The sequence below is a fragment of the Sapajus apella genome, unplaced genomic scaffold, assembly GCF_009761245.1.
Source record: "Sapajus apella isolate SASKATOON/1434 unplaced genomic scaffold, GSC_monkey_1.0 scaffold7, whole genome shotgun sequence".
In the NCBI taxonomy this organism is placed as follows: domain Eukaryota; kingdom Metazoa; phylum Chordata; class Mammalia; order Primates; family Cebidae; genus Sapajus; species Sapajus apella.
The window spans coordinates 17,404,066-17,533,045 of NW_022436947.1; the positions used below are offsets into that span (position 1 = coordinate 17,404,066).

Consider the following 128,980-nt stretch of genomic DNA (forward strand, 5'->3'; position numbering starts at 1 on the left):
ACAGTACAACAAACACTAAGCTAGATTCTAGGTATCTAGAGAGGAAAGGATATTTCCCTGCTCTCAAGTTGCTTGTGGAAGGAAACAGGACAAAAAGAGAAGAAATTTTAGTACTGTCTGTGGTAAAGGTACATATAGAAGAGATATCTAACCCAGAGAAAGCTTCCTGGAAGTAGTGAGCATAGTGAGACTTAAATTTGTCTGGAATTAGCTAGGAGAAGTATAGCGAAGAAGGTGAGAGATAAAGAATATTGACATGAAGAGTCAGAAGGGAAGGTGCCTCCAAAGACCCAGAGGTTAGAGAACATATGTTCAAGGATCTAAACAGGCAGATGAGATATATGTGAGACAGATCAGAAAAAGGCTTGAAGAACGTTAGGAATCTGGACTTTTATCGTAAAGGACATGAAAAATATTGAAGGGTTTTTGAGTGGCTTGAGACAGTCTGCTTTGCATTTCAAGGAGATCCTATGACCGCAGCATTGACCATGTATTAGGGGAAAAACAGAGATCCATTACTTAGCAGTTGCCACTATCCCAATCATAATAGATATCTGATCTAGGTTGGTAACACAGGCTGGTAAGAAAAGCAAGAGACAGATTTCACAGGAAAAAAAAAAAAGCAGAATTGACAAGATTTTGTGACAAATTGAAGGTCAAGGCAAGGGAGCATGCCACACTGAGCAAAACATAGGAGCAAGAATTAAGCATGTGACTAGGCGTGATGGCTCTCATCTATCATCCCAGCACTTTGAGAGGCTGAGGTGGAAGGACTGCTTGAAGCCAGGAGTTTAAGACCCCTGGGCAACATAGCAAGTCCCCATGTCTCTAAAAAGTTTCTAAAAAATTAACTGGGCATGGTGGTATGCACCCCAGGCTACTTGGGAGGCTGAGGTGGGAGGATCACTTGAGCCCAGGAATTGAACCCAGGAGTTTGAAGCTGCAGTGAGTTTATGATCAAGCCACTGCACTCCAGCCTGGGCAACAGAACAGGATTCTGCCTCTAAAAAACCCCAGAAATTTAAAAATTTTAAAAAAAATGAAGTATGTGAGACCATATCTCACTCACCCTTGACTCCTCACTGAGTAGCAGACTGCCATGCATAACAGAGCGTAAAACAAATGTTTGATGAACAGATGGACGAATATGGAATTATTGACTGACTGACTAAATGAATTTATTAAGAAGCAGGAAACTTGAAGGGAAAGATGAAAACAAAAATGAGCATTAAGAAGAAAGTTCAACTTGAAAAATTTAAAAATTCCCTTTTAGATTAAGATATCTTTTGAATTCTGCATCACGAGCTTTAGGGATTTAATTAGGCAAACAGTAAAGATTTGATTCAATGAGTTGGTTTCTGTAAAGAAAATGCACACAAACCATCCCCAACATGAAATTGAATTGTTAAGAGCTAATAACATGTAAAAAATGTACATTATATAAAAACATTCTATGAGATAAAATTTATCCCTAAAGTATATAGGTACCCTGTAGTTATCCCTGTTTGAACAAGCATAAATTGAGCTAGTATAAACTAACATGAAATTTTTAAACCAATTATGTAATTTCAGGTAGTGATTAATTTGTTCTTATCTTAATCTTCCATAGAAAACAGAAAATAATTAAGGAAAATAACAAAGCATAATTATGATTCATAAATAGATACGTTTTAAATAAATGAAACAGTAAATATTTACTTTTTTAAAATGCAGAAATAGAGTCAAATCTGATAAACCACAGTTCATCTTTCCCATATAAGAGCACAAACAGGAACTCATACAAGAAAAGCACCTGGACTGTTTGTTCCATTAGCAGCAAAAACTCCTTAATTAACCATAAAATATAAAGAAGCAAAAACTAAGTGTGAATAAGAATCAGGAAAAAACAGAAGACTGCCACGAGCTTCCACAGGCAAGATTAGACTTAAGCCATCAAAAAATATTCCTATGGAATACAAGTTCCAATGACATAGAAAAACAAAAAGAAACCAAATCAAGACAACCACTGAATCTTAGGAGACAATATTGTATGCCATGAATAGCTGGCATTATCAGTTCTTTTTCATGGTTGTGGTCTGGTCTGACATAAGATTCCATTTTTTAACTGTAGTATCTACTATCAGTGTCCTTGTCCCTCACTTGGCGGATGGCCCTCTGCACCCTTTGACCTTCCAGTCCCACCCCATTTCTTTCTGACTTGAGGCTAAAGGCACAGAAGCAGCTCTCATCAGGCAGAGCTTGGCTTTAAGACAATTTTCTGTAATTCCATTTCAAAGATGCTTCACTTCCCACAGGTTTCATTTACTATTCCACAAGTCACAATTTCTGCACTACATACATCAAATAATTGGACTGCTGCTTTGTCCCTATTTCTTAGTTTCAGTCTCAGTTTTTTGCCTACTTACTCATTCCCACCACTAAGATGAAGCACCCTTTTGTCTATTTTAACTTTAGTCTCCGCGTTTGAAATTTTGTACCAGAAACATTGTTTTCAATGGTTGGAAATCCTGTTATTCGTGCACAAGCCTCTCAGATGACAAGTCCCCTTTATTTATTTGTCACATGTCTAGATGCCAAAGTGTCACATGTCTCAGGTACATGGGTATTATGATTACGCTGTTGCCACTCATTGAGATGCCCACCTATTGCCTGAACCATGACTAGATGTTGCTGTTACCAAGGAATCTATCCACCAATCGCACTGCTTCCAGCCTTAGTGACTTCTATCCAAATCCAAGTATATAAGTCAAGGTTCTCTAGAGAAACAGAACAGGAAATATATACACATATCAGAGCTTTGAACTTCCTGGGTTTCCCTTTTTATATACAAACAAGGAGATTTATTCTGAGGAATTGGCTCACATGATTATGGAGGCTGAGAAGTCCCATGATCTGCCGTCTACAAGCTGGAGACCCAGGAAAGCCGATCAGTCAGTCTGAGTTCAAAGGCCTGAGACCCAGGGGAGCTGATGTAAATCCCAGACTGAGAGCTGGAAAAGATGAGGTGAGGTGTCCCTGCTCAAGCAGTCAGGCAGGCAGAAAAGTCGTTAATTTCTCTTCCTGTTGCCTTTTGTTCTACTAGGCCCTCAATAGATTATACGATGCCCTCCACCTTGGGCAATGTACTTTACTGAGTCCATTAGTTCAAATGCTAAAGTCTACATGGATGGGTAAGTTAAAAAAAAAAAAAACTCAAACCAAACAAACAAAAACACACACACAAAAACAAACACTAATCTCATCCAGAAATGCCCTCACAGACACTCTCAGAAATAATGTTTACCTTGGGCACCCTGTGGCCAGTCAAGTTGACACACTAACCATCAAACCAAGTAATCAGTATCATGTCCAAACTACCTATAATGAAAATGCCAAAATACCATAACAACTAAAAGGTTTTAAATTGCAACAAGATATTAGTAAGGAGATGAAGCACTATGAAAGAAAAATATTGCCAATGTCTATGAATGATAAGCTGAAGAGAATAACAAGCTGGGTAACTGAAATGGGATACTACATGCTACTGGCATCTAGTGGGTAGAAGCTAGAGAGGTTGCTAAACACCCAATGCACAGACAGCCTCCTCAACAAAGAATTATGCAGTCTGAAATATTAATAGTGTTAAGGTACAGCAACACTGATATGTAGTTTTTGAAATCTGTGTTCCTCATTTCAGATAGTACCATGTTGACTGAAATTTGGAGTCAGTGAATACTAAGGAAATAATTTCAACAAATATGAGATTCGGTTAACATCGTACCATGCAAAATGAGGATTGCTTTTATTTATTTGTCAGTTGAAGCTCTACTATCCATGCTATTGTAACAAGAAAGGAAAGTATTTTTAGAAATAGATCTTCTTCTCTTTAGCCTGCTCTTCCCAAGGCAGATTATTTAAAGTTAGGATGCTTAGAACTAACTGAGCTTTTCATCTTCTTTCTAAAATCTCTCCTCCTCACTCTCTTTTTCTGTTAATGAAGCTACCATTGTTTTTTCCTCTTTCTTCTCCATAAGCCCTCCAATAAATTGCCAAGCTCTGGTGATTCTCTTTCTACTGTATTTACATTCATTTCCTCCTTCTTATTCTCAGTACCCCACCCTTAATTCATATCTTCCTTTTGCCTTTCACAGACTACAACAATTGCTTCATAATGAGACACAGAATCTCTGCCATGTAATCCATTTAAAGCATATGTCATAAATAAAACCTTTTTACTGATGAATTACTTTTCTTAAAGCACAACTCAGATCATGTAAATTATTTGCCCCAAAATCTCTACTACTTCCCATTGTCTGCTGAATAGTCTGACCCCAATGTACTCTAGTTTCATTTCTCAACACTCCTCTCCATGACTAATGCTCCCTTGAGCAGGATTACTACACTTCATTGTGTTATTACTCCCTGCACTTCCCCATCTCTGAGCCTTTGTTCACACTGTTCACTCAACTTGAAACCTCTTCACTGACTCATCTTGTTACCTATCTTTCCAGCTTTAATGTTACCTTTTCTACCAGGTCTTCCCTGGAACTTCCATGGTAGGATTTTTTTTTTTAATTTCCCACTTATGGTAATAATTTCCAAATGCCAGTACATGGACAAACCATCAGTGATAAACTTTTCTCCTGTCGGTGATGAAATGAAGAATAATGCAGTGAATGTTTTACAATGGAATATTTATTCAGTTTAAACTTTATCTAATATTATGCCCAGCCTTTTATTATTAAAATATCCTCTTTTTAATTATTGTTAAAAAAAAATCTTTACTTGGCAAAAATAAAAGCTGGTAACCATGGGTTTGTCATTTCAGTTGTTGAGAGGAATTTCACTGTGAAATCCAAGAGTCCTCATACAACATTTTACCTAGGATTAGTATGGGGTCAACTTTTTGTTTCATGGTTGTTGTTTTTTATTCAAGTCTCTTTCTCTTACAGATTTGAGGCAGCCATTATTAGTCTATAAGATTATTTACAAAAGGACTATTTAAACTATAGAGCAGACAGATGTTTGCATTGCATAGTCTCTTGCACTTGGTGAATTGTAGTGGGCACTGTGATGCATCACTCAGATTCTCCTTCCAGGAGGACTTGTTTCCCCCATGCTAGAAGGGCTGTTGGCAGGAGCCATCAGCTAACAGCCTTTTCAGGATTGCTCCAATTGCAGAGAGCCACCTCAGTCAAGGTCATGCCCCTTTCTTGGCACTTCATACCCAATGACTAATTCACACAATGTTGGGAATACTCTGAAGGGCCATTCTAACCCCAGAGGTTTTCCTAGGACCAGAAAAACTGTTGCTGGTTCTGCTCCACAATTCAACTTTTCCTTCTGCCTACTCCTGCTTCTTCCTTACCCCTCTCTCTAACAAGTACAGATCCCATAAACGTTCCTATACACAGTCTAACTGCTAAACTCCATCCCAGAGTTGGTTTCCTATAGAACCCAATCTTTTTATTAACTCATTGAAATCCAGAACTATGCTTTTAATCCTTACATCTTCCCAAGAGCCTTACACTGTATCTTGAACATGTACTTGACACAATTAGAAAGGTTAATTAGGTTAGATCTTCTTGCTTGAACCCATAATTCTACTTAGGAAAAAAAAAGAAGAAGACTAAACATACATAGGTAATGAACTCACTTGTGTTTCTCTCCCTGTGACAATATCATAAAAGCTCTACTTCAGTATTAGTATATTCTTATGTTGAATTTATAAGCTGACATGAGAAATACGATTTAAAATATCAAAATCATGTGACATTTACTTAGAAAGGCTCATGGGTGTCTGAAAATAGAAACAGACTCTAGCATACAAAAAGGAAATTATTAGAAGGCTCATACAAATCTTAGGACAGAAACAGGGGCAATGTCATTTGCCTGGAATCATAGCAAAAAAAAAAAGAACAAATGGACAATCTCCTCGGCTAGTTCATCAGAATGAATAAACTCCTCTTCTGGCTCCAAAGTAATTCCTCTTGAAACTCAAAATTGAGGTAGAAATTGTTTGCTTAGCCTGAGTTGTGTCACAGGTTCACCTGGTCAGAGATGGCAGGACACTGAACTGACCATCCTACCAAGACTACATGCCACAAGAGAAGATGTACTTCCTCAAATGGCAGAGGAAGTGCTGCCATGAGGGTGGTGGTGCAGGTGTACAGTATACACTGATGAATCGGCCTGCCTAATACAAGTCTATCAGATGACATCAGCAAAAAAACATCCTGAGACTCTGAGTCTCAGGATGAATCAAGAAAACATTGTAGTAGCCATTGCCCAATAAATGTAACCAAAATGACTTATAATTTCACATTTCAGGAGTGCTAAACAAGTGGAAATATCCTAATAAGATAGGTCTTTCCCAGAAAAACAAAGCAGAAAGCACAAAATATAGATATTAAAATTATATCAACAACATCTATGTAAATAAAGTGACGTCCGGTTGCTTAAATTATTGAAATAAAATTCTTTGGTTTTTATTTTAATAATGAAAATTTAATTGTAAATGTTATTTATTTTTACTGTAGTTATGTAGTACTGTAGTTATGTTTATAGTACCTATGATTCTAGATGGATGAAGTGGCTGCCTAATATAAGATTACTTATTTTCCTATTCTTTTAATTTCAATCTTATATTTTTTAAAAATTAAATTTATGTATATACATTTGTGGTAGGGTTGTCAGATAAAATATAGAATGCTCACTTAAATTTGAATTTCAGATAATTAATAATAAATAAATAATTTTTAACAAATAATTTAACAGATAATAATAAATAATAAATAATTTTTTAGTATAAGCAGTCCCAAAGGTTGCATGGGACATATTTATACTAAAAGTTATTCATTGTTTATTTGAACTGTAAATGTCCTCAGGTGTCCTGCTTTTTATTTTCCCTCTAAATCTGCCAACCCTGCTTTGTGATGCATACCTAATGTTTTTGATTAACCAGTACTCATCATTTTCCCTACCACTCGTAACCAAAACTCTCTTTTCCTTTAGAGGACTATCCACCCTACTATTAATATATGTGGTGTGGGTGGAACTGACACATCTCTTACAGGTGCATGATCCAAGCTGTATCAACCTAACTACAATGTCATGCCACAGTGACTGGTTCAGTAATGGGCACATGACTCTGGTCAGGACAATGAGAGCCAGACCTAAGATTTTTGCTCTTTGTAGAAAAGATGAGAGATTTTGTTTGTTTGTTTTGTCTTGTTTTGCTTGTTGGTTTTTCCTGAAATTATTGCTAAGCTGGTTGGTGACATGTCCTGGAGCTTCAGGGAGCCAGCACATGAAGAGTCTGTCTGAAAATAGTGGCTACATAGGATAAAGCTGAAAGATGAAGAATAAAGGCTGAGACCTACTGATGTCATTGAACCCTGGATCCAGCTAAGCCTGAAGAGTTCTATCTTGGACTTTTCCATTATTAGAACAGAGAGATCCAACTCACTTAAAACAAACAAACAACAACAACAACAACAAAAAAAACCCCATAAGCGAATACATTTAAATTGTTGCCATTTGTAGTCAAAAGTCCCTTTTAGCAAAGATATTTTGAGGCAATGAGAGGCATATACAATAAAGTTATTAAAAAGAAAAATCAGAACCAAACGTAGGAGGACAAAATAAGCCAATCCTAAAAGTTAACATAATTTAATGTCTTCTAATATATGTGTACCACTGATAGTATGTGAGATGATTCTAAACATATATAAATAATAATTTTTTTATTTTAATAGTTTAATACTATTTCAATGTGAATTAAATACATAACTAGCACATCACACCCGAGTATTCTTATAAAAGATATTTGCTGAAGTAAAAACATGATTTGATCAAAATTAGAATATAAATTATTCTTCTGGAAATATAAGGATATGGAAAACATCATGAAGGTATTATGCAAGGTCAAAAATTTTGAAAGCATTGACATGGTTAATGTGATTGTATATCACGTGTTGCTCTGAGTAACCTAGCAGTCAGGGTTGGGGCAGGAAATGGGGAGAAATATGTTATTTTATAATTATAATGAGAAAAGAAAAATTATGTCAATATTTCTGGAAGACCTATTTATTCTCTGCAGCCAAATTCCAAAACAAATTTCTCATTTATTACTTATATAAAGATTGTTAACCATTATTACTTAAGAAAAATATCCTCTGCAATAGTTTTATAATCAAAACCATCAATATAAAAACAAATTTTTAATGTTTTTTTTTATAACAATCTTCCATTAAAGTCAACAGTTTTAAAAATATACTTTAGTACAACTGGTTCTATAAAATGTAAGTTAATAGGGTACAACCATGCAGTCTTCCAGGGCTCTAATTTAATCGGAAAAAAAAAAAAAAGCTTAGGCTACCTAGGGGTTTCAATGAAAAGCATTTACATTGAAAACTTTCATAAACCCCACATCTCTTACTTGGTTTTGAAAGTAGCTGAATAGCAAACAATTATCTATCTGAGGTGGTTTTAGAACACTGGTGCTGTATATTGCTAATGGATTCATATGCTTTGAAAATCAAGAGAACAAAAGACAACTATTATTGATGAGAAAAAGAAAAAGCCTTTTTGTAATTCAAAGAATTCTGTAGCAATTACAATTAGGAACCTTTCACAATAGGTAAGATACCAGCATAATGTCCCGTAGAACAGAATGTACATTGTTAGAAATCCAAGTGCAGTAGGCCTTTTCTATTAGGAATTACAGGGATAGGAGTGGAAAGTGGGAAATCAAGAATAGTTGTTGAAGAAAGAAAAGTAATACAATGGAACAACAGCAAGAGATAAGTGAGAGAGAGAGATGAAGTTAGGCTTTCTAAAGCATATTTTGGAGAGGAAATTCAAATAGCTTAAGGAAAAGTAAAACAATATTACATGAAACCTAATCTCGCAAGAGAGTGATAGAACACATCCAGAGAATAAACATAACTAGCGAATAAACGTCCTTGGATCAATGATTTCTCCTACCAAGGAAGCAGGAAGAGTGCATTGTTTGCTATTTTTAGGTATAAATCAGTATAGCCTTGGTTTAATGAGTAAGACTAAGATAAAGACATGCACTGTGCTGGTAGCAGATGAGTTGAAATGCTGACTGCAGAAAGGCACACTACAAAAGGTTTAGTTTCTGATAAAGTAAATATTTAAAAGTTATTTTTTTCTTTTATTGCATAAATATTTACCTTCTACTGGATTAATTATGAAAATACAAACTATTTCATTAGCAGATTTTACTTCTGAAAAGTTTATGAAAACTAAGAAGGGAATTAAGGGCAGATTATCAGAGTAATGGACCTTAAAGTCACTCTCATTCGATATTTCCCGCAGAACTAAGAGATATCTAATACTCTCAAGAGTGGGGATTTCTCTATCTAATTAAAGATTACATTTTAAACTCTTGACTTGCAAAAATCCCTAATGCATAGTTAATTGTATCCTATTTTTCTCCTTACCTACACTGACACAAACACTCTTCCCTTAGAAACTTGCTTAGAGAACAAGATTTTTCTGTACAGACAAACCATCTCTCTGTTATCTTACCATCTTTCTTTACTCTCAGAGTGACAATTTATTTTCTTTATTTATCACTGATAGCTTTGTTAACTAAAAAGTTAAAATGCAAAAATTCCCAGTATATTTTTCTTTGAGAAATTAACAAGTTTTTTAATTAAAAATTAATACAGATTTTGAACGATGAACAAAATGTTCCAAATAAGTAGCTCTTAAGTATTTAAGTATTTTTAGTGATAGAAATATCTTTAGACAGACTAATTATAATATGTTATTCCTGGGCAATCTGACACTTTGGTTGAGTATATTTCTGTCATTAACTATCATTACCACTTTCAAAAGAAAATTTGGTTTTCTTTGCTTATCATATTGTTATGGATTCAAGGGTTTCCATAAAAAGTGTAAGGCCGGTTGCCTCACTGAGAGGCCGGACACACCCACCTCTGCACTGAGCACCTGACTCTGCACCCGGCACCTGGCTCTGCACTTGGCACCTAGATCTGCCGCATGGCTCCCCTGGAAGGCTGTGGCTGATGCAACCCTGGCCGGCCCTTGTACTAGAAAAACCCGCCCAACAGCCCGCCAACCAGTAGCGCCTGCTCAGTCCCAATCCCGCTTCCCTGGAGCCAATCAGAGCACCCAGCTGTTGCTCGTTACCCATAGCCACAAAAACCCCACGCCCCAGGAAGTCAGCGCGACTTCTCTGGCCCGTTTCTCCGGACCACAGAACCTCGCCCGGGAGCTGAATAAATTAGCATTTAATTTTCTTATACTGGCCTCAGTTTCTTCATTTTAAACTCAGCAATAACCCTTACAAAAAGGAACTAAAATTGGAGTGGAAGCTGGCAGCTGGCAAGAGATCTGCCAATGAAGGTGGGAGAATTTTCAAGGCACTTTGCTGTCTACAGAGGATGACTTTGGCGTTTATACTCAAACAGGTGAGAACAGAAGTCTCAGCCATGATTAAAATAAAATATTTAGCATTGGGAGATCCAAGATTATTTAGCAGAAAAAAAGATAGAGAGCTACAAGGAGTCTAGAGTAGTTTCTTAAAACTCAGAACCATCTTCCCTTCGTCACTCATTCCATTCCTTTCTTTTCTCCCTTCTCCCTACTATATGCTTTAATCATTAGTCAGCTAATTCTTACTGAGACTCTGTGGTAGGCAGTACAGGTTCGTATTCATGAAAAACATGCATCTACAGGAACATATACTTGTAAACATTCGGGATCCATCTCCTTGGAGTCAAATGAGGGAGCAGATAAGTACAAATAAGTTAATTTTAATATGTGAGGGGATTAAATGCAAGTTCCAATGTGGGCATGAAGAACAAGGAACACCTCACCTGGGAAAGTCAGAGAAGTCTTCTCAAGGTGGTAAATACCTGACCTAAATATTGAAGGAGGCCAGGCATGATGGCTCACCCCTGTAATCCCAGCTCTGGGAGGCTGAAGTGGGAGGATCACTTGAGCCCAGGAGTTTAAGACCAGCCTGAGTAACAGTGAGATCTTATCTCTACAAATAATTAGCCAGGCATGGTGATGGGTGCCTGTAGTTCCAGCTACTCAGGAGGCTGAGGTGAGAACATTACCTGAACCCAAGGAGGTCAAGGCTGCATAAGCCATGATCTCACCACTGCCTTCCAGCCTGGGCATTGGAGTGAGACTCTGTTTAAAAAATATATAAATAAATAAATAAAAATTAAAAATTTTATTTTATATATAGATAGATAGATATAGAGATCGATATATGGAAAGCTTGTCTGACAGACAAACTTGGGGAAACAGGAGAGAAGATATTCCAAGGAGTGGGAATAAGGTGTGAGAAAATGTGGCTTGTTCAGGAAACTACCAGTACTGATAGAGTGTAAAGTGTAAGGGTTTGGAAGTGGGAGGAGGAGCTACCAGAGGATGAGGCTGAAGGGGTTGGAAGGAAGAGATATTATTGGGCCTTACATGTCATGGCAAAGAACTCAAATTTTATATTGCAAGCAATTAGGAGCCTCTGAAGAATTTTTAGGAGAGAGAGTAACATAATCAGATTCTCACTTGCATGCTGGCAGTGATGAGCTGGATGAATTGTGAGATTAAAACCAGGGAGACAAGCGAGATGTGAAGGATGTGACTTAGGGTGCAGGCAGAAGAGATGAGAAGAAGTGGCAGTGGAGGGCTAATAGGAGGTAAAATTGATGGGAGGTGGTGACTGAAGATTAGAGGGCAGGAACAATGCAAGCAATAGGAGAGCAAGGTGCTTTCTGAGGTTCCTAATTGGAAAAAAGAGTGCGGTGGTATTAATCACTAAGATAGGAAATGCAGAAAAGATTGGGAACAAAGCTCCCGAGTACAGATTTGTACACAGTGACTTTGAGGAACTTATCAGTTGTAGCTATAGTTCCAGACCTCAGAAGAGAGGTCTGGAGAAATATTTGGGAATCACGAAGAGGACAATAAAAGCCATGGGCATTAATAGTGTCACTGTTAAGGGCATAGGCTCTGCTGTCAAAAGACCGGGAATTGAGTTGGCTCTCTCATTGATCTTGTACAAGTTTTCTAAATCTGAAACATGCTGTTAATAATATCACCTATAAACTGCAAAAGAATTAAATAAAATGGAAATGTATCTAAAGCATTCAGCATGGTGTTGGGCATGTAGAAAGTGCTCGGTAATGCTACTTTATATTATTCTGATTAATCAAATTAGGAAATTAAAATTCACCTATTCACTAAATCTTCTGGGGACCCCTACTATATTCAAGGCCAAATAAAATAGAACGGGCAAAATGATAGAACTCTGGATTGAATTAATATTTAACATGTAGAGCCATAGAGAAAGGCGAATGAGTGATCGATTGCCTTTAGTTATGTGACAAAAATGTCACATAACTAAAGCTTTCAATGTTTTCAGGGGGTTAGCAGTTACTAAGTCATGGGCAACTTTAGTCATTAAAATATTGGGGGTGGAAACAAGCTCACATTGCTTGAGGAGTGAAAGAGAAAGGAAAAAATATGTAGACAATGGGTATAGATTACTCTTTTTAGAAGCTTGGCTGTGAAGAGGAAAAATAGGGATTAGTAACAAGGTATTTGTTTATTTAAATTGATTGTTTTAATGAAGGTAGTTTTCATTTTAATTTGAGAGATAACTGAAATGTTTATACACTGACCAGAAAGAGCCAATGGAGAAAACAAAACGATGCATATAGGCGAGAAGGTGACTCAGAATCACTGGTGCAGCAAAAGGAAACAGGGAAATGTAGAGCACAGTAAAGCAGAAGGCCTCAGGAAGAGCAAAGCGCTTTACTCAGTGAGTACAGAGATGCCAGATCTAATGGATGCTTGAGTTACCTTTATTGCCACTTGAAGAATTTCAAGGGTGTCAAAGAATTACTGAATTCCACATTGGGAGAGTGCTAACTACAGTAGGAGAGAGAACAGTATGAGCATCTGGGAAATAACTGAAAATCAATTCCCCACTGGGAATGAACAGGAACTGGTGGCATGTGCAGCTTTGGGTACCGTGAGAAAGTTCTGGTTCAGAAGGCAGATCCTAGTATTGAGGGACATGATGATCCTAACAGTGGCCACTATAAGGAAGCTCACCATGAAATAACAGAGTGTTTAGAATCAGGACATGGAGGAATTGAAATTACTTGGAAATATAGGAAATCAGCATCAGCTGAAAAGTCCTTCAGCTGGTAGAGTTGATAGAGGAGATCTATCTTCTTAGACCAATATTTTATAGGCACAAAACCCCTTAATAGATTATCAACAAATGGAATTAAGCAATATATAGAAAAGGATAATATGTTATGATCAACTGGGGTTTATCTCAGGAATACAACACTGTTTCAACATTTAATAATCAGTGTAATTCCAGGAACAGAAAATCAAACACCACATGTTCTCACTTGTAAGTGGGAGTTGAACAATGAGAACACATGGACACAGGGAGGGGAGCATCACACATTGGGGCCTGTTGGGGGGTGGAGGACAAGGGGAGGGATAGCATTAGGAGAAATACCTAATGTAGATTATAGGTTGATGGGTGCAGCAAACCACCATGGCACGTGCATACCTACATGACAAACCTGCACGTTCTGCACATGTATTCCAGAACTTAAAGTATAATAAAAATAAAAATCAGTGTAATTCACTGTATCAACAGAATAAGTAGGAAACAAAATATGAGTTTATTTAATAGAAACAGAAAAATCATTTGACAATATTTATGAGGAAAAACTCTCAGCAAGCTGGGACAGAAAAGAACTTCCTCAATTTAATAAATGGCATCTAGCATCATATTTAATTATCACAGATCAAAGAAATAGAAAACAGAAAACCATAAAGAACATCAGTGATGCCAAAAGAAGTTTCTGTAAAAAGGTCAATAAATAGTAAAACAAAACAAGACAATTATTTGCTTTCCCTAAAATATTAAGAAAATAGTTTTTAATGCATGCAATGTCATTGAATATGCTCCATAATTTTTGAAAATTTGGCTTAACGCTTTTTGACATGTGATCCAAAGGTTTTGCTATACTATATTTTAGTAGTACGTTTTGTCTATACTATACTTTGTAGTCACAACTGAAAAGGACACTTTGCAAAAAAACATGAAGATACATCTGCCTAAGAGAAGTACACATGAGTTTTCCTTACTCAAGCATAATTTTATGTTTTTCAGTTGTATTCATCTGTTAAAATTTTGATAGTAATTTTCTTGCAAACTAACTGAGAAGTATTTCATTTACATATTTTCATCAAATGAAAAGATACCAAAACATTTTTACTTTGAAAAATTTTAAACAGGTTAAAAGATTGTTTTTAAGTTTAGAAATAAAAGTTTTTATAGGAAACATATTTTAGTATTTTGAACTTTAAAGTCATATAATGATGGACAAGATTCCAAATAACTGTTTTCAAAATATGCTTTGGAGAATGTAAGTTTCTTTTGAAAAGTGGTTCAGGGATATAGCAAATATGTGCTTCCTTTTTTTTTTTTTTTCCTAAAATATCTACTAACAGTGATTCGTTGTCCCTGGAAAGACTGGCACACTTGAATAGTTGTCTTTTTTTTTTTTTTAAAGTAACTTCCTAAGTTTAATGATTCTTATAAGAAATTTACACAAAGATAGACTGGATGTCTTTGTTATAAATTATTTTCATGGTCATCTCCTATCTCATTGCACAGTATTTAAGATACTTTAATTCATAAATCATTAGTTTAGCAACCCTGGATCAAATCATAAGTTTCACTTTTGCTATCTCGGTCCTATAATGATCAGAGATAGATTTTTTTTCAGAATTATCATAAAATATCCCTGTAGCAGGCTATCCTCAGAGGCAACAATTGATTCTTACTGGTTAATTTATCTAATGCTATCTCACAATGCTTGAATTCCTCACGCTTGTATTATTTGATGGCAAAAAACTATGAAGTTGCTTAAAGCAAGTGTTGGCAAACTTTTTCTGTGGATAGCCAGATAATAAATATTTGAGGCTTTACAGGTCATAAGGTTTCTGGAACAACTACTCAACTCTGCTGTCTTGTATGAAAGCAGTCATAGACAATACTAAAAGAATGAGCATGGCTGTGTCCCCCAAAAAGATTTATTTACAAAAACAGGCAACACTACAGGTGGAGTATAGTTTGCTGATCCCAGCCCTAAAGCTTTCTAGAACCTCAGAAGTTTCTAGATCCTAATAACCAGAGGCGGTAATGTAATTCTCTGTTGTCTGATGCTAGTTTCCCATCTTGGAATATGAATGAGAGTTTCACCACCTCTTGCCTCATTACAGCCAGGTAAACAATGCCAAATGACTCAGTTTTCGGAAATATCTGTTGCCTGCAACCACGTTCATGGTAAAATTTTAGAATACCTAGGGTTTCTAGTTTAGAATCACCTAGAGTTTCTGTAAATAACAGAATCTGACCCAGGTTAGCTAAAGCAAAAGGGAATTTATGGTAAAATTTTAGAATACCTAAGGTTTCTAGTTTATAATCACCTAGAGTTTCTGTAAATAACAGAATCTGACCCAGGTTAGCTAAAGCAAAAGGGAATTTATGGAAAGGATATTGTGACCCTCACAGGTCAGCTCATTTTTTAAGCAGAGGTCAGTTATCCTAGGCCATCTTTCTATTCCACTTGATATCAGGCTAGTTCATTGTACAAAATAATATCATACTGAAATGACCTGCACAGCAGGAAGTTGCAAGTACACTAGGTCCTTGGTCACATAAATGAATGCTGGATGATATAAATACCATCAAATATAGGAGCCTCATACCTCAGAGATGTTTCTGGGCGTCCGTCGTTCTGAGGCATATAAAAATATGTCCTTCCAAATGAAGGGCATGTTTCTATTCCTTTTGTGCCTTTCTAGCAAGAACAATGCTTGGTGGGCCTCTTTGGATGATTATGACAATAAGTCACAGTTGAGTGCCTTGTTTCAATCAAGTTACCGAATGACCACAATGCTGCTATCTCTGAATGGAACTGAGAGTGAAAGAAGTATCTCTAGGTAAGTTCAGGCTGCGGGGAAGTAGTCTGTGAATTGTCCCTTACGAAACAGTAAAGTCAGGGGTGCTTGGAGAGCCTGAGAAAGATTGGGATGTTGTATGGACTTGCATTAAAACAGGAAATTGAGACAGGGTAACACGTTTTTCTTCTGTGTGTCACAACATTATAATGTGCATACATATATATGCCATCATTATGTGGGAACTGAGTCAACATACCAAGTCAGCCCTGGTGCTTGTTATGGCTTTCCTGTTTCATCAGTTCAAAGCCCCAGTCCAACAGAACATATCATAAACACACAATAGTTTCATTATGAAGAGGATCAAAGTGAAAGAAAAGTGGCAATATTCTACTATATCTTCCTAAAAGGAGGAAAAATGGAATGCAAGAAAGCAAATATGTAATTTAATTTTTAAAGCTATTCTAAGTAAAGATATTGAGCTGAATGACTCCTAAACTAGGTATGAGGAACTTATTCTAACGTTACCATTGAGTTGTTTGCATATTCAATGTTTTTCCTCCCCTATTAAAAAACAAAACAAAAAAATCAATGAGTACTACTAACTTCCAGGCATGGGGAATTGAAAATCATAACTGATGTGACAACTATCAAGTATTATCTAGTTTTGAATATAAATGAAAATATTAGATTAATAATTCCATGAAACCACAGTCACCAATTACCTTCCTTCCTGCTCTGAGGTAATTAAAAGTAGGATTTTTATGTTCAGGGGATTGTATTCTTTCAACAGAGTCAGGCTTATGATAAGGCTTATATATTCATTTTCCTACCACCAAAACTGTTTATATTCCCATATGCACTGCCTTTTACCCATTGCTTTTTAAAATGCAGGATTTTTTTTAATCCAAAAAACATGGGATTGATCATATAATTTTGAGCTGAAAAGGACCTTAGCAATCATTGTCATTCCTTTCATTTTACAAATGAGTAAAAAGAAGCATGCTGAGGTTGAGTGACTTTACTAAGATTACATGGCTAGTTACTATCAAAACTCAGATTAGAAAAGCTATAGCTAATAATACCTGCTTGCCCTTGCAGTGGTTTTGCCAGGTGTGAACAATGAAGTCATTCCACCTACAGACTCTATCCTATCTAAGTCTTAAACTGACAAGAATAAATCCCAGTGGTTCATTACAAGTTACATCCTCCAAAAGGAATATTATTCAAACGTAGTTTGTGTAACGCTATAAACCTTATATGCTTGGGAAAGGGTGGAAGGTGGCTGGTGGTGGTGATAAACTTCATCCCATGGATGTCATCTTGAAGGTCTGCTTATCAGAATCACCACGAGGGCTTGTTAAAACATAGACTGAGGAGTCCTATCCCCAGAGTTTTGGGTTCAGTGGGTCAAGAGTGGGGCCTGAAAATGTGCATTTCTAACACTTTCCCAAATGATCCTAATGCTGCTAGGGGGGAAACCACACTTTCTGAACTGCTGGCCAGTCTCCCCCAGTCCATTGGGATGACAGCCTACTTTTTGTCTTTGTTTTTTTCGCTTCAGTTTCCAATGCTCCTGGATACTGAATTTGTTTCCATATGCTTCCAGAGTTGCTTTCTAAGCTCATGTCAAGCCTTGTCTTACTGTTTTTGAAATCACATCATGCTAAAAACCATTATTCCCCCAAATCCCTAAAATATAACACCTTTCTTTTCTCAGATTGGACACCTGAGCTCACTCAGGAAAAAAAAAATCACTTTATCCTCTGGACTTGAATTAGGTTGCCAGGTAATCTCAAGTAAAGGTTATTCCTTTCTATTGCTGTTGTCACAAGCCCTGCTTCTGCTCCCATTAAGTTGTGTGCAGTTTCTTATGTATTGTGTTGTCTTTCCAGGTGCTCTCAGAATACCACATGCTTAGTACTGTGTGGAAAAGTTTGGACAAGACTGTAGTTTCTCTTTTTTTTTTTTTTTTTTTGAGACAGAGTCTTGCCCTGTCGCCCAGGCTGAAGTGAAGTGCAGTGGCACCATCTTGGCTCACTGTAACCTCCACCTCCTGGGTTCAAGCAATTCTTCTGCCTCAGCCTCCCAAGTAGCTGGGACTACAGGTGTGCACCACCACACCCAGCTAATTTTTTTTATTTTTAGTAGAGATGGGGGGGCTCTCACCATATTGGCCAGGCTGGTCTCGGACTCCTGACCTCATGATCTACCCGCCTTGGCCTCCCAAAGTGCTGGGATTACAGGTGTGAGCCACCATGCCCAGCCTGTAGTTTCTCTTTATTTGATCTCAGATCCTGTGTAACTATCTTTGTACCTGATAAAAAAACTGATATATTTTTATTTGAATCAAAGGTGGTGGTTTGATTTACAAATATACATTGAATGATATATAAGTTCAATGTTAAGAGTAAAAAGATATAAAGATGAACAAGACATGGTACCAGCTCTTAGAGAGCCTTGAGGCTAATGTAGGAGACAAACATCTAAAAAGTAATTATATTTTACAAATGAAAAGCCTGTATATCACTGACTGTATATACAATAGATTTGATAATTTATTATACCAAAATGACTTATACTTCAATTTTCTTTAATGAATCAGCCAAATAGCTATTTATAGATAAATGATATCTATAAATGATATCTAAATATATAAACATATAATACTAGCCCATTCAACCATTACCAACTTTCCAAGGACAAATAGCCTAGTTAATGTGGGGGAATAAAAGTTCTTATTAAAGACTGTATGGAGGCAAAAATAAAGACTGCTTACTTCCTAGATACAGAATTTTACAATTTTATTATATATGTAACATGCATGTAATTCAGTACACAAAAATGCTATCATCTTGATAATATTGGAAAGCATTAATCTTTCATATTATTGCTTTTTCTTTAAAAAGACCCTCTCCAGTCATCCAGTGTCCTGAAGTTCCAACTGTCTTCTATTTAAATTCACTAGCTGCGGAGTACCTTTTGAATACCTTTTCTGCGTTCATGGAATTCCTGACCTTATGACTCTCAGACCCTTAACATTTAGCCTGAAATCTCCAACTCTTTTGCAGGTAGGGTATAGGTATGTGACCTTTCCCTAATCAGACACACCCATGGGCAACTGTGATTCGAAAAACCCGTAAAGTGAAGGAGCATGTGACATAGGGTGGCGGCAGAAACATCTCGCTTTTAGAATCTCAGAAGAGATTCTAATTTCCAATTCCCAATGTTAGCAGTGAATTTATGGTATCTCTGCCCAGAGATGACAACAGTCAAGGGCTCACTGGGGTAGTTCCACAGTGAAACTTGGGTGTAGTTTCTAATTGTATAGAATGAGTCAGGAAATCTGACATTTGACCAACAGGTATTCCAGAAGAAGAAAAATATTAAAGGGAAGAAAAATATGAAAATAACAAAAGAAAAGCTTCCCATACTAAAAGACAAGAGTTTTTGGATAAAAAGGCCTTTGGAATACCCAGTACAATAAATGTAAAAGTATTCCACTGTTGTACATCATCAACTTTCAGAATTCCATGAACAAACAGAAGATTCTAAAAACTTTTAGAGGTCATAAAGAGTGATATACAAAAGATCAGAATCAGAATAACATCAGATATCAACAGCAATGTTGAAAATTCAAAATCAATGAAATAACACCTTCAAATTCTGAAGAAAACTAATATTCAACCTGAAATTTTCTACCCTGTTAAACTAATCAACCAAGGGTGAGACTAGAATAAAACTATCAGATATGCAAGGTCTCAAAATTTTACCATTTATGCACTTTTTCTAAGGAAGCCACTAAAGAATGTACACTACCAAAACAAGGGAGTATATCAAGATAAATGACATAGGTTCCAAGAAACAGAGGGTCTAATACGGAAAGATGAAGGGAAATCCCAGGATAGTAACTCAATTCCAGACAATAGCCATGTAGCAACAGTCCAGATTAATATGGGATGATGGATGACTTTGGAAGACAGATCTCTGATTAAAATTAATGCATCTAATAGATTTCTGATACACTTGATTATGTGGAAAATAAGATGAGAAAGGACTTTATAGTTGTTAACATAGAAGAAATGAAAAAAATATAATTTAAGAAAACTACTGAGCGGGGAAAATCCAACAAAGTGAAAGTGGTACAAGAAGGTAACTTCTGTTTTATGTTATTAAAAGTTTTAGACACAATTTGATTTTTTAAATTTTGTGAATTTATCATTTGTTTAAAAATAAGAATTAATTTTAAAAACATTATGTGGTAGCAGAGACCATATCCTTGACCCCAATAATTTCAATGGGGTAATGGGGACATGTGGCATCTTCAAATTATCCCAAGTATCCAATTTGCCCACTCATCTATAATGTAGACTGACCTTAAGCATATTACAATAAAGAAGCCATGTTTTTCCTCTCTCATTTAGAATAATAAGCCACTGAATATTCATTAACATTAAAGGCCAGCAGCCAGAAAACCAGTAAGCAGCATGCAGGGAACTATGACATACTTAGCTCTTCAAACCATTTCTTGATTACAGGTAAGTACTAGGCATCTGGAGACTAGGCTATATAATGATAGTAACCATCACTGGTAATTCTGTAGCATAAGTAAGAGTCCAGTTTTCCACCAGCTTCAATAAGAAATCACAATGATTTGTAAATAAACTATTTATTCCTAAAAATGAAAGTCCCAAAGAGGTTTGTAGTTAAAATGGATTTTAAAAAGAGAGGCAGAAAAAAAATGGTGTGCTAGCTTACTTTTCGGATTTTAGTTGATGCAAAAGAAAACATTTAACTTGGGATAACATGTACTAGAACAAATTCTTGTCAGCATTGCTATATGCAACATTTACATAACACTGTGCAGAGATATTTTACAAGATGAACATTTTAAACACATGACATTTGTGGAGGTTGCATGGGAGAAGTAGCACTTATTGCCCCTGGACTTTTTCTGCAAATCCAGATTTGCTGTATTCAGATTTGCTGTTGTTCTGTCTCTATAAATCAGTCCTACCACAGCCAAGCAGCAATTATGGCTACAATAGCTGCTGAATGCCCTTGTGTGCATTCAACCACCTTTACATTTCCCCACAGTAAGGGATGTCACTATATTTTAAATTATTAACATTAGCAAGGGGAATAGGGTGTTTCAGAGGACTTGTAACAGTACATAAACAATGACATCTGTAAAGAAGAAAAATGGATAACAAAGAACCAGAACAAGAAAAGCTTGCAAAGTACCCATAAGGATAACAGCAGGAATGTATCTGAAAATATGGCCTCATTTCCATAATAAGCTACCCTAATGTTTTCTGTTACAATGAGGGCTTTACCTTAAAAGATCCTACCAAAGAAAGAAAGAAGAAAACAAAGTACTAGCATAGATTCTAGCTGAGGTAAAGAAAGTCAAATGGAAGAAATTAAATGTAAGAATTACCTTTTTTGGGTTATATTCATATATACCTTAATAAAGCTTTTTTTCACAGCCCTCTCCCAGTCCTCTCCTGTCTTCAAAATAGTTTGGTGGTCTACAAGTTCTAAAAGCTGGTATTTCTAGCATATGCATTTTATATATCAACATATATATATTATGCTAAAATCTGTAGTCTTGTTAACTGAGCTTACAAACTTCAAGATACTCTGTTGAAGGGAAACAATGCTTATGTCCTGGATAAAATCCAGTCTCTCAAACTGGGTAAGAAGAATTTGAGATAAGGAATTAACTTGCCAAAGAAAACACAGAGAAAAGATGTCTTGTGTTCTGCCAAATAGAGGATATGCTATCAAGAAAGAAAGAAAGAACTTTCTAAAACTTTTGAAACAAAAACAGCGAGTACTGCTTGGTCTCAGGATGAGTATGAAAAAAAATAGAATTCTTTATATATGGTAAGAAGGGAATCCCCAAATATTGTTTGTTCACAGGCTCAAATGAATAAGGAAGTCATATTTCCAGTGAAATGTTCATGCTTACATTTTCCACATTTTAAGAACATCAAAGAGTCAGAAAAAGCCCAGAGAAAAACAAAAATAACAATGAAGGGTACAAGACAAGAACTTAAATTGCAATTTTGTGGACAAAGTACTATATTAAAAATTTCGAGAAAAATTAAAGGTTGGACCTGAGGAAAAAAGTCACTGTGGTCATAATTTTCCATCTCCAAGTCTAAAGAAAACAGAATAAGGGCAAATAGTTAAAAAAAAATTACATTTAGATAAGTCATAAAATTTCCTTAAAGAAAATCAATAAAACAATAGTCTACGCTAGTAAGAGGTTTTGAAATGATTGGAATTCAATAATTCTCAGAATGAGGTAAGATTCTTCAATGCAGTTACCGTCCATTTACCTATCATCTCATGGCTTTTTTTTTTCACAGCCCTCTCCCACTACTCTTTCCTATCTTCAAAATAGTTTGGTGGTCTACAGTTCTAAAAGCTGATATTTCTAGCATAAAATTTGCTGTTCTTCAGTTTTTATTAATTAGAAGCTAATAGAATTCTATCTCTAGATTTACAGTTTTAAAAAGTTTTATTTTGGCACCCTGGAATATATGTAGCCTATTTGGCATAATATGTGGCCTAATCAGAAATTCTGCTATCAATTTCTCCACTGTATTTTTGAAAAATTATGTACAATTGTAAATTTGAAGGACATTTTTTCAAGAGCAGACTTAGAACAAAGGTAAGAATACATATATCAAGTCTTGATTCCTTAGCTTAGGGAATGCAGAACAGATCATAGGCAAGGACTGTCAGTGGCAGACAACTAATACTTAAGTGACCACTATGTATCAGGTCCTTTACAAGTGATATCTTTTAAAAAATATAATATTTTAGTTTTAAAAAAATTTAATGGACACAATAATCGTACATATTTATGGGGGTACATAGTGATGTTGCAACACATAAAACATATAGTGATTAGATCAGGGTAATTAGCATATCCATCACCTCAAAAACTTATAATGTCTTTGTTTTGGAAACATTCAGTATCCTTCTAGCTATTTGAAACTATACAGTATTGTTAACTGTAGTCATCCTACAGTGCTACAAAACACTAGAACTTATACCTCCTATCTAGTTGTAATTTTGTATTTCACAACTTTGAAGTAGGTGTAATTACCCTCATTTAGACTGTACCTGTATGACACAAATTATTTTCATTTTACAGATGAGGAAACTGAGACGCAGAGAAGTAACTTGTCCAAAGTCCATAAGGTTGTAAGACTCACAACAAGAACTAAAATTTGGGCCTATTTAAATCTTATACTTCTGGTACTATACTTGTTCAAAGGTTTGAAAAGAAGAGCTGTAATTTTTATTATTTCTCAAGAATTTGTAATGCTTTCTGTTGTAACTGTGCTTTCAACTTACAGGAGTTGCATTTTTGGTAAAAGACAAAGTGATTTAACTTCTAGGTTTGTTAGATCTGTAATTCAGAGGCAACGGCAGGCTTATATTTCTACTACTGCTTTCCAAACCTACTTACTTTATAAATAGTCCTGTTGCTTTTTTAATTCACTTTTTACCCTAATATTATTAATCAAGTTTAACTTTGAAATCTCCATCTTTTATGTGGTAACTCTCAAGGCTATCCACTCTCATTTTCCTTTGTAAATTTATTCCTGTTCAGCCAATTTCATTAAGGGCAGCTTTAATTTTAACATTTTATAGTATTTTCGAAGTGCATTGATAATGGCTTATCAGGCTGGTAAGTACATTAGAGATTTCTATTGGGAGCTATCAGAGTTGTTTAACATCCAACAATTTTACCACAGTGTAATTGTTACAGATGTCTTAAGTTTAACGTATACTTTTTAATTGAAATTTAGCAATTAGCAGACATGAATTTATGCAACAAGTCTTAATATGTTTAACGTGGAGAATAGTGAGATGCATATTTGATAATTCACTGCCGTCTGCATCATCTCTATATTACAAAATTTCATTTCAACCGTTTACTATTTAACTTACAGAACAAAGGGAGTTATCTTAGATAACTTGTAATATGCTGGGATATGTTCCAATTCACGATATAGGGAGAAAAAAAGTGTCCAGAGCCCTTAGAAGAAAATACTTTGAATTTAAATGTGACACACACATTGAACCCACGTGACACGCCAGGCAGGCAGTGGAAGTCAAATGCATTTGTTTTTGTTACATCCATCAGGGAGATCTCTTTCACAATTATGGGAGAGGCCTGTTCTTCCACTCCCACAGCTGAAGTTTGGGACAAAGTCTGAGAAAATCCCAGGCACCCGCGGCTCCTATCGAAGCCGGCACAGGGCAGAGCGCATCTTCCCAGGTTTCAGCCTTCAGATTGCAGGCCTCTCTAACCCGCGGAGCGCCTGAGAAATAAGAGCTATTCCAAGGAGGGGCCCTGGGTCTTCACAGACGCTTCATAAAGGTGTGCGTCCGGCCAAGGAAGGCTGGCGGCACAGCGGCGGCGACAAGTCTCCATACATTCTTCAAGCAGTAGTGGCTGGGTCTGGGTACCCAACCGACCAGCCGGAGACGCCAGAGGCCAGAGAACGAAGTCGGAAGCCCGCGCCCGGAGACAACCGGGATCCCACTTAGCTCCGCGCGGTCCCCGCCTCGGCCGGAAGGGGGCGTGGCCTAGGGCCGGCGCGGCGAGACCCGCTGCTGAGTGGGGGGATCCTCCCGGGCCCCGGCCGCGCGTTTCCGGCGCGCTCCCCCGCGCCCTCCGTCCTGTGGTCTCGCCCGCCCCTGCTGCCATGTTGGATTGTGCGGCCGCCGCCGCTGCTGCGGGAAGGTTGGGGGAGGAGTTGGGAGTTTAGCGCAGTCGCCGGAGTGCGAGGACAACGACCATCCGGCCCTAGCCTGACCCGGCGGGAGCTGGGAGCCCCCTTCTCTCAGCGCGGCCCGAAGGTGGCTCGCTGTCAGCGCCTGCGTCCCTCGACCTCCTCCTCCTCCTCCCCGCGCCGGAGGAGCTGCGAGATGCAGCGCCTCTGACTCCGCTCCTCCCAGACCCTGTCACCGAGAGGGGGAACGAGCTCTAGTCCACTCGCCGGAGGAGACGGCCCTGGACTCCCAGCCCCGCCGGCGAAACCATGAGCTCCGTCCAGCAGCAGCCGCCACCGCCGCGGAGGGTCACCAACGTGGGGTCCTTGCTGCTCACTCCGCAGGAGAATGAGTCCCTCTTCACTTTCCTCGGCAAGAAATGTGTGGTCAGTAGCCAAGACCCGCGTCGCCACCCCTGACGTTACTTCACGGGCCCGGGCTTGGGGGCCGGGAAGTGGGAGTGGGGAAGGAGGCGGGAGCCGAGTGGGTAGGGTCCCGCTGTCGGCCAGGCCTCCCGCCGGCCTCGGCCCCAACCCGGGCCGGGCGCTGGCGCCCTAGCCCTGCTCCCTGGGTGCGAGCCGGGGCGGTCGGGCGCCGCCTTCCCGAGCTGCTGGAGAACAAGGGAGTGTCACCTCCTCAGGCCTGTCCTCCAGCCTGGCCGAGCCTCGGTCCGCGCTCGTGCTACTGGTTAAAACTTTACTCTCCGGCCACAAGGGGATTTTTTTGCACGAGCCGCTTGGTCCCAAAAGCTGGGCCCTTGTTCTAGCTCTCACTTCACTTCCTACTGCTTGATCTGGGGGTACCTTCCTTAACAATGCCAGGTTTGAGGAGTGGATAGATCGCGGAAGGAAGGTGGTTTTTAATCTCGCATTAAGATTCCAGGAGGGAGTGAAGTCGAGTACAAGATCTTGGGCTCTCTTCGGATTAGAGAGAGGGCAAGAAATGTTACTGCTCCTCGTTGAAGAGAAACAAGATTTATTTCTCCAGCAACCTTGCCTAGGCCTGGTTTCTACTCCTTCCCACTGATTTTTTCCCCCATTGATGGGAGCGGGTGCCGCTCTCCCCGCAGCCATGCGCAGGGAAACCTCAGTCTCTGGTAGTTCTTGGCTTTTGGGGCCGAGAATGATTCTTAGTTTGGTGCTGTGCGGCCAATTCCAACCCCAGATGGCCGGTTGGGAGCGAGCAGTTCTGCTGTGGGAAGGGGAATGTGTGTTGTTGACGGAAGCATTCATTACATTGGCTGCTGGCACTTCTGGGGGTGGGGAGGTTCTGCTTTGTGGTGTAGGCCTTTTCGGGATCATACTGCGGTGACTGGGTTGAAGTGTGGTTTGTTGAAATACTGGCTGGGTCTCTTTCCACTTTGCTTGCTAGCACCTGCAGAGTATGTGCCACTGGAACCCAGAAAACACGGAAATTTCAACAGAGCAATACCATTTTATAACTTTTTAAAGTAATGTTAGGAATGCCAAACCAGATTTCATCTGCTGCTTTAAGAAGTTAGGATTAGAGAATTTCTGGAAAGTTCTCAGATTAATTGTTAACTTCATAGGAGTCCACCCTTTGTATCTTGTGCTGTCCGGTTGGAGATTGAATCGTTCCATTCAATTTCAGATTCGTTTCATATTTCAGAATTTAGACCTTAGGGAACATTTAGTTTACTGATTGGAAGAATGAAACAAGAATAATGGCTCTAAGAATTTGGGGTAACAACTTTAAAGATAAGCAAGCTCCTCCCCATCCACACACGCTTTTTTTCAACAAATGAGAAAACTGAGACAGTGAGCCCAAGTCATACAGCAATTTAATAATGTAACCAGAACTAGAATACCAGGACTCCTCATGCCTAGTCCCTTCCCGTTGTACTTTGCACTACGTCATGTTGGTTTAGAAGGGTATTTTTTTTTCTTGTTACTGATTTATTTTTAAAAGTGGTGTTAAAGGAATAACCACTTTGCCTTTTTCACCAAAAACTAATACAATTAAAATACTAGATTCTTAAAGCGCCACTAATGTTTGGGAATGTTCAATTTAGGAAAATCTCCAGCACTTTGAATGGTAGTTACCTCCAATGAAAAAAAGTTCGGTTGCTGGTTTACTATATTAGCTATGTAATCTGTATCAAAAAGGAAGTAGATTTACTGTGTTCTACATACCAGACGCGTTAGGCAGGAAGGACATTACATTTATACACAAGTATATTAATTGTTCCTGTGCTTACCTATAGCTTTACTGGTTTCAAAAAAGACAGATGGGAAAAATACTGTGATAGAGAAAAATGGTGTTGCACGTTGCGTAGCATAAGTGGATTGTTGAATAGGCTGTCTGTATTCAGTGCTTAATTTCTTCATGCCATCTTTTATTAATCAACTTTACCTTTTGAATTTCTGTCATTTAAAACCACACTGTTTCCGTTGCCTACTCTTGTGGGATGAAGTCATTGCAAATACTGATTTTAAAATTTGAAGTCTCTAGTTAATAGAGAGCAAAGTAAAAGTGATATTTTAATTTTTAAAATAATCTTTTCCTCCCTTTGCTGATTGTGCAGTTTTTTGTTTGTTTTCTCTTGTTGTTTAAAACATTACTGAAATATATTGTCTCATAATTAATCCAGCAATAAAGTTTACAGGTCAGACCAAATGTGTTAGACAGAAGTATACCCAAAGCTCTATCCAAGAATTCAGGAACTGAAACAGAAGTAATTATAGTCAGAGCTTTGGAGAAGCTTCATTTTTTCTTTCATTCAACAAACATTTATTGACTAAATATTGAGGTCAAAATCTGGAAGGGCTGAAAATTGTCTTCAGGGAGCTTACTAGGTCTAAAAAAGGAAATGTGTAAACAGAAAAAAAGTCAGTGCTTCAGAGTGATACGTAAGAGGCTACTTGTTACAATAGAAAATGCCTTGGCTTTGTATTCAGCAAACGTGGGTTCAAACTGGGGGTCACTTTGGACAAGTTTCTTAAGCTTCCTATCATAGATTTGGTTTTCTCATCTGTCAAACAAGGATGCTATCTCATGGGGTAGTTGTGTGGATTAAGACTGTGTAAATATATGGAAACTATTTTTATGAAGGTTTAGAGGATTGAAAGAATGGTGGGAGAGAGGATGAGTAAAAGCCTTTTAGAATGGATGATAACTGAATATTTATATTAACAGATACTCCCCAGGTTGATGAGAGATATGAAACAGCTTGAAAAATTAGGAGAAGTTTGTTAGGGAGCAAGGAGGGCTTCTTCTTGGGCTCTCAGATTTAGGCATGCATTGGAATCATTGTGGAGATTATGAGAAATGCATATATCTAGGCCCAATTCCTAGATAATATTCAGAATCATTGGGTCTGAGGTGAAGCTTGGCCATGTCTATCTTTAGCAAGCTTGACAGAAGATTCTAATGTATGTCACAGTTTGAAAACCACTTCTGAAGTCCATGCTGTCTGATAGGATAATCCTTGAGCACGCTGAAAATCTTAATAGATTTTTCTTCAATTTTTGATCTATACTTTGCGAATCGAAGCTAAATTAAACCAAATACTTTAAGTATAGCATTTCTCCGACCTCTTAAGATCTCAGTGCACATTTCACAACTAAGAAGGAGGTGCGGTTGAGGAAGTATTGCACTATTTAATGGGTACTCACGAGATCATATTTGACTTAGAAAGTTTTCAGGGGAAAGGTGTCGGCAGTGTAGAAGGTGGATTGAGGATTGTGAGGGAAAGACAAAGGAAATCAGATAGTTGTTTTATAGTAGTACTAGCGAAATATGAGGGCCCGAATTAAGAGAGTGCTTTGGGAATTCAAGGACAATTAAAGTCTCCAGTAGAAATTAGTCCCAGTTATATATGGAAGGTGAGGGAAGGTAATTTCAATAAAGGCAGGCATTATAACCACAACAGAAAAAGTACACAGAAACATATTTTCATTTGCTGCAAATATGCCTAAATGCTAATGAGACTGTTGATTGGTGATTGGCTTCATGGAGGAGCAAGCCTATTGTTTTACTGCAGTTTCTAAAAATATATTTTGTGAAAATTGAGATTTCATTGTAATATGTAAATATATGATAGGTACTTTTATACAAATAGTTCTGATGCCATTCATTAGCTGGTAGTATTATGGGAGAACAATTTAAGAAGGTTATAAACAAGGTTACTAAGTTAGATATGTTGTCTTTCATGTGGTGTGACTGAATTAATTTTGTATAAAGAATATGTGCAATCTTGCTAAGTGGAGTTCAACATATATAGTGCTGAATAAGTGACCAACTAGGATTAGGAAAAAATAAGACATTAAACCATGCCTCTACAACCATCTCTGGTCTATATGGATTTGAGCTGTTACTAACCATTATCTTTCCCTGCCATACTCACCTGGTTTGTTGATTTTCGAGATTTAGTGATACTTAAACCATTTTATTAATCAACTTTAATCTTTATATCCTTTAATTCCTCAGCACTTATTTTAACTTGCTTATTTTCTTTAGTTTCCGCCCCCCCCCACTTTACATATAATTCTTGGAGATAGACTTTATGCGTATGTAGTCTTCTATAATTTTTATAACTTCTAGCACACAGATCAGTGAATACTTATTGATTAAATAGTTATAATTGCTCACTTGTTTATTTTTTAGGAGCTTATTCTGCATTTTTCATTGTTTGATCAGGTTAAGACCTTCAGTTTCTAATGCATATGGTATCTGGACTTTAGTCTTCATTTATTAAGCAACCAAAGTGGTTCAATTATTTTTGCTGAACTAATATAGGTGCTAATAGTTGTCTAACAGTAGTTTCTGTTCTAAATCAGACCATTTGGATAGGGATTCTTAAATAGGCATAGAGAGGAAGACATACATATAGGGATCATTGTATTATTGATAATGGCCTGAGTAAGGAAGGCACCACTGGTGGAAAGTTTGGGCTGGGAATATATTTCACCTTGAGTAGTAAGGAAAGATAAAAGTTAAAATTCACTGGATTTGGAATATACAAAGATGAGAAGATAAACTTGTGTAGTATAGAGCAAAAAGATTAGCACAAAAAGGTATGTGATGCAGGGTAGCTGTAAGCACAAGAAGAGATTCAGAAGCATTCAACAGGGTTGGATTATGAATTTTGTTTCTGGTTATTCTTAGCTCTGTAATATAGGAAAATTTCTTAACTAGTCTCAGCCTTCGTGTCCAGATTTGTAAAGTGGGCTTAGTAAAGGATTTTTAAAAGTAATACAATAATTATGGAAAGTGCTTAGAGTTCATAACACAAAGTATTATGGGAGTTTGGAGGAGCATATGAAAGGAAGTTGTTATTAATACTATCCAGTGCTCAGTTTAGGTTTTCTGTTATTGTCAGGGAGGATTTAGAGTAAAATTTTCAACTCTATATTGTATTTGTTTTGACGTAGGTACATTATTTCTAACAATTTTAAAGTCAGTTAATTGTAGAGTGTGTAAATTAAAAGATTAAAAGTTGAGGAGAAGCTTGAATATATCTCTTTGGGAGTGTCTGGGCAGCCTGAGAGGAAGAAAGGGCTCCTGATGAAAAAACTAGGAGTTCTTGTATTTTAGTCCATGCTCTGTTACCATAAATTGTGAATGTGAATAGGAATTTTTGCATTCCTTTTTCTTTCTGTTGCCCAGGCTGCAGTGCAGTGGCACGATCTTGGCTCACTGCAACCTCTTCTAGTGGCACATGCCTGTAGCACCAGCTACTTGGGAGGCTGAGGTGATTCTCCCGCCTCAGCCTCCCAAGCAGCTGGTGCTACAGGCATGTGCCACTAACCCCTGGCTAATTTTTGTATTTTTAGTAGAGTCAGGGTTTCACCAGCCAGGCTGGTCTTGAACTCCTGACCTCAGGTGATCCGCCCTCCGGGGCCTCCCAAAGTGCTGGGAATACCGGTGTGAGCCACAGCGCCCAACCATCTCTGCCTTCCTGAACTTCACTTTTCTAATTTGAAAATGAAGGGTTGGACAAGATAACTCTAGTCCTCCCAGCTTTAATGCTTAAGCAGTTTATTCTAGATGCCAGGGACTCTAGCAGGGAAAGAACAGCCCTAATGTTAAGAGACAAAAATAGCGTATGTCTAAGCAAAATATAGATAATCCCAAATTATTTCATTGAAAACTCCTATTTTTAATTCAGCTTTTTAAATAGCCATTTCACTTTTAAAACACCAAGGTGAACAGAATTAAAAGGCATTAGTAATAGAATTATCAACTCTTAGCTTAGAATTGTTATTATTTGTAATTATAATGTATTTTGGGTTATTAGAAGCTGTTTTTTTGATTAAGATGGGAGTTATTTTTAACAATTTCTCTTTTGTTAACCAATTCCATCTAGAATCCAAATTCTAGATAAAATTGTATTAGTGATGTTATAGGTGTTACATGTTGCAGCTTATTTTCCAATATTACAAAAATAGGTTTTTAGTTTAAGTGATAGAGTTACTAGTTATAGTGAATTGACTTGACTTGGTTATTTTAGAGACTGATTCAAAATTGAGGTTACTATGTGGATTCATTCATGGGATTAAAATAATCTTTGCTTTTTTAAAAAAAATTTTAATGCATGGGACAACGTCCTGGAATTATGGCTTATGATGTCAGTGAATTTTGTGTTCCTGAAACAGCATACCAGAGACACTAGAACCTTTGACAGAACTTTTCTGAAACCTAAGTGAATGTGTAAATTAGGCAGGCTTTTAACATGCCAAGGGCTAAGTTTTGTCTTTTACTCTCTTTCTTGCATACTCAACCTCTGTTCTTGCTGTGCTCTGGATATTAGAAAGCACAGTTCTTAGGAAATATGTGACTGGGCCCTCTGAGCAGTGTCTCCTATACCAAGTTCTGCCAGTCACTCTTTGGCATCTCTCTGTTGTGAACAGTTGTAGGGATTTTATTTAAAATACAGTGTTTTTTTTTTTTAAGCTATCTTTTACTTAATGTAAAAATTGTATCTATAAGTAATATCAAATTACAGAGTATAGAAATAAAGTCTTGATTAGAAAGTAGGTTTGATTAGGACATTCAAGATTCCTCATAACATATAGAATTGGAGCTGCTTAAGCGTTGGCCGAAGTACAGAGGAGCCGGGTTCTACTTGTTTTGCTGCTGAGCCACACTCCTACCGTATATATTAGTATTCTAGTCTTCTATAGTAAGATTTTCTAAAAGTCTTTATAAAAATTGGAAAGAGCAAGATTTTCCAAAGGAAACACATGCTTGTAGTAGTCTCGCTTATTTCACTTTTGTCCATATCCTATAGATTTTTAAAATAAATCATCTTAATTGAAGTATGATGGTAGCCCATTCTAGTTTTGAGTAGAAAAACAAATTTTAAAAGAGCAGATAGGAGTTGAGCTCCAAAACCAAAACAGAGCTCTCTATCAGAATGCTTGTCTGGAAGTCATAGCTTTGTTAATAGTGTTCACTGTTACTATAAACGTTCTAGAAACAAAACAAGTTTATACATTCTTAGTCACAGTAATAGACTATACATTGTTAACTATAAACATAATTCTTATTGATCACCTAGCATTATTGATAGATTCTTGGAAACTGTGACTTTAGGTAAAACACAACACATAATGAAACCAGTTTTACCACAGGGTAATTGATATAAACAAGAGTTAAGTTTCTATAGCATATTTATAGTCACAGATGTATCACCAAACTTCTAAATAAGACCAAAAACACTTCTAATATTATTTATTGAAATAAATGTGAGCCGTAACACATTTAAGAAAGTAATAAAAACAAGGTAATTATTTACCCAGTTACTTCACTTAAGTCTGGGGTAGCTGGAGCCTATCCTGACAGCTCAGGTTACAAGGCAAGAACCAGCCCTGGATAGGACATCATCCCATCGCAGGGTGCACTCACACGTAACACCCACACTCACTAATCCTGGGATAATGTAGACACACCAGTGAAACTTATGTGCATGTTTTTGGGATGTGGGAGGAAATCCTAGTACCCATAGATGTGGGGAGTACTGGCAAACTCCACACAGACAGTGGCCCCAGCTGAAAATTGACTTTTTTTTTCTCATCAAAGGAAAATAATGGGCTGGGTGTGATGGTTCACACCTTTAACCTCAGGGCTTTGGGAAGCTGAGGCAGGAAGATCACTTGAAGCCAGGAGTTTGAGACCAGCTTGGGTACCATAGACCTAATCTGTACAAGAAAAAGTAGCTGGTTAGTGGTGGCTTATGCCTGTAGTCCCAGCTACTCCAGAGGCTGATGCAGGAAGTTCACTTGAGCCCAGGAATTCAGGGATGCAGTGAGCCATGATGATGGCATGGCATTCCAGCCTGGGCAACAGAGCAAGACCTGTTCTCTTAAAAAATAAATAAATAAATAAAGTTACGATGAACGGGCATTCAATGAAATGACGTTGAACAAAAGGATGTTATTTGAGCATCTACTGTATTAAGTATTTAGTAATTAGAAGACATTTTGCATACTTAATCGTATTCATAAATACAGTGTAATACAAAATAAATCTTATTTATTGCATCTATGTTAGTAGTTTCAGAAGTATTAGAGAGTTATAGTGATATAATAACATATAGGAGAGTAAAATTAATTAGAAAACATCATTTTCTCTTTGGAGTGAAGGCATTGTAGAGGAATTGTAACCCTTTTTTAAAGAGACCAATTAATTAAATGTAGAGTAATGTTGAAGAGGTAAATACAAAAAAGCCCCTTAGGCAAATGTGATAAAATGAAATATATATATATATATAAAAGATAATATATATATATATGTCTGACATATATATGAGTTATATATGACTTAATCATCTTCTTTACTAATACATAAATGGATGCATAAACTAGTTAGAAACTAAAATAATTTTTATTAGTAAAACATAGTCAAGTCTTGAGGACTTTACTGAGCATATAACAACCCCCAGTATCTTGGAATATGAGGGAGTGGTAAGGAAAATCCAGGGTTTACCCCATCAGTTATTCACAGTATAGCTGAGGAAGACAAAAATTAGGCACAAAAAGATAATATGCTGTAAACTAGCTGTAAACACACACACATGCACACGCACACACACACACAGTTTGAGTAATAGGAGAGATAGGTATATCATTGTGGGACTTGAATATAAAGACCTTAAATAGCCTATAGAATTGATGTCAGAATAAAGGAAGCAACTTATCAGGTATAGATTCTCTACTACTTATGACAAATTATGTCCTGATTAATCTGTTGTAAGTTGAAAATACTGTAGTCAGAAATGCATTTAACACACCTAACCCACCAAGCATTATAGCTTAGCCTAGCTTTCCTTAAATCTGCTCAGAACATTTACAATAGCCAACAGTTGGGCAACATCATGTAACACAAAGCCTGTTTTATAATAAAGTGTTGAATATTTTACATAATTTATTGACTACATTACTGAAAGTACAAAACTAAATGGTTGCATGGATACTCAAAGTATGGTTTCTACTGAATACATATTGCTTTCTCACCATTGTAAAGCTGAAAAATTGTAAGTAGAACTGTCATTAGTTGGGGAGTGTTTATGTAGGGAAATGTGTAAACGAAAGTTTGGGACAGGAAATGTATATAAAATTTTAGGAGGTACTGAGTAGACTGGTTGGCTAGAATTGAGAATGATACTTGCTTGGGCAGATAGTGGATGGTAAGTTTGAAGAGTAAATGGAGGCTAGATTTTAGAAGATCTTTGAACTTCAAATCTTAAGAATTGAATTTTATTCCCTAGACAGTAAGGAAATACTAAGATTCCTTCAAAAAATTTCAAGATAGGAAGAATCTGGAGAAGGGGAAAATTGGAAATTATTATTCACAGTAGAAATAATTGAGTAATAGTTTAATGTTTACTAAATTTCTTATTTATTGGTTCAGCACATCAGATCTAACTAAGAAACCTGGATCGTGGCAGCTTCTAGAGCAACCTTGTCTAACCTGTGGCCCAGGACGGCTTTGAAGGTGGCCCAACACAAATTTGTAAACTTTCTTAAAATATCGTGAGATTTTTTTTTCTCATCAGCTAGTGAGAGTGGTGTTAGTGTTAGTGGATTTTGTGTGTGGCCCAAGACAAATCTTCTTCCAATATGGCCCAGGGAAGCCAAAAGATTGGACATCTCTATCTATAGCAAAAAGCGGACTAAGTCCTTGATCTGTGTATCCATGGCAGACACCAGCAATCACAGCACTTTTTTCCTACTGAGTTAAGACATGGTCTCTGACTACTTACCGTATTCATAGAGGCAACCACAAGTTCACAATAGATGAAATCTAATTGTCATTCCAAGGCTAGATAGCAGAAACATTGTGAAGAAAAATTTGGCAATATTTAATTGACTTGTGAATTCTGGATGACAACAGAACCTCATACTAGAAATGACTAGATAATAGGAACTAGAGCTTTGGACTCTGGTGTTGATTATTGCGGCTGTGGGAGTGGAATTAGATCTGTGAAGATGTCAAGCTCAGGATTACAGAGGGGAACAGTCTAGCTCATGTTTTACCTGGCCAGCATTGGAAGAGAATGGCTTTGGCTAAAGAGTTGAAAGTGCTGTTCTCTTTAATTTACTAATAAAAATGGTATAAATATCATTCTGCAACTTTTTCACTTTTATTTATATATATTTTATGTATTTCCATGTTCATTTATATCTGTTGCATCCTTTTTATTAATACATTACTACCTTACATCAAGTTATATTTATGGGTAATTTATTAATCTATATTGATGGGTATAACAGTTTTCTTTTTTTTTTTTTTTTTTTTTTGGAGACGGAGTTTCGCTCTTGTTACCCAGGCTGGAGTGCGATGGTGCAATCTCGGCTCACCGCAACCTCCGCCTCCTGGGTTCAGGCCATTCTCCTGCCTCAGCCTCCTGAGTAGCTGGGATTACAGGCACGCGCCACCAAGCCCAGCTAATTTTTTTTTTTTTGTATTTTTAGTAGAGACGGGGTTTCACCATGTTGACCAGGATGGTCTTGATCTCTTGACCTCGTGATCCACCCGCCTCGGCCTCCCAAAGTGCTGGGATTACAGGCTTGAGCCACCGCGCCCGGCTGACAGTTTTCACTGTAGACAGTCTCACACTGGTGAAGACATCTCATTGTTCAACTCATAGTTTTTAGAGATGTTGAACATCTCTTCATGGTCTATTGGCCATTTATATTTCTTCTATGAATTGCCTCTTCTTGTCCTTAGACCAATTTTCTATTGGATTATTTGTGTCTGTTTTAGTGATTTGGGGGAGCCCTTTATGTACTAAAGATAATAATTCTATATTGTAGGTTTTTTTGGTGGGTTGTCACTTGTCTTTTGACAGGTATTTGTTTTTGTTCATTATACAGGTTTAAGATCTTTTGTAGTTAAATGTAAAAATCTTTTTATTATCATATCAAGTTCCCTGGCTCAGAATTGCAAAAATATTTACTCACATTTTTCTGGTTTTATTTTGAATGTTTAATCTTTAATCTTTCTGGAAGTGAATTTGGAAAATGAGTATAACAGAAATTCAGCTTTATATTTTATAAATGGCTAGTTATACCAACATCATTTATTGAACAATTTATTTTCTCCTACTCATATTGAAATGCTACTTTTATAATTTACTAAATTACAGGAAATACGTAGACCAACCTTTTCCAACCCATGGTCCATGAACTACACATGGCCCAGGATGGTTTTGAATGCAGCCCAAAAATTTTATTAAGCAGTCTTAAAACATTATGAGATTTTTTTTTTTTTTTTGCAATTTTTTTTAAAGCTCATTAGCTATTTGTTTATTTCTTGGCCAGTATACTGGATTTTAATTAGTGTAGCTTCATAATGATGATAAAATTTGATATGAGTATGTCTCTTATTAGTCTTCAGTATATTCTGGCTATTTTAATATGCATATGCTTAGTGTTTTTTTTTAAGGCCTTACCCTCTACCAAAAAAAAATTGGTTTGATTTGGAATAGCATTGGATTTGTGGATTAATTTGGGAAGAATTGACATATTGAGGCTTTCCATTGGAAAGCAATAATTTTTTATTATTTGTCTTGTTTCCTTCTGTAGTTTTATAATTTTCTTATATATACTTCCCATTTCTTTAACATTTTTTTGAAATATAAAATAATACCCAGTTACAGCCATGTATCACATAATGGTGTTTTAGTCAATGATGGACCACATATAAGGCCCCATAAGATTACAATCGAGCAGAAAAATCCCTATCACCCACTGATGTAGCCTTACCGACCATTATGCTATACTCTTCCCATGTTTTTTACTTCTACAAATGTTATAAATTTCATGATACATTTTTATAGTTTTTGCAGTACAGTTTCACTTATCTTTTAAAGAAATTTAAATAGTAAGGAAAAAAACCTATATTTATTCACTTTGTTATCATTTCTGGTACCCTTAATTTATCTGTCTAGATCAAGGTTTTTCTCTGGTATCATTTTCTTTAAATGAGAAGTATTTTCTTCTTTCCTTATTTTAAAAGGTTTCCTGTAATGCAGGTCTTCTACTTATAAATTCTTTCAGCTTGATTTAACTGAAAAAGTCTATATTTTACCCCAATTCTTGAAAGACATTTTCTCTGTGTATAGAATTATAGGTTGATAGGTTTTTCTTTCTGTTATTTAAAGATACCATTGCTCCAGTATCTTCTGGTTTACATTATTTCCGACAAGGAATCTGCTGTTGTTTTTTTCTTTAATCTTCTGTACACAATGTATCTTTTTTTCTCTGTTTTTCTGATTTTTCTCTTTATTACTCATTTGAAGGGATCTGATTATGCTGTGCCTTCTTGTTTTCTTATTCTCTATCATGCTGGGTTTTAACTAAGTTCGTATCAAGTTTGGAAACTTTTCAGACATAATTTTTTCAAATATCTACTTTTCTTCCCCTGGCCCTGCTAGATTTGTGTTTCAGATGTATTAGACTCCTTAACATTGTTGTACCTCACTGCTGTACAGCTTTTTTTTCTCCCTACTCCTATATTTCCTTTTCTGTGTTTCTTTTGAATAGCATCTGTTGCTGTGTCTTTAAATTCATAAATATTTTGTCTACAATATCTAATCTGCCATTAAAACCATCAACTGTATTTTTCATTTTAGACATTGTAGTTTTCATTTCTAGAAGTTTAATTTGGGTGATTTTTAAATATATGTTCAGTCTTTGCTCTAGCTACATTTTTAAATATATGGACTACAGATATAACAACTGTTCTAATGTCCTGTCTGCTATTATCTGAGTTAGTTTTTGTTTTATTCCTTTGTTCACTATGGGTCATATTTTCCTGTTTGTTTGTTTGTTTTGCATGTTTGGCAATTTTTGATTCAATGCCTGATTTTGTAAAATTTACCTTAACTCATTTGATCAGCCTTGAATTTTTGATAGTAGGAAGTTTTTTTTGTTTTGTTTTGTTTTTCCATGAGGTCATTTCTATGATTGCTAATTGATCTATTTTAATAGCAGCCTTCTATTCTCTTGTGTGTTTTTTGCAATAATAATTAAATATTTCTGAAGATACAAATTGCTTTTTTAAAATTCCTGTTGAATTTTTTTTTTTTTTGTCAGTGTATTCATTGTAGTCCCTCTGCTCTTTGCTGCTGGTTTACATTTATATTTGAAGGACTGCTTGCACAATATAGGCAGCTGGCTTGCATTTTTAAAAAAATAAAATAGACTTATTTTTTAGAGCAGTTTTATGTTTACAGGAGCATTGTGCAGAATGTCCAAAGGGTTCATATACTCTATTTCCTTCCCTACTCCCTCTTCAGTTTCTCCTATTAATAGCATTTTGTATTAGGTAAATTTGTTACAATTGATGATCCAGTATTGGTACATTATTATTAAGTAAAGTCCATAGTTTACATTAGTTTTAACTCTTTGTATTGTATAGATGATTGGGTTATGGTTTCACAAGTACATAACATCATGTCTGCCATTATAGTGACATACCAGAATAGTTTAACTGCCCTAAAAATACCCTGTGCTGCACTTATTCCCCCTCCTTTTTTTTAAAAAATCATATTTTATAGTTTTGCCTTTTCCAGAATGTCATGTAGTTGGGATCAGACAGTATGTATCCTTTACAGACTGGCTCCCTGTTCCTGTTGCTCCACATTCACACCAGCATTTAGTTTTACTAGTATTTTGGATTTTTAGTTATTTTAATAGTTTTGCTGTCCTATCACATTGCTTTTGCAATTCCCTAATGCCATATGATATTGACGATCTTTTCATATGACTGTTTGCCACCTGTATATCTTCTTTGGTAAGATGTCCAGCTCCTTTGTCCAATTTTTTATTGGGTTTGTTTATGTCTTAGTGATGAATTTTAAGAGTTCTTTGTTTCAGAATCAATTTCTCTGTTAGCTGTGTTTTGCATGTGTCTTTCTGTCAGTTTGTGGCTTGCCTTTTCATTCTTTTATTAGTGTCTTTGACAGAAAGGAAGTTTTTAATTTTAGTGAAGTTCAGTTCATGAGCTTTTTCTTTCATGTATTGATCATGTTTTTGGTATTGTATTTAAAAAGTCATCACTGATCCAAAGGTCACCCAGGTTTTGTCTTATGTTCTCTTCTAGAACTTTTATAGTTTTGCAGTTGATACTTACATCTTTAATCCATTTTGAGTTAATTTCTGTTTAAGATGTAAGGTCAGTGCCTAGATTTTATTTTATTTATTTATTTTTTTGGACACATAATGTCTGGCTTTTTACCAGTTGTTGAGAAGATTATTATCAGATATTGGATTGCCTTTGCTCCTTTGTCAAAGATCATTTGACTGCATTTGTATGGGTCTACTTTTGGGCCACCAATCTGTTTTGTCTATTTGTCTTTTTTCTCAACAAGTCCAAACTGCCTTGATCACTGAGCTTTATAGTAAGTCTTGAAGACAGGTAGTGTCAGTCCTCTGATGTGCCTCTTATTCTTCAGCATAAGACTCTTATTCTGAGTCTTTTTCCTTTCCCTATCTTTCAGTTTTTTGATATCCACAAAATAACTTACTAGGATTTTGACTGGAGTTCTATTGAATCTATAGATCCATTTGTGGAAAATTGACATTTGAGCAGTATTTTTCCTGTGTGAACCTGAAATATCCTTGTTTAGGTCATCTTTGATTTCTTTTATCAAAATTTTATAGTCATGTAGATCTTCTAATTATTAGATTTATATAGAGGTATTTCCTTTTGTTGGTACTAATATAAGTGGTGCTGTGTTTTTACTTTCAGATAACAATTGAACAATTGTTCATTGCTGGTACACAGGAGAGCAATTGATTTTGTATGTTAACTTTGTATCCTACAACCTTGCTTTATATAAAAGCTTATTAGTTCCCACAAATTTTTTGTTTCTTTGATTCTTTAGGATTTTCTACATGGATAATTGTGTCATCTGCAAACAAAGACAGTTTTATTTCTTCCTTCTCAGTCTGCATACCATTTATTTTATGTGTTGCGTTAGCCAGAGCCTCTGGAATTATATGGAATAGAGTGGTGAGAGGAAACATTTTTACTTTGTTCCCAGTATTAGGGGAAGAAGAATCTACTTTTTCTCCATTAGTATAAGGTTAGCTACAGGTTATTTATGGATATGCTTTATCAAGTTGAGGAAGTTTCCTGCTATTCTTTTTTTTTTTTTTTTTTGAGACGGAGTTTCGCTCTTGTTACCCAGGCTGGAGTGCAATGGCACGATCTTGGCTCACCGCGACCTCCGCCTCCTGGGTTCAGGCAATTCTCCTGCCTCAGCTGGTACTACAGGCACGCGCCACCATGCCCAGCTAATTTTTTGTATTTTTAGTAGAGACGGGGTTTCACCATGTTGACCAGGATGGTCTCTATCTCTTGACCTCGTGATCCACCCGCCTCAGCCTCCCAAAGTGCTGGGATTACAGGCGTGAGCCACCGCACCCGGATCCTGCTATTCTTGAGATTTTTTTTTTTTTTTTTTTTGAATGGGTATTGGGTTTTGTCAGATGCTTTTACTGCATCTGTTCATATGATCATTTGGATTTTCTTTAGCCTATTGATAGGATAGGTTGCATTGATTGATTTTTGAGTGTTAAGCCAACGTTGCGTATCTGAAATAAATTTCACTTGGTTTTGATGTATAATTATTCTTATATATTGTTGGGTTTAATTTGCTAATATGTTGTTGATTTTTTTCCCTTTTTTGTTCATGAGAGATACGGTTTGCAATTTTCCCTTTTTGTTAGGTGTTTGTCTGGTGTTGGTATTAGCTTAATACTGGCTTTACAAAACAGTTATGAAGTAGTCCTTCTGCCTCTATTTCTAGAAGAGACTGTAGATAATTCGTTTCATGTATTCCTTATATTTTTTAGAAGAATTCACCAGTGAAACCACCTGCTCTGGTGTTTTTTGCTTTGGAAAGTTGTTAATAATTAATTCAATTTTAAATAGTCATAAGCCTATTCAGATTGTCTAATTCTTGTGTAAATTTTGATAGATTGTGTCTTTCCAGGAATTGGCTCATTTAATCTAGATTACTAAAATTTATAGGCATAGAGTTTTTCAAAATATTCCATGTTAGTCTTTTAATGTCTGGTGGATCAGTAGTGATAGTCCTCTTCTGTTTTTATGTTAGTAATTTGTGTCTTTACTCTTTTTTTCTTGGTTAAGCTGGTTAGAAGCTTATCAGTTTTATTGACTTTTCATTTATGTATTGATTTCCTATTTTCAGTTGCATTGATTTCTGCTATTATTTTTTTTCTTTTCATCTGCTAACTTTGGGTTTAATTTGTTCTTCCTTTTCTAGTTTCCTAAGTTAGATGCTTAGGTTATTGATTTTAGATCCTTTTTCATTTCTAGCACATTTCTACTTTTGCTGCATTGTGCTCATTTTCATGAGTTGTATTTTCTTCTTAATTTAGTTTAGAATATTTTAAAATTTCTCTTGAGACTTCTTTGACTCATGAGTTACTTAGAAGTATGTTTAGAAATATTTCCAAATTTTTCTACTGTCTGTTGCTAATTTATAGCTTTAATTCCATATGGTCTGAGAGCATACTTTGTATGATTTTTATACTTTTAAATTTGTTAAGGTGTGTTTTATGGCCCAGAATGGGGTCTGTCTTGGTGATTGTTCCATATGTGCTTGAGAAGAATGTGTATTGTGCTGTTGTTAGATGCTGCATTCTGTGTGTCAACTGGATACAGTTGATTGGTGCTGTGCAGTTCAATGCTATCCTTCCTGATTTTTTGCCCACTTGTCAATTACTGATAGAGGGGTGTTGAAGTTTCTAACTAAAATAGAGAATCTATCTATATGTATCCTTGTAGTTTTATGGGCTTTTGCATCATGTATTTTGGCACTCTATTGTTAGCTGCATGCATATTACCAATTGTTATGTCTTTTTGTATAATTGACCCTTTTATCATTTATGTAGTGTCCCTTTTTATCCTTGATATATGTGTATGTGTGTATACATATTTACTCTGAACCATACTTTGCCTGAAATTAATACAGCTGCTCCAGCTTTCTTTCAATTAGCGTTAGCATGATCTATCTTTCTCTATCCCTTTGCAATTAATTTATCTGTGTGTCTTTATATTTAAAATGGTTGTCTTCATTGAGTACACATGGACACAACGAAGGGAACAAACAACAGACACCAAGGCCTACTTGAGGAGGGCTTGGGGGCGTGGGAGAAGGATGAAGATTTAAAAACTACCAATGGGTTTCTATGCTGATTACCCGGGTGACAGTTACCTGTACACCAAACCCCTGTGACATGCAGTTTTACCCATGTAACAAAGCTGCATATGTATTCCCTGAACCTAAAATAAAGCTAAAATAATAAAATAGTTTCTTTGTGGATGATAGAGAGTTGGGTTGTTATTGTTTGACCCATTCTGACAGTCTTCTTTTAATTGGTGTATTTAGACCATTCACATATGATTATTGGTAGTTGAATTAATATCAACCATAACTGTTTTTGTTGTCCTTGGCTCTTTTTATTCTTCTTCTGCTCTTTGGTTTTAATTGAGCGTTTTATATGTTTCCATTGTCTCTTTTTTCCTGACAGCAATTATACTTATGTTTAAAAATTTTTAAGTGGTTACCCTGTAGTTTGCAATATGTATGTACAACTAATCTTTATCTATTTTCAAATTATACTATAGTGTTTTGTGGATAGCGGAGGTACAGAATATTCCCATTTTCTTCTTCCCATCCCATATAACACTACTGTCTTTAATTTTATTTATCTAAAAGCTGTAATCACTGAATACATTGTTGCTATTGTTATTTTAATCAAATTGATCTATTAGATCAATTAAAAAGAAAAAAATTATTTACCGTTTATTCCTTCTCTAAAAATATTTTTTTCTATATGTGTATTCAAGTTTCTGACCTCTGTCATTTTCTTTCTCTAAAGAACTTTAAACATTTCTTGCTAGGCAGATCAGTAACAAATTTCCTCAATTTTCATTTGAAAAATTATTTCTCTTTCATGTTTGAAGGATAATTTTGCTGGATACAGAATTTTAGGCTGTATTTTTTTCTTCAACATTTAAAATATTTTACTTCACTCTTTCACTCCACTCTCTCCTCGTTTGCATGACATGTAAAGATAAGCCCAATATAATTCTTTTTTTTCCCCACAGGAGAAGAAAATTTCCTTCCATAGGAATTTTTAGGTTTATTGAAGGCACACAGAATGAATTCTTAACATTTTGAGCCTTGTTTAATGCACCTAATTATTATCTTTTTCCTATTTTTGAGAAATACCTAGGAAAGTTGGAGCTTTTAACTTTATTTGATTAAACATACACCAAATGATCAAAATCTCATATTAAGAGAGCTCAAAGTAATGCTTATAGAATATCCAGTAACTGTTTATTGAATTTAACTGTCAGAAATTCATTGTTAGAAAACCTGGAAATTAGTGATTGGCTTCATGTGTACACCCACATACATATCTGTAGGAAGCCTTATTTTAGTGCTACATTGTAGATTGATTTTTATGTTGTTATAGCTCTTTATTCTACAACCTTACATCAACCTGTTCATTTCCAAAAACAATCTTCCATGGAATGCTAGGAAATAGTTTGGAGTAATCCAAAAAATTATATAATACACAGCTGTGAGACTTTGGAAAAAGCTCTGATAGCAGTCAAGTGACTTATTTAAAAAATACTGCGTCTTGCTCATTAAAAATATAGTGCTGATTATTAAAGACTTAATCCTGTACTGTCCAGTATGGTACTTGGTAACCACTAGCCACATGGGCTATTGCGCAGTTGAAATGTAATTAATTCAAATTGAGATGTTCAGTAATTCTAAAATACACACTGGATTTCTAAGACTTACTGCAAAAAAAAAAGTGAACTATTTCATTTAATATTGATTACATGTTGAAATGGTAGAATTTTAATATATTCAGTTAAATAAAATTAAATTAATTTCACTTTTTATTTACAAGTTGGCTACAAAAAAGTTGAAATTGATTATTGGCTTGCATTATATTTCCAATGGATACTGCAGACTTAAGCCGTGTACAGAGTAATAACAATAACAGTTCAAATCATCTATAAACCTTACCACCCAGAAATAACACTAACATTTTTGTCCAAATCCCCCTGGGTTTTGTTTTACATGAATCATTGAATAACTATGCATGTATGTAGTTACTCTCAGCAAACCCACAACCACAGGCACAGTTTTTTTTTGTTGTTTGTTTGTTTGTTTGTTTGTTTGAGATGGAGTCTTCAGACAACTAACAGCAATTATACTGAGGTATAATGGAGTCGCCCTGGCTGGCGTGCAGTGACTTGATCTTGGCTCACTGCATCTTCTACCTCCCAGGTTCAAGTGAGTCTCCTGCCTCAGCTTCCCGATTAGCTGGGATTACAGGTGCCCACCACCACGCCTGGTTAATTTTTTGTATTTTTAATAGAGATGGGGTTTCACTGTGTTGGCCAGGCTGGTCTCGAACACCTGACCTCGTGATCTGCCTGCCTCAGCCTCCCAAAATGCTGGAATTACAGGCATGAGCCACCATGCCCAGCCGACATTAATGTTTTATGGACTTTGTTTCTTGTCAGTAAATATACCATTATCAGTGGACACATCGTATGGACTTAGCAATTCCCTAGAGATGAACAGCTGTTGGTTTTTGGGTTTTTTTTTTCCACCTTTTCTTTTTTTTTTACTCCCTAACATAATGTTGGAGTCCGTACATGCTCTAGATCTGTCTTCAGCAGACTTGATCTGTTTTTTTATGGTAATTCTAAGCAATAAGTTTGTTTCGTTTTAAATTGAATTTTTGCCTTGCCAAATTGCATTTTCCAATAATCTGTACCTTTTATAATGATAGTCTGTGTTTTCTATGTAGTTTTTTTTTTTTTTTTCCCAGATGGAATTTTGCTTTTGTTTTCCAGGTTGGAGTGCAGGGGCACAATCTCAGCTCACTGCAACTGCCGCCTCCCGGGTTCAAGCTATTCTCCTGCCTCAGCCTCCCAAGTAGCTGGAATTACAGGCACGTGCCACCACACCCAGATTTTTTGTATTTTTAATAGAGATAGGGTTTCACCATGTTGGTCAGGCTGGCCTCGAACTCCTGACCTCAGGTGAGCCACCTTCCTCGGCCTCCCAAAGTGCTGGGATTACAGGTGTGAGGCACCTCGCCTGACCTTCTTTGTAGTTCTTCATATTTGTTTAACATTACCAGTCCCCAGGTAATGTTAAACAAATATGTCGGGCTTTTTTGTTTTTGTATTTAATTCTATAAAATGCTCTGAATTTTAAAATGTGATCTTTCTGAATGCTGGCCATGCTTTTTAAGAGCCTTAGAGACATCTCAATTTGAAAATAAAAGTGGGTGAATACAGCAGTGTATTTTACAATTAAGCTTTCTTGTCTCCTTTGTAAGTGAGGTACATTTCTTTTCAAATAAAGTAAGGTTACATTAATATTTATTGTTAATAAGAACTTTCTAATTTCGCTATCATGAAACGAAGTCTGTCAAACATAAGAAGTCATTTGTGTTTGGTGTTTTGCCTTAACACTTATTTATCTTAACACTTTTTTTCACTTAGAAAATGATATAATTTATGTATAATAAAATACACAGATATTAAATATTTGATGAATTTTGACAAGTGATACATAGTATAACCTATCTCCAAAATAAGGTTTAGAATGTTTGTAATACCTCAAAAAGCTCCCTTGGGTCTCTAACCAGCTAGTTTCTTTCTAATTCCTGCCTCTCACCCTTCTTCATCCACCCTTTGCAATCACTTTCTGATTTCTGTCATCATGGCTTAGTTTTGCCTGTACTGGCCTCTTCACTTAGCATGTTTTTGAGATTCATCTATGTTATTACACACATGTTCATTCTTTTTTTATTAGTCAATCAGTATTGGCCATGGATATACCACAATTTGTCTGTTCTTCTATTAATCGATATTTGAGTTTTTAGTTTTTGACTATTACGAATAAGGCTCCTATGTTCTTATATAAGGTTTTTTGTGTGTGTGACACATATTTTTATTTATTTTGGGCAAATAGCTCAGGAATTGTATTGTCATTGGAAAGATATACGTTTGTTTTTATAAGAAACATTCAGATAGTTCTCCAAGAGGTTGTGTAATCTTTGCACTTCCACCAACGGTGTATGAGATTTCCCATTGCTCCACATCTCTACATTTTATGTGGTCAGTCCTTTTGTTTTTGGCCATTTTAGTGGATGTGAAACGGCATCTCAGTGTGGCTTTTGATTGTATTTCCTTGGTGGAAAATATTTCCACCAAATACAGTCAAAATATTTCCCCCTTTCATGTGCTTATTGGCCATTTATGTGTCTTTCTTTTTTTATGTAGCACTTCAGGTCTTTTACGCATAGATTCAGTGGGTTGTTTGTTCTTTATTAATGATTTGTAGGGATGCTTTATATATGCTTGACACAAGATTATTGTTAGAGATAATGTACTTTAGATATTTTCTCCCAGTCTGTGGCTTGCCTAATTATTATCATCATTATTATTATTATTTGAGATGAAGTCTCACTCTGTCACCCAAACTGGAGTGCAGTGGTACGATCTCAGCTCACTGCAACCTCTGCCTCCTGGTTCAAGCGATTCTTCAACCTCAGCCTCTGCAGCAGCTGGGATTACACATGCCATCACACTCTGCTACTTTTTATATTTTTAGTAGAGATGGAGGTTTCACCATGTTGGCCAGCTGGCCTTGAACTCCTGACCTCAAGTGATCCCCAATCCTTGGCCTCCCAAAGTACTGGGATTACAGGCCTGAGCCACCGTGCCTGGCCCTAATGATTTTTTTATGATGTTTTTTGATGGGCTGTTTTTTTTTCGTTTTGTTGAGGACTAATTTATCTTTTTTTTTTTCCTTTTCTAGCAAATGCATTTGTGGTCTGAGAAATCTTGGTCTATGGCCTAGGGCGTCACAGACACAGTCTTCTTTCCACTTCTTCTGGGAGCTTTGTGGTTATAACTTGAGGTTTATGATCCATCTCAATTTTTTTTGTGTGTTATATAAAGTGCAAAAAAGGTCATATGAGACGATTATATGAATTTTTCTTTTACAGGTTTATTTTTTCCTTATATAGTTACCCATTTGATACAGCACCATTTGGTAATAAAGCATTATCTTTTGTCATTGAATTGACTTGGAACCCTTTTTAATAATTTTTGACCTTATGCGTTTAGATTTACTTTTGGAGCCTGACCTGTGCCATTATTTTGTTTTTCTGTCCTTATATCAATATATTATTGATATGATTATTGTAGATTTATCATAAATCTAAAATCAGGTATGGTGGGTCAACTTTTTTATCATTTCAAGATCGTTTGGGCTATTCTAGGTCCTTTCAATTTTTCGTGTTTCAAACTTCTAACAGAAAGTCTACTGGGATTTTGATTAGGATTGTGTTGATCTAGTGATCAATTTGGACACAATTAGTATGGTAATAATACTGAGTTTTCCAATCCATCAATATAACATATCTCAATATTTATTGCTAGGAATTAATTTTTCCATGCTATTGTAAAGTTTTGTTTTTAATTAAGTTGATAATACATATAACTATATTGTATTTTGTTCTTGAATCCTCCAACTTTGCTAAATTCAGTAATTAGTTCCAGTAGCTTTTTTGTAGCTCTATAGTTTGTGTGTGTGTGTGTGTGTAGGTGTGTGCACGTGCACACGTACCAAAACTTGTGCAATCAGTAACATTTTTTTATGCACATAACCATGCTTTCTGTGAATAATGTCAGTTTTACTTCTTCCTTCTCCCATCTTTATGTTTTTTACTTATTGTTCTTGCCTTATTTCCCTGGCTTGGCCTTCTAATACAATGTTGAATAGAAGTGGTAAAGATAGACATCCTAACCGCGTTCTTGACATTTGTGGAGCAAAACAGTATTTTTTGTAAATACCTTTTATCGGATTGAGGAGGTTCCCTTGTGAGTCTAGTTTGTTGAGGGCTTTTATCATTAATGGATGTTAAATTTTGTCACATGATTTTTCTGTGTTGAATTGATCATACAGGTTTTTTTTTCTTCTTTCTGTTAATATGGTGAAGTACATCAGTTTTTAAATGTTAAGCCAACCTTGCATTCCTGAGTTAAACCCCATGTGGCCATTTAATTCATTTTTTATGAATTGCTGTGTCTGACTTGCTAATATTTTGGATTTTTCACATTCATATGCATGAAGAATATTGGTCTAAAATTTTCTTTTCTTGTAATATCTTTGTTTTGAGCAGGATTTTGCTAACCAGGGTTAATGCTGGCTTTGCAGGAGCTTTGAAAATATTCTTCATATCTCTAGGTAATATTTAATAGTGAAATTATGTTTGCTTTAAAACACTGTTTATCTTCTTTTCTTGTGACCAGAATTAACTGTTAGGGATTCTTACAGACTTAGTGTTTAATAAAAATTTTCATTTTGGAGAAGGAATTGAAATTCCACCTCCCCCTTTTAGAAGCCAGTGGGACATTTAATTTAAATGTTTTCTGCACTGAGACACATGGTTTACAGCATGGGCTCTGCAGTAAGGCAGATCTGAATTTATGACCCTGTTCTTTTAGTTGTTACCTCTGTGACAATGCACAAGTTACTAAAGCTGGCTCAATTTTAATTTCCTAACATATGAACTTGGTTCCTTCTAGGATTGTTATTAACTAAGAAATACAAGTAAAGTTCTTAGCACTGTGCCTGATACAAGTATCAATTCTAGACAATTGTTTTTAATATTTTTATTTAGGATTCTAATGAGGAAAAAGGCATAAGATATTTCAAGAAATTGGTTTTAGTTTTGTTCTTTTTTTTTTTTTTTTTTTTTTTCCTGAAAGAAATATAACGTAATATAAGGCTAGGCATGGTGTCTCATGTTTGTAATCCCAGCACTTCACTTTGGGAGGCCAAGGTGGGCGGATCCCAACATCAGGAGTTCCAGACCAACCTGGCCAACATGGTGAAACCTCGTCTCTAATAAAAATACAAAAATTAGCCTGGTGTGGTGACAGGCTCCTGTAATCCCAGCTACTCAGGAGGCTGAGGCAGGAGAATCACTTGAACCTTGGAGGTGGAGGTTGCAGTGAGCTGAGATTGTGCCACTGCTTTTCAGCCTGGGCAATAAGAGGAAATCTCTGTCTTAAAAAAAAAAAAGGGTTTAGAAATAGGTTTCAAAGGCATGTGTTCTAATTTTTATCTTTGCATAGTTTTACAGTTTTCAAATTGTATCTGTCCTTTTTTAAAAAACAGATTAGCATCTTGAGTAAAAGTCAGTGCTGTGTATTTTCATAGCTCAGTAGTGATTCGCGTACTTAATATTTACTGAGTAATAGAACATTAAATTTACATATAGTGTGTACCACAACAATGTATAAAAGATGGAACGGCATCTGTTTTTAAGAATATCTTGAAAACCACAAAATTGTTCAGCTAACCAAAAGTACTGAAAATTTTTTTGTGCTTCTGTGCTCATCTGACTTACTGACCTTGTTGTACTTTGAAAATTATTGAGGAAAGTATATTTTTAAAAATGTATGTTGACTTTGGTGTGCTGTTTTTTTGCCCCAAAACTCGCTACTTCCTTCTATCAGGGAAACTTTGAGAATTAGTGGGAAAAGTACATTCTGTTTAAAAATGTATGTTGACTTTGATATGCTTCGTTCTGGCCCCAAACTCTCACTGCTTTCTTCAATGGGGAAGCTGTTGTGGAAGCAAATTGTTGTAGCATTTAAAACAGGAAGGGAGATGCATTAACTGAGATTTTTCATCATGTCATGTAAATGTTTATGAATAATTGAAGTGCCAAGAAGAAAAGTATCATTATTCTTCTAAAAATAATTTTAATACCACGGATTAGCATTTAGTAACATTCTGAAAAATTATTTTAAGACAATTTTGATAGCAAAACAGTAATCAGTAAGATTCTAAGAAAGCCCCCCCGCTTTCAGTTCAATCCAGCAAATAAATGAATGCTAAATGCATATAAAATACTGTGCTGGAGGCTAAAGGTAATAGTTCAAGAGCATGTGGTCCTTGTCTTTAGACGGTGAACAGTGTTTTGGTGAAGCAGACCCCACAGAGAAACTTAATAAGTCATTCCATAAATGCTTTATTGGATGTATAAATGAAATATTATGAGAATACAGAAAGGAAGAAATATTTGCTTGAGGAAATTGAAAAAACTTGATTGAGTATGATATTTGAACTACATATATGGAGTTTGAAAAGGTTCCAACATGATATTTCTGTAGCGTGAACACCATAAGCTGAGAAGTATGGTATGTTTGGGGTCTGCACATTATTTGGCTGCTGTTTCTGATATATATTGGGTTAATAACAAGATAGTGTCAAAATGTTGATTGCCTCAGACTAAGAAATAGCTTGAATTCTTGAAGAAGAGTTTGGATTTTATTTTTATCAAATAGGAACCTGTTATGTTTTTGAATATTAATCTGTATACTAAAAGATAATTGGCAAGCATTTATGAAAGAGTAAAATTGAGGCAGTGTCTCCTCTTGGGAGGGGAGAGCTGTTACAACACTTCAGGCCAAAGCAAGGTATAAATTTCAGATCTTACTTATATACTTGTGTATAATAGCATATACATATAATGAAAAAGTGTGTCATTTCTCATTGAATTCCATTAACATTTCAGAGATGTGAGAATATACACAATATATATACATTAAGAAGTGTATTGTTAGCTAAGCTTCTTTTTATACAAATAAAATGAACTAATTTTGGCTGGCTCAACCAAAAAGGAATTTTTTGGCTACCAGAGGATCCTGTGGAATCCAAAACAGAATTGAACAAGGAAGTTTGAGGAACAGCAGGAGGCTGGGAAGCTCTAAGAAAAGCAGCAGGAGTTGGTGGAACTTCTCTGAACTCCAAGCCTCTCTTCCCTTACTAAGCCCATCAGTCCTAGGTCCCAGTTTAGAATTCTAAATTCTTGGGAGAGGATCTTAATTTAATTGATTGAGCTTAGCACAAGTGCTTGTCCCAGGAGAGAGGCAATGAGTCTCTGACACTGGAAGTTATTGGAGTTGGGTAACCAACAAGAGGTACCTGATATGTATACAAGCCAGCAAAAGTCCTATTAAAATATACTACATGATTTTTTATTTGGTTTCTCACTGACCTAAACTTGCTTTAGATGCCATTGTTCAGAATATTTACTCTCTACTGTACTGAAGTGCTTTTTTAGTTATAGCTCCAATCTGAGATTTGCACATAGTAAAAGTGTGAGTATGTCTTTCTTATTTTTGGAAGCCTGAGCTTTAATTGACCAATATACTGAAAATGAAAGAAATATTAGTCTTTTCATTACTAGCTTTTGTTTCTTACCTGGGGAGAACTTTACATCTCGTTCGTTTAGACCACTGCCCTTGAACCCCAGAAGTGTCCACGTAGTTTGATCATAGTATGTCACACCTAGCAGGAACTGGGCAACACTCATGCAAATCCTTGGGTTAAAGATTGAATGTGGATGCTTCATATGGTCCAAGAGGGACAGGACATTACTGCTAGGAGCTAGGCAGATACAGAGATAGTTGCATCCTTGATAGAAGTATCTTGATTATCTTCAGGGATAGCTAAGCCAAGAGGAGCCCCAGGCATGAGGCTGCAGTTGTTGCTGATCCTGTGTCCCAAAGGAGAATACACCAAGCCTTATAAGGGACTCTACCGAGTAAAGGATCCTGAAACTTAAACTTAATTGGCTTCATGGTAATTCACCTCTTTCCCCAGGACAAACAACTTAATGTCTTTTTGGAGTGTTTCTAGAACCACTACTATAAGCTTTCCCCTGCCCCAAAATTAAGGTAAAAAACAAACCAAAAGGGAGCAATAGAGAAGTAAAACTATATTAAGGATATATCATTCTTTGAGGATCATTTAGATGGCATAGGGCAAAGTATGACAAATTAGGAACTGGGATAAATCACCGAGTGTGTAGTGTATGTTGAATGTAGAATTAGCATCTGATTGAGAAATTCATCCAAAGCTGTATAATATGTGACCTCTGGCAAATAAATTGAGCTCATCTGTAAAACGGGGGGATTGGATTATAGGCTTGATAAAATATATGGTGAAATGGTGTTAAATGCTGTTTGGTTCTAGAATTCAGGAATACCCAAATGCCACTAGCAACTGCAGCAATACTTTTCTACCCTCTCATCCCAAACTGTTCCCACAGAAGAGTAGCAGCAAAGTTAAAAAACAAAAATCAATCACTCTCTCTTTCTCTCCAACCCTCTTCCTGCCTCCCTCTCTGTCTCTCCCTCCCTCCTTTCCTCTCTCTCTCCATTCTACACTCACATTCTCCCTTCCTCTCTCCCTCTATTCTTTCTATTTATCTCCCTTGTTATCAGGACTTGGGGCTCCACTAGTAATGTTAGACATTGGGCCGGGCATGGTGGCTTATGCCTGTAATCCCAGCACTTTGGGAGGCTGAGGCAGGTAGATTGCCTGAGGTCAGGAGTTAAGACCAGGTCTGGCCAACATGGTAAAACCACATCTCTACAAAAATACAAAAATTAGCCAGGCATGATGGTGGGTACCTGTAATCCCAGCTACTCGGGAGGCTGAGGTGGGAGAATCGCTTGAATTTGGGAGTCAGGTTGCAGTGAGCCGAGATTATGCCATTGCACTCCAGCCTGGGCGACAGAGTGAGACTCTGTCTCAAAAAACAGCAAAAACGACGACAAACTGTGGTGAGTGAGGTGGGAATCCTAGGATCCTAGGGGACCTTCTTTCCAACTTGATTCCCTGGAAATCCAGACCCACATTTCAGGTTTTACTGTAATCCAACCAAATTTGCAAGAAACAAGGAAAAGGAGACAGGAGAGAAGAGAGGAAAAACTCCTTCCACTTAAGTTATAGGGTAGGGCAGAAGAGAGCAAGCCACACCTATGAACCTCCCTTTTAACACAGTGTTCTCACCCATTTGCAAGTAAAACATAGTCTATAATGAGATCAGTATTCCTCTTTCTTTTACCTGTATGTGATTATCCTTCAAATAGTAGAAAAGGAGAATACAGTAAGCCTTGCCGTTTATAGTTTTAACATCTGTAATGGTGATTGTTTACTGATAATGCTAAAGGTGTGTGCGACATAATAATTTATTTACAATTTTCTAGTTGTATGAATTTAAATCATGGGCAGTATGTAAGATTGGTGTGTGGTTGTGAATGACTTAGCCTTCTGACTAGCACACACCTTTCATATGGCTTTTGTATATAAAGTGATTTCTTAAATGGTTCCAAACAGGAATATGCACTGATAATGAAGGCGAGGCCTACAACTTTTATGATTGTAACCAAAAATCTGTCATAACTATACTAGTAGAGGTGGAATGGAGGAAGAGTTAGGGCTATTTCTTATAGGTCGTATGTCTTCTAGTATATTAAAACAATCCCCTACATCTGTTACCTGTTGTTGCAAACAAACATATTTCTCATTCTGTGGATTGACTGAGTGATTAGTCTGCTGGTGACTGATGTCACCAGAATGTAGGAACTGGGTTCAGAAAGGACAGTTGAAATGGGCTAGGGCCTTGCTCTCCATGTGGTCTTTGATTCCAGGTTTTAGGGCAGCGCTTCCAAGAGGGCAAGCCACAAGGTACAAACAAGTATTCACACTTCTTGAATTTACCAATGTCTTTTTGGTCAAAACAAGTCACATAGACAAATCCAGCATAAGTGGAGGAAGAGAGAACTTACAAGAACTTGGATCAAGGGCCATTATAGGAATGATGTACTACTGTACCACATCTCCAGTCAAGGTTTCCAAACTGTATATGGCTGTTTATCTCTTTAAATCACAGAATTGAGCTGTGTTTTGTATTACTTTAACATTAAATCTGTGTCTTCATTCCATGCCACTCTTCTCTTTCTTATTCCCTACTCCACACAGTTCACCAAACTTTCCTATCATTCTTGAACTCTTTGTTCACCTGACTTATCCTTCAGGTAAGATGTCACTTTAGAGAAGCCTTTCTACACTAGTTAGATTTAACATTTTTCTTGCATACTAATTTTTCCTAGTAACATTTGTAATAGTTATTAACGCCAGCCTCTCCATTAACTAGATGTTTTATAAAGTGATTGTATATAAAGTGATTTTTTAAATGGTTCCAAAACCATTTTAAGTGGTTCCAAAACCAGGACCCTAATTCATTTTTGTACTTATCCCCATTTTTATTCCTGTCCTCACCCACAGTATCCCAGTCCCTGGTACATAGTAGGTTCTTTATAAACATTTGGTGAACAAATATGTCTGGCACAGTAGTGTTCTTAAAAAGCTGCTAAGATCTAAAAGGCTCTGTGTTTGGTCCCTAAGGTAGCAGCTGTTTTTATCTGGCTCCGTTTTTTCTTCACTGTTGGGACTTTGTTTGTTACTTTTTGCTTTTGTGGTTTTCCTCCTTCATTCCTCCAGCTTTGCTTTTTTAAAAAATTAACTATTTCCTGTGGAGTCTTTTGTCATTGCCATATTCTTTTTAAAACCTGTACTGTTTTTGTTTGTTTCCTCTTTTATTTTCTGGTTATTTCTCATTGTAGAAATTACCAGGTGGTAAGATCCCTTCTCTCCAAAGTAAATTTTTGTGTTTTCTTTTCCTGGATAGTTCCGATACTCACCACTCAGGAGTTATTGTTCCCTGCCAGATACATTGTTTTTACCTTTTAAATTTATGATTTCTGCATTGGGTTTTGTGGTGGCCAAATAACAGGTGTTGCTACTTTACCTCCTTGAGATCACTGCATAATTAACTATAAGAATTCAACCAAATTCTTTGCCATTTCTTTACTTTTATACTTTCTTTTATAATATATAGATTAAAATTTTACAGTCATCTCTTGATATCCATGGGGGATTGGTTCCAGAACCACCCATAGATACCAAAGTCCACACATACTCAGGTCCTTCAGAACCCACCCATATGAAAAGTCTGCCCTCCTCTTATATGGGTGTCTTATCCTGCTAATAACCGTATTTTTCAGTCTACCTTTGGTCGTCAATGCAGAACTCTGTGATCTGGAGTCCTGAATGTATTTAGTGAAAAATATCTGCATGTAAGTGGGCCTACACAGTTCAAACCTGTGTTCAAGGGCCAGCTGTATATTCAGAGTAATAATAGGTCAATTTATGTGAATATATAATGAGAACATCTAGAATTGTGTTTAAATCTTAGCTTTTATATAATAAGAAAACTTAGAATGGATTTTCTTATATTAGTTTTCAGACATTTGAGGCCAAATACACACTCAGACACATGTGTACATATAAAATTTGGAGTATTTGACTATTAATCTAGGCCAACGTGATCATAGAAAAAACTTTATTAAGTCATGATTTTTTTTTCTCCTCACATTTAGTGTATTTTGGCTATTTATTGAAAATATATTTTTGGCCAGGCACAGTGGCTCACATCTGTAATCCCAGCACTTTTGGGGGCCAAGGTAGGAGGATCACTTGAGGTCAGGAGTTTGAGACCATCCTGGGCAACATAGTTAGACGGCATCGCTACAAAAAATTAGAAAATTAGCAAGGCATGGTGGTGTGTGCTGGTAGTCCCAGCTACTCAGAAGGCTGAGTGAGGTAGGAGAATCACCTGAACCTAGGGGTTTGATTCTGCAGTGAGTTATGATCTTGCCATTGCACTCCTACCTGGGTGACAGAGCAAGACCTAGTCTCGAAAAATAGAAAATATTTTTAAATATTTTCTTTAACAGCATAGTATATTTATTAGATTATTAAAAATAATTATTGTAGACAGCTATTCAAAATTAAGTCATCTTCTTATTTGTTGTAGGCAGTTGATTGCTAAAAACAAGGATCCCTGTGACTCCTAGTATTTTCTAGTCTTTTCCTTGTCTAGCTGATTCTGTAGTCCAAAAAACACCTATTTTCCCGATCTAAAATTCTTATTCTGACCAGTTACATAATGTGGTTATTCTGAAAATGTGAAAGGAATTTAAACAGTAGAAGTGCTGAATGTTTGTGGTTTAAGTCCTACTCAGGATAGAGTGCCTTTTAAGAAAGAAAGTTGGTATACATATAGCAGGAGTAGAAGGAAGTAGCAGTTTTCTTAGTTTTGGGCCGTTGTGGCAGTGGCTAACATATATAGAGGTACTAATGGCTCTGAGGAGAGGACCACGCTCTTGAGATTGCTGTGGTTGTGAAAGAGAGCTAAGGGTCATACATTTTAATGAATCATTTGTGCTTCTTAAACTTAGAAATAATTTCATACTTGTAGATACAGTATAAAGAACTTCTGTATATCCTTCATCAAGATTTGCCAAATGCTTATTACATTTACCATGTTTTTTTTCTCTATATATATGTGTATACATGTATGTTATTTTATTCTGAATAACGTGAGAAGTTGCAGACGTAATGCCTCAATTTCAGGCTATATATCCTAAAATCAGAATACCCTAAAATCTCTTATTATCATAGTATCATTATCAAAATCAGAACATGCAGTTTTTAACACATGTTTGTTCACTTGGGGACAAAGTATAGGTGGAGTAAAAGTATAAGCTTGCAAAACTACTTTAAGTGCTTATGGGAATTGCAGTCTTTTTAGTGGTTAAGAAATTAATACAGAAAATTATTCTGATTTAGAATAAAATCAGTGGAATAACAGAGTAACACAAGGTACATAAAAAGGACTCTAGAAATGTGAGGGGAAAAAAAAGCAGTCATTTCAACTTAGGGATCAGGGAAATACTTCTCAACTGGTGCAGAGTCAGGCTCAGAGAGGTCAAAATGCCATGCAGAAGGACAGTGGGAGGGAATTCACTTCGTAGAAAACATCCCCCATGTTCTTCCTGCCCTTGACCACCAGAGTTCTGAGAATGAATATGTTACTACAGTTACTCAGTACTGAAATATCAGGAATACACAAGATACGACAGGTTCTGTTTGTACCAAAGTCGATACAATCCTTTTTCCGCCTTTTAATTAGCAGATTTTAAACTTAACATTATTAGGCTAATCAGAAATAGATTTCCCTTCCTAAGCCCTTGTTCTTAGGTTGTTTTTCATTAATATCTTCTTAATTACGAAAGACAAGAAGGAATGGAATTGATTCATTACAATTACCTAGAAGAATGGAAGGAATGTTTTTAAAAACTTAATTAAGTCACTGTCAATCTAGAATTTGGTTGTTAGTTACTGTTTTTATATTGTCTAGCATTAATATACTGTATTAAATGTACACGAGTTACTCTCATATTCACTGTAATTATTCTGAATTAGTCAGAAAAGGCCTTACAAAGTACTGTGGTATCTCATTTTCAGACTGATACATAAAGGTAAGAAGGAATGAAATAGATACTTAGACTGATAATAAGAGTACAGCAGATTTTTGAAAATCCAGTTACTGAAAATTGCTTTTGAATAGTTCAGTTTTTTAGTTTTAATAATGTTTATACTGCAATATCGTGTCTGAAAAATTATAGCATTGTTACTCTTTTTCTTAAGCACGTGTTTTAAGAATTTAAAGGTTTATATGTTGTTTTAATTAGGGTTTTTTGTTTTGTCTTTTCAAGTTCACATATATAGCCACGTGAGGTTTTACAATGTGAATATTTAGTCCTTTGGCTAGCAAGGAGATTTTCATAATGGAATTTCAGACCCTATTAAATAACTTTTTTTTTTGCAAGCTGTTCTTGATCTCTGGTTTTTAGATCTTCATTTTGATACATCTAGTTTCCTTATTACTTTCCTTTTTAGAAATGATGAATGTATTTTGACAGCACCATACTAAAAAAGGCTTTAATTTATATGAGTTATTTTTAGAAAATAAATTTGCTTGTTTGATTTTAGAATTCTTCAGCCTGGTATTTAATATGTTTAGATAGTGTATGCAGGAACAATTTTTCTGAAGTTTTCAGTGCTGGGGTCAGAATGCGTATGGTGCTATCATCCTGAGATTGTACACTTGCAGACATGGGTATGTTTTGAGCAGGCCAAAAAGTATCCTGCATTCCTCAGTCTCTCTTAAACCCAGTGACCCAGTATACACATTTTTGTTTCTAAGTTATCATAATTTTTAATGACTCTTGTAGAAATTTTCCCACTTCTTTATGTCCTGCTCAGTACTGTGTATGAAGTTCAAGGTTGGGTTTGGTCTAATGTTAAAAATATAACATTGAACGTTGTTATCTGGGCAAGTCTTTATGAACTTTTGATCCTAACGGTGCACTGATCTTATATTTCTGACTTTAGTATTGTTATAAAAGATTCATGCATATAATTGTTCTTTGGAATTCCTCTTACCGAAAGAGGGCAGCCCTCAGGTATAGTTAAGTTAACCTAAAACAGCGTATCTCTAAACCTTAATGTGGTCTATTTTTTATTAAAAAGCTCAAATTCCATTGAACCAAAGTACCACAGTTACTTAATTGGCTCCTATTTTATTTCAATTCTTCCTTTTTAAAATAAAATAATATACATATGAAATATTTTTATATTTACATTAAAATATGAAGTATTTGTTATATTCTAAATGATTTCCTAAATTTCCAGTTTTGAAGTGAAATTACTGGATCAAAAAATGTAATTATGGCTTTCAAAGGATTTCTAAGTGCTTTATCAGTTTATGTGTATATCACTTTTGTAGAAACTAATGTTGAATAGTTACATTCTAGGTTATAAAAGAAAATTTAGAACAAATTTAGTTTACATCCTTTCATGTTATAGTCTTGAGGAAGATGGCAACATGTTGTACTGGAAAATCCTCATGCCTTAAAGTGTCCATTGCCTGTAACGAGTTAGCTTCCCTCCTATACACCTGAAAGGGCTTTAGGGACTATCCTTGGTAAAATTGAGACAATAGTCACTCAGATCTTTTTCATATCCTCCGTAGAGCATTAAAACTGTGTGGTGCCTTGTGCAAATCACTTGCAATCTTAAACTCACTTTAGAAAGGAGATATTATAATCTGCCTTCCAGGATGGTAATACTGCCTTCAAGTTTGATTCAGTTGTTATCTAAGGCGTTTAACTCTTTTATAGAAGTCAGCTGTTACTAATATTACTACTTTATTGCTTAAATGTTTACTTTATTGGGAAACAGTATAAAAGGGGAAGTAAGAATACTAGATTTGAAGTCACAAATTGCCTGGACTTGGAATTTTAGCTGTGCCATTTAGCTGTGTGGTATTGGGCAAATTACCCTCTTTAGTGTCAAGTTTCTCAAGTATAAAATGAAGTTGTCATAGTAATAAAAATTAAATGAGGCTGTATTTAAAAGTGATTAACACATTTCCTAACACATTTTAAGCATCAATAAATGTTAGTTTTCAGTAACTGTTGTTATATGATTATTGTATTTGTTCATTATTACTGCATAAGAAATTGAAAAACTAGTGGCTTAAAATAACAATACATGTTTATTATCTCCTTGTTTCTGTGAGTCAGAAATTCAGCAGCAGCTTAGCTGGGTGGTTGCAGTCAAGCTGTCAGCAGGGGCTGTGATCATCTACATATTATTTTGAACCTAATCATTATAAATTTTATATTTCGCAGACTATGTCTTCAGCAGTGGTGCAGTTATATGCAGCAGATCGGAACTGTATGTGGTCAAAGAAGTGCAGCGGTGTTGCTTGTCTTGTTAAGGACAATCCACAGAGATCTTATTTTTTAAGAATATTTGACATTAAGGTGAGTTTTCTTTTGCTTTTACTTTAAACTCGAGGTGATTAAGTTTTCTGTATCAATTATAATTTAGTTTAGATTTATTTGTTTATCCTTTATGTGATATTTTAAATTGTACATAAACTAATATTAGAAGAGTGAAGTGGCCGGGCTTGGTGGCTCACACCTGGAATCCCAGCCCTTTGAGAGGCCAAGGCAGAAGGATCACCTGAGCTCGGGAGTTCGAGACCAGTCTGACCAACATGGAGAAACCCCGTCTTTACTAAAAATACCAAATTAGCTGAGTGTGTTGGCTTATGCCTGTAATCACAGCTGCTCGGGAGGCTGAGGCAGGATAATCGCTTGAACCCCAGAGGCGGAGGTTTCGGTGAGCGGAGATCGCGCCATTGCACTCCAGCTTGGGCAATGAGAGCGAAACTTCGTCTCAAAAAAAAAGAAGGGTGAAGCTTGATTTTTAGATTTTGACAGACAGAAATCATGACCAAATGGGAGCATGTCCTAAGCCAGCATGTGCATAGTTTCCTATTTTATCTTTCTACTGCTACCGTGCATTAAGACTTTTTTTTAAATTATGCCTATTGGGTCTTGGGCTATCTCCACACACTATATTTTTTTAATGATACTCTTATTCTATCTTGTTCATTATAGAATAGCACACATAGTCTATTCAGGGAACAACAAAATAATATTTTAGCTCAGTATGTACTATTAGCCCAAGTTTAAAACATTTCAATATCTATCAAAATCTGTTTCCTACTCATTTTTTCTTATGTTGTTTCTCATGATAGATATATTCAGATTTTCATAGCTTTATATCCCTCACTCCCAATCATAAATCACATTGCTATAGATTGGATACCCTTTGTTAGGTACTTATTTCTTATAGTTGTCATAAAACTATCATTTTGCTAAGATGAAGTCTCCATTATTTTTTTAAAAGCCTTTCTGTAAGTAAGCCTCCATGATTAATATTTACATGTGGCAATAAGTGTAATGAGATTTTAATTATAAAAAACTAAAACTGCCTCTAAACTCCTGGGCACTAATATGACCTGAATAATAGAGATTTTTACACCTCTGGCCTCAGCTTTATTTGTAAAATGAGATAACAATATTTGGTCTGTTACAAAGAATTTCACTGAGATTAAATAAGATCTCAGTTACAATATTTGGTAAATTAGTACTTCTTTTGTTGTTGATTTACTTTTTGAGATAGGGTCTTGCTCTTGCTCTGTCACCCAGGCCGGAGTGCACAGCTTACTGCAACCTTGACCTCCTGGGCCCAAGCAGTCCTCCCACCTCAGCCTCCAGAGTAGCTGGGACTACAGGCGAATGCCACCAAACCTGGCTAATTTTAATATATTTTTGTAGAGATGGGGTTCTGCTGTTTTGTCCAGGCTGGTTTCAAACTCCTGGACTCAAGTGAGCCTCCTGCCTCAGGCTCCCAAAGTGCTGAGATTATAGGCCTGAGCCATCAGTCCCGGGCTAAATTAGTGCTTAAATTAGTGCTTCTTAATGTGCTTCCAAGACGGCTGAGCGATATGGCATGCTCCTGTCACTAGCAGTGGCTTACTATGGCTTACTAAACACATACTATATGTTGGGAGTGGGGATTCTGGGGGGGTGGGGAACGCATACATAGTTTGAAAGAAATCCCTAAGTGCTTTGACATAGTTCTCATAACCATTGAGAAGCACTATTCAGAAATGGCATACACATACCGGCATACTACTCCACTAAGAAGAAAGGAATTCCATTGCAGTGGTTATATAATGTGTGAACAGTGAATTTTACATATTTTCAAATTGTGGTCTAGATAGAACCTTGCATTTCTGAATAGGGCAATGACTATCTTTCTCTAACCACTTATTTCTAATTGTAGATAATTACTGCTGAACGCTCATTAATTAGTCACCTTTGGTATTAAGGTTAAACATATTTTTTGTATATGGCAATAGATATGGCAGTCATCATGGCACTCTTATCCGTAGTTTAACTTTGATGCATTTTAATTATCAGTCTCTTTCTGCATCATGATTAATACTACTTATACCAGTATATAATTAGAAGGCTACTCTGCAAAAGTTAAGAATTTGAAGACGGTTAATGAGCAGTATAAGGAAGGTATACTTGACCCTCCCACATCTGTAAAATTGAGAAAAAGAACATAAAAGTATCCCTGTAATATATTTGATAGTACATCATCTAAATATTGCTGGTGGAACTGTGCTTTCGTAATCAGTGCATGTACAGAAGTATCCTATTCCTTTTATGTAACACTGATGACCTAGTAATTATTCTGGTTATGTGTTTGACCAAGTAACTGAATTTGGAAATGGTTGGTTAGTGAGATTATATCTTAGCTGAATCAAATTCACTTGATATGTAGGTTTTATGAAAGATAGGTTATCCAGTGTTTACACTTTTAAGATTACTGATTAAATTATATGACACTACTTATAAATGTTATATGTGTGCATGTAAAAGTTATTTTTAATATAAACAGTTATCTTAATAGGAGTCATCTGCTTCATTTTATTCCTAGAGATTACGTTTTGGTAGTTCTTTTTATAATATTTGACTTTTTTCTAGGATGGGAAACTATTGTGGGAACAAGAGCTATACAATAACTTTGTATATAATAGTCCTAGAGGATATTTTCATACCTTTGCTGGAGATGTAAGTCATATTTTTCTTTATCTCCATCTTTACTTTTCTCATTGCTTGCCTTTTCTAATCCAAATTATTTATAGAGCCTTAATGAAAGATCAAATTCACTTTACTATTTTATGTTTTTGCTAAAGATGAAATATTCAAATTAGTATTTGTGTCTGCTATGATAGGTAACTTCTCTAATAGTAATCTTTTACTTGACCTTCTCCATGCTTTTTGTGTTAAGTTATTCAGATCATGAAATAATGTCTTATCTGCTAGTAAAGTTAAACCTTTCCTTCTTTAGAAATATACTTCTGTTGCTCATTGTTTTTATGATATAAAGCTAAATTTGTACGTTTTGTTGTTTGCCTTTTAATGAAAATATTTCAGACTTGTCAAGTTGCTCTTAATTTTGCCAATGAAGAAGAAGCAAAAAAATTCCGAAAAGCAGTTACAGACCTCTTGGGCCGCCGACAAAGGAAATCTGGTAACCCTTTTTTTTTTTTCCCTTTTTTAAATTACTTGTATTGGGCCAGCAAACTAATGCACATGGGGCAAGTGTAGTCCACTTCCTGTTTTGTAAATAAAGGTTTATTGAAACTCAGCTATATTCATTGGTTTACATGTTGTCTTTGGCTACTTTATTTTTTTTTTTTGCCACAACACAGTTAAAATAGTTATACATAGTTAAGTATACACAGTTAAATAAATGGTCCTCAAAGCCTAAAATATTTACTATTCACAAAAAAATTTTGTGGTCCTTACTTTAAATAATATTTTTGTTAAGAGCTATTTTTTTTAGATTTACTGAAGGACTGATTTCAATAACCTTTTTTGTTGATAAAATTTCACATATATTGACTTCTAATTTTGCGTTTGTAATAACATTGTTTGTAATATAAAGTTTTAAGAGTATTTTATACTTTGTAAACTAAGACTTTAGGCAAGCTTAGAAGCAAATAAGCAGAGTTGCTAACAATATCTATAAACAATGCCTTGTCTCTCTGTTTTCTTCTTAATACTGTATACTATAAAACCCATAAGGAACTTAGTGTGTGAGACAACTCCAACACATATAAAACAATTATAGAACAATGCAGGATAATGTAAAGCTTTAAACTAATTGGTATAGAACTATTGTTTGACAACAGTGTACCAGGCCTTTCTTTTGTAAGTGAAGAAGAGTGACTAAGAAAGGAGAACCTCACCAAAATCATCTTAAACAGATCAGTTTCAGGAGAAAGAACATGTGGGAGTTGAAATTGACAAATAGGTACCCTTAAAACTAGCCATGCCCTATGTACTATTTGAAAAGTCTTTCTGTACATCCAGGGGTACATGTTACCCCAATTTAAAGATCATTGTATTTAAGGTGGGCTTTACCAATAAGAGGAAAAGGAAGCCAAGAAAAAGGAAACATATCTGAAAAACATCAACACAAAAACATGTTATCTCTACTTTATATATGTTTATTGTTATTTTAGTAGGTTTCCAAGAGGGAGATGAGGTAAAAATGAAAATAAAGTGAGCTAAATTTTTGCTTTACTATTGCCATATTACGATATTCTACTCATAATGAGTGAATAGGAGAATTATTAGGGGCCCATTATTTTTGTTACTTTTGGGGGCCAATGGCATTTACCACTTGATTTCATGCTAGGAAAGGATTTAATGATATGATATTGAAACTCAACTTTAGGAATAATTCAATGCCTGTTTCAGTGGCATGCTGTGGTGGTAAGCCAGGGGCTTTCCAGGTTCCTTTCAGTTAAAACGTGACATTTTCAATATACAAAACAGTAAAAATATTTCTGAAAATATAAAGTAATTGGTTTTAGAATTGGTAAGTTAAAGGTGTCTTTCACCTGGCACAGGAATTCTATTTTATATGGTTTTTAAATTTTTAGGCAAAGTGTTCCAAAACCAGAAAATGATAACATTAGGAAAGCAGCTGAGTTATTTTGGGGTAGCCCTTCATACTGAGTCAAACTCCATCTTTACCTTTCTTTAACTGAGACACATGGGGTCCAGCTTGTGGAGCAACAAAGAATTCATCTATTTAATTTTCCTCACAGTAGTCATTTAGTAGTGGAAGCCAACTGTCCTGTCCTCCTTATTTTCTTCTCGTATTTAGCCTAATCAGTCCCACTTTCTTGAAATATTCTTATAATATAGTTTATAGTTTTTTTCATCTTGAGTACTGTGCTCTGAATCTACTATAGCTTTGATGTCTTTTTCAGAATATGGTATACAAATTTGAACACAGTACTCCATATGTAGTCTGACCAGTACATCCCTTGATTTAATTAAACACAGTTCTACTAACATTTCTAGCAAATGCCTTATACCATTAGCCCCCATTCTGGTTTGTTCAACCAACCATCCCCCCTTTTTTTCACATATATTGCCCTCAAGTAGGATGGTGTCATGTATCTAACTGTGTCTTAGAAGGTATACTCTAAACTTTTACATTTATCTTAGTATATTTTCCTATTTGTGTCATCTGCCAGCTTAAACATTTTCTCTCTGAGTACATAAATGACATCACCTTGGAAATTGGTGATTAATAGGTATTGATATAGAGAGGACTTGCTTATTTTAAACGTTTCAGAAAGCTATTTCATCAGATTATCAGAGTAATACAGTTATATATCCCATTGCTAAGATTTTTAACTTGTTTACTAAATAAATCCTACTGATTTTGGTTTATGGTCATTTATAAACTAATTATCTTATTGCATCATTTATTTATATAATTTCAGTGAATTTTATGTTAGAAAATCTTTGGAAATTACATTTTTAAAAAATTCTTCTTTTGAACTTTCTTGAAACCAAATAGTGTTTTGGTATTAAGAGTATGAATGCAATACTGGTATGTAATCATGATATGTAAGAGTATGAATGCAATTAATTGATGGAAATTTCCCAAATTTTTCTCTTACCTTATTAGTTGTAGCTTTCAGTAGTTTTCTGGTCTGTCTCAGTGCTCAGAGCTCCCTGAGTATTCTCATTCCCTTTGTGCTTTTATCCAGTCTTACAGTTCTGAAAACTGTATGCTAATGATTCCCAAAGTTTTGTCTTCAATAGACACAGCGTCTCTGACCTTCAGAATAGTTAGGTGGTAGAATAGCTTTTAGACTTAACATGTGTGAGCAGAATATTTGATCCATGTCCTGTATCCTGAACCCCCAGACCCACTCAGACCTGTTATTGTTCTTCTACTAATTTTCCTTGTCTCAGTAAAAGGCATTTATTCCATCTTATCCCCCAGGCTCACCATGGTTCCTTATAAATATCCTATCAGAGTCTTATTGGCTCTGCTTTCAAAAACATGTCTTATCTGACTATTTCCTACCACTTTTTCTGCTACCATCCTGATCTGTCAGCTGGACTGCCACACTAGCTCTCTGACTGCTTCTCAATCCTTTTTACCACTATCTCTTTTCTATGCAGTAGCCAGAGTAAACTTTTAGAAATGTAGATTAGATTATATCACTTTCTCTATTTAAGATTCTATAAGAACTTCCTGTCATATACATATAAAATCTGTAGTCCTTAACCATAGCCAATGGAACCCTGTATGATCCAGTCCCCAACTGTCCTTCTGACTTGTCTCCTTTCACTGTGCCTCTTGCTCACTCCAGTCCAGTCTTCCTGAGGTTCTTTCATGTTGCACCCTCCTTGGGGCCTTTAAATATATGGTTCCCTCCTTATTTTATTTAGATCTCTGCTTAAATGTCAGGTCTTCTGAAAAACCTTCCTTTGTCACTCATACATCAATTTAGGAATGAGAGTTTAAGTGAATTATTTTTTTTATGTTGATGTTGCCTTACATATATTTAATAACGTTCTTCTAATTTATTTTCTAACAGAGAAAAGACGAGACCCCCCAAATGGTAAGCTTTTTGATAATTATTAATCTTTTAAGATTTTAGATTACAGTTTAATCCTTGTGGTAACATGTACCATACATTAGTAAGTTATATTCAGTATCTATGATCAAATTATACAGTTTATTATGTTCTAATTTTTCATTAATTACTGACAGATGAAACTTAGGAAACAATATTCTTCGTATTTTTCTAACATGAAGAAAGAATACTTAGGGTGAAGTTGAAGATCACTAATACTTAAATCTTAATTCTGGATTCACATTTGACTAAGTATACAATCTGGCCTTAAAATTTTTCCCAGAGGCAGTACATTTTGTCTAGCATATTTGTTAATTTCCTACTTTAAGATTTTTCCTTTATTCTTATCTCAAAATATTATTTCACACTGGTTATGTGTTATATGAAGCCCCTTTCAGAATGAACACCTACTGCTATAGTATATTTAGAACTAATTTGGCTGCATATAATGCTCTTTAATTTGATATCACTTGAAGCATTATGAATTCATTTTTAAAAAAATATTGAATACCAGAGAGTAAAAGCAGAATACCAAGATGTAAAAGATAAGGTCTCAGGGGTAGAAACTCTTACCCTAGACTTCATAAGCTCCCTGAAATTATGTGCCAAATATGTTCTTTTCTCTGGAGAGAGAGGATCTATGGCTTTCATTGTATTTAAATGAGGTCTCTGATTCTATGAAGGTAAAGAACATTCTCCATGACCCTTCATTATAATAGAGAAAATACCTGCTTCTTTTTAAAAGCCTGTCTCATATCCTCTTATCAGAACCTAGAATGATTATTCAAGGAACACTTACATACAGAGTTCTTAATATATGATAGCTGTTAGTGATTGTTTCTTTTAAAGATATGTTGCCTTTTGATTTTGTCCTCAAATTACTTTTCCTGATATAGAAACATGAGCCAGATGTTGCTGTATTAAATTTTGGGTTATTTACCGTATTAGTTTTTTTAAATGCATGACTACTTCAGTAGTGCTTAACAGGTACCAGATATTGTATAGTTTCACTTTCTCTTTTGAATAGAAATTTAGGGCTGCTGTGGGAATTGAGGCAATCAAAACTTAGCATAGTGCCTAATAAATGTTGGTTATCCTGATGAAGGTAATGACAATAATAATAGCAACTACTGTTTAATGATCTTTTACTACTTGCCAGGCACTGTTCAGAAACCTGAAGTAGCTCTATTATCTCTGTTTTATAGATAAGGAAACTGAGGCACATATAGGTAACTTCCTCATGGTCTCATAACTAGTAAGTAGTGAAGCAAGATTCAGCATCAGATGATTTGACTCTAGAGCCTGGCTCCTTAACCACTGTTATGTCAAGATGATTTTAAAGGCAAAACTGAGACACAGGGTAAATATCATGTCTCAGGATATATAAACTAGTACATGGCAGAGGCAAAAGAAACAGAAGCAGCTGAGTTACAAGTTGTTCATCTGTGAACTTTTAATGTAGTATTAGAAATTTTCCTTGATGTAAGCCCAGTACCTTTTTGAATTTGTTACATTGAGCTTGAAGAGTATATACAGTGTTGAGTACCAACAAAGAAGACTTTCTAGTTGTGCTATTCAAACACTCTGGAGAAAGTACCCAAGATTTCAAAGTGTAGATGCTGTAGAAATAATAGGATTAAGGTTGTAAATACATGTATCCATGTTGGATCAGTTCCAGGATCCACCGCCCCATGGATACAAAACTTTACAGACACTCAAGTCTGTGATACAAAATGACATAGTATTTGCATATAACCACACATTCTCCTGTATGCTTCAGATCCTCTCTAGATGACTCATAATACCTAAAACAATGTAAATACATGCTAGATATATTTCATCTTAGCCAAAAGACTGAGAAGCAGTGCTGGGTAAATAGTTGTTATACTGTATTGTCTGGGGAATAATAGCAAACAAGAAAGATCTGTACATGTTCGGAACAGAGGCGCCCATCCTTTTTTTTTTTTTTTTTTTGATCCCAGTTGGTCAAATCTGTGGATGTGGAACTCATGGATATGGAACTGTGAATATGGAGGACTGACTGTACTTTATTTCCCCAAATCGTTTATAAAATGAATTTCTGAAGAGGCACGTAGTTTCCATGAATAGATAGAATTTGAAAATTCTTTATGTAACAGTGTTTTTTCATAATTTTGTTGCCCCAGTAAGAGAGCCACTTAGAATTAAATGTAGTTTCTTTCTCTGAGTTGGCTACTGGTTTTAAATCTTTAGTTTTAATCATTTGGTTCAGTGGTTTCAGACCTCATTAAATAAATGGAGAGTTTTTTAAAATAGTGTTGTTAAAGGGAAAAATTATACAGCACGTATTACCAATACTTGTATACTTACAAAATATTCATATAATATGGCATTAACATGTTATATACACAAAGAATAAAATAAATACTATCTTGCTTTCCTCACTAAATGGAGACCACTGTTTAGGAGGCAGCATTATTACTTTACTGTATTTGGTGCACCACCGCTAGGTGGCAGTGGTCCCCTGGACCATGCCCTGCAGTAGCTATACAGGTGCTTTGTCCCAGATCCTTATTTAGATTATCGGTTTACCAGACCTTTTCCAATTGTTAACTATTAAAAAGATACTTTACGTAGAATTTACATACATTCCTAAAATGCAATTCAGTATCTTTCTTACTTACTCATTTCTTTATTGGTCAGTCTCACATTTTAGCATATATACTTTCCAATGATTTATTTTCAGCTTCATGACTGCCTTGATATCCGAGGCCTCTAGGCCACCTGTTTTTCAATTGTTTTACGTTGGTGAGACTTCTTTGCTTTTTATTTAATTAATGGGAAACTTGAGTTCTTTTAGATTCAAAATTAACTAGACATATCTGTTCACAAGAATATTTAAAAACCTTTTCCTGCAACGGTTGTCCTTAATCAGAAGGAGATAGTTTGTCATTTGTTTTTTGAAAAAGAAGAAAAACAGCCCCCCTTCATTATATGTGTATATAGTAATTGTTCTTAGGATGAGTATAATTTCATAAATGGAATAATTAAACTTTACTAGAAATGACTTGGGTGTGTACATCTGTTACCAAATCTTTTATATCCTTTACGTTAAAAAATGGCTCTATACCTTAAATAGGTTATCACTTCTTTTTAGTGTGTCACTTGAAAGAGATATTCAGTTTGGCTTTAGAATACCATTTTAAACTTATTTCCTGACATCTTCAAACTCTAAAGTAAATAACTATTGTCAACAGAAATAACCAGGTAACTAAACTTTTGAATGTGTAGGAATCCATTTTTTCTAAATTCTGGAAGTTGTTAGTAAACATTTATTGAATAGTTGTTGGACCACAGACCAACAAAACGGATAAATTGGTAAAGAAATAATGTATTATGGCATTTGTAAAATTAGCAGTGTCATCCACCTTGTAGTTTGACTTTCATGTAAGAGGTAGAATAGTTAATTGGAAGGGTAGTAGACTAGGAACCAAAATACTGGAGTACACCTTTTCTTCTGTCACTAATTGTATGACTTTATAAAAATCACCTGACTCTTACTGTCCTTCGTTTTCATTAATAAAATGGAAGGTGATTTTGAAAAGAAACTAATTTTCCATTTAATACTAATTTTCTATTTATCTCTGTAATCTGGATATTTCTATATAAACAATGTTTAACTAGTACTAATGAAATTCATCTATAATGACTTAAAGAGATCATGTTGATGCATAACAGTATGTCCATGCCTGATTTTTGGGTAGAGGGAAGAGGGGTCTGACTACAGTAGGAGTTATTCCTTCCACGGAACACTTATATTTGTCCTTATCCATATTCTTGAATCTTCTTCAGAGACAGCTGAATTACTTTCTCTAGTGAGTTATAAATCAAGGTTATAAGAAGCTTATCTTTCAAAATATACTAGCTTGGATAATTTAAATCATTAAACTTAACTTTATGCAACTCTGTTTCCATGTTAATCATCTATAGTATAATAAATAGGTGGCTTTTACATACGCTAAAGTGGCAGAAAATATTTTTCTTGTGTTTTGCTTTTATGTTTTACTGGTGAGTCTGATTGTTCTTTATAGTTGCTGTTTGAATACTTAGTTCAGGAAAGATCATATGAATAAAGTGAGTTCCTAATTCTAATATTCCAAATTCTGTCTTAATTCTTAAATTTTACTAAGATATAAAGGTAAGAAGGTAAAAGTTATTTGTAGCACCTTATTGTGGATAGTGTTGCTGATACTGATTGGTAAAGATAAGTTAGAAGAAGAGAGAGGTCAGAAAGGGAGGAATGAGAAGCTAAAGCAGACCACCAGATAAGTCTGTGAAGGTCTGAGTGTAACCCCAATTCAACCTTCTAGCCCCCACATTCTGGGTATTCTCAGAAAGTCCTTTATTTTGTAAAACTACAGTAAATGCTGAAATCTGATACCTGAACAACTTTGAAAATTCACATCCTAATCTCCTAATCAGCCTTTCAGGTCATTCTGCACTGTTTAACTCACTGTTACTTCTTGATCTAATTTTTCAGATTATTCCTGGACAATGAAAAAGCTTTTAATGATTTTATCCATATTATTCACTAGCTTTCATTTTTTTCTAATAAATTATTTCTTATCACTATCAGCAACTTCCCATGGAATTTTTTAATGAAATTGTAAATAAAACTTTGGGATTATTTATGTATTATATTTATATATAAATAGAGTTTGACTATTAACAGGTAAGAGTTGAATTTTGGTAATATTAAATTTCCAAATTATTTACTTTTTTGATAAGGTGACATGGCTTTCATAAATTTGTTTTAGCTCTGTTTTGTCTTTAATAGTAGAGTTGGGGAAAAATAGGTTATATACAGTTTACCCATGTAAATGAACATTTTTTTTCCAGATAATTTTAGTAAGTAGGATATACTGGCGGTTTGGGGCATAATTAAAGAATTACAGTCAAATTGGAGTTTAAGGATCTCCTAATATACATTAACCTTGAGAGTTCTATTTGCCATTTATTGATTATGTTGGGGATCCCCAAGACCATCCTCATAAGTGGTGATTCACCTGAAGGACTTACAGGACTCAATCAATATATAGTTATACTCATGGCAAAGATTTATTACAGTGAAAAAATATAAAACAAAATCAGCAAAGGGAAAGACACATGGGATGAAGGTGAAGTAACAGAGGTTGCACCTAATTCCTCCAATAATTAATTGTGACAACATGTGAAATCTTGTCTAAAGGAAAAGTTTGTTTGAGACGTGGTGCCCAGGGTTTTTGTTGGGGACTAGTTACATAGATATCCCCTATCTTGCAGTTACCAAGATTCCAGACTCCCAGAAGGAAAGTTGATGTTCAACATAAACTGCATTGTTAGCACAAACAATTTAAGCACAATAAGCCCACCTCATCAGGGAATAGTGGGAACCCTATCCAAGTTCCCAAATGGGTCAGCTGAGGGCCAGCCTTGCAGGTGACCCTTTCTAAGGAGAGCAGTCTCAAGTGTGCTGTGTTAAACTCTTTTCTGCACAACGATGTTAGTACTTCATACATTTTGGAAGTTGTCGTTAATGTAGTCACCTCAGAGGAACTTGGTCTCATCAGAGGATTTGTCAGAGAATCATATATAAAAATAGGATCTTTAAGGAACATGTGTTGCCCTTTAGTTGAATTTTTAAGAAATTTTTCAGTTGCATGCTTTGCATACAGACTTTCATACTTTTAAGATCAAGAATTTTATTTTTAATTGTAAGACAAGTTTTGTGCTACATTTAGTACCACTTCTGAGATACTATTAATAATATGGAAAGGTGCCTTTGATATTTTTACTGTTGATTCTTGCACAAGATGAGTGCTTTAAGAATGTTTGCATTTTTAAGTTTTTAAATTCTGTACTTCTGGTAGTCAAGGTGTATTCGTACTGGTGGGGAAAATATCATTAAACTTAAGTATGCCAGTTTTGGAAAAAATGGTAATAATTTTGTATAAGTACCCTTTTTCCTCTTGACTAATCAAGTTGAAGAAAAGAGTTAAGCCTGTATTTCTCTGTTAAATTTAAAACAAAGTAGATACATATTTTACTTTTTTAATCCTTGTTTTGAGACATGTTTCACTTAACCATTGAGCAATGTGTTGGGTATGAGGCTATTATAATCAAAATTTAAGTGATCAGACTAATTATATTTAAATTCTAGCTGGAAGTTCATGTTCTTTATGAAATTTAATGTTATAAAAATGTAAGTTTGTTTTAAAATAGTGCATCTACATTAATTTCTTTAGGAACTTACAGGTTTTAGAAATTTAGGCAGCACTTTATGAAAAAATTAATGTGCAAGTTTAAAATAGAAATAATTTATAATAAAGTAATCCTACTTTAGGAAATATATTTACATTCTAAATTGTGGTTAGATATAATTGTTATCTTAAATTATATCCCTTTCATATTATTTTGGTTTTATTTGCAGGTCCTAATCTACCCATGGCTACAGTTGACATAAAAAATCCAGAAATCACAACAAATAGATTTTATGGTCCACAAGTTAACAACATCTCCCATACCAAAGAAAAAAAGAAAGGAAAAGCTAAAAAGAAGAGATTAACCAAGGCAGATATAGGAACACCAAGCAATTTCCAGTAAGACAGTTCTTTTACTCTTATCTTCACTTCTGATATTCATTGCTGCTCTTGATTTTTAACTTGTTAAAAGATTTTCTTTTCCTCTTGGGAGGGTACGTATATTCATCACTTGAATACCTTTTTAGCTATGCACTTGGTTAGCATTTTTGTGTGCGTGTGTTTTAAGGCAGTTGCTCGATAGACGTTCGTTGTACCTTACAGTTTATTTACTTTTTCAACTATCAGAAAAGAAAAATTTGATGAAGTTGTTTCTTCAGCTAATTGTTGGACATAAGAATGATTTCTCATTTTGCTCTATAAATACCACTTAGAAATTGTCTACATGTACTGCCTAGGGGCAGTAAAAACCTCTGGTATTTATATAATATATTTCAAGAAGTTCAATATGCATTATTTTATTTGCTCATTATGAAACCCCCATCCTCTCATATGTATAGTGCTTGGACTCTTATGCTAATTTGACAGTTAAGGAAATAGATGCTCAGAGATTTTTGTCCAAAAATTTTAGGTTTCAGTTATTGGCAGAGTCAGGGCTAGCATCCTGTTCTTCTGACTCCTTGTACATAGTTTTTATCATAATATGGTTATGTTTGTGAGAACTATTAGTTCAGACCAAAAATTCAAAGCTTTATAGATTGAATTTCATATATATTGTATTTATAATGCCCTTTGTGAATTTTATTTTTCTAATTTTTTCTATTTTCTACTTTAGACACATTGGACATGTTGGTTGGGATCCAAATACAGGCTTTGATGTAAGTATGTTTTCAAGTCATATACATTATAACTCTAAATATGTGGAGATATATTGGCCTAGATTTTTATTTTTATTATTTGTTTTGGGGTTTCTAGTATCTATTTGAATGTGCTTGTGTTTTGTGTATATATACAACCCATATTATTGTTATATCATTCATGGCTAAGTCTCTATAAAGACTTAGACCAAGGTTTTGTGTACCTTGGCTTTATACACTGTATAAATAAAATCCTTGTGCTTTGAAAGCCAAGAGCAGAAAATCATTTCTGCTAAGTAATAATTTCAGGGGAATGTATACCAAATTACTAGAAAGGAGTATAATCTAATTCTGAATATTCAGTTGTTGAATTATTTAGTTTTTTCATTCTCCTATTCTTTTTGGCAGTTTTGCCATTGTTTTATAATGCTATGAAACTGCTGGCAAAAATTAATCAGTTTGGAGAAATTATTTTAAAGAGAAATTTGTTTTGTCATTGGAGTAAAAAGTCCTTTTGGTTATTTTTGTTATAGCTACAATGTTAACTCTGCAAACATACTGAGCACCTCTTTGTGCTGGGCATTGTGCAAGGTGCTTGGAATTACAGGAAGATCCTTGCTCTCAGATTTTCTAACTAATTTACTTTTTTTGTGTTTATTCCTAATTTTACATACTTACTTAGGACAAGGTGGAATATATGAGCATTGGAGATGTCTGAATTACAAATAGGCTAATAGAAGTCTAAATGAGATGCCCTTTTTTGAAGGCAGAGGAACAAAAAAGAACAAAATAGGAAATCTATCTGTTCAGTTTTTCTAAATAAGATCTTTTAGTTAGCATGTAAGTAATGTTAAAAGTTTATAAAGGTAAAATAATTTCATAAGGACACAGGTGAGCCTTAAAATTATGTTTTTTTAAAATTGAGATATATTTTTATAGTTAGCAGTTACCTTCTTTTGTAGTTGAATAATTTGGATCCAGAATTGAAAAATCTTTTCGATATGTGTGGAATCTCAGAGGCACAACTTAAAGACAGAGAAACATCAAAAGTTATATATGACTTTATTGAAAAAACAGGAGGCGTTGAAGCTGTTAAAAATGAACTGCGAAGGCAAGGTAACTTACATTTCTATTCAGCATTCTATTTGGTTTTGTTTTAATCTTTTGAGGTCGGTTTCATGGAAAACAGGTACATTCATACATGTGAACCCTTCCTTGAGCAGAATGTTTAAGTTTATGAAAAACTGGTTGGCCCATCATACTATGTCTTAACATTATTTTATTATAACTAAAAAAATTTGTAAGATTTTGTTTATTAAGTATTTATAAAAAATCCATACAAAATCTTCCAGCTTTTCTATTTTAAAGTAAAAACTTATAGTTACCTAAATGTTTTATTTAAGGAATACTGTAAACCACCAGATTTTATTGTAATTCAGAAGAAGTAATTTAAATATAATTACTTTCTAATTAGTAGTATAAACATTTTCAGAATATAAATAATATAAATCTATTAATTTTGAAATGCAAATTCTTTTTCTTGGATAAAGTATATAATTTTCTTGTGTACCTGGGAGCACAATTTACAACCTTTTAAGATTTGATATTTCTTTTAAAGCACCTTGTATTTTAGTTTTGTCTTAATAATTATCACAGTAAAATGCAGATAAAATAAATTTTCCAATATAACAGTCATCTTTTTCCTATCTTATTCATTTAGGACTGCTTTCTTTTTTTCTTCCTAGTTTTTGCGTACTCACAATATTGTAGTTGAGTAAAAACTCCAGTTAAAACATTTTTCTAAAAAACTTAACTGTCATTTTAAATTAGACATTTGGTTTACTTGTGTCTTTTTCACTGCCAATGTTCATTTAATCTTTGATTCATTGATTGACTCATATAGTTTGTAAACATTATTATGCCAGTACTGGTCTCAGGATATTTAGATGTAAAGATAAGGTTTCTGCCATCAAAAATCTTAAGTCTCATATGGAAACCAATATGTAAATGAGCATAAGATCATAATTGGTATTGTGGAAACACAATGCTAATTCCACTGAAACTAGCATGATGCTAATTTACTTTGCAAAAAACCTATTTCCAAATTCTGTAGTTTTTTTTTTGAGACACAGTCTTGCTCTGTCATCCAGGCTGGAGTATAGTTGTGCCATCTTGACTCATTGTAACCACCGCCTCCTGGGTTCAGGTGATTCTCATGCTTCAGCCATCCAAGTAGCTGGTATTACAGGCACATGCACTACCACACACCCCACTAATTATCATATTTTTAATAGAAACAGAGTTTTGCCCTGTTTGGTCTGGTCTCAAACTTTTGGTCTCAAGTGATCCTCCTTCTTTGGCCTCCCAAAGTGCTGGGATTACAGCCATGAGCCATCACACTCAGCCAAGTTTGTTTTCCTATTCTATCTTAACATTTCTACTTTTGTAGGCTAAGAATGCTAATATCATTGCTACTAGAATAATAGTAATTTTTGTTAATAACTTTAATTTTGCAGTATATAGAAATTCTCAGTTAATTTGGTAATTATCTGTTCATGTCTTTTGAATAAGCAATTGAGCATTTCAGCCAAGCAACCAGCCTCCCATAGTGCCATTACTAGAATTGCCGACTATTTTAAGACATTATACTATAAAAGTACAAATGTAAATTAGATGACAAAGGCTCACATTTTGAAAGAAAAGCGTTATATTTGGGCTTTAGCTCAGATTAATGTGAATGAATGCTATTAAGTTATGCTACACTATGTAATTCTAAATGTGAATTGATTTTATTTAAAAAAAACTAAGTGTACTTGATTCTTTTTAAAGAGGGTGGCATTCATTTATTTTTATTAAAATGTAAAATAATGCTGATTAACAAAATGTTTAATTTCATTGGTATATTTTCATTATTAGTTTGTAAAGTAGAAAGTGTTTATTCTCCTTCAGAACTGATTCTGATTCCTAAAAAGCAAACTGTTCTATTTTAGCTCATATTTTTTTAAGAAACAATAAGGAAGTGATCTTTAGGCTGACAATTCTCAAATAAAATTGTGAGATCATCTGTGCTCGGGTATCTTTATAAAATAAAATGTGAAGATGAGGCCCTTTTATGATATTATTTGTTTTTTACACATGTTAAAATGAATTGCTTTTCAGTGTGATATTTGAGAGAAGAAAAGTGCATGTCTTCTTTTTTTCTGTTTGCATTTCAGCACCACCACCTCCACCACCATCAAGGGGAGGGCCACCGCCTCCCCCTCCCCCTCCGCACAACTCAGGTCCTCCTCCTCCTCCTGCCAGGGGAAGAGGCGCTCCTCCCCCACCGCCTTCAAGAGCTCCCACAGCTGCACCTCCACCACCGCCTCCTTCCAGGCCAAGTGTAGCAGTCCCTCCACCACCGCCAAATAGGATGTACCCTCCTCCGCCTCCAGCCCTTCCCTCCTCAGCACCTTCAGGGCCTCCACCACCACCTCCATCTGTGTTGGGGGTAGGGCCAGTGGCACCACCCCCACCACCTCCACCTCCACCTCCACCTGGGCCACCGCCCCTCACTGGCCTTGGCCTTTCTTCTGACGGGGACCATCAGGTTCCAACTACTGCAGGAAACAAAGCAGCTCTTTTAGATCAAATTAGAGAGGGTGCTCAGCTAAAAAAAGTGGAGCAGAACAGTCGGCCAGTGTCCTGCTCTGGACGAGATGCACTGTTAGACCAGATACGACAGGGTATCCAACTAAAGTCTGTAAGTAAGCTTTTTTTTTTTTTTTTTTTTTTTTTTCCCATTTTAGATCATCTATGATAATGGAATTTTAAAGTAGTTTATTGAAAGACACTTTTGAAAAGTTTATACTTTATTTTTCTCTTGCTAATTTACTCTTAACACTATAAATTTGAAAATATTTTTACATGCAATGATATGCATAAATTTTTAGTTCAGCTTTGATACATTTCTATAGCCATGTAACCCATATCTCTAAATCCAAATGTAGGACATTTCTATCACCCCGGAAGGTTTTCTCATGCCTCTTCCCAGTTAATTTTTCCATAAACAATCACTGATCTAAATATAGATTAGTTTTGCCTATTCTGGAACTTCATATGAATGGAATTTTATAGTATGTTTGCAATTCATTGTTCTAGACTTTACTTTCTAATAAAAGGTACTTTAAAGAAAAATCCTTATTAAGCTCTGAGAATTAAAAATAGCCCTACTTGAAACCAATTGCGATCACTTTAGGAAATCTAAACCAGTGATCATGTTCTGATGTTTTCATGTTCTGAAATTTAAATTAGTAGAGAATCAGACTCACAGAAATTGAAAGAGTTTTAACAGAATTTCTGACAGTGATGGCAAATAAATTTGGGATTATCTGATTTGGATGAGATAACCATTTAATCTTACAGGTCATTTAATCTTTTAGAGTTCAGCAAACGCTTTTCTGTAAAGGATCAGGTAGTAAAAATTTAGGCTTATATAGGCAATGTGGCCTCTTGTCATGACCACTCTGGTGTTTTACCACAGAAGCATCACAGCCAGTACGTAAATGAATGGACATGCTTGTGTTCTATAAAACTGTATTCGGATACTGAAATTTGAATTTTATATAACTTTCACATATAAAAAGTAGTCTTTTTATTTTCTTTGAACCATTTTAAAATGTAAATTCAAGCTTAGTTTTTAGATCGTTTAAAAAAAAAAGTCAAAGAACAGGCTGGATTTGTCCCATGGGCTCCAGTTTGCTGACTCCTACCCATCCTATAGCCTAACCTGTCTACATTTACATACTTACTTTGAAGTCTTTTATAACATGTTCTCCAGGACTTCAGGCAGGTCATGGACGATAGATTTTTCTGTGAAGTAAATGGAGATCACAGAGGACGTTTTAATAGAAAATTATTTTCCAGTGTAGGGATTAAAGTAACTTTCTAGATCTCAGAAGCTTTGTCTAAAAGGAGAGTGATAGATAGGAAACACACTAATTGAATGAAAACATGTAAACATTAGCATAGATTTAAGAAGACTCTGATCTTTAAAATATGTTTAGATCTTTTATTTGCATATATTCAGGATGACAGATAAATAAATCTATAAACTATCATCTCTGTTCTCTTTCCCCATTTATATCAGACTAAAGATCTCTCAGAAGCAGTTGACAAACTTTAAAGAGTGGTTAGTGGGGAGAATTAATGTCAAAATGACCACAGCCAGCTGGGTGTGGTGGCTCATGCCTGTAATCCCAGCTCTTTGGGAGGCTGAGGCGGGCCTATCACGAGGTCAGGAGATCAAGACCATCCTGGCTAACATGGTGAAACCCCGTCCCTACTAAAAATACAAAAAATTAGCCCGGCATGGTGGCACACACCTGTAGTCCCAGCTACTCGGGAGGTTGAGGCAGGAGAATCGCTTGAACCCGGGAGGTGGAGGTTGCAGTGAGCCAAGATCCACTGCACTCCAGCCTAGGTGACGGAGTGAGACTCAGTCTCAAACAAACAAACAAACAAAAAATGACCACAGCCCAGCTTTTACCTTGGAATCTGTGCTGGTTCCTATGTCACTCTCATTCCTATGTCTTCCACTTTTTGTTTTCCCTTTTCACAACCAACTTCATTTCTTTCTCTCATTTAGCTATAATAAAGTGATTTTAAATTTGTAATGAACAAAGTTGTATCATTTATTTTGAAAAGTTAAAGTTAAATTTTCTATTTACTTTCTCCATAACTTTCTCCAATCCCAATGCTTTCTTTCTTTCCCAAAAAAAACCTGTTAATATCTTTTAGAAAGAAAAATATTTTCTATTCTTACATATTGGATAGGGGGCCGTTTTTATCCTAAATAATCACCTTCCTTTTGATTGCATTTAGTGCAGCCATAGAGTGCATATCAGTGAACCACTGGCATGTTATACATTTACTCTGAGTTCATAATTTTTTTTATAAAGACCATTTTGTGGTTGAAATTTCTATGGCTATGTTTCCATTAAGTCGTCAGTTTATTCTGTGATGAATATGATTAACATAAAACGTAGATTAAAGAGCTAGTAGGAAGCATTAAGTACTCACATATGTTTTAAATTCCCTGGTTTCAGACCTCAAATAGTACCCTGTTCAAGTAAGTACTTCAAAAAATATGTTTGATCAGATGTGCTCACCTCTGCTATGTGCTCTCTGCTTTACATTATCCCATTGCTTAAAGGTAGTCTAAATGTCCCTACTGCTGTTGTACTTCGAGAGCCTTGTGCAGAAATACAAAGCTCTGAAACTGTTATCTTTTTCATTTGTGGTACCTCTGTACAAGAAATAGTTAATACATAGTATTTAAATCCAAAATACTAAGCATTGAATCTGTATCTTAGGGGGAGCCACTTTGAATTTTTTTTAAAAAAGGTGTTTAGTCCAGAAAGAACAAGAAGTATTAGAGGAAGAGTTGTACAGATCAAAATGAAAAGTTGAATTGTCTTTGAGAAATGATTAAGAATTTCAAATATATATAAAAGTTTTGAAATATATGTAAAAACATATAAAACATAGGTAATCATTTAGTTACAGCTATACTATTTCATCTGTAATTATAATTCTTTTTTCTTTAATGCACTTTGGCACAGCTAAGTTAGGGACTGTTAGTTGCCTAGTGAGGCAGATATATTTTGAAAGCTGCTCAGTTCATCTCCTAAAAAGAAATTATATACTATGAGAAAAGAGTATATATTTTGAAGGTATAAATATAACATAAAGGTGTAAAGCTGATTTTTTTGTAGGCAAACATAAGTTTCCACAGTTGTTTTTCAATATCTCTAGTGTACTTTCCACATAATAACTCTGGAGTCTAAATAAGTATTACCCTTTTTTTTATAAAATGAGTTCCCTTGATAATAGCTTTAAAGTTGATCATCTAAGTCTTTATGTGCTGTAATAAACAGAGGTAACCCAGCAAGTATTATTCAAGAAAGGGTTTGTTATCTAAATATAAACATAGATTTGGAAATGCATTGTTGGCTTATACATTAAGATGGAAAGGAAATATTTTTAAATAATATCTTCAAGGCAGCACTTTGTTTCTTGTTAATTTAATTAATCTTGTCCTGGGCTTGCTAGTTTGATATCTTTTTTGTCTTTTATGATTAAAAGGTGATTCTAAGAAAGTAAGACTTTCTGGAGACAAAGATTCTTTGCCAAAGATTTATTATTGAGTTTTGCTAACTTTATTTTCCAAGGTGTCTGATGGCCAAGAGTCTACACCACCAACACCTGCACCCACTTCAGGAATTGTGGGTGCATTAATGGAAGTGATGCAGAAAAGGAGCAAAGCCATTCATTCTTCAGGTAGAGAGAGAGAGAGAGTGTGTGTGTGCATGTGTATTTAATAAATTTGAATGTTTGAAGTTCAGTTTTTTTTTTTTAATTTTATGACTGTCTTTGCTAGCTTTCTGCTAATTGAGTAACTAGTGATGTGGGTTCTAGGGTGTATCTTAAAAGTTGTTGCCTCTTTGACTAGTCTGTCTGAAACTTGACAGATGCAACACCACCACAGCCATAGCCATAAATTGAAAGAACAGCCTTGGGAAAATTGACAGTTTTGTTTCCTGTATCAGGAAATGCTCAAAGACTTCCTACCAAACAACTGCTAAACAGAACTTGAGATTTTTAGATTTCATTCCTGTGATATTACTATGACATAAAAAATTCAGGTGCTTTACCTCATCTGCAAGGATTAGAGCTAAGAATTTATAATTTTCACTGTTTCTAGAGTTTGCTAAAGAATACTAACTTTTCTTAAACCTTTCTTTATCATTTTCTAAAAGGTTATTTGAATAAGCCAGTACCTATTTTGAGGTTATTATTAAACATACACATACCATCATATGAATGAATATTTCTTTAAAGAAAGAACAAGCATATGGGTTTTACTGATTGGAGTGTTTGAGGTTTGCTAAATAGCTTTTCCAACATGATGTACTAGAGTCAGATCTCACTAGATTTATTTAATCTCTGTGAGCCTCAGTTTCTCATTTGTTACATTGAGAGAATTCACAAAGCCCATGATAGATGTGAGAATTAAATAGTATGTCACTAATCAGCAGATTGCCTAGCACATAGTAGGTGCTCACTAAATGTTATCTTCCTTTTCTTTGTTTCTCTGTAAGGATGTGCATGTCTTTAGATCCTTGAGCAATGTTTGTTTTCCTTAAATAGGCATATTCCTATCCTGCATTACAGAAATGGAGATAAATATTTACTGTGGAATAATAATAAATTTTAACAAAACAACAGAAATCTCTGCCTTCATGGACATGCGTTAGGTCTAATAAGAGAGAGAGACAAGCAATAAACAAAGCAAACTAGAAAAACATACAGTATGTTAAGTGGTGACATGAACTAAGGACAAAATCTAATAGAAAAGGGAAATGAGGAGTTACAGACTGTTGAGAGGGAAGTTCATTCTGAAATGGGACGATAAAGCCTAACTGAGGTGACATTTGAGGAAAGACTAGAAGTTCAGGAAGTGAACCATGTGGAAAACTGGGGAAAGTGTATTCAATGGAAAGAAAAGCAAATGTAAAGTCTGTGAGGTTGAGAAACAATGAAGAGATCAGGAAGCTTGCAAGGGAGGGAGGGAAAGAGTAGTAAGGAATGAAATACAAGTAGTAGTAAGTCTTTGGAGACCCCTGACAGTAGCTTTTGTTTGTTTGTTTGTTTGTTTGTTTGTTTGTTTGTTTGTTTGTTTTTGAGACGGAGTTTCACTCTTGTTACCCAGGCTGGAGTGCAATGGCGCAATCTCGGCTCACCGCAACCTCCACGTCCTGGGTTCAGGCAATTCTCCTGCCTCAGCCTCCTGAGTAGCTGGGATTACAGGCATGCGCCACCATGCCCAGCTGATTTTTTGTATTTTTAGTAGAGACGGGGTTTCACCATGTTGACCAGGATGGTCTCGATCTCTTGACCTCGTGATCCACCCGCCTCGGCCTCCCAAAGTACTGGGATTACATGCGTGAGCCACCGCGCCCGGCCGACAGTAGCTTTTATTCTGAATGTGATGGAAAGCCTTTGGAGGGTTTTTAGCAGAGTAATGATCCAAGCAAGAAATGATGGAGGCTTGAACCAGGTTTATAGCACCAAGAAGTGGTTAAATATTAGTTATATTTTGAATGTGGAGATCACTGGGTTTGCTGGTAGTTTGAAAGTGAAGGTAGAAATAAAGGGAAGAGTGCACGGTGACTCCAAGGTTTTTGACTTAAACAACTGGAAAAGGGAGACTTAGGAAGAAAAAGTTTGAAAGGGAAGATTAGGAGTTTGGTTTTACATATTAAATTTGAGATAATCTTAATTCAAATATAGATATGGAGTAGAATTTGGTTATGAGTCTGGAAGTCATAAGAGAGGTCTGAATTGCTAAATTGCATGTCAATAGGATATACATAGACCCAGTATTTAAAGTTATGCTTCTGTCTATGGTATAGTATTCTTTAGTAAACTCTAGAAACAGTGAAAATTACCTAAGTTCTTAGCCATAATCCTCACAGATGAGGCAAAGCGCCTGAATTTTTTATGTCACAGAAATGTCACAGGAATGACATGTAAAAATCTCAAGCCTAGTTTGAAGGTTGCTTGCTAGGAAGAGATAAAGGTCTTCATTCTTTCCAGATAGGAGAATGTAAGCCTTCTGTGAAATACATGATTCCGAAAAAGAATTTATTCTATGCTGGTATCTGTGAGTTCTGTTAAACATTTCCCTACAATTAAGGTTTTTTTAAATAATATATAATAGTCATGCTAATATAATGACAATATAGGATTGTTTTTACTTATTTTCAGACTTGTTAGCTATTAGCTTTTAACTATTTAACTATTAATATTTCTGCGGTAGTATCTCATGATGGAATTATTAGCTACTTCCCCCTCTTCACCATAGATACTGATAAATTTCTGTCTTTTGTCACTCTGTAAATACCAGCATAGTTGGGTGTCTTTGATGCTTTTCATTCAGGTAAATTTTGTAAAGCATGTCTAGCAAAAGCTGGTAGCGAATTATTTCCCTTGCTAGAAAAGTAAACACAGAAGTTAACAGGAAGTCAGTTGAACTCCTTTCCAAATAAATTCTGTAACAATTTAGAGCTGACCATCAGACATAAATAAATAATAAATTATTATTGCTATAAAAGTAACAACTTAGGCCAGGCATGGTGCCTCACACCTGTAATCCCAACACTTTGGGAGGCCTAGGCAGGTGGATCATCTGAGGTCAGGAGTTCGAGACCAGCCTGGCCAAGATACTGAAACCCCGTCTCTACTAAAAATACAAAAATTAGCCAGGCATGGGGATCGGCACCTGTAATCCCAGCTACTCGGGAGGCTGAGGCTGGAGAATGACATGAACCCGGGAGGTGGAGGTTGCAGTGAGCCAAGATTGTGCCATTGCACTCCAGCCTAGGCAACAAGAGTCAAACTCCATCTCAAAAAATAAAAAGTAAAAATAAGTTACAACTTTGTTTGGGGCCAAGAGAAGTTAAAGTTGCCCCTCTTTGGCTTCTGTTAATTTTCAAGTTTTAATACCAGAGCTCAAGTACTTTTTCAGATCCTAAGACAATCAATTTTATATGGAGAAAAATAGAAGAAAAAGTTTGTTCTGTGTTCTGTACATGTAACCCACACATATGTCACATAGTCTTACTGGTTGTTTATCATTAAATGCAGTTACTCAGCTGCTGTCTCACTTTATATACTTGGTCTTCATGGGTCCTATGAGGTATATATATTTAAGAGGTTAAATATGGAAAGTCTGTATAATATAGAAGTATGTGCATAAAATCTAATGATATCTAAATATTCCTTCAACAAGTGTTTATTGAACAGCTGATTAGTAGCACTGTTTTGGTGTTGAGGAAAAATAAGATAGGCAGGGTCCCTGCTGTCATGGAGCTTAATAAAGTACAGTAATTTTAGATATTAGTAAGTGATAGGAGGAAATAAAATGGAATAGGCAGTTACTGATGGTGGGGAAGGGGCTATACTTTATGTGTGATGGTCAGGAAAGGCCTCTCTGAGGAAGTAGTTTTTGAGTGGGTCCTAAATGATGTAAAGATTAGTTTAACGGAAGAAATAGTTACTGCAGAAGCTCTAAAGCCAGAATAAGCTTGGTAAGTTTAAGGGACAGAAGGGAGGCCATCTTAATAGGGATAGTGACTTGAAGGGAGTGTGTGTTATGAGAAAAGCTTGGGGGAGAGGGAGAAACAATAACTGGGTAAATCATGTAGGGTCTTTTAGAGGTAGGAAACATCAGATTTCATTCAGATGGCAGTGGTAGGTAGCCACAGGAGGACTTAAAGAAGGGTAGCAACATGATGTTTTTAAACTTGGAATTTAAATAATATCACACCATTTGCTGTGAGGCAAATAGACTCTAGAGTTGCAGTAATCCAAGCAGGATGTGATGGTGGTGTGGAGAGTAGTAGTGAAAAAAGTGAAAGAGAGCAGGCTTGATAATTGGATGGTGAAGGAGGAAGTAATCATAATTTCTAGGTTTTTGGCCTGATTAGGTGACAGGATGGTGGTGCCAGTTATTGAGGTGGAGCAGACCAGGATGGAGCAGGAAAAGAAGATTGGGAAAGGAGATAAAAGTTAGAAGTTTGAATTTGAGAATCTACATGAAGAATACAAGAAGGCAGTTGGATTTGTGACAGAAAGGTCAACCCAGATGTGATTTTATACATTAACACAGGTTGAAATTTGTCACATGGATACTAAGGAATTAGAACCCTCGTCTTCTGAGTCCTGTTTTAATCTTTAGTTTACTATCGCACTCTATAGATATCTTTCTTTAGCTTCACTTTAAACTATTTCAGTAACTAGATTCTTCTGGGAGTCAGATTATCTGTGTTTCAGGAGTTAGATTGGAGAAATCACCCAAGACTTATGTAATGTGGTTTTATTTATGCATATATTTTGGTTGTGTGTCTCAATTTTCTTCTAGATGAAGATGAAGATGAAGATGATGAAGAAGATTTTGAGGATGATGATGAGTGGGAAGACTGATCTATATATTATATATATATATATATATATTTTTAAGGTGAAATACTAAACACTACTTTCTTTCTGTGGATTCTGTAAAATTATCATGTAAATGTTCTACCAATTTGCTGTATATTTTTGTTGCCTTTTTTGCTTTTTTTTTTTTAATTAATCTGTGCAATACCTCATTTAATCTGTAAAGGTTTGTCATAATCCTCTACAAAGCTACTCCCTGTTATTGTGTGCAAGTTTACACCAGGATGCTCACTTGATTTGTGAATAGTTTTCATTCCATCAACAAGGGAGTTTAAATACTATATGTGAGACTGACAAAAACCTTAATGTAATTTACTTATAATGCCAGAAGGAAAACACTATTTTCATACCCTACTTTTTCTGTACCTAAATTTTCTTAAAAAAAAAAAAATCTAGTATAGCACTACATTCTTTTTTAAGTGATGCAAACCTTAGTTTCTTTAGCCCCTTTATTTTGAATACAACACTACATATGAATGTTGAAGCCGATACATTGCACAGTTCTCTAGACATCACTATACTGATGCAGTTTCTCAAATTTTAGCAATATGCTCTACATAAAATCACTACAGAGATACTAGTGGGGAAGATGAGTAACACACCTCTTACAGCAATACTGCCTGTTATTGGGATAGCAGTGGTATTTGCAGGCTGGAATCATAAGGAGCCCTTACATACTTGTTATTGACTAAGGTTATTTTGATGCTGTTAGCAAATGTGGCAGGCCTTTTTTGGCAAAATTTTTGAAATTTTTTTTTGGTATTATTATGAAACAAAATTTAAGTTGAAGTTTGGGGGATTTAGGGAGTACTTTTCATTCTACATGAACTGAAGTCATATTGTGGTTACTCCAATATTTGGTTAAAAAAACTATACAAATCAGAATAGTACTAAAGTAGTGTGGAATTTCAGCATTTTTATTTTGCACTTCGTGTGGATTGAGGTATTCAAAAATACCAACTGTGAAAATCTAACCTAGTTGGCAAAGATATTCACTGAAACGCAGGACCTCACATGCATTTATTTTGATAATTTTTGACGATTTTTGTCAAATAGCAAGTGAAGGGTTACATTTTTTTAAAAAGATCAGTGACCCCAGTGTCAAATTTCTTGGAACACATAACTGAGTGATAGATTCTTTTTAAAAATAAAACTTTACAACCTGCACATTTGTTATGTATACTAAATGGTGTGTTAAAAATAGGGTTTCTTTGCCTCTCTGCAATACACTAATCTGCCAAAAGGTGGTTGTTTCATATTTATAATGCTAATTATCATACCTACCTACTTTAAATTTTAGGTAGAAAATTATCTGATTTAAATACAGACATATTTTTCTCACATTGAGTCATATGCATAATGTAGTTCCAAATGTATTTCATTACTTAGTCGCAATATCCAACTAAAAATTATGCTATCTAGAACTGTACCGACCAAATCTAGTATTGGCAGATCTTGACAGGCTGGACCTGCAAGATGTGGCTTGAATTTTAACCATTTATTACATAATCTATAGTGATCATGCATCTAGTTATCATAAGAAATAATTTAAAAGGTTTTGTTGCTGAAAGCAGTAAGTGGTGCAGTAAAATAGTTAAGTTATTCAAAGAATGTTATCTTTCTTGCAAGAGTAATTTAAGCACATGGGAGGAAAGATTCTAGACTTTTTGTTTCTTGCAACAACAGTGCCCTCTGCTGCTAGAAACCTTTTTCTACTTACTATCATTTTTATTGTGGCTTGAGCTCAGTGAATCTGGTGCAGATGAGGCTGAACAGCTACTAACCAATAAGATCAGGAATTTGTACAAAAGTTAAATGGGACATTATAATTATTTTAAGTAATGTTAATTTTTTTTTTCTTTTTGACAATATGAAAACATTTTAAATTTCCTAGAAATGTCTTCAAGGTAATGCCAATTTAAGATCTCTCTTAACTTTTGGCCAAGGAATTCAAGATTTTCGAGCTAACTTTGGTATAACAAATATTTATCAGGAACTTGTCTCAGCAGAGAGTATCCATTCTTTGAAGTCGAAGCACAATTTTGAACATGTAAGATGGATATATAATTTGCCAAAGGTAATTGAATTTATTCTTTTTTTCTTAAAGAAAAAAAAGACTTTGGTTGTTGTTGCACAAAGTCTAAATTACTATTGGTTGAAACACAGCAGCTGTGGAGTTCAGTCCAGGCATGAAGACTAAATCTGCTTTACCAAGTAAGGTGTAAGGTTGCATGTTTCAGTCCTCTACCATCTTGCACTGTGAGCAGCACTATACCTGTGCGTTGTCTGAAAGCCTCTGTATATTCTCCAGCTATATGGTTGTCTGGTAGCCTTTGCATTTAACAAACTAGCATGAGGCTTTTTTTATATCTAAATGCTACGTGATAGACAATTTCAGCTAGCCACATATTGTATGTATGAGATTCATAGAGACTTTCAATCATTTCATTTTCAAACAACTGAAATTTTGTTTAGTATGTGAATTTTTTTTTTTTTTTTTTTTAAATGTATAGTGAATAGGATGTTGCACTGGTGGCAATTCATCATGGAGCATAATAAAATTAATTTGACCCAATAGTATAAAATAGTGTGTTTTATTTGTTTATTGTTAAGAGAGTAACTTTATAGCAAAGGGTACACAGCAGTCAATGATAGTGGTTGATGTTTTCAGCAGACTGCATGCCCTGAGAGTTAGAGTGTGCCATTAAATAAACATGGTGAGCAGAAGAATGTTACACCCTGTTCTGTTGGGAAACATGACAGCTGCTCAGCGGCTCCGCTAGAAGCCACTGCTGTGGTTAACAGAGCATTCACATTGCAAGGTCAAACTGTTTGGAACTCTTCCACATACCAAAAATGTTGAAGTTTTCGAAAGAAGAATAATACTGGAGTTTACTGGTAGTTTCAATAAATGCCAAATATACCAGTTTGTATGGGACATAAGTAGCTTTTAATAAGTGGTATCAAAGAGGGTGCTCATTTTAAATAGGAAACTATTTTTGATAAATAGAATTTTCTGTTTCACTGACCCTGGCACAAGTGGGTGTCTGAAGATTAAACTGAGTTGGGGAATTCAGAGTGTAGGATGCTACAAAATTCCTTTTAAGAGCCTTGGTCAAATTTAACATCCATTTCAAGAATAATACGTTCTATTAAAAAGTTGTTTCTGTTGTACAATTGTGAATACTTAAGAATGTCTTAAACTTTTAAAAGAATTGTTTTAAAGAGAAGTGAAATGTGCCTAAGAATTGTTTCTGTCACATTTTTATCTAATCAACAGAGGGGATTCTTGAGATAACTCTGCTTTAGGAATGGAGTTCCTAAAGGACAAGTATGGAGAGAAGGCTTATTTATAGTACAATGGAAAATCCTGTGTGGAAAAGTTGCAAAATTTTACCTTCTGCATTTGTTGGTATTGTCATATCTCACCTCCAAAACACAGCATTCTTTAAAATCTCTTGGTCATTTATTTGTGGATTAAAAAAAAAAAAAAAACTGCTTTCTAGGGAAGCCTCTGGGAAGGATATAATACACCGTTACAAATATGCTGGGGAGCATGCTTTGCAGCTATTGCCTTTACTTCTGTATGTGATATGTAGCATCCTCCATTGCCATGAGGAGCCTATTGAAAAATTTGTCTCCAGATGCGTCTGCCATATGTTTTTCTAAAAAAGAAAAAAGCATCACAGATTATGTTAACTGTTGATACAGTATTTACTGTTACATAAGTCCATTGTAACTCTAAATTTGGCCATGCACACCATTATCAAAATTGGCAAATCAAGATGTGAATGGCACGTAATTATTTTGAGTAAAGCATAACAGATTGTAGTTTATAGGTGGTTTTCAGTTTAATCAGATATTTGTGTATTGGGGCATTTCTAGTAAATTTGAAGTAGTCACTGAATAACAACCACAAAAAAAAATCTGCCTTAGGATTTTTTAAAAAATGTTTCTATTTAAGAGAAAGTTGAATTTCAGCAGTATCAGATTGCATTATTGAACTTGAACAAAACACTATTGAATTGGTTGGCATTTCATGACCTAAATTTTGTCTTGTCTTAGTGATTACTAGATGTGTGTAGATTTTCATCAAGGCCTAATTCTAAGGATTTTTAAAGCATCAATATCACCATATTTAAATAATTATGAACTAAATATGTGGTGGATCTTAAGATATGACAGTGGAGTAGGATAGGTCCCCACCCACATCTACATCATTTAAAATACTTATTTCATAAATGAAAGATGTTTGGAGACCATTGAGTGATATGAGAACAGAAGCACATGGACATCACCAAGCCTATTTTCTCATTTCACAGGTGAGGGTAGTCATTCATGTTCACAGGGCTTGTGGGGCCTGCCCGAGGTTAATTAGAACTAATAGTAGAAGTCAGATCTGACAGCTGCTCTTTTTCATGTACCTTAATCCTATTGTATTCCTTTCTTTTTCTTAAATTAAGGATAAACTGCAGATTTAGTTTGTTTCTGAAAGGTGTATGGCTGCAAATGTCACCCTTCCTCACTTATCATCTGGGTGTTGGAAGAAGCACCTAACATTCTGTGTCCATCTCTAGCCAGAAAAGCTGGCTGGCTTTGAGGAGCCAGCCTCTGACCCTGATGCATGTGATTGTATTTTGGCTCAATGGTGGCAGTCACCTTACATTGCCCAAGCATTTGGTCATCACAGGGCACTTCTGTCATCTAGTACAGAGTTGAAACGAGGTTGAGCTTTTCATTCTACATTAAATTATTTTTGTTAGTTTCTTACAGATGTAAATAGGCATTGTTTTTACTTAGACATAAGTATTTTATAAGTCTTTACAATCAACATGTCTGACAGAATATTAGTTTGAGAACATATTAATCTTTCTGAATAATTTTTTGATCAACAGCTGCACTGTCAATTTAAAGAGCAGGAGTTCTTCCAAGGACCGCAAGGACAAACAATGCTTCAAATCCAGCTTCCTGGCTTTATTATGGATGGGAGAGGGGGAGATCCTAACTGGGTTCCATGTACTTCAACCTTACTGGAGAAGAGGCAGAAAAATAAAATGTGAATCTTGTATTTGTGATGTTGAAAGAAACAAATGAAAAGGCATTATCATGTCCATTTAACTATGGGAAAACGAAGGTGTTCATGTCTCAATTCTATAGTTGTCTTAAGGGCAAGTATAATTTAGGTCCTTAAATCAGCGTCTGACCTAAAAAGAAACAACTTTTTTTTTAAGCTAGGTTGGGAATCTAAGGAGGCAGGGAATGGAAAGGAGAGTTTGTGTTTATAAGCATATTTTGGTGATCGGGAGAAAGCTCAGCAAGTAGAATTAAGAAATACATTTGAATCTCCATTTTTAGGAACAAAAACTAGTTCTACAGGAAGAAACTCATATTTGTTTTTTGTTTGTTTATTGAGCAAGGATGTGAATGCATAAGGACCAAACTTTTTCTTAATTGTGTTAGCTAAAGTTCAAAACTACACTCGACCATTCAAGTATAAGGGATTTTTCTTTCCTTTTTTTTTTTTTTTTTAAGTTTTCTGAACTTAGCTGTAGATATAAGCATAGCCCTAGTATTTCAATCACTTCCTTTCCAAGCCACCAGTAAATGGACCTCATGGTTCTATTTAAGTGGCTTTGCTTTGGCCATGGTTGATATCTGGGTGCTGTAGAACATGCTTATAATGGACTTGCTGCCCAGAGATGTTTAGGAAGTTCAAGTAGATTCTGAGCCAGATAGTTGCTTTAGATCTACACCAGTGCCCAAAAGTTCTGTAGCCAACATACTGCACTAACTTGACATGGTTTAGACCAGTTAGACTGTGCAAAGAGAGAGAGTCTGCGTACTACCAGAGCCCAAATTTAGCACCCTGTTTGCTTTAGCACTTGTATCACTTTGTTTTCCAAAACTCAAAGCAGCAGAAAAACTGATGTGTTATGGGAATCACTCTTATTTTTCATGTGTTTTTGTTTCCAAGCTGTCTAAATCATACTAACCAAGATTATTAGACTAGCTTAGGAAAAACAAATAGATTGTCCATTTGAGTTCAGTTTTGATTCTGTAAAGACTTTGCAAAGCCAACTTCACTAACCATTATCACTACTATTAAATAGTATTTGATAGGTTGTTGGAAAAGATAGTTGCCCTTTCCACTGCATGGCAGGCTAACACTTCAGTGTAGTCTCATCTTTGAATCTTGGTGTTGCTTTGTGATATTAGGATTGCTAGTATCACAATGATCCCACATAAGATCCCACATAATGATCCCACATAAGAACTGCTTGACATAATAAACTTGGGGTCTTTCAACTTGTGAAAAACTATCGCTGTATCTTCACATTGGTAAGATTTTACACAAAATTGAGGCTAAGGATAGGCATTGAAAAACTGTAAAGGAATTTTTTGAAGGGTTTCCCCAGAAAGCTTTTAAATATACATGTTTCTTAAATATTAATGGTAAATGGTGACTAAAGCAAGAAAGAAACATAAGGAAATGTTCTCCTATATAATCGAGTCATCAGAAATTTCCAGAAATATGATTTTCAAAGTCAATGGATAAATGAACTTGAATGCAAGCATTAGTCTAATGTCCAATACTAAAGCAAACTATTTTAAATGATTATTACTATAAGTTGGAAATAGATCCCAGAATAAAACAAATCTCTCATTCTATATAGTAATACATCTCTAAGATCATGTGACTACATAATGCTAAGACCCATGAGAAATCAGGCATTTTTTTTTCTTCTGTCACTTTCTTAGAAAGTTTTTATAGTTTATTAAGTTCCCTTGACACAGTAGGATTTGGGATAGAACTTGTGCACACAACCAATTATGAAAGAATGGCAAAAATGCATGCATTGGTGGAGAAGTAAAGGACAGCTGGAAAATCTTGACACACTGTTGGGGAGATATAATGATGAGTGTACCAACAGCTGAGGCCACTTCCAAATGTGCAAAAACACAAGGTCTGCGTGAGCAGGTCACTGGAGAGGCCAGTCTTGGAGCTACTTGATGTTATTTAGAAATTGTCTTAGTATGCCTGGGCAAGAACATTTATGTATATTGAAGTATATAAAATATTTATAGAAAGACCATGACCTGTGGAGATTTAAAACAACTTGGTAAGTACAAAGAGAAGGAATTAGTGCATAAATTATTCTGTGGCTTAGTCCATTTAGGTCGAGAAATAGCTTTTTATCTATAGGTCATGATTCTTGTGAGGTTTATGTGACTGTACTCAGCATCTAATCTAATGAGAAAATGTTGGTAAAACAAAAGGGTAGAGAGGAGATTTATGTTTGTGATTGTTACCCACAAGACCGATAATGGGCTCAGTGGTGTAAACAGGCTAGTTGAAAGATTTGGTGACTACAGGCTGTTTTATGCAGGATGGTTCATATCAAATTGCTGCATAATTTATTTCTAAATATGAGAGTTTTAAGTCACTGATGTAAGAAATAATTGCATATCCTTTAATCTTTTTGTCAAAGCTAAATCATCTATTATAATTGAGAAAAGGGGCCATTAACCATGGAATTTTGGACATGCAGAAGTCTCTGTGTCTGACGTGCTACTGAGAGAAAATGTAGGTACAGGTGGCATTTTAGATGAATATTTCTTCTGGAACAACTGGCCTGCCTAAATATGCACTTTGGCAATGGGATCAGTCAACTTGCTAGAGCTGTTCCGGCTCTATTCTGGAGGAACATAAATAGTGCTTTATAAAATTCAAAATGTAGAAAACTTTTTTTCTCAAGTGTTTGGTTTCATGACCTAAATTTCTAATAGCATTTTTTTCCCCTGCAGCATCTCAAAAGATAGAAACTGCACGATGTTGAACAGAAAACTAGAAGAAACAACAGGTTTGAGAGAATTATGGCATTGCTTCTCAGTCTTCAGTTACTGTCTCTCTTCAAAGCATTGCTTTACTTTTTCTCTAAATATTATGGGAATAGCCTTCATTCTGCTTATCCAATGCAATTTTGTTTTATAGTTCCTGCCATTCCCTCCTACTTCCATCCCTTGTTACAACAATGAGTACTAATTTTCAGGTGCAGGTACTAAGAGGGCAATGTAGCGGGGAGGGGATATAAAATGCACAGAGAAGGATTTGTTTTTTTGTGTGTGTGGGTTCTATAACTTGCAAGTGAATAGATACTGGAGGATGGGAAGCACAGTGAAAGTTTCATGGACTTTCTGTTAGTAATAACAAGAATACCTTCAAATATTTGTCCTGCTTTGCAGTAGCAATATGTGTGTGTATCAGTCCATAGTGGTGTTTTTCTAATAACACTTTCCAGAGGGCACAGTTGAGCCACTTAGTTTGCATTTCCCAGTGTAGACTGCTCTCTGACTTCCTCAGGGTGGCATCTTCTTGCCCTGTCTCCTTTCTACAGAGGTGGCTGTATGGGCTCTCACCTAGTTTCAAACCAGACTACTTTTTTATGACAGTGATGAAGCCATTTAGAGGGGCTTCCAAAAGTCCCATGGCTGTTATTCACTCCACTCCCAGACCTTTTGTCACCAAAATATTTTTTCTTTGAGGAAAATCATGTTGAAAAGAATTCTTATAATACTAACTAGTATTTATTGGAGTGCTTATTAAGTGTTGCGCATTACATGAAATGGTTTATATGAGCAAGATATCCCAATATTTCAGCCAAGGCAAATGAAACTTAGATTAAATAATTTGCACACAGTTAAGTAGCTAGTAAGTGGCAGAGATTGGGCTTCAAAATCAAGCCTGTGTTAATACAAACCCTTCACCACTATAGTATCCTGCCTACCAGTTAGCATTAAGACACCAGAGATGATGTGGATGCAATAATAAAATGGTTACTCCAGTATCTACTTTAAATGTGGGAGGCTTGGGATTTTTCTGCTTATGCAGAAAAATATGAAATCATGCTCTGATTAAAAAAAAAAAATGCAACAGAAAGGAAAATACATTATAATCATGCAACTAAACTAGCAGCCACTAAGGCAAGTTTCGAGATGAGGATAGCCCCAGATTTTTGGAGTACATGAATAGAATTTTAAAAATATTTTCTATGGTTTGCTCATCCCTTATTCCCATTCCCTACTTCATCACCAATGAAGTATTTTTTCCACTTGAAAGATTAGGTAACTGGTATGTTTGAGTAATCCCACATGCTTAATAAATGATTACATAAGAATTTATTTGGCATTACCTCAGAGTTTTCTCTGTGAATTTAGAGTAATATCTGCCAATGTGTCTTCTTAAGTATTTCCTATTTATTTCATACTTATGAGTGAACCCAATGGTGAGTTTTAAGGAGGTCAGGAACAACTTGGATTTGTTGCTTTAAAAAAAAAATTGTATTTCTTTGAAAACAGCTTTTATTAGTGACAGCTTCTGGGACAAAAAGGATTTTTTTTTAATCCATCCTAGCAAGTTCTAACAGGTCAAGAGTCCTATTAAATTTTCTATGAGCGTGTCTGCAGAGAGTCACCAGAAATTCTTGGCAGCACTTAGAGAAAAAGTTGGTGTTACCTTACTTGTCTTGAATGTGATATTTTCAACTATCTGCTAGTTTCCTGCATAATCACCACAACTCCCAATTGGTAACATGTTGAAAAAGCAAGAACTGCAGAAGATTGCAGTGTAACTCCTAGAGACATTCACAAATAGGTATCAATCAATATATTTTCCCTCTGACTCTTCCCCTTAAATGTAATTTAAGAAAAAAAAAAGCTGTATTTTCCCAATTTTGCCTCAGCGTAAAGCATCCCTTTGAGCTGCTATTTGTTGGATAATTTGTTCACAGGAATGTATTGGCTTTTAATCTGGGAGCTGCCGCCAGCCCACCCCAGCTTGACAGGGAATTGTTTCACGATAAATTCAGGAAGGACAACTTGCAAACTGTAACTCGAGAGTGGCTTTAGATAATTTGTTTTCGTGTTTATGTAACAGCGATTAATGGATCTTCTGAGATTCAATTTAGGGAGAAGAAGAAATTTAGCAATTAGTCTAAAGACTACAGTATTGTGATGTGAGAAGATTGTTACACGTTTCAATAACATGCCTAATTTTTAAAACATTCTAAGTATCTGGTTCCAAAAAAAGAAACTGTGTTGCTACCAAACTGTTTAACTTGTTCTAAAGGCTATACAGCTGGTCACACAGTGTTTCATTCTGGAACAAGTGATTAGTCATCTGAAAATTCATGCAGCATTGTCAGTGTACAGATATGTCAAAATGAAACCCTCAGCTTTAGATTGCAAATTTGTCTAATGAACTCAAGAGTTAAGGTTTTAAAGATAATGATTTCACCTCAGGATAGGTTGTTGAGAGAACCAAACTTCCATTTTCCAGTTGTCAACCTCAGCTTTCCCAAACACTCTCCCAACTGAAGCCCACACAGCGATACCTGACTACACAGCCTGACCTCTGCCCCAGATCACACATAGAAAAGGGATAGAGTCTTTGAGGGAAGAGGGTCAGCACGAGTGAATGCAGATATTCTAAGAACCTGGCCCTAAAATGTGCCAATGTTAGAGTAAGATGGTAGAGTAAAATGCCTACATTGGCTGCTCCTTAATGACGTGCTCCTTGGAGCCCCTTAGCCTCCATGTGTAGATCCTGTCCTGTCCTAGACCTTGAGGCCACTCTTGCCTCTAGAACCTCATTTCTCAACCACAGTCCTTTTTGATCAATGTAAAAATTTTGCATTCAAAATAAATATTTGTAAGTAAAAGCAAAATTGAAGATAAGTGATTTGTTATACAAGCAAGCCAAGACTTCAATACATTCCTTTCCTGTTGCATCATTTTGCAATCCGTCCACCTCTACTGAGAAAGCCATGTTTCTATAAGGAGCTCTAGGCCATTTTCTTTTGAACTGTCCAAACAGGACCAGTGACTAAGTACTCTTGTTCCTAGATGCCACTCCAAGCCATTCCTTTAGCTCCTTGCCTGTCCTTTAGTTCAGATATGCAGTATAGCTTCCCTTGCCTTTTAACTTTAGGAAAGCTAACATATGGCTTTCCTGCCCTGTTGAGGGTGTAGTCAAGTGCCTTATGCCCCATTGCCAGAGTCTGAGTCTGGCATTGCTCTGGTTGGACCCCATGGGTACATGTCCCACACGTCCACCCAACTCCAGCGCCACCGCTACGACAAGGGCTAGGTGGTAATGACTCTCCTACCTACACAAGAATTATTCTTTGCTGACTGGATGTCCCCCATCATCTGACCATCCAAATGGGCTGTTGGTTCTCTGACTCGGGCATTTCTGTCTGGCTTGCCCATCATTGATCCATAGATTGATCTACAGATCTCAGTTTCTTTCTTCAGGAGGTAGAAGCCATGGAATACAGCAATTCTAGTAGTTCACTTTGTTGGGGCACTTACCATGCTACTTCAGAGTCCAGTAATATTATACTAAAAGTGTTTGAGGGTAAAATACTTAAACCTATCCTCCCTTTTTGGCCTGGAAATATTTTAGTATATCAGCATGTCGTCTAATTGTGTGATTTTCAAAGTAAAAAATTTTCACTCAATCATGAAGTTCCAAAAGGAGCGACAGGATGGGGCTTTATAGCTGAGCAGCACCGTTCATGTAATAGCTAGTGATTGTACCATGGAAACGCATCCCATACCAGTGTTGACCATACTGGAGGAGTGGTGAGGGGTACTGTCATGATGTCTCTTTGTTGTTGGTAAGTAGCTAATTATCTCCATCTAATCAAATATATGTATTGAGACCTTGTGTTTTTGAGGCACAGAGATAAGATATAGTGCCTGATCCCCAGGATATCAGCCCAGTAGGATAGTAGGAAGAAAAGACATGTATACAAATAGTGTAATGCAATGCAAAATATAGTAGGTACCAAAAGAAAAGTTTGAGGGAAGAACAGAGAAGACTCAGAGGGAAGAAGGGAACAGGTAAATTTCACAGAAGTGAATCTTAAAAGATGAGTAGCTTATTGACCCAAGATGTTAAAGAGAAAATTCTGAACTGAGGAGACACCGTGAACAAAAACGAGGTAGGGAAGCCTGGATGGTGTTTGAAGAGCACCATCCGAGTTTCATGCTAACTAAAGGTGTTGAATGAACCAAAGGCATTTTCTGTCAGGCAAATTGTAGCCATTGTATGATATCAGAAATACAAAATTCATTATCATTAAGATTGCCATGTGAGCAGCGTGCATTTTCTAGGAGTCATTTGTTCAACAAACATTTATCAAATGTCTTTGGTATTTGGCCCTGGAGCACTAATAAGATCAGACATAGTTAATATCTCTAAACAGTTTATGTGGCAAATGCTCTGTGAAAATTCCATCAATGCTGAGAGTGTGGAAATCAAAGACAAGTCAAATGGGAAGACAGGAAGGATAGGGACAGAGAAAGCTGTACAGTGAGTTACATGTAAGACTGTGGGATATAGCAGAAGGTTTTGGAAGAGGAAGATGAGTTCAATTTTAAATATATTGTGTCTGAGGTGCTTTTTCATTTGGATGTGTGGGTTTAGAATTGTAGAGATAGACTTTGTGCTGGAGTAAAGCCTTGGGGGGTCATGTGATAGATGGTATTTCAAGATAGAGGCCTGGATCAGGTCACCTGAGGGAGAGGGTGGAGAAGAGCACAGGCTCTTTTGAATCATTCCTTTTTCCCCCATCTCCTTAAATCAGTAAGATACTCATCCTTCCAAGTGCCTCTTGGAAGATGGGTAGGCATTAACTAGATATGGAGAGTGAGAAGAGAATTCCAAAAAGGTAGATGATACATGTAAAGATGTGTGTCAAGAGGGGCCATCACTTGTTAAGTGAACTGTAAGTCGCTCAACATGGCTTAAGTACAAGGTATATTAGGACAAGCGATGGAAGTTGAGGCAGAAAAATGATCAGGATCGTATTTGCCATGCTAAAGAATCTGAACTTTATTCTGTAGAATATGAGTTACTATTGAAGTATTTTAAGCAGGTGACTGAGTGATGTGATCAGAGTTGAATTTTGGAAAAATATCACTCTGGCATGATGAAGAAAAATTGGGGGTGAATAAAAATGGAGACAGAGGCTAAGTGCAGTCGCTGATGCCTGTAATCTTAGCAGTTTGGGAAGCCAAGGGAGGAGGATTTATTGAGTCTAGTAGGAGTTTAAAACCAGCCTGGGCAACACAGTGAGACCCCCTTCTCTACAAAAAATTTGGAAATTATCTGGGCATGATGTTATGTGCCTGTGATCTTAGCTACTCAGGAGGCTGAGCAGGGAGGATCACTTGAGCCCAGGAATTCAAAGTTGCTGTGAGCTGTGATCATGCCACTGCACTCCAGCCTGACAGAGCAAGACCCTGTCTCAAAAAAAAAAAAAAAGAAAGAAAAAGAAAAGAAAAGGATGGAGATAGAGAATCTGTTAGGCAGTTACAGCTATGCAGTAGTCCAGATAACAGATTATGAGTGACTTAGCAAGAGTTTTTGTAGTGACCAAGGAGGTGTACCATTTTCCAAAGGGAAGAAAATTTTATTCACAGCTACAACTTTAGAGTGGCTCCTATTAAATAAAGATGTATCTGCTGATCATATTTGCTCATTTGTGTATGCAACAGTAGAGCCAGACCTGCCTTTGGGAGGAGGGTGGAAAGAGCTGAACTTGCAGTACATGAAAGAGTGAAAGAATTCAGAATTCTCAAGAGTAATCTAGGAGGGTGGTAATGAAGCAGAATCATGAGAAGAAAGAAGGGATAAAACAAGAAAACAAAATAGCCAGTGGGAATAAATTTTGGTGGTAAGTTAGCCAGAGGACTTTTTTTATCACAGGGCATCGAATATTCAATATGAAGTTGTTTGTGTTGCTATAATGTCAACCTTTTCTTCTTTTCCCAAAATTCCACGTAGTATTGAATCTGTGGAAGTTAAGAATGATGGCTGATGTGGTCAGTGTAGTTTGGAATGGTGGCATTAATCATAAGTTTGCAAGAGGCATGCCTAGAGTATGAAGCTGAAGAGGACCATGACCATACAGGCCTTCAGCCCCCACCCCTCCATCCAGGAATTCTCAGAAATCTTGCATAAGACTTTAAGCTATCATGGAGGGAATGAAGTTTTCAGTCAACTTTATTTGGATCTTAGATATAAGTTTATATACCTTTATATGAGAAATATTTTTTCTCATGTCAAGTAAAATGACATACTAGAAGATACACCTTTTTATCCTGAGACTTTGGGGACCCTCTGACTCTCCAGCAGAGCAGTGTGCTCATTTTTTGAAGGATCACACTACCCTCTTCATCTTGGTGAGTTTTGCCACGCCACCCCAATCTGATTTCCACCTCTACTGTCCCATGAACTTGCTGTCACCAAGGTCAAATTCAGGTAAACACTTTCTAGCTCTAGGACTCACTGAGGCATTTTATGCTGTTGACTGCACCTTTCTTAGTGCAGTTCTCTGCTTTACAACATGACTGGCTTCTCTCTACCCTCTCTGGTCATACTCAGCCTCTGTCATTCTCTACACTCTTCCTGAGTGACCTCATCCAAACTCCTAGCCTTAAGTACCATGCATAACACATGACCCACACATCCTTACTTCCAGCACACATCCCACCCCCACAGTTCTAGACCCACATGTTCAAATGGACAAGCACCTCAGACCATGTCTTTTAAGCTAAACTCATCTTTTCCCCCCTCCCAAACCTGCTCCTGCTATATTTCCTACCCCATTTTATGGCATTTGGCCCATATGGCCCAGCTAGGAATGCAAGTCTCCTCTCTCTCGTTGCACCACCGCCTGACCCCTACAGCTAACTAGTAACTGAATTCTGGAGTGTTTGTGCTTTCTTGGTCTCTGTTCTGTTCTAGACTCTTCACCTCTACACAGAGTTCATTGTTCAAATCTGCATCACTTCATTCTTAGATCATTACAGGGGTCTCCTAACTGATTTCCTACCACCAGCCTAGGCCTCACTGAATCCATTCTTCTGTTGGTTACAGAAGTCATGTTTTTAAAACCTATATAAATATCACGTCACTCCTCTTGAACTCCTTTGATGCTCCTCTTGGCTTTTCGTAATTAATTAAGTCCACATTCCCTAGCTTACACCAACTTGCTCAGGACAGACTCCTGTGATGCTCAGCCCATACCAGCCTTCTTATTCAGATATAGAAAATGGTACTGGCTTTTTAAAATGCATCTTACAAATACATGCTCTGTGGTTCAGATCGTCATATAATTTGTCTGAGAGAAACTTGGTCAACTTGACAATTTAGTTGAAACCTAATTTCTAGTTTTGGTGTACCACAATGATGCCACACAACTCTATAGTCTGTCTGGGGGGTGGCTTTTTAGCTGTGGTTTGTCAGCCAATCACTTCTTCTAAGGGCTTTTGGAAAAGTTAAAAGTTAGAATAGCTAAATAGTAAGGAAAGAGCTGAGACAAACAAACTGTATAACACCAGAGACAGGACTAATAAAAATAATCTAAATATCCAACAGTTCTTGAAATTGCTTAAATAAAATATGATTTTAATGGTATGAAACTGTCTTCCCCTTTTTGAAGAAAAAAAATGTTATGTGTATGTTCAAATATATATTAAGAAGAATTTTTAAAGATACGCACTAGGCCAGGCACAGTGGCTCATGCCTGTAATCCCAGCACTTTGGGAGGCGAAGGCGGGCAGATCACTTGAGGCCAGGAGTTCCAGATCAGTCTAGCCCACATGGAGAAACTGTGTCTATACTAAACATATTTTTAAAATTAGCCAGGCGTGGTGGTGCATGCCTGTAATCCCAGCTACTCGGGAGTCTGAGACATGAGAATCCTTGAATCTAGAAGGCCTAGCTTGCAGTGAACTGAGATTGCGCCACTGCACTCCAGCCTGGGTGACAGAGAAAGATTCTCACAGAAAAATTAAAATATTAAATAAAAAGTATGCACTAGAGTTATCATTACTTGTTCTGTGTGGATGGGATTATGGGGTTCTTTGTGTTCTTTTGTTTATCTGTATGTTCTGATTCTTCTTAATGATCACACACCATTTTTCTAGAAAGAAAAGACCATACAGAAACTATACAATATTTATATTCTTAGTCCACCGAAATTATCAATACTAGAAAAGAAAACCTAAAATATTAACTTTTTACCAAATTATTTTTTATACAATGACATTAAATCCTATGGTTTCCAACCATTTTTTATACTAGCCTTTTTCCTCAAATTGAAATGTCTTTCCCAGTCCTCACTACCGAGGAAACTTTTTTTTTTCTAGCCTGGTGACTTTATTGTTTAAAAATTCTGATTGTCACATTCTCTGCAAAGCTTTCCTTGATCCAGTGTCTGCTGTAGGTCAGGGATCTGTAATAAAATATGGTTCACAGGCCAAAGCCATCCAGCACCTATTTTTGTACAGCCTATAAACTAAGAAAATTTTTACTCTTCTGGAAGGGTTGGTTTCCTTAAAATTCCCACTGCTCTGAGGTAGAGGACACTTTCTAATTCAGCTTGGTCCCCCCAGCCTAGAGGAGAGTACCTTGTCCATAGGAGCCACTTAATAAATAAATGCAGAATGCAAGGAGTGATGTAAGCTTCCTCCTTAAACTAGAATGTAAGTTACATGAAGACAGGGGTTCTATTGCCTTTGCTCATTGTTTATCTCTAGTATTTGGAAGAGTATCTGGAACATAGCAGGCACTCAGAAAATATTTGTGGATGTTAAGCGCACCAATGTTAGTACCATATTTCTGAGTTTTGTAAGTTTTAGATCAATTCTTAGTCTTTTATGTCATACATTTGGCAATTTGTGGAAGTCCACCTTAAGAACGTCAGATAAACAAGAAAGAGGCAGCTTTCCCTGTGTCTAGAAAGGAAGCAATTATGAGATCTTTTCAAGAGCATATTGATTTACCCCTGTCTTTAGTGCATCTGCATATAGACATTGCTGCCTGTAATTACCTCTTCCTTTCACCCAGTAGTAACAACTATCTCAGGGCAGGTATTAAATCAAGATCCTGCTGACACTGAGTTATTAAATACCTGTGGCAGCAGGGCTCATGAAGCAGAGGGACTCAGCATCCTGGCCCCATTTCAAATCAGGGTGAGCTGTACTGAACTGTACTTTCAGAGATTAACATGCCCACATTAATCATAGCCTAAACACTTCATCTGGTCATGGACAGTCTCTCTCCCAGTGAGGTGAAAGCTCTTTACAGAGGATGAACTAATTAGTTTCGTATCAGCTCTATGAATTTCCAGGGAGGATGGACCAGGATGCCTGTCCTGTGCTGAATAATGATCATCATAATACTTTGCATGTTTACAGTACTGGATTCTGAAATAACGTATTCTAGAATTTTTTTTATAATGATAAATGTACCCACTTAGAGTCTGACCATATTATACTTGTCTTATTAAGTGCTTTATAACTTTGTTTCTTAGTTTGATGTGAGAGCCTGTATCTTCTTTTAAATATTGTGAAGTGCCTAGTAAGTACATGTTGCTCTCTCTTAAGACACAGAAAGCCACAGTAAGGCAGCCTGTTAAGATGCAAAGGAGAAAACATGTCTCCTCATTACTCCCTTCTGGTGAGAAGGGTTGGTCCATCTCCCCAGCCCAACCAGCTCTTGGTCATGCTCGTGCTAGCCTTTTCCTCTTGATTCAGGAGGGCTGCCACACCCCACTCCTGGGATTTCTGCATGGTTTAATCAATGACCCTGTTTATCGGCAAACTTTTGCTCCTCTGCCTCATCATATTGGAGGGTTCACCTCCCACAACCCTTTGATTTAGAAGAGCCCTGTCTTCATGCACTCACAAGGGTCAGAGGAAAGGAAGGCCTGCCTTGGCTTTCTGTTCTAAATTCATACACATGCACACATATATGCCTTTTAAAAACCTACGTTTCACCTTTTATTTCCTTGAACAACAAGAATAAGTGTAATTGTGAACACGAGTGAAAATAGTGAAGAGGTGAAAATAGTGAAGTCTCTACCAAAGGAAATAAGATTTCCACTGTTCTAAGAACAACAAACCTTTGGGAGGTTGAGTCTGGATGGAAGAAGAGAGGTGTAATGACACAAAAGGAGCATGGGCTTTGCAGTCAGAGATACCAGCCTTACCCTCTCTGTACCTCAGTTTATTCATCTATAAAATTGTGATAGCACCTTTTAATGTTGTTGTGAAAACGTGAGACAACTTAGTTCAGAAAATGTCAGTCACCTCCCCTCCCTCACATGGATCAGGGTATCTACTAACTCATGGGCCACTGGAATCCTCTTTAAGTGATTATGTCAGTTGTTTTTATTCTGTAAGAGAATGGCTAAACAGTAGAAACAGACTCAAAGAGCCAGGCCAAAGGACTATGGGAGAGATTTTCTAGTGAAACACAATCCTTTTGATTAGAGACAATCCAAAGCTCTGTATATGAAGCAAACAATTATTTACTGGGTGACTCAGAGAGTTTGCCAAGACCACTGTTATAATCTGTAGGACACAAAGGATATATCGCTAATCATAGTTAATACAAAGGACTTTAGAGGGATTTATAACTTTCATAAATTAGAGTGGAGCACTAGAGTGAAGTGAAGGTAATTCAATATGTCTTTTTCTTATTTGAATTCAGACACCTCTTAAGGGTAGAAGGATAGCTGGAGATTTCAAATGCATGTGCCTCATGTCTCCATGTGTATTTTTTGAATGTTGGCATCATCATGATTTGCACAGATACCCACTAGACTAAGGCTTATCCAAGGAGAGTTCAAAGAGAGACTTGAGTGTTTCATCCTTAGCATCAGCCAAAAGGTAGCTTTGAATTTAGGGTTCTTATCTTCCAGTATTCTTCTAGCACTTACTTCCTATCAAGAAACTTCAATTTTATTGCTTTCAGAAATCATTCATTTTTATAATAAATGATTGAAACGACGTCTGGGTACCTATGGGATTTATGGAAATATGGAAGCATCGGCTACCATCCTGGGTCTAGCTAGCATCAATAAATCTAAGATGATAATGACCACGTTGGGGATCATTTTACAACCTTTTATCTCACTACCAAAGGAAAGTTTTAAGAAAGTTCTTACTGGGCACGCTGGCTCATGCCTGAAATCCCAGTGGTTTGGGAACCCCAGATGGGAGGATCTCTTGAGCCCAGGAGTTGGAAACCAGCCTAAGCAACACAGTGAGACCCCGTCTCTACAAAAATTTGTTATCCAGGTGTGGTGGTACATGCCTGTAGTCCTAGGGACTCCAGAGGCTGAGACAGAAGAATCAGTGGAGCCTTGGAGTTTGAGGCTGCAGTGAGCTATGATTGTGCCATTGCACTCCAGCCTAGGTAACAGAGCAAGACTCTGTCTCAAAAACAAAACAAAAAAAATTCTTGCTCCCAGTCCTTTGGAAAGAGATCTGATCAGATTTTCTTGAACAAAAGGAAACAAAGGCAAATGTTTAGGACCCAAACCCTTTTTGGGTGAGAATGTTATATTTTTTAATATCCGGTAATGCTATATACACACCTGACAGATGTATCAACTCACAGAAAAATATTAGTTTGGCTTTTTAAAAAAAGGGAAAAAACTTCAATCCACATTTATTGAGATTACAAAAATAACAGCACATTTCATGAACTCATTACAACTTGGAGTTAGCAATACATCCATAGATACAAAGAGCATCTTTAAATTAACTGCTTCTTGCCAATACAAATCTCACAACATAAAAAAGTTTATTTTCATGTTTACAGAAGAAAGATGCTGATTGTTTCTTAAAATTCTCTTTGGAATTAATGGGTGAGATTATTTTTAAAGTCAGGGATTATTTTGAATTGAAGAAGGTATTTTAGAAACATCTCACAGTGAATGTGAACAGTTCCACATCCTCTTCTAAAGATCATGTTTTTATCGCAGGGCTTCTGGAACTTCCACCTACAAAAATAGGGGATTTTCTCTCAATGAAACAACACACATGATAAAGTAAAAAATATCCATAGGATATGTCTCTAGCAGTATCCTCTGAGAAGAACTCAAGTATTGGCTGATTATTGTTGCATGGTAATAATTTTTGTTACCATGTTATACATTTTATGTTATAAATTAGGTATCAATCACAACTCTGTGGCAAAATTTGTGACATTGATGAATCCTTTTGGAATTTAGATTATATTCCCTGGTTTTCTTCTTAGGGAAATTGGGACATGTATATCCTGGAGTGTCTTAAAATGATCATGGCCCTTATATGACTAAGAGGCTGGGAAAGTGGCCCAGGTGTTCCCCTCAAATGGAAATGTGTTCACTTGTGTGCCTGCTCCTGTTGTTCCACACTTGGTGTGTTTGCTCTCGCACACTAAAATATTGAAAGTATTGATAAGTATTGTGAGAGGTGACTTTGGTAGCGTCATGCAATGGAGGACAACTCATTTACTACATCTGTGCCCCTGTGTCTGTACTCTGGTTACTTACCCGCTTTAGCTGTTTGATGCTGCTTCCGCGAATTGCTTCCATGAGATTCTCATGAGCTGATCTCTGGGGGGTAGAAGGGCGGGAACTATCTTCCATTTTCTTCTCTTGCACTGACCTCAGAGAATTTTTTATTTCCTTTAGGATATTGTTTGGCTGTTTCTTGACCTTTTTCCCTTTTTTCTTTTTCTGTCCATTTTGTAAGGCCCGTTGGGCACTCTCCTGTTGCTTGATGACTTCTGCGATGTTTCTGGTAATGAGCTTTTTCTCTGGGAGTGGAGGTGGGGGAGGAGGAGGTGGTGGTGGCAGCCTTTGGGGAGGAGGAGGGGGAGGAGGAGGAGGAGGAGGTGGTGTGGCCACAGGAGACAGAGGGCGACTCCTCACAGTCTGGACTTTTTTGGGGAGTTTTGGGGATGACCAGGGTGAGTGCCTGGGAGACGCATAAGGTGAAGAGCTAGGTGTTCCTTTTTGCCAGACTTTGGTCCTAAGATTGGGTCCTCCATTATATCCCTCCTGCAGTTTTTGCTCCTGCAAACGTTTTTGCCTCTGTTTATCCATATTTCTTGTCAAAATGCTCGTCATGCTCATTCTTGGTCCTGGGAGCTCAAAATGGTACCCCAGCCTCAGCAGCGTCGTGTTCTCCTTCAGCAGCTTGACAATCTCCATCTCCACCTGGCTGCCCATGATGTGCCTCTGGTTGTGGAAACGCAGCTCTGTGAGCACCGTGTTGTGCTGCAGAGCTCTCATGATGGCCAGGATCCCCTTTCCTGTTATGAAATTGGACTCGACGTTTACGTTGGTGATGTGCTCATTGACTTTAAGCATCTCCGCAATGGCCATGGCTGCACTGTCGTCAGCGTGTGTGTTGGCCAGACTGAAAGTCTTCACCGCAGTGTTGTCTTTGAGGGCTTCAGCAAAGCGGGTAAGGGTCTGTGTTGTGATGTTCTCAATGTTGTTCAAATTGACTTCTGTGGTGTCAGGGTCATTGCTTTTAATCTTGTCCAAAGCGTCCTCAATCACCGTAGGATTTCCACAAGGGTGAATGGCAGCTGGGGACTCTGTGTTCCTCCCGTTGCTGCCATTGGTCAAATTTATGTTCTCTATTTGACTTTTAAATATCTTTGGCTTAGAGTTATCAGAATTGACGTTATCATAATTCACAGTTCCATTAATCCCTTTTGCAGTTTCAATTGTTCTTTCCTCTTCTTCGCTGTCTTCTTCCTCCTCTTCCTCCTGGGAGTCCTCCTCCTCCTCCTCTGTATATACTTCCTCAGAAACCTCACTGTTACTTTCAGTAAAGATAAGCTCTTCCTCACTTTCCTCTTTGTCGTCTTCTGCAGCCTAAAGAGTATTATATTATCATTAAGCATCTTAAAAGTGATATAATTTTAACTACATTTTTTTAACTTGCAAAAGTAGCAACTGGCAAGTGATATAACTTCATAACAAAAAAAACAATTAACAATTCTCTGCTTCTGATTTGGCTAATTCTCATGACCAAGGCTGACATTATATTGCAATAAATAGTAATAGCTTTTGCTACAGGCATTTCTGTTGTTTTCTGCAGAATATCCAGAATTCAACTTACTGAATAAAAATATATAATCATTTTGCAAATCTGAACAAATAAGTCAGAACTTCAGCTTTAGAAAACCCTTGATAAATTTGTCCATTTCCTGAAGATGGACTCAACTGCGTTACTCTCCATTTACTTACAATGTAGCAAATTCAACCCTCCCTTCTGGACTCACTCTGTCCTTTTTATTTCTCCATCTCAAGCAATCAAATGCCAACAAAAATATATATGTTCATGAGTTCCCTTTTTTAACATTCAGACATTCCCACATTGCCATCCTTATAGTAGATGTGACAGGAGTCAAGTGCTCTCTGCCAGGCCTTGCCTCCATGTAGACAGAAGCAGACCTGTCATTTGCTCCTCCAGCATGTATCTGCTTCTGTGACCAGCACAGGGATTCAGAGACTCTATATCACCTGAAAGCTGCCTCTGTACCTGTCCCTGATGTGCGGAAGGGAAACCTAGAGGCAGGGCTGCTGCTCAGGACAGTAGGAGATCAAAATCCAGTTTGATGCAGAGAAAACATTCAAGTCACTCTTTTGGGAAAATCAACTTGAAATCTCCAGCTAGTTCAGGGTTAAATGAGACAGACTACAGAAGACCAAGTGGGAAAGAAAACCACCCTTGGCACCCACTAGCTTCTAACCAGTAACGTGGATGGAACCGCAGAGAACGGTAGAAAATCTTGAAGTAAGCCATTGCCCAGCCTGATGGTCTTAAATTATTTAGCATGTATCAATTATGAAAGACTTTCAGGCAAACACAATTTCATTCTATCTTTGTCTTTCCTATTTACAAGACTTGCTATACAAAGAAGCTCAAGTGACCCCTTGTTTCTCTTTTTCTTGTTGTCTTTCCTGATTAAAAAAAAAGTCTAGAAATTGCTGACAGAGTCTGATTTTTTCTCCTGCTGTCTTTGTAGTCCTTTCTCTTTCACTTCTCTACAGCCCTGTCCTCCAAGCCCTGATTCTTCTCTATATTGGCAACTTTTTTTTTTTAACCCCAAGGGCACCCGCTGCCCGAGGCATGTGGATCTAGCTTTGGAAAACACTGCACTTGTCTCCAGGTTTGTTTGCCCAGTTGGTATCACAAAATAGCCTCCAGTTATCCACTGTTTGGAGTGGCAGGTACCGAGTGATGGCCTGGGGAAGGGGTCAGCCACTCCTGGAATGACTTGTCCAGTCTTAATTTACTCACTTCTTTGGGATCAGGGAGGAAAAGGGAGGGATACTCTGTGTCTGCATGTGTGCGTGCGTGTGTGCGTGTGCAAGAGAGAGAGGGAGAGAGAAATGTTTGGTGGCAGCTGGTTGCAAATCACAAAGCAACAACACAAGAAAGAACGAGGCTCTAGCCAAGTCTCCTGGCAAATATGAGGGGAGAGAATAAGCCTTCCCGGCCCAGCAGTGTAGTAAATGGATTAACCTGAGGAAGGAAAGAATTGTGGGCTGACTTCTCCTCACCCCCATTCCACTCCAAATTCCTTATAATTCTAGCCCCTGTAAAGCTGTGTGTATTCATGTGTTGATGTGTGTGTGGTTTTCTTTTTACCTGTTTTAATATTTGGAGGAAAGGGGCCTGTCTCAAAATCCAAGGTATACAGCCTTGTATGACACCATTGTATTTTTATTCCTTTTTGGTTTTTTAAAGACATTCTGGCTCTGTCTGCAAGAGCTATTTTCCCCCTCATAATGTACCTGGAAAGATAATACCCGAAACTCTGAGTTGTCGTATAGCATCTAAATGATAGCTCTCCCAGAAAGCCTTCTTTGACATCCCCTCCAATTATCCCTCCGATGCATTCCCATAGCATTGTATCCCCCCTCCATAAAGTACCTGTCACACTTTATTTTGGCCACTTGTTTTTCCCAGCAGTCTTAGCTGTTAGCTGTTGAGAGCAGTGGACCATGTCTGCTTTGCTCACCTAGCACAGTGCTTAACATGTAGTAGGAGCTCAATAAATATTTGTTTACCGAATGGCTCTCAGTTGGTTAACAGCAACTGAGAGTCAGGACTAGACGTAGGAGAAAGTACTGATAAAGCCTGGTGGGGTAAGGTGACAAACCCTCCCAGTTTGCCTGAGCCTGAAGAGTTTCCCAGGATTTTTGGTTATGAAATCTAGATAGTCCTGGATAATCTGAGATGATTAGTCACCCTAGGTGGGGGACATCTAGGGGAAGAACAATAAAAGGGGAAAAGGTGTCGATAGAGGCAAGGTGAGCAGATGCAAAAAACAGACTTTGCTTACTTTACAAATTATTCTGTCACTAAGGGGCCTGTTTTATTTCATATTTGGTATATGCCACTGCATTAGCGTTAACCCTGATTCTTTGGAGAATGGAGGTTGGAAGAAGGGTGTAGAATGAAGAGGTGGGAGGTAAGATGGCAAGGGACTGGACAGGGAGAAGGGGAATGTTAGTAAACTTGGAAAATGAATCACGTAATGAGAAGAGTGGCCGTTCATTTCTCCTGATCGCCTCCCTAACGTTATGTATGTACATAGCACATTCAATGTATGTGTTAATTGACAGTTTATGTTATTGGTAAGGTTTCTCATCCACAGTAGGCTATTTATTAGTTAAGGTTTTGGGGAGTCAAAAGTTATACATGAATTTTGGATGCTGCGGGGGCAGGAGTTGGTTCGCCTGACCCCCGTGTTGTTCAGGAGTTGTGAGAGCACCAATTGTCAGGCCCCATCCCCAGGTTTCTCATTCAGATTGAGGGGAGCTCTAGAATTTGCAGTTCTAAGAAGATCCCAGGTAATGCTGATGCTGCTGACTGGGTGCCCACAATTTTGATATGTTCTTTAATTTTCACTTCTATGTACAAGCTGTTAACCTCTAATGAGTTTCTTGACCCCACCTTGTCTCAGTTCTCAAGTGCAGAAAGTTAAGAATGAAGTGAGATAAGGGGAGAAACTCATTGGCACCTGTGCTGAGATTTAGCCGCTGCTCAATAGGAGGTCTAGACCGTTGGGGTTCTAGTGTCCTTGGGAGCTCCAGTTCGGCCTAAGTTTGTGGGAGCCCAGGTGGGCAGAAAGGCTGCCATTCAACAGGTATTGCATCTGCTCTTTATAAGCCTTCACAGAGCCAGCCACCTGATAGTCAAGACCCTCGGCTCCTTCTCAGGGTTCCTACTGTGTGGCTCTTCACTTCCGCAGCTCCCTTGTTCCCCCAGCCCCCTCACAGCTGCTTGGAGATTTTTCCTGTGCTACAAAGTGGATTTGCACCCTCCATCAGCAAGCCCCTGCGCATCACACCTTGCAACTACAGACAGTTGGCCAGCAGGGAAAGTGTAGTGGGGGGAAAGTTAACTGGCCTAGAAAGGAACTGAAGTCCGTAAACACAGCAGCCTCTCTAATTGAGCTGATAAGCCATTGGCAGGGATCAGCAAAACTTTTAGCAGGATCAGGTGGGTTCGTCCAGCTGACGATATGTTTTGCCCTTTGGTTCCCACCACTATCATGTCATTGTGGCATTAAAAAGCCTTTGTTCTAATATTGATACACTGATTGTGTAGCCTGGATATTCTAAGACAGTTTTATTCTTTTTTTTTCTTTTTAATGAGACAAAGTCTCACTTTGTGGCTCAGACTGAGTGCAGTAGCACAACCATGGCTCACTGCAGCCTCAACCTCCCATGCATAAGCCGTCCTCCCATCTCAGCCTCCTGAGCAGCTGGGACTACAGGTACGTGCCACCATACCCATTTAATTTTTTTTTCCTCACCATATTGCCAGAGCTGGTCTCGAACTCCTAGGCTCAAGTGATTCTCCTGCCTCAGCCTCCCAAAAAAGTTTTGGGATTACAGGCATGAGCCACCATACCCGGACAGTTTTATTTTATTAAAGAGAGTTTTAAATAATTGTGATAATAATTTCATTACTATTTTGACACTCATAATCACATCAAAGGAAAAAAATCCCTCTCAAAACGATGGTTGTGGAGGAATTGACCTGCCCAAGTACTGACTTGTATGTGTCCTTCCTTCTAACTCCCCTTCTAGTTCCTCAATACTGTGGCCTTGGCAGACCCTGGCCAGATCCCAGGGGCCCTTCCTGCAATGATTGACATGGACAAAGTTCACACATATCTTGCTGCAATTGTGGCCCACATAACCCTATCATCAAGATCATCTAACAGCCCTAGATTAGTACTGTGGAAGTCTTGCCATTGGCTTAAGGCCATTTTGATTTTAGATGATTCCAACAGAATGCAAGGGTTTTAAACTGTTTTTCCTGACCTGTGTTCTTCCATAATTCAGGAAGAATTTTTTTTGTTGTTATTATATGGAAACTTTATTATCATTACTATTTTCTCAGAGAATAATAGTCTTTTTGACTTCCTTCTGATAATGACTCATTTGGCAAATTCAAAGAAACTGTTTACTGGGTAGTACACAAGAACTTTACAGACCTGAGCTCTGATATAAGCACATTTCCTAACCTCAGAATCACCATCGTAAAGGAGACAGAAATCCTAGAGATCGTCTATACAGCTATGCTGCAGTGAGTCCTCAGATAGGTTTCATGATGTGTTATTTTGAAATTCTATGCCAAAGGTGTATTTTGCACAAGCCCAGAGATACTTTCTTAAGGAAAAGGTCCATAACTTATCAAAATCTCAAAGGGGTTCTTGATTCACAAAAGAAACACTGTCTCTAACTCCCTCCATATCCAGAGAGAAAGAGAACCCTGTAGAAGTGATTGTTCAAGGCCTGACTACCTGGGAACAGAGCAAGGACTAGCAACAAGGCCCTGTGACACTCAGTGTCATGTACTTCCCATCACCCGACACTTCATGGTGTTGGCAAAAAAGAACTGTTTCACTATAAGTACTATCACAGTCAAAGCAACCAGCATTCCCACTTTTGTCTTTATAGGAGAAAATAAATGTAGTTAACTGAAAAAAATGTGTACATGTTATACATGTAAATATATCTTAGGAACAAATATTATGCCACATTCCCAGCTTATAACTCAAACAAGACTTATGTTTGGCAAAATACTGAATTCCATACCCTGGTTGTGAATTATTTTCCTCTTGAGCTTTCTATTTTTAATCAATCAAGAGCCCCAACTAAGAATTTTACATATTATGATCCATTGGGTGGCCATAGCATTTATTTGACTATTTCAGCCTGAAAAATGTTTTAGTAGCAAGTATAAATGAGTTACAAGAAAATTCAAGTGATGAGAATTGAGAAATTAGGGAAAACAAGTATCTGGGTTTGGGGTGGGGTGATGGGGAGGTGAGGTTAGCCAAGAAAAAGTCGAGAGCCTACCTTTCCACACTCCCCCAGCCTCTCCTTCTCCAAGAGTTTTTGGGACTCCTTTTCCCAATAGGCCATCAGTGCCTCTCTGCTGAATGTCCCCGTGGGGGTTTTCTCCGTCAGGCTCTTTTGCCTTAGCCCCACGGGAAGGTTGCGATCAGGTTCAATGTCTTCCAACTCTCTCTCTAACTCCTTCAGCTCCTCAGCTGACAGGGAGGCGAGGAGTTCATCCTCATCGATGGATTCATATTTACTGAGTCCTCTTCGGTAGCCAAAGGTAGACATGGTCCCTGTTTTGTCAGACCCAGAAGGAGCTTGAAGGACCAGGCATTCAAGGCAGCCAGAAGCAGGCAGGGAGGCAAGTGGCAGGCTGGTCAACAACTGGTGCTAGGAGTGGCTGTGGGAGCCTTTTAAGACTGGTGATACAGGGCTGTGACAATGCAGAGAGGGGTGAAGGCATGGGCTGTTTTAAGCATCAGACGTCAGCTAGACATTTGAACACAAAGAATGTCACATCAGTGGTGGATGGAGGTCTCAGAACCAGTGGGGATTATTAGCATACTGGCCAGGGCCATATTTAGCTGAGCCTGATAGCTCATGAGGACAGGCACAGTGTTTCAGATAAGGAGTACACAGTTCTCACTTTGTATTCAAACAACAGGGAATAAAATTTATTTTGAAAATGACTTGCCGCCACCACCACAGCCATGAAAAGATTATTTCATTGTAATCTTAGGGTTGAGAAATGTCTGCACAATACTCCATGGGTAGTTATTCTGGTTCTTCTATAAACATACTGTGGGTGGTACTGATGGAGACAGAAGGTCATAATAATATAGTGTTTCATAATTTTGTTGTACTTCACAATTTACAAAGCCCTTTAATAAATTTTTCTATTCATAAATCCTGTGAGATGAATAACATGATTCTCATTTACAGATGTTGGCAACTGAGGCTCTCAGAGGTTAAGTGAAAAGTCAGATGTCAGAGAGCTGAAAGTACAGAGAGGTGTCTTTCTCCATTGACCACAATGCTTCCTCCTTCTCACCATGATTATTAGTAAAAAACTAGACTTCCAAATAACACTCCAAAAAGACAAACAATAGTACTGGATATAATTTGTTAAAGACTGGCATTATGCCATTCCAGTGTTAAGCATTATCTCCTTTAATTCCACAATCCTGTAAGGTGGACATTAGTGCCCATACTTTACTAGTACACACTCAGAGAGGTTAAGTCACCAACATGGAAGCACAGAGCTAAGAAGTGAGAGAGCTAGAATCTGAGCCCAGATTTGTACCTGGCCTGAAAATGGAAGAGATGTGAATTTGAAATTATATATATGACATGATCACTATGTATTATATGTATGTAACAAATTTTCTCATGTACTCCACAAATTTTAAAAAATTATATATGAGCATATTATCATATATGTGTTAAGTCCATAATTTATAGGACTTAATAAATATAATAGCATACAGATATGTAAAATCTATTTTAAAATATGCATATGAAAATACATTTATCAATACATGTATAGTACATGATATTCTGATTATACCTTCAGCAACTGGTGAATATTTGGGTTGTTCCTGTCTTTGGGTTTCTAACTTTTATCTATGAATAATTTTCTATGAATTTACATGCAGGTTTACATGCAGTGAACTCAGGTTTTCATTTATTTTGAGTAGGCATGTAGGAGTGGAATTACTGGGTTATATGGTAAATTTTAAGAAACTGTAAAAAAAACAGCTTTCCAAAATGGCTGCACCAATTTACATTCCAATCAGCAATGAATGAGAATTCCAGTTTCTTGACATTCTCACATATTATTGCTTGTCTTTCTATTATAGTCATTTGAGAGGGTGTCACATGATGGTTTTATTTTTTTTTTCTTTTTATTTATTTTTTTTTCCTTGAATAGTAAGAATCTTTATATATTCTGAAGACAATGAGATGGAGTTTTCGCTCTTGTTACCCAGGCTGGAGTGCAATGGCGCGATCTCGGCTCACCGCAACCTCCGTCTCCTGGGTTCAGGCAATTCTCCTGCCTCAGCCTCCTGGGTAGCTGGGATTACAGGCACGCGCCACCATGCCCAGCCAATTTTTTTTGTATTTTTAGTAGAGACGGGGTTTCACCATATTGACCAGGATGGTCTCGATCTCTTGACCTCGTGATCCACCCGCCTTGGCCTCCCAAAGTGCTGGGATTACAGGCTTGAGCCACCGCGCCCGGCCGATGTTCACTATTTCATGTGTTTATTGGCCAGCTTACATCATCTTTGGAGAAATATTTATTCAAATCTTACCTCCCTCTTTAAAAAAAATTTTTTTTTGAGACAGGATCTTGCTTTGCCACCCAGGCTGGAGTACAGTGCAGTAATCATAGCTCACTGCAGCCTCAGTCTCTCATTTAAGCCCGTTTTAATATTGGGTTAACAGTCTCCTTATATTGAATAGTAAGAATCTTTATATATTCTGAAGACAATTATTTTTTCAGGTGTATAATATTTTCTTGTACTCTGGGGCTTGTCTTTTGATTCATTTTGAGGAGCAAACTTTTTATATTTTGATGAAGTCCAAGTCCAGTTTGTCAATTTTTTTTTCTTGTGCTGCTTGGTGTTAGAGTTAAGAAGTCATTTTCTGGCCAGGCACGGAAGCTTACGCCTGTAATCCCAGTGCTTTGGGAAGCTGAGTTGGGCAGATCAGTTGAGGCCAGGAGTTCGAGACCAGCCTGGCCAACATGGCAAAACGCTGTCTCTACTAAAAATATAAAAATTAGCTGAGCCTGGTGGCAGGCACCTGTTATCCCAGCTACTGAGGAGGCTGAAGTGGGAAAATCACTTGAACCCTGTATGTGGAGGCCACAATGAGCCGAGATGGCACCATTGCCTTCCAGCTTGGGTGACAGAGCGAGACTCTGTCTCACAAAAAAAAAAAAAAAAAAAAGAAAAAGAAAATTTTTTCCAACCCAGGGCCACAGAGATTTACTTATATTTTCTTCTAAAAGTTTTATAGTTTTAGGTTTATTTAGGCTTCCTACCCGTTTTGACTTATTCATGTGTATATGTAAGGTAAAGGTAAAGGTATATATTCATCTTTTTTTTTTTTTTTTCTTGAGGCAGGGTCTGACTCTGTTGCCCAGGCTGGCGTGCAATGACATCATCATAGCTCACTGTAGCCTCTACCTTTGGGGCTCAGGTCATCCTCCCTCCTCGACCTTTGGAGTAGTGGGACTATAGACAGCAAGTCACCCCATCTACTTCCTTTTCTTTTAATTTTTTGTAGAGACACAGTTTCGCCATGTTGCCTAGGTTGGTTTCAAACTCATGCACTCAAGTGGTACCCCCGCCTCAACCTCCCAAAGTTCTGGGACTATAGGCATGAGTGAAAACACCTGGTCCAAATTTATCTTTTTGCACACAGATATTCAATTCTCCTAATATCATTTGTTGAAAAAACTATCCTTTCTTCTATTGAATAACCTTGGCACCTTTGTGGAAAATTAACTGACCGTAAATATTTCTAGACAGTCAGTTCTGTTCTATTAATCTGTATATATCTATCCTTATGCCAATACCACATGGTCTTAATTACTATAGCTTTATAATACTTTTTGAAATCAGAATGTGTGTGTCTATCTGATTTTTCTCTCTTGCAAGAATGTTTGGCTGTTTTTATCTTAACTCAGTAGGGTATTCTACTCCAAAAATAGCTATAACACTTCTCAGTGATGCTAATGAGAAAGATGATGATCAAATTAGAAATAATGAGTTTATTTATTTATTTACAGTCTGTAGCATATGCTTTTGTGTAACCTCAACTCAGTGAGGACACATCTTTTGTATTTGAATGGGTTTGATTTTTGGCAACGACATCAAGTCATGATAGCCAAATCTGATGCATGAGATGAGTTATTCAGCTGTAGTATCACATTTTAGATAAAAAGATGAATAAGGATTACAACCATGTAAAAATCTATGTGATTTGGGGGAATAAAAGAAGAAAAGACATATAAATGATAGCATGAGTTCATTCTTTTGATAATTATGTATTGGCCATATGTGATATGTTGACTACTGTGCGAGTTTAGGGCATATAAATATGAGCAAAAAGCAATAGAATTGTGTTTTACCCTATCTCTGTCATGTTTCCAATTGTTTTCTAACATCTTTTTTTTTTTTTTTGCTAATTTTTATTAAACAATTGACTACATATGACATGCTAGATTCTGATTTAGTTGCTTGGGTTAGAGAAGTGAACACAATCAACAAAGTTCTTTCCTCCATAGAGCTTACATTCTAGTTAGGAGAGACAGACAATATCTAGACAAACATGTAAATATAGAACACATTCGATAAGAGTTCTGTGGAGAAAAATAGAGCAGCGTGAAAGGGAAGGAAGATTATGGGAGTACTAATTCATCTAGGAAGATCTCTGTATTAAGGTAACATTTGAACACAGACCTGGGCTTGATACATGCAGACTATAATATACATTTAGCGTGGCTATAGCATAATTATTCAGATATTTTAGAAAAATAGGTTCTCAGATTTCAAAAAGACTTTGAAATATATTGAATTTTCTATCACTTCTATAAATGAACATCTAGTATTTGCTTAAACATCTTTAGTGAAAACAGCACATTTTCAAAAGCTCATTTCATAGTTGAATGACTCAAATCTTCAGAAATTTTTTTTTATTGCTTTGAAACTATTCTCTTGAAAAATCCACATATTTTAAATTTTCTCATTGGAACAACCCAGAATAAATATCATCTCACAAGGATTTCTTTTCCCAAATCTTATGTGTCCCATGAGTGACTCTGAAAATGGCTCCAAAAGAAAAGGTTTAATGCCTTTTGTTCGTGTCCTTGCTGTGTGGCAGCATCATGGGAAAAAAGCATTATGGCCTCTCAAACACACTGTCTTAAAAACAATGGTCATTTAGCTCTCCCAGTATATTTGTTACAAATCATTCTGATTATGATAATAATCATAACTTATGAATGATCTTATGAGTTGGTTCAAATAGGTTGGATATTTTCTGGTTCCCCTGTAAGGACCCTTCACAAACTTTAAATCTCTTGGATACAATTATGCTGAGTGATCAAACACTACCCACCTGACCCTGACGAGAATTAAATATGGTGAGTAATTGAGATTTCTTTGGAACCTTGTCTACATTGAAAAAATCCAGTCACATATATGTTCCAAGCATTAGCATTTTGTATTTTGAGATTTTTACTTGGTCACATTTTGTTTTTGGATAGAATTGTTTTTACAGTCAATAATATTAAAAGTCTTTTGAGAATTAACATTTTTGGTGAAAAAAAATTCTATGTAGAAATTCTATGAAGAATTTCTTCATAGTTCTGGCTTCCCAATCAGATATATGCAGATACACTCAGATACATACTGTCTCCCAGTATATTGGTAATTCCCCTTTTAGTGAAATCAGAGCTTCCCTTTCAACTTTTTTTCCTTTCGATTTCCTCCTGAAAACACTATCATTTGTTTGTTGGTTTTTTGATTCAACACACATTTACCAACTACCTTCTATAGAACAAGTCTGTGCTGGAAGCTGGAATTATAAACAGAAAATGGAAATTGATCAAGTCTCTGCCATCAAGGAGCCCACACTCCTGGGAGAGAGGCAGGCAGCTGACAATAACATAGTGCAGTGCCGCCTCTAGCCAGGCACCAGGGAGGGAAGAACCCTAAGGCACAGATAATAAAGAAGCAATATTGCCTATATGAGTGGAGTCTGAGAAAGTCCAGAAGCGGATAGAGCTTTCCAGGCCAAAAGAGCAGCCTCTGACCAAACGTGCCCGAGCATGAAAACAAAAACAAAAATCAGACTCTGTTTGGCATAGGGGTACAAAGTAGGTGAAGAGGAGGCAGAAACTGGCCCTGATTCATGTACTATTTTTTAAAAATGGCTTTGGGTATCTACCTCTCCTCCCTCTTAATAGCAACGAGCATCATGCCCTTCACATGGTAGGTACTTATATATGTTGAATTTTTCCTTATTTGAAGGGTCTCCTAGGCCATGCTAAAGAGTTTTGGACTTTCTTGCCATCTAGTGTTAGGTGGACATCACTAATGTTACCCCGTAGCCATCATTCATAGCCATAATTAGCTGTAATTGCCTAATACGACACTGTTCACTTTGGCAAGTGTCCTGATTTACTGGAGACTCAACTAAGAGAGTGGCAAAAACTCCTCAGTTCCTCCAAAAATCAGCAATACCAGACCTGCCAGTAGATCTTATATTTACACAAATAGTATTTATAGAGTGATCAGAGAGAGCTTCTAAATGTACATGTATGTAATTCCAACTTCAGCCTAATACTCTCTATGGAAGGAGACTCCCACTTCCTATAAATGAGCCGCTTTGCTTGCAGCTTATGCTCTTGTGGCAGCTAAGGTTTAGAAGATCTGAGAGGCCCTACCAAATGTCTCATTGTTTTCTTACTTTATTAATCCCCATATTTCAAGAAGAATTTGGTAATTTCAGAAACTATTCCTAAAATATTTGTTTAGGCATTCTTATTATCCACAAAACAGATGATTATCCACAAAACAGAGTTAAATGAATATATTATACAAATATATTTAATTAATTATATATAATATATGTAATATATATTTCATATTTAATTAAAATCCTCATTTCCACTGATCCTCTGCTTTATTCTACTATAGTCTTATATTTTTATTTTATTTCATTTTTTGAGACAGAATCTCGCTCTGTTGCCCGAGTTGGAATGCAGTGGCGCGATCTCAGCTAACTGCAGCCTGTGCCTCCCAGGTTCAAGTGATTCGCCTGCCTCAGCCTCCCGAGTAGCTGGGATTACAGGCGCCGGCCACCAAGCCAACTAATTTTTGTATTTTTAGTAGAGACAGTGTTTCTCCATGTTGGCTGGTCTTGAACTCCTGGCCTCTAGTGATCTGCCTGTTTCAGCCTCCCAAAGTGTTGGGATTACAGACGTTAGCCACCACACCTGGCCTACTATAGCCTTTTATGACTCACAGATTTAATATATGTAATTTCAATGACAGGAACGAGGGGGGAGAGAGGGAGAGAATCTCCATCTGAATATATCACTGATAACTAAAACTCAACCTGCCCCAAACCAGTATTTAAATTTCCCTTTATACTTTCCCCACCCACTTTCCTAGCCTTCCATCTTTCTTTCCTTTTTTCCTTTTTTGTTTCTGTTGTCATTTTTTTATTCTTTCCAACTTTATCTTAGGTTCAAGGGGTACACGTGTAGATTTGCTACATGGATAAATTGCATGTTGCAGGGGTTTGGTGTACAGATAATTTGTCACTCAGGTAATCAGCTTCCACATTTCTGAAAATAGTATCCTCCTCCGCCACGTGCTGCAGCCTTTGTGCTACCTTGTCTCCTGCCTTCACCTACATCGTTGTATTCTATTGGAAGCCTAAGCTCTTGTGTTTTAGACAGCTCTTGAATCTTGCTTCATTTCTTGCCGTTCCCCCTGCTTGAATCTAAGCTGCTATCCTCATTTTCTTGTATGACGGTCATGACGGACCAGCGGTCTCCCTGATGCATTGCTGCGTGATCTTTCCCCTTTATCGCCATGCAGCCAGAGTTAACCTTTTAAAACACAAATCTCATCAACTAATTTCCTGGCTAAAGCCCTTCAATGGTTTCCATTGTCCTTCAGACAGAACCTTTAACTGCAAGCTCCGGTCCTTCTAGCATCAGGCCCTACTCACCTCTCCAGCTTCAACATGGGCCACTTCTTCCAGTTCTCACACTTGAGCCACTCTGGGCTGAATTGTCCACACATCCTTCATCCCTAAGCCACTGCACTGCTCCTTTCTTTGCCTGGAAAGCCTTTGCCTCTTCTACTTTACTCAAGTCTTAAGTAACACTTCCTCAGAGAGGCCTTTCCTGATGTCTGAAGCCAGCTTAGTTCTCCCAGCTACCACAAAACTATTTCATGGCAGTATCGCACTTGGGATTACCTGTTTCTAATAGGTCTTTGCAGGAAAAGCATTTTTTTCAAGGAAGGAACCATGTCTGCCCTATTTGCCATCCTCAAGGGCTAGCATAATTATTCAGTGTTCAGGAAGTAGTTATACACACACACACACACACACACACACACACAGAAAAAACAAAAGAATACAAAATAGATGAGTTGGCGAGTAGGCAAGGGTGAATCCAGTGTTATAGAGCCCAAGAATTTTGCAATGTTGGGAACCTCTATAATAACATAAAATTATAAATACAAAATTAGTTATAAAAGTGAAATGTATTTAAAGCAATAATAGAAATCATGATAAAGTGCTGGGTCTTAGGTGATTTAGACTTCTTTCTTCTGTGATGTCCTTAAGGAGTTTATCAGAAATGCTTTCAGAGAAATGTGACTTCATTGTAACCTGGCTTCTCTCCCCACCAAGAGGTCTCTACTGACCCTGAAAACCCCAACACTCACAAGGACCTGAAGCTCACTCTTCATGGTCAGTCTGCCTTTGAGTATGTCCCCCAATCTAATGAGTGAGCCCAACTGCCCACTAAGTGCTCATATCTCGTGGTGGCATTTTTGTCCTTTTCATGGATTCCTTTCTTTTCTTTTTTTTTTTTGAGACAGAGTCTTGCACTGTTGCCCAGGCAGTAGTGCAGTGGCGCTACCTTGGCTCACTGCAATCTCCGCCTCCTGAGTTAAAGCAATTCCCCTGCCTCAGTCTCCCGAGTATCTGGGTCCACAGGCATGCGCCACCATGCCCGGCTAATTTTTTTGTATTTTTAGTAGAGACAGGGTTTCACCATGTTGGCCAGGATGGTCTCGATCTCCTGACCTCGTGAGCCACCCGCCTCGGCCTCCTAAAGTGCTGGGATTATAGGCATGAGCCACCACACCCGGCCCTGGATGCCTTTCTTATTTAAATTGTCCTCAGTTTGCTGGTGAAGAAACATTGAAATTATATTGTAAACCAAAAATAGGATCCTAAGCATGCTCCCCGCCACCCCCCCCCACCCGATTCTATTGAACAGACAGCCCTATGGGCCAAGGGGACCCCAGGAGAAACCTGAAGAACTGAATTTTGGCCATGACAGGAAGGTGGTCAGACACACCTCATCATACCCTCTCTGTTTTTTAGTTTAGGCACAACTGGCCAGCATTAACATCAGAGATCATAATGAAACTGCCTTTGCAAAATTATGCCTGAGGCAGGGAAAGAGATCTAATTTAACTGACTCCATCTTGCTTCTAACTCCCAGACTGTCCCTGTTTATTCCTGGGGGCAGGCTGAACTAACTTTGGGAGAAACTTAGTTTGTAGTTTAAAACAAAGATGGTAACAGCCCTTTCCCAAAGTAGACTTACTTCTTGCCAGGAGACTAGATGATTGCCTTTGTAGGGCTAATGTTGGCCACAGATTAGAAATTATGGTTTAAGAGTCATGCAGCTGGAGGCCACAAGATTCTGACTCTCCGTAAACTGCTCCTAAGATCAGTGCTTGAGGTATTTTGCAGACCTGCACTTGATGGCACCACCAAGATTGATAAACTGGCTTATCTGATCTTGTGGCCCCCACCCAGAAACTGACTCAGCGTAAGAAGACTGCTTTGACTCCCAATGATTTCGTCTCTGACCAATCCGCACTCCCGGCTCACTGGCTTCTGATTTGAGTAATAATAAAACTCCAGTCTCCCACACAGCCAGCTCTGCGTGAATTACTTTCAGTTTCCCTGTCTTGATGAATTGCTCTCTCTAGGCAGTGGGCAAGGTGAACCCCTTGGGAGGTTACAGTAAGACTGACAAAAGTCTGTGGCATAAGATTCCAAATTTCAACGTGACACTGGTATAGTACCACATGTTCTCTGAGGGTTGCCACCTATGAGACTTCATTTACTAAACAAAGGCCTTGGCCTCTACAACCTCCTTGTCTTGGCTCAGACATTTCTTTCTACTGACTTCTTATGCTTTTAGGCAAAGGTTCACTCTTTCAACTAATTGCCAATCAGAAAATGTTTAAATTCACTTGTAAGATGGCCCCTGCTTCAAAATACCCTGACTCTTTAGGATGAACTAATGTTCATCTTCCATGTATGATTTATGTCTTTACTTATAACCCCTGTCTCCCTAAAATGTCTAAAACCTAGTGCTGTAACTCAACTGCCTTGGGAACTCTTTCTCAAGATCTCTTGAGACTGTATCTTGGGCCATGGTCACTCATGTTGGCTCTGAATAAACCTGTTGGAGTATTTTACAGAGTTTGGCTTTTTCATCAGCAGTATGTTAATCACCATTTGCAAATATGGGAAACTGGAAATTCTTTTATTCTCACAAATGTTGAGTCTACTGTTAACAAGCTGTTCCTAACGTTCACCCTCCCTCTGCACCTGCCTTAAAAAAATAAAAAAGTCTTATCTAATTTCTCTCACTGCAGAGGTGCAAGGTTGCTGCCTGAAATAGATCTAACATGTTTCCCAGTTACACAGAAGGGTTTGGGTTTTCAACATTTCCTACGGATCACTTGTAATTAGGCTGCTGAACTAATGTAATGACTCCTAAGGAAGTTAAGCTTCCGACATTGCTCCGTCAGTTTGCTGGAGCTTCTCAGATAGCTGAAAAAAGGCTCCCAGGGGAGAATGTCAGGCAGAGGTCAGGCTCTGTACAGACAACAACCAAACAGGCCAAAGGGATCAGATGAGAACTGGCAATACCCTTATCAAGCCTTCACTCTTAGGTTTGGCAGCCAAGCAAATCTCCCAGCTATGCCAGCTTGCGGTAGTGAACATGAGTCAAATTTAAAATTATTAGAGCTATTTATAATATCTTGCAATTGTATAACATTTATAGTTTATAAAATTATTTATTTATTTGAGACAGAGTCTTGTTGTGTCACTCAGGCTAGAGTGCAGTGGCGTGATCATGGTTATCTGCAACCTCCGCCTCCTGGGTTCAAGCAATTCTCCTGCCTCAGCCTCCCAAACCACCACACTTGGCTAGTTTCTGTAATTTTTTTTTTTTTTTCAGTAGAGGCAGGGTTCACCATGTTGGCCAGGCTGGTCTCCAACTCCTGACCTCAAATGATCCACTTGCCTCAGCCTCCCAAAGTGCTGGAATTACAGGCGTGAGCCACCACACCTGGCCTAAAATACATTTATTTACAGTCAATGTACCAGGCAGTACAACATGCTAATATGATCTCCATTTAATAATTGTATATATTAACACAACGTGTTTGAGAGAATACTTGCTGAAGTAAATACTACTGAATTAGTTCCATTTTACACAGGATAAAAGTGGGTTCTTAGGTTCTGAGAGGTTGAAAAAAATCCCTATAAGTATGCGCAGCTAGTAAGTGATGGGTATAGTTATGGTCTAATGAATCCAAGCTGCTTCTCACATTGAGGTCTACTAGTTAGGCATTTCAAAAGATATCAAAATGAAAAAAGGATGGAATGAAAGACAGATTTGTAATAGGGCACCTAATGCTTCACCTGTGTATAGTAGCTCTACTTATTGTTTGTAAATCTGATTCAAACATGTAATAATGAGTCCCACATAAGCAAATAGAAAGATAAACTGATAATATTAAAACTGTAAAGACCAAAGAAAAAGATTTTCAGAAAAAAATGAGAAAGAAATGGCTGCATTTATCAACCAAGTCTTTCATCTTACACAGCAGATGGTGAATATGGAATTCCACTTATGAAACAGGAAACAGATTTAAGTTCTAATAAAAGGAAATTTTACTTGAGGTGGACTAGAAGGTTCAAATAAAGGAAAAGTTCTAATAAGGAAATTTTACTGGAGGTGGACTAGAAGGTTTTCCATTCATTTCAGCAATTACCCTGCCTGAAATCCTGAGTGTTGGTCTGACAAGTTTGGACAGATCTGGAAGAATGATGTGGAGGGTGAGCACCCAAGACAGGGATCTCCTTGCTTTGGTTCCCTCCTCAGGGTCATGATAACTGCCACTTTAGAAGACTCCAGGTTCTGCAGGTAAGTGGTACCTTAAAGGGCAGAAGAGTTGAGATCTTGCTGTGAATGACAGTAGAGAGGTAAAGTCAGTTTAAAAGTACAGGAATATGAGGACTCAATGTGGCCTGACAGTGGGACAGTTAATGCTTGAAAGCTGGTTACTGAGATTTTATTTGAAATTTTATCGTGAAAATCAAAGGCACTGTCTTTTCACACAGACCCACAGCTCCTAACTGCTTTACTTCCACAGCGCCCTGTGTTCTTGAGATCTGGGGACTGTTGAATATTATCCTTCTCTGGTTTCCACCCCGCACCCTACCAGGAGTCCCCAGTTTCTCTTTGTTCTCCTTTCCACTGCATCCTCAGTGAATCAGAGCTGGTTTTCAGAGCAGTTACAAGAGACCCGTTCCACTGGTAACATGATCCTTTTCCAGTTCATGCCCTTAACAGGACTGGAAACTTTCACTTTTAGCTCTCCAATCTACATGTTTTGTTGCATTTGTTTTCTTAAATACATATTCTTAAAAGGTGGAAAAGTTATATTACAAACAGCATGAAAACGTCAGAAGCTGGTAAAACAAGCTACATGTGTTTGGGTTGAGGTCTAATAAGATTGGTGAAGGCAGCAGGTTTTGTGTTGCCCTTGAAGAATGTGTCATCTGCTTTTAATGACCTTATCAGCAGGGCAAAACCAATAAATCATGTGCTGCCAGCACCAAGACCAAGTGCTTTCCTCTGAGCCAGATGATTCCATTGTTGTGTTGGGCCTCTCAGTGAGGTTGTAAACATGGCGTTCTCTGCCAGTAAGACACATGCTCCTCCTGTTCTTTTTTTTTAAGGAGACATATTGAGGTGAAATTTACGTATCATAAAACTCACCTGTCTTAAGTGTAACTTTCAATGTTTTTTTGTTTTTAGTAAATTTACTCAGTTGTGCAACTATCATCACAAACCAATTTTAGAACATTTCCATGACCTCAAAAAGATCCCTTGTGCCCATTTGTAGTCAACCTTTGTCCCTATGCTCCAGCCCCTGACAACCTCTAATCTGTTTTCAGTCTCTCGATATTCACTTTGTCTGGATATTTTATTTAAATGGAATCATACAATGTATGATCTTTTGTGTCTGGTGTCTCTCACTAAACCTAATGTGTTTGAGGTTCACCCATGTTGTAGCATGTTAACAAACAAGATCCCATTGTATGGATATGCCACATTGTGTTCATCCATTCACCAGTTAATGGATATTAGAATTGTTTCTGATTTTTGGCTATTGTGAATGATGCCTTACTATTCTTGATGAACTAAAAATGATGGTATGGAAAGAGCTTGGGATTTGGAGTCAAGTCCTAGTTCTGACATTTACTACTTTAGTTAACTATCAGATTTATTCTCTTATCTATAGAGTAGAGATAATTAACCCCTTCCTTCTCCTGTTCCTAGAGTGGTTGTAAGAATCAAGTGAGATGATGTATGTGAAATTCTTTGCAAATTTTAAAACCCAGGACAAATGAAAGACATTATTGCAATAGTCTTTCCAGGTGTATTCAAATGGACTAGATGTTTTTCAAGATATTATCCATATTCATAGAACAAATTATTAAACCTTTCGGTTGTAGAAAATATCTATACTTTTCTTCTATGGACTTGGGATTCTCATCCTTTTTCCCTTATCAAAGTCCATTATTTTAAAAAAAGTTCAGATACCATTCTACCTCTCCTAAATGTATTTGTATTTTAAACATTATTTTTAAATTGTCAAATAAGGTTTACTGTTGAAGAGAGGGTCTTTAGATACTCTAGAATCATTGTAGGAAGTATGCAAATCACTATAGTTGAAGTTTTGATTTAATCAGGGCACCCTCCAACTCACAGACTCAATTTAGCTTCTTGGGTACTTCAGGTAACTGTGCAGAGCAGGCCCCCAGTGAGAGGACTGGGTGCAGAGTCGAGCTCAGGTTGAGAGGTTCTGGTAAGTCAAAGGAAAGCCTAAGCAAATGTTGGCAGCCTCCAGTTGAAGGTGATTAAAACTGTTGTTTCATTGAAATGGTATTAAACCAATTTGGGTAACCATATATTTAGGGGTATTCAGACACTCAGAAACATAGCAGTTACAAAGAACATGCAATTTCTGACCACTGAATGTCATGCCTGGATATTTAACTTCCACAAAACCTAAAAACTAGTTGCCATGAGAAAGTAGTGCGGACTTGGCTTCAAACAGAAAGAACTGGCTACTGGTGTCTCACACGCACTCAATCCAAAGGTAAGTATCACATTTAGTGCCTTCCATACTTTCTACCTGATCCAGCCGTATAGGATGCTTCCAAGAAGTTTTATCTTAAATCTCATTGAGAGATTCCAGAAAGATTCATGGAAGATTTCCAGAGCAAGAGCAATGGCTGTTCCCAGTTTCCTGGAGTCTGAAGCACAGAATGTGAGTACCAGTCAAGTGCCTCTGGTAGAATCATTGGCTAATGCAGCATTAGAACTCAGGCGCTCCCAGTGCTCAGATTCAAATTACTGAACTGTCTCTTTCCCAAAACAGCAAATCCCCAGACATCTCCAGCATTCCCTGAGGTTACACAACTCAGGGCACTGAGGTCAAATAAATCTATCCTTCTACTCATCTTCTCCCCTGAGAAGCCCTTGCTTCCCTTGTCAACAACTGATCATTAAGGCTTTACTAAGGAAAAGAATATATGGGGTTTTACTGCCTAGAGACAATTCTCTGCAAGTTTTCATTCCGTGAATATTGTCAAAGTATTTTGAAATGACAGTGAGATGTCAATACATTCCTAACGATTTTTTTTTTTTTTTTGTATTTTCAGATGTAATGACAGTCTACAGCCATGTACCATAAGACCAAGGTTCTTGACTTTTGCAATTCTGACATTCGCACTGCCACTATGTGGTAATAGTGGTAAGAGATCAGGTTTCACGTGCATTTACTCTATATTGGATATAGTACTTTAGACAGCTCATGTCTTGTCCAAAACCAACCAGCAAATAATTTGCAGAGCCTGGTTCAAAATGATTCAGAGTCTGTTTTTATTTTATATTTTAATGATACTATTTATCTATATAAACTTAACACACTGTAAAAGTAATTGATACCTGTTTTGATATCTTTTTCTGTTTTTCAAATTGACAACAATTGTATGTATTTAAAGTATATAACATGATGCTTTGAAGTGTATGTGTGTGTGTATATATATATATATATATATATACACACATATATATATATATATAATAAAATGGCTACGTTGAGCAAATTAACATATTCATTACCTCACACACTTTTTTTGTAAAGAGAACACAAAATCTACTATCTTAGAGGTTTTCAAATATACAATGCACTATTTTAATTATTGTCACCATGTTGTACAATGAATTTCTCAAACTTATTTCTCCTGAAATTGTGTATCCTTTGACCAGCATCTCCTGAATCCCCTCACCTCCCGGCTCCTGGTGGCCACCATTTTACTTTCTGCTTCCGTGAGTTTGCTTTTTTTAGATTCTACATATAAGTGAGATATGTCTTTCTGTGCCTGGCTTATTCCACTTAACATACCTATTTAAGTACAAAGTATGTGTCCTTGCCCATTGCATTACCTACAGTACTGCAATAAATGCCATACTACAATGCATGTGTGTTTGTTTATGTGTATATATGTATATGTCAGGTACTTGTGTGCATATATTTCTATAATGTGCATTTTGTTTCATAAAAACACTTGAAGCAGCTTATATTTTTTAAAAATAATTTCAATATTTATTTTAGATACGGGGTGCATGTGAAGGTTTATTACATGGGTGTATTGCATGATGCTGAGGTTTGGGATATGGATTCCTTCACTCA

The 128,980-nt window shown here is 36.6% G+C and overlaps 2 protein-coding genes and 3 long non-coding RNA genes across 5 annotated transcripts; 2 read left to right on the top strand and 3 right to left on the bottom strand.

The window, feature by feature from the left end:
* Positions 1–10,118: 10,118 nt before the first annotated feature.
* LOC116550244 lies at positions 10,119–23,777 on the top strand. The gene is made up of 3 exons (XR_004268294.1): positions 10,119–10,217; positions 17,611–17,615; positions 23,766–23,777. It is a non-coding gene; the product is annotated as an uncharacterized LOC116550244 (long non-coding RNA).
* Positions 18,767–24,172, bottom strand: LOC116550243. Its single transcript, XR_004268293.1, has 2 exons — positions 24,089–24,172; positions 18,767–22,153 (listed from the first exon to the last, which is right to left on the bottom strand). It is a non-coding gene; the product is annotated as an uncharacterized LOC116550243 (long non-coding RNA).
* WASL (WASP like actin nucleation promoting factor) lies at positions 23,845–88,541 on the top strand. Its single transcript, XM_032276109.1, has 11 exons — positions 23,845–25,175; positions 59,809–59,943; positions 62,530–62,616; positions 62,983–63,079; positions 66,465–66,488; positions 72,952–73,120; positions 73,836–73,878; positions 74,820–74,973; positions 77,073–77,599; positions 81,069–81,177; positions 85,823–88,541. Exons 1-11 carry the CDS (start codon positions 25,059–25,061, stop codon positions 85,882–85,884), a joined length of 1,524 nt encoding a protein of 507 aa, XP_032132000.1. The 5' UTR covers positions 23,845–25,058; the 3' UTR covers positions 85,885–88,541.
* On the bottom strand, positions 88,403–99,548 carry LOC116550242. The gene is made up of 2 exons (XR_004268292.1): positions 99,461–99,548; positions 88,403–95,528 (listed from the first exon to the last, which is right to left on the bottom strand). It is a non-coding gene; the product is annotated as an uncharacterized LOC116550242 (long non-coding RNA).
* A 5,737-nt stretch (positions 99,549–105,285) lies between these two features.
* On the bottom strand, positions 105,286–113,575 carry LMOD2 (leiomodin 2). Its single transcript, XM_032276108.1, has 3 exons — positions 113,151–113,575; positions 106,299–107,636; positions 105,286–105,764 (listed from the first exon to the last, which is right to left on the bottom strand). Exons 1-3 carry the CDS (start codon positions 113,421–113,423, stop codon positions 105,738–105,740), a joined length of 1,638 nt encoding a protein of 545 aa, XP_032131999.1. The 5' UTR covers positions 113,424–113,575; the 3' UTR covers positions 105,286–105,737.
* Between the last annotated feature and the right edge of the window lie 15,405 nt (positions 113,576–128,980).

Bases quoted from the DNA above. Each gene is read 5' to 3' on its own strand.
- LMOD2 (XM_032276108.1), bottom strand. From the start codon at position 113,423: ATGTCTACCTTTGGCTACCGAAGAGGACTCAGTAAATATGAATCCATC. The intron at 107,637-113,150 runs GTAGGCTCTCGA...AATACTCTTTAG, and splicing joins GGCTGGGGGAGTGTGGAAAG to GCTGCAGAAGACGACAAAGA. The intron at 105,765-106,298 runs GTAAGTAACCAG...CTATTTTTGTAG, and splicing joins GCATCAAACAGCTAAAGCGG to GTGGAAGTTCCAGAAGCCCT.
- WASL (XM_032276109.1), top strand. From the start codon at position 25,059: ATGAGCTCCGTCCAGCAGCAGCCGCCACCGCCGCGGAGGGTCACCAAC. The intron at 25,176-59,808 runs GTCAGTAGCCAA...TATATTTCGCAG, and splicing joins TCCTCGGCAAGAAATGTGTG to ACTATGTCTTCAGCAGTGGT. The intron at 73,879-74,819 runs GTAAGTATGTTT...CTTCTTTTGTAG, and splicing joins ATCCAAATACAGGCTTTGAT to TTGAATAATTTGGATCCAGA.